Genomic DNA, 104,813 nt, shown 5'->3' with positions numbered 1-104,813 from the left:
AGTATATTTACCCGCTAAGCTGCCTGTCTCCCTCAAAGCCCTGTTTTTATTTTAGGTTTCTCCTTCTCCTTTTCTTCTTTTCTTCAATTTTTATTTCATTTATGTGAATACACTGTAGCTGTCTTCAGATACACCAGAAGAGGGCATCTGATCCCATTACAGATGGTTGTGAGCCACCATGTGGTTGCTGGGAAATGAACTTGGGACATCTGGAAGAGCAGTCAGTGCTCTTAACCACTGAGCCATCTCTCCAGACCAAGAATCTTTATTAAATGCATTCTGCAACTGTGAATGCTTGGGTTTAAATTTCTGTAATTGAGCCATAGAATAGATCTTAGTCTCTTCTCTCTCTCTCTCCCTCCTTCCCTCTCCCTCCCCCCCCTCTCTCTCCCTCCCTCCCTCCTTCCCTCTCTCTTTCTCTCTCCCCCCACCTCTGGATTCATGGTACATATATATATATTATCCTTACCTGCTAAATATCACCTGACGGTGCCTTTCCACCAATGCACTATACACTTGATCAACATCAACGTCCTTCTTCCAACATTTCAGGATTATATGCACACCCAGAAATGGCCCTGAAGGTCATAAGGCAAGTGTATACCTCTGCACATGTGTCCCATTTGAATAACAGCTACCAGGTTGGTGTCTAGAAAAATGTTAGCCCACACTCGGGTGGACAGTCTTAAATTCCACCTTCCTACTTCCCACCTGCAGGTGACGTCATCATCTGACTGTCTGGTTTCTGCCAGTCTACCAGGTATAAAATAGTTTGTTGTTGCCCTTTCTGTTTCTCTGGTAACCAACGAGCTTGAGCAGATTTCTAAATGCTTTTGAGCTGCTTTTTCCATAAATATCTTGTTCCAGGGATTTCTCCTTTTTATTTTTTTTTAAATTTAGAGAATACTTTATTAGTTTTTGTAATCAAACCCACGTAGATAAGACCTTACATATTTAATACAGTGTGTTACCCCTGTGCAAATGGAAAAAACTTAAGTTCAACATTTCTAGACCAATATGGCTGTTAATTTCTGTACAGTGCCAACTCAACACAGTAAACGGGGATACTTTTTTCCAAAGTTGACAGCACAGCTAAAGTTTCAAAAAATTCAAATTATATATCTGTATATATATATTTATATTTATATAAAAAGACCAATAATAGCAGTGTGTTATGCATCAACAGCAGCAACAGCTTTTCCAGGTTCTGCAGTCATCTGAACAAAACTGTAGAGACATCCAGCACACTCCATTAAAAAAAAAAAAGTAAAAAAACAAAACCCGAGAAAACAGCACAGTTCTGTTACTCTTGTGGTACCTGGCACCATTTTTTTTAAATTAGCTTCTCAATCATCATCTGGAAAGAAAACATTCTGAGCAACATCATTAAAAACAGCTCTGATAAAGCACGGTCACTACTACGTGTCATAAAGCAGGTACAAGCTATTTTACATCCACAGAGGTATGATACAGTACTGTCCTACATCTATAATACTAGAGGATACAATTTAAAAGGCATTATTTGAGACTTGATTCTACTTTTCCAGCAGAGGGCCCAAAGGATGGTGTGACACAGCTTTGTAAAGAAACATACTCTAGACAGGATTTCCTTTCACTAGTGGCACAGTTCTAAGGATTCATTCTCTCCATGAATGTCAGCTAAAACCGTTATTAAAAAAATGAAATATCCCTAGAACAAAACCGTATAACCACCGGATTCACATGAAGATGACCTAGTGGAGACAAGCTGGACCTCACCTTACCAACAAGCTATCAAATCTGTTATGTTTAAACAGTGAGACCTCCAAGGAAGGAGATGCCAAGTAGTGCTTCAAAGCTTCGGACCACAATCAAACACAGCATCCTTTTCAACAGAAGCAGAAGCTCATCTGAATATGCTCAAGGATGCTGACATCAACATTTAATCATCTCCTCACTCATCCAGGAAGAAGGGGAGATCAGTTACTACTGTACTTTATTGTGTTCAACCAAATCACCATGTTACAAAAATAGCAAGCTGCCATAATAAAAAATAAGGCTCCTCTATCCAGCACCAGATAGCATCATTTTACTTTCAAGCCTAGAAATTGCACACTTGTATATAAACCAACCGAAGATGAGGATTGAGAGTTCATCTTGGTGGATTTTTCCTTTGATGAATATGAAGTGTCCTTCCTTATCTTTTTTGATGACTTTTAATTGAAAATTGATTTTATTTGATATTAGAATGGCTACTCCAGCTTGCTTCTTCTGACCATTTGCTTGGAAAGTTGTTTTCCAGCCTTTCACTCTGAGGTAGTGTCTGTCTTTGTCTCTGAGGTGTGTCCTGTAGGCAGCAGAATGCAGGGTCCTCATTGCGTATCCAGTTTGTTAATCTATGTCTTTTTATTGGGGAGTTGAGGCCATTGATGTTGAGAGATATTAAGGAATAGTGATTATTGCTTCCTGTTATATTCATATTTGGATGTGAGGTTTTGTTTGTGTGCTTTTCTTCTCTTTGTTTTGTTGCCAAGATGATTAGTTTCTTGCTTCTTCTAGGGTATAGCTTGCCTCCTTATGTTGGGCTTTACCCTTTATTATCCTTTGTAGTGCTGGATTTGTAGAAAGATATTGTGTAAATTTGGTTTTGTCATGGAATATCTTGGTTTCTCCATCTATGTTAATTGAGAGTTTTGCAGGATACAGTAACCTGGGCTGGCATTTGTGTTCTCTTAGGGTCTGTATGACATCAGTCCAGGATCTTCTGGCCTTCATAGTTTCTGGCGAGAAGTCTGGTGTGATTCTGATAGGTCTGCCTTTATATGTTACTTGACCTTTTTCCCTTACTGCTTTTAATATTCTTTCTTTATTTTGTGCGTTTGTGTTTTGACTATTATGTGACGGGAGGTGTTTCTTTTCTGGTCCAATCTATTTGGAGTTCTGTAGGCTTCTTGTATGCCTATGGGTATCTCTTTTTTTAGGTTAGGGAAGTTTTCTTCTATGATTTTGTTGAAGATATTTACTGGTCCTTTGAGCTGGGAGTCTTCACTCTCTTCTATACCTATTATCCTTAGGTTTGATCTTCTCATTGAGTCCTGGATTTCCTGTATGTTTTGGACCAGTAGCTTTTTCCGCTTTACATTATCTTTGACAGTTGAGTCAATGATTTCTATGGAATCTTCTGCTCCCGAGATTCTCTCTTCCATCTCTTGTATTCTGTTGGTGAAACTTGTATCTACAGCTCCTTGTCTTTTCTTTTGATTTTCTATGTCCAGGGTTGTTTCCATGTGTTCTTTCTTGATTGCTTCTATTTCCATTTTTATTTCCTTCAACTGTTTGATTGTGTTTTTCTGGAATTCTTTCGGGGATTTTTGTGTCTCCTCTCTATGGGTTTCTACTTGTTTATTTATGTTTTCCTGGAATTCTTTCAGGCATTTTTGCGATTCCTCTCTGTAGGCTTCTACTTGTTCTCTAAGGGAGTTCTCCACGTCTTTCTTGAAGTCCTCCAGCATCATGATCAAATACGATTTTGAAACTAGATCTTGCTTTTCTGGTGTGTTTGGATATTCCATGTTTATTTTGGTGGGAGAATTGGGCTCCGATGATGCCATGTAGTCTTGGTTTCTGTTGCTTGGGTTCCTGCGCTTGCCTCTCGCCATCAGATTATCTCTAGTGTTACTTTGTTCTGCTATTTCTGACCGTGGCTAGACTGTCCTATAAGCCTGTGTGTCAGGAGTGCTGTAGACCTGTTTTCCTGTTTTCTTTCAGCCAGTTATGGGGACAGAGTGTTCTGCTTTCGGGCGTGTAGTTTTTCCTCTCTACAGGTCTTCAGCTGTTCCTGTGGGCCTGTGTCTTGAGTTCACCAGGCAGGTTTCTTGCAGGGGAAAAGTTGGTCCTACCTGTGGTTCCAAGGCTCAAGTTTGCTCGTGGGGTACTGCCTAAGTCCTCTCCTCGGCGGCAGCAACCGGGAAGATCTGCGCCGCTCTTTCCGGGAGCCTCCGTGCACCAGGGTTCCAGATGACGTTTGGTGTTTTCCTCTGGCGTCTGGATGTACACAGAGTGCAGTCTCTTCTGGTTTCCCAGGCGTGTCTGCCTCTCTGAAGGTTTAGCTCTCCCTCCCACGGGATTTGGGTGCAGAGAACTGTTTATGCGGTCTGTTTCCTTCAGGTTCCGGCGGTGTCTCAGGGCAGGGGTCCTGCCGCTCCTGGGCCCTCCCCTACGGGAACCCAGAGGCCTTATACAGTTGCCTCTTGGGCCAGGGATATGGGCAGGGGTGGGCAGTGTTGGTGGTCTCCTCCGCTCTGCAGCCTCAGGAGTGCCCACCTGATCAGGCGGTGAGGTCTCTCTCCCACGAGTTTGGGAGCAGAGAGCTGCTGCGGGCCGGGATCCGCGTTATTTTTTTCTATCAAGATTGATATTTTCTTGCAAGAATTTCTTATGTATCCCAGATACTAGCACCTTGTCAATCTTAAACATTTCAAATAACTTTTTCCCCCATTCCACCAGCTCTTTGTCTTTGTATGGGACACATGTCACCGATAAGACATCTGAAATCTACAGTTCCAGAGTAATTGGATTTCCAATGGTTTTACCATGGCTTGTTCTCTATGCACGCAGGATTACTCTGCATTTTCTTCTGTTTATTTTTTACTTGCTTCCTTTGATCCTCACACACCCCAGGCTAGACAGGAGCTCACTCTGTAGCCAAGGCTGGCTTTGAATGCCTAATCTTCCTGTGCTGGGCTTACAGACGGGCACCACCTAGCCTGGCTACCTCCTCTCCAGTTCCATTTTCACCTCTTACCTTTAGCCTAATCCACGGAGCATCCTCCTGTGCACATGACTAAGGTATGTTGGGACCCATTGTTCTCTTCCTTGGTATCACAGGTGACTTCCCCCTAGGTGCTGCTTCCAACTTTGTTGGGTAGCACTGTGGCGCTCCTAATAGCCACATGCTCTCCTCTGAGCACCCTGTTCCTATTCTGTTAGCCCAGTAACTTTTCTTACACTGATACCATTTAAGATGATGTCTCTCTTTACTTTGATCTTTCAAGCCTATTTTTATATTCATGGATTTTCTTTTGTGTTTCACTCCATTTTATGAATATTCATTAATTATACATAATAGGTTGCATTGAGACATTTGCATACATGTATGTGACATATATCAACCATATTCAGCCCCCATTGCTTTCTGCTCTTCCTTCCTTCCTTTCTTCATTTCTTTTTTCCTTCCTTTCTTCATTTCTTTTTTCCTTCCTTCCTTTCTTAAATGATCAGTGAATCTTATTAGGATTGCCCAGAGGAGCATGAGGAGAAGCAGTTCACAGGCACATGGACACCTTACCAGGCTACCCCATGCAGAAAATGCCTCTTCACAGAGCAGCCAGGAACTTCTTATAACTCCTCAGGGCAGGGCAGTTAGTGGGTTTAATCTAGGGCAGGTAACAACAAGGACTACAGATTCAAGAGTGCAATGGTCAAGCCATGCAGAAGTCCACATTCCCCACGTCCCCTTGCTTCCTCTGGCTGGAGTACACTCTCTGCTCCCTCTCCTGCGATGTTCTTTGGGCATCAGAGATGATACAGATGCCCCACTTACTGCTGAGCATCCAACCATCATTTATTCTCATTGCTTCCACCAGTTATGAGCGTCTGCATTTATGGCTGCCCACTGCAAAACAAAGCATCTCTGACCAAAGCCGACAGCAGCACTCAACCATGGGCAAACACACTTATCCAGAAGGCAATTTGATGGGCACATGGCGTCCATTTAGCAAAATAATAGCGGCTGCTTCCCCACTAGGGCCTGTGACCCCCTAGACATATTGGCTATTTCTTTTACAGTGCAAGAGCATAAAACCCAGGTTCTACAACGTGTGGTAGACAAGTACTATATGGCTAAGTTTCTTCTCCAGTATTATTCATTCTCTCTCTCTCTCTCTCTCTCTCTCTCTCTCTCTCTCTCTCTCTCTCTCCCTCAGGGGAGAGCAGCTATGGAAGTGCTATTAACGCTTGCATTTCACAAACACCAATGAGCTCTTTTGGATCTACCTCTCATCTATCGACCTGCTTTGCTTTCTAGTTAAACAGTAGCATCAACTTTGAAAAACAAGTTCCCCTTCAGAGTCCAGATGTACACGTCTTGTTTCTTTTCATTACAGCATTAACCAGCTTTCTGAGTTGCACTGTATTCGTTGTCCTAATTTGCATTTCTGTGCCTGTGATTAATTGCCGTGACCAAAATCAACTTGGAGGAAGAAAGGGTTTATTTAGCTTATGGATTACAGTGCATTATTAAGAGAAACTGTGGTGGTTTGAATGAGAATGGCCCTTAGAAGGTCAGCTGTCTGAATGCTTGGCTACCAGTTGGTAGACCAGTTAGCTACTAGTTGGTAGACCTATTTGGGAAGGATTAGAAGGTGGACTTTGAGGTTTCAATAGTCCACACCATTGTCAGTTAGTTCTCTCTCTCTCTCTCTCTCTCTCTCTCTCTCTCTCTCTCTCTCTCTCCCCACTCCCCTTCTCCCACCCCCGACTGCTTGTGAACCAGATGTAAGTTCCTAGCTATTGGTCCAGCACCATGCCTGCGTGCTACCGTACTCCTTGCCAGAATGGACTCACTCTCCAAAACTGTGAGCTTGATTAAACACTTTCTTCCCTAAGTTATCTTGATTGTGTTCTCTTAGCACAGCAATAATGGAGCCAGAGCAGGCTCTCAAGGCAGGAACTTGAAGCAGTAGCCATGGAAGAATACTGTTTCCTGGCTGGCTTCCTCCAGTGATCAGTCAGCTTTCTTATATACCCAGGACCACCAACCCAGGGATGGCACCTCCCACAGCGGACGGGCCTTTCCGCATCAATCACTAATGAAGACAGACATGACCACAGGCCAGAAAGATGGAAGCAGCCCCTCTGTTGGGGTCCTCTCCCCAGATGTTTGTTAAGTGTACAACCAAGATCAGCCATGACAGTGATAGCAGGCATCTCTGTCTTATATTTTTTCATAAACGGAATGTGTTGGTCCTGAAAATGACTCAAATGTTTGCTGAAGATTTTTGAAATATTTTTCCAAGTCAGTTTACCATCTCATCCCACGATGTTGATGCCATTTCAATCACAAATAGACATCATCTAGATCAAACGCCTTTTTCTGTACTGATTGAGGTAATCATGGTTTTTCTCAATAAGGTCTATTGATATGGTGAATTACATTTCTGGGTTTTCTGGGGTGAAAACATTCTTTCATTCCATAAGGGAGTTTTTTCCATCTGGTTATGATGCATTGAAAAATATTCCATTGCATCTACATTTTGACATAGAATATTGGCAGTTCACGGACAAAGCTGTGGTGACCACCACATGTCACTGTTTGTGCTCTCTAAGCTGTTTCTCCCTGTTTTTTTCTGTTATCTCTTACATCAGGACTATCTCATTTGGAAGTCAAAAGACAGGCCAGTTTCATAAACGACCTGTACCTTTTTTCAATATTTGTGTTTGTTTGTCTTGTTCTTGCTTTTTGAGACAAGGCTTCTCTGTATAAAAGCCCTGGCTGTCCTGGAACTCACTCTGTAGACCAGGCTGTGCTGGAACTCAGACATCTGCCTGCCTCTGCCTCCCAAGCGCTGGGATCAAAGGTGTATGCCACCGCCATCTGGCTCAGGAGTGGTTTTTATGAATTGGAAACTAACCATTCTTTTAAACACTAGTGAATTCATCTGTAACAGAGTGGGAGTGTTTTGGGTTTGCTGTTGTTATTGATGTCTTTCCGGTTTTGTGATGTACAATGTATTCTGGTGTATACACTTCCCTCCTCCCCTCACCCCTGCTGACTCCTCTGTCTTCCCAGTCTTTCCTCTACCTTCCTACTTTCCTCTGTGTGTGTGCATTTTTGTACTTGTGTGTATGTATAAGAGACATAGACAGGCACTAAGAAAGAGAGAGGGGGAGGGGGAAGAGAGAGAGAGAGAGAGAGAGAGAGAGAGAGAGAGAGAGAGAGAGAGGCTCGCTGAGTCTAATTAAGGTTATCTGTATAAGCGAGTGCATGAGGTTATTTACCAGAGCATGGAAAGTGACTCCCCCCTCCCCTGGCAACATAAATTTTACAAAAGCTCCTCGTGGAAAGGTGGGGTCTCATGAGCCCCATCCTTAGAACAGGTTTTCAGAGGACGAGTTATAATTTCATCCCTTTAATACATATTTATATATTTTGAATAATATCTTTGGTGAGTTATATAGTCTTCTAGAAATGAATTCACTCCATCTAGGTTTTGTTTTAATCCACCATCAAGTTGCCTTTATCCCAGAAGTGAAAGGCTAGTTCTGCCCATGCAAATCTAGGTCCTCATCTCTTGCCTTCAGAAAAGCCAGTGTCAAATGCACCAGAGAACTCAGCTGGAAACATGAAGCTTTGTGGCAGCACATGTCTTTACTCCCAGCTTGCAGGAGGAAGAGGCAGGCAGATGTCTAGGGGTTTAAGACTAGTCTACACAGGGAATTCAAGGCTAGTCAGGGCTATACGGTGCAACCCTACCCCCAAAAAGACAGAACAAAACAATTTATAAATACCTAGAAGGAAAAGAGTTTGTGGTGTTGGTATAAGTTCAAACATCATGGATAAGATTTCAGTCCCCCAGGAATAAGGCCAGTAATGAATAAATGTACCTGTGAAATCAGGAGTATAGCCAAAGAAAGTGCTGTCTCTTCCATGGTTATTTGCTACCGTCTAATTATGATTTTTTTATTCTTTTGTGTCTGTAAATATTTTCTGGGTTTTGCCCTGTCGTTCTTCTTTCTTCTAAGGTTTAATTGTTTCTATTTTATGTGTATAGGTGTTTTGCCTGCATGTATGTCTATGCACCACATGCATGCAGTACCCACAGGGGCCAGAAGAGGGCATTATGTCTCCTTGGAACTGGACATGGGTCCTCTGCAGGAGCAACTACTGGCCTTCCCGGCCGAGCCATCTCTCAAGCCCCTCTCTTCTTTATTGTTCTTACCGGATATCGGTCTTACTAATTTTTTCAAAGGACCAAGCTGATGGCTTTGCCAATTTTCTCTGTCATTGTTGATGTTTTCTGCCCCCTTTAGGTTCAGCCTCTTGAGTTGAATGCCTAGCTCATTTATTTCACTCATTTTTTTTTTTAAATTTTCCTCTTTTCTTTTTTTTTTTTTTTTTTTTTTTGTTCTTTTTTTCGGAGCTGGGGACCGAACCCAGGGCCTTGCGCTTCCTAGGTAAGCGCTCTACCACTGAGCTAAATCCCCAGCCCCTCCTCTTTTCTAATAAATGACCTTAAAGATGTAAATTACACTAAGTACTGCTTCGGCCATATTGTGATGTGATGAAGGGTTCTTACCAGGCAATTCCAACAACCTCACAGTATTAAGAATAAAAATAAAGAATCCTTTTTTTAACTGACAGGAAACTTAATAATATGCCATTTAGTTCCCAAACCTACAGAAATGTATTATTCATTTCTTATTATCATACCTATCAATGTTTACATTTATTATTTTGTGTTCAGAAAACGTGACCTACGGGTCCTTTTGGTTCTGTGTGGCTTCCTAGTCTCTTTGTCAGACACTCTGTGAACACAGGAAGCTGGTGTGCTCCCCAGAGACTGCGAGGGATGTGCACAGCCGATCTTTGGCTGTGCCATTTTGCATTCCAACCAGCAGCGAACGGTGCTGAGAATTCTGACAACCTGACTCAGGCTTGCTTCTGGACATTTTCTTGATTTTCTCTGTATTAGTGACCTGAAAATCCTGAACTGACATATCTGGTTGTTCAGTTTTTCTCTCCACGTCCCCTGGTGGATACACTCCGACCCCTGTAATCTTAGATCTTCTCTCCCCTTAGGTCTTTTTTAAAAATAAAGTATATTTTCAGTCAGTCTTTCTTTATTCATATTTTTTAGACAAGCTCTTGTATGTCCTCCAAATTGGCCTGAAACTTTCTTTGTATCCTAGGTTCACCTTGAACTCACAGTCCTCTTGCCTTGGCCTCTGGGACCGCAGGCATGAGCCCCAAAGCCCGGCTCTACCACCAACTTTCTACAGACACTCCCTCTCCCCTCATCTGAACTGCTTGTCGTCCGGACGCAGGGACTTCCGACGTCTACAGCTCTTACAGTCGCTGTCACACCAGCTCCTCGCCCCTCCCACACATACTGTCTTTGCCAAGAGCTGGTCTAGCTGACAGCAAACCTCACTGTTCCCACCATGGCCTTCTCACCTATAGCTCTCCCTAATCCAAACATTTCCTTCTTCATGCCTGACTCTTCCACTTGGCTCGTTTAAAATGACGCCTTGCTCTAACTTCGTGTTGCTATTATCTTCCCTTATCTCCTTAGGTAAATTTAAAGCATTTATTTTAGAGCAGAGCCCATCTGTTCTAGCAAGTCTGCCTCCCATTTCTTTGGCGTCTGATTTTCCATCTTTCTTTGAACCGGTGTACTCTTTTGACCTGTGAGCGGTGTTTTGCTCCCCCTACCCCCCCCACACACATCCCTGTGGAGATGAAGAGCCCCGGGGGTAAGCTATATTCTGTGTGTGTTGGGGTCTTGACTTTAAGGCAGGGGGTAGAGCTGAGCTCTAAGCTCCCCACAGCCACAGTTGGCAAGCTGTGGATTTCCAGACTGGAGCTCTCCAAGCAGCACCATGAGGAGGCCGCTCTGGGATGTGCACAGCTGTCAGGGCGGGCAGGGATCGTGCAGGTGGCCTGGAGCATGCGAGTGCTCTCCTCCGTCCTGGCTTCTCCCCTTGTTCTCTCTTCATGGCCTGTGCATCCTGGCTACTGTCCTTGAGTCCTAGAGTCCCATACCTCTGTCTAGTCTCTCCATAGGTGACTTAGGGATTGAGAAAGGCAGTCATGTTGGCAGGAACTGCCAATCCATTGGTTGTCACACCTGACCCACCGATCTCCAAACCTGACGGTGCCCTCTGCTTCCTACAGAGACTCACCCTGGTGTTTTCCCTCCAGAACACCCTGGCTATGCTGTGTCCACCAAGATTTCACTCACACACGGCTCCCTGTGATGTGGGACAGCCTCCTTTCTAGTTCCCTCCCATCTCAGCAAGGCTCGGCCTTTCAAATTCTGGAGAGACCTGACACTAGGGAGGAATCCCAATGCCTATCCTGCCCTGAAGGAAGGGAAAACCGGGGGTGGGGGGTGTTGTGAGGACTACAAGGAACCAGGTGCCTCTATGTGGTGACAGCTCTTGGCTTTGTGCTTCAGGAGAGGACCCACCAGTGTGAACTTCTATTAGGCAAGACCTGCCCCATTAATATCCCTTCCTGATACCCACAACTACTCTGCCTTCCCATCTTCCTGTCCCTGCCAGAGCCTGACCCTGGAGCAATGGCTTTCCTGATCTCCCTAGGGACCCAGTTCCTCTCACTCCTTTGCCTCCCTGGATCTGGCACCACCACTATAACCTATCCCCTTCCCACCACCAGAAGGTTACAACATGGCTGTAAAACGCTTCTTTGTGCCCTCTCCCACACTATTACCTTCACTTCATTTGACCACCTCATACCACCCTTGGGTCACCCACCCATCCCAAGACACCACACTCATCCCAATCCCCTTTTTAAAAAAAGACTGAGCCCTGAGGGAGGGGGGGGGGTCAGTTCTAAAAGTAGCTCTAATTTACCAGATGCAATTGTTGCCACGGAGACTTACTGCTCACAGGATGCATGCCCACACTCCTCCAACCCCAGCTCCTTCTTTGGGGCCCAACCCACTTGCTTGTCACCCTTATGTGTCATGGCAGTGCTGCCCAAACTGCAGATGGAGCTTCTGTCCTCCAGGATAGCCTTCTATTCTATAGCAGGAGAGGCCTTGGAGAGAAGCCAGACTTGCTGGACTGGCTCCCGGCCTAGCCTTGGCAAAGTACTTCTCCAAACCTTGGACCACCGGCATCTATGCCACGGAATCTTGTGATGTTTGGATAAAATGCCAATTGGAACCATTAACTCTGGAAGACAGGACAGTTTCAAGAGGCAGCTGCCCTGACCACCCTAACAGTCATGCCAGAGCTCCTTCCCCCACACCAGGGGTAGGGAAGGGATAAGTAAACATTCATGAGACACAGGGACTCCAGCTACCAGTGCATTTTCCAGACGTCTGTGCAACCACAGGCCGCTGTCCTGCAAGCCATCATCTCTCAGGTCCACAGACACAAACCAGTGTCAAATCTGGCATGGAGATTCACACACATGGGGACACCTTCCACAACACTCGGAGAAACAAGGCTGTGGAATTGATGGTTACCCAGACAACCCCACAGCTAAAGAGACTCTGAAGTCCAAGTGTTGGCCATCTGGGTATCATGACCACAGCAGACCAGCATGTAGAGGTGTAGAAGGAGCCACAGGTCAACTCCTCCAAGCAGCTTCCCTGGTTGCTTCTGACTCTCAGGTCTTTCTTTCCAGTCCACGATCTGTCAACTGATATACCTGAGCCTCCTGTGTGCCGACAACCCTTAGACCCCATATATGACCCAGGAATCATCTCAACAGATCTATGACACACCCTGCCCCCCAGAATAGGGGTGTCACGGAAGAGGGAATTAGGAACTAGGGGTAAAGGCTTTGGTAGTCAGAGAGATTCTAGGGACACTTGCCTGTGCCGACTGTTTCCCCTCCACCTATGTACAGAGTCCACAGACAACCTCCTGCGAGAGGGTTGGTAGAAAGAAATAGATTTATTCTCATGTACAAAGCACTCAGCCCACGGGACCACATACAACAACAGGTGCACAGAGTCCTAGAAAAATGCATCTCTCTAAAGGCAACTCAGAGTAGGTAAGGCAGGTGGCCCCCTCCCCCACCCACAATACATACAGAACAAAACAGAAGGAGAAGCTAGTGGCCACTCACCCAAGAGGCCCAGCCCTGGGAGAGTCTCCTGAGCCCTCCGGGGGGCAGGTGTGGATATGGCCTTGAAGAGGAGAGAAGCCCTGTGGAGAGAGGCCAGGCCCCTCTCTGATGGCAGGAATGGGAGAGGGGCTCAGACCAGGGGGATACACTCAGAGGAAAGGAGGTTAGGCTCTCTGTGCCTCAGGGTGGCAGAGCATGCCACAACCACTCACGGACTCCACAGAATGACGGAGACTTTGATCTAAAGAGAGAATAGGCTGTCTAATGATCCTGTCTTGGCTAGCTAGGGAAAGGAACTCACTTCAGGTCACAACACCTGAAGGGCAGGGGTGTGTAGGGACTGTCTCCCAGCTTGAGGATCCTTCTGTCCCTTATTCCTGCCTTCTCTGCTGGAGCACTGCCTCCTGCAGAGCACTGAGCAACCTGGCTGTCAGCTTCCTCCAGGGTCCCAGTCCTGCCAGAAGCACAGAGGCACCCTCAGGGTCCCTTCACCCTATGGCGACTTCTAGCTGGTGACTGATTTATACCCTCTGCTCTCTCGGTGGCCTCTCCTTCTTCCATGAGGATCTCGAAGTCTCCAGAGACCTGGGATTCCTCCAGGAAAACAAGGATACTGACGTAATGGGGCTCTAATGGGTTCACAGAAGGTTCTGTGGCTCAAAGATGGAGTGGCTTGGGCAGAACTGGGCACGGTACAGTCAGAGGTGCAGAAGGAAGCCCACTGCCACTGGTCACTACTGTGCTCTTGAAGAACAAACGGCCAAGTCTGTGTGAGACTGCGAATCTCGAATTCCTTCTGCAGATGAGAAAGACGAAGCCCAGGAAGGGTGGCATGTGCCAGGTCACAGGGGACATCCTGGTCTAGAACCCAGGACCCATGGCTCTGGTTCCCAATGCATCAGACAGACTGGTAGAGAGTTGTGAAAGGAGGGCCGGGCAGGGAGGGTCCCTAGAGGGGATCACTCAGCCCTCGAGGCTGCAGCAGCCATTGACAGGAGCCCTGGTGACGTCCAAATCAGGGACCTCATATTCCTCATCCAGGAAATCCAGCGAGTTGTTACTGGGGAGGCCTCGGATGGTGAACTTGTGGGACACCTTGGTCCAGTGCTCACGATTGGAGGCCACGCGTTCATACAGCTCTGCTGCCTTGGGGAACAGGTCTTGTAACAGCCTGGGAGTAGGAGGGGAGGGGTCAGAGGCCAGAAAACAGCACAGACAGCAGAAAGATGATGGCCCACCCCCAGAAAGCACTTCCGTAACAGGATGAAGCCTGGGACTCAGCACAGTGTGAAGACCCCTTTTCTCTGTTGTCTGGGGATGCAGGGACAGCCCTCTTACTATCACTGAGGAAGTTACACGCTGCCCCGCCCTCTCTATACAGGGTCTCAGTTGTGCCCCCCAAGCTCACTTGTAGATGGGCATGGCGATGTGCTCCATAAAGCTGATCTGAAGTTCAGGGATGTAGGCCTTCTCCCGATCCATCATCTCCATTGGTCGGTTGCCCATGGCCTTCTCCTACAGACACCAGATCTTCAGGCCCGCCCCTCCTGCTCCTCCATCAGGTACCAAGGTAGAGCCAGCTAACCCAAACTCTCCCAGCCTCGTGCCAGGAACAGCCCTCCCCCTGTACACACCATTACCCAGGCATCCTGAGGTCACCTGACACATACCAAGTCTCCTTGGGAGAAGAACTCTTTGTAGATCAGCTCCTAGAAAACAACAATGTCATCACCTCCTGCAAGTGGCATCTGTCCACCAAAGCCCATTTCCACGGGGGCAAATTGGGGCCCGATGTCTCAGTCCCACCCAGGGCCTACCCTCGATAGCTTAACGGGAGATGGTCCAGTACAGTGCCCACTTCCCAGTAGCCACTAGTTTTTTGTGTGACCCTGGGTGAGATCAGTGCACATCTGGGACATTTCATCTGTTACTCTGAGGTACTCTGTGTTTCGGGCTCCCCAAAATACAACCAGGGTAAATTCAGCACAGAAAGGTGTGCAGACCACTGTGGAGGCATACTGAGCTGGGCAGAGGGACTAGCCTGGGCTTCCTCAGGTTAGAGGGCTGGTTCTTACCGCAATCTTTCTGGTGGTCTTCCAGCCCTTTGTCTGGTCAGAGAGGTCACAGGAGGTCATAAGGAGGCATAGAAGAAGCCTGTGGTGTTGCTTGTTGTTTCGGTCATAACCCACTGTTGGGGGACAACGGAGTCAAGCAGGAGGACCCAGGTTCCTTGTCCCTTCTGAGAACAAGGGCCCCGCAGCCCGTCCTGAAGTAGGTCTACAGCATCCCATGGGGAACCATGCAATGGAAGATGGCCAGTACTAGGTCTGCCTGGAGGGACACCATAGCCAGGAAGGGGCTAAGGACAGGACAGAAGCACTCCAGATGTCCAGATGTTCAGATCTCCATGCTAAACCACCCATCCCTCCCCAGCAGTGAGCTGTGGCACCTTCAGCCATCTTCTGCAGGTCCTTGAAGATGCGGAGGTGGTGTGCCAGGTCCGTGGCCAAGATGATGTCCCTCATCAGGTCCAGCATTCGCTGATAGTCCTGGAGAGTGTCAGGGGAGGACTGTCACGGTCCCTGTGGCACACGACCGATCTGCCCCAAGGGGGATCGCAGCTCCCTCTGTGCAGCCGGTTCCCAGTTCCCACCAAACACATCCCCCACACAGCCCCATCACCTTCCGAGAGAAGTGGTCAAAGATATTACAGCCATGGGTGTTGAGGATAGCAATGGCCTGAGCAAAGTGGTGCCTCTGTAGGGAGAGGAGAGATGGGTCCCACTGGGTCAAAGTGTCCCCGTCACCAGAGGCTCCCAGAGAGGCAGGGAAGGCAGGCAGGGACTGGCCCCAAGCTCAGTAGAACAGGGAGAAGGAGAGTTAGAGACCCTATTCCCTTTGAGAGTGCTCTATTTGAGCTCTCTATGGCCCTGGGTAAGTCCCCAGCCAGCTCCGTGACTCAGAGCCCTTAGCTGTCACATGAAGGAACCCGATAAGGTTTGCTCAGAGGGCTTCACGGGCTGGAAGAAAATTCTGAAACAATCCCCAGATGTCCTGGACACTAATTCATGCAGAAAATATTTGTTTGCTGACAAGGGAAGGCAGTGAAGAGGCAAGGGCAAGGCCCTGTCTCCTGATAGTGAAGGGCTGTCATTCGGAGGAGGAGCAAGCGTCCCAAGGAACAAAGGGCAGGACTAGGGCTGCCACCAGGCCTCCCGGGAGACAGTGAGCACAAGCATATCTCTCTGAGTATGCCATTAGGGGCAACCTCTGGAGGGGGTGCTGCGGGAGACAGCCTGGGGCAAGGTGACCTTGAAGATGTAGTTCCCACCCTGAATCAAGACCTGCGCAAGGCACGGAATTCAGATGTCTTGGCTCTTGGTCCTGACCCAAGAGGCCATTAGAGAGCAGACCAGTACCCTTCAACCCCAGCCCCCCATCCCACAAGGCTAAACTGAGGGGATTAGAATTGGCTCTGGCCTGAAGGAGCAGGTTTGAGGGGTGGGCCTGCCCTGTTCCCACTGGTTTTGCAAACCTGACTCAGGCTGACCCAGCGGGCTTAGTCTTACCCCAACCTGTGCCTGTTTCAGGAAAATGGAACCTACGAGGCATGACTCCCACAGCCTGGCTAGAGAGCTTGGTGTGAGGGCATTCTAGCTTGCAAGTCGCTGGCTTTGAGGGTCAGAACAGGAGCTGGGCAGGATGGCAGTTTACCTCCATGACAGAGCCCTCTGAGCTGTAGAGTGCAGCCAGCACAGATTTCTGGAAAAGTCCGTAAAAGCGCTGGTTATAGCCCTCCTGTCTGGACCAGAGGGAACGCCTCCCACTGAAGGGATTGCTCCCTTCTCTCTGCCCCTGCTGCTGGTCTCACTGCCATTCCTTCCCTGGCTGAGAAGGGCAAGGCCAAGGGTCCCCACTGTGAGAAGGGCAGGCTCTCACCGAGGCCACCTGGAAGGAGTTGTTTGTGCCTCTGTGGTCCAGGTCGTGACACATGCAGGAAATAAACAACGCAAAGATCTCGATGTCCCTAGGAGGGGAGCAGAAAAGAGAAATGTCATCCAGGGCCTCCTCCCTGGGTGCCGTCAGAGGACAGACAGCTGGATGAGATGCCCAGGGGCCACCCAGTCAGAAGGTTCCGGAAAGCAGCTTCTTCTTTGGCATGCGGCAGCCCTGGGAGAATCAGGTCATCATTCTCTGTGACTGAGCAGATGACTTGTGGAAGGTGGGGCCCCCCCCCACACACACAGTAAAAAGGACAGAATGGGAAGCCAGGTAAAGGACCGGCCACACAAGCAGGGCCTCATTACTGGAGATGTGGGAGAAGCAGCCACGTACTCGAGGTAGTTGGAGAGCTCCAGATTCTTGTAGAGCAAGTAGCAAAAGTGAGAGACAGAGAAGGCGTGCATCCAGTTGTGGTAGGGCGGATCCCGGTAGCCTTTCTTCACCATCAGGCAGAACCTGTGGGCAGAGCCAGGACAGCAGAGGGGCCTCAGCCTCTCCTCCTTCGGGAACCCCTCTGGACTGCCTATCACATTCTCTCGCCTCTCTTTACTCACCATCCAGTGTCTGAGAATGGATCCTTACTCCCAGAGCCCTCCCCATCCCTACGAATCCAGTCCTCCCCCTCCTAAGAATGCTTGGGGCAAAGGACTTGAGGCTGGAGGGCAACAGGAAGGTGAACTGGGGCTCTGCTCCAAGGGCAGCGCTGGAGCACTTACCGGGCCAGAGTTGGGCAGTCAATTTTGTAGTTATTGATGAAGTTCATGTCTTGCAGCATGCTCAGGATGGCCTGTGAGGCGGGGGGGGGGGGGAGGGAAGGGGAGGGGAGGGAGAGAGAGAGAGAGAGAGAGAGAGAGAGAGAGAGAGAGAGGGAGAGAGTGTCAGTCAGAGGATTGTCACTGTCAAGATGTGCTTCCTGTCTCCACCTCTCCTGAAGCCTCATACCCAAAAATTTAGAGTCTTAATATTCTAAACTAAAGGAAAAGTAAATGGATGAATGGGCACGCGAACCATTGAAAATTTAAGGGGCCTAAAAGCTAAGATTTCTTGGAAGCGAGCTCACATATAATCTTAGAGGAATGGGCAGTGTTGCAAGCCTTGAGACCACATACCAAGGGCAGCTTTGGGGCACCACCCAGCCCACTGTTGTCCCCTAAGTCACCCCGTGGCCCCATAATGACAAAAGGCATGCCTAGTCTATCTCTGAAGGAGACTCCATAGCCTTCTTGGAGTCCCTGCCTCACCCGGAAGTTCTTATGCACACCTGACTGACATCTGTGCTTCCCGCCCTCCACCCCCATGCCCCAGCTAGACTGAGAGGGGCCAGCTCACCATAGAAGTATCGTCCTCAGGCAGAGACCGAGGAGTATAGGTGAAGTTGGCAAAGTTGGAGTCAATGGCGGCCACAGGTTGGATGCCATCATGGAGAAGTTTGGTGTATTCATCGTCAGAGACCTAGAGCAGATAAGCCAGGCATGAGAAGATGGCCTCTTCCCTCTCCAGTGTCCTACCCATCAAATCCCCTTGCAGGGGACCAAATTTTCTCCTGGGTGAGAGCCTGCTGGCTGTCTTCAGATTGGGCTAAGAAAAAAGCTTGGGAGATGTGGGGAGGCCCCCTAGGCAGAGCAGAGACCAGGTAATGGTGTGGGTCTGTTTTCCCATTCTCAAGAGCCAGCAATGCCAAGCTCAGCCTGGACCTGGGTTGCAGAGGATTCTGGGAGTCCGAGAAGTCATGTGGAGCGGGTGGCCCTGGACCCTAGGATGTACAGAAGCTCCAAGCAAGCCTCACCTTCATATGGTACATCATCATCTCGTTGGCCAGGTGGCTGCGGTACTGGGCTTCATTCACCTTTTTGTATAGGAGAGACTGAGGAGAGAAAACAGAAAAGATGGTGCTGGAGCTGAAGGCTGTGACATCCTCAGAATGCCCAGATTGCAGAAGTTCTCCTTCCTGTCCCATTGGGGGCCCAGTATAAGACATTATCAATGGCCCAGTGTTCAGGCCTCACCCTGACTCTAATCCTAGCTCTCTTACTAGCCTTCCTCACTTTCTAAACATCTGCGACACTTTGTCCCCTGAACCTGGTAGCCCTTGGAGGAGAAGACCAGAAAGAAGGGATTAATTCAGGTACCTAGGTTGGATTTGCAGGCTAGAGCTGCCAAAAGCATGAACAGAAAGACCCGACGTTTGCCGAAAAGATACTGACTAGTAGACTGGTTTGGAGTTGCTGGGGTGGGGGCAGAATCTTACCAATAGGGCTTTATATGTGTGTGTTGGGATTTTTGTTTGTCGAGACAGTGTCTCATATAACTCAGGCTGGCCTCCAACTTGCCATGTAGCCTCCTGCCACTCTCTCTCAAATTCTGAGATTATAGGCCCAGCAGAACTAGGTGGGGTTTTGTTTTGTTTTGTTTCTTTTCCTTTCTTTCTCATGATCCTCCGGAAGTTGGCTAGACAGGACTAGAAATAGTATCCCCAGCTTTTCATGCTGAGTGACTAGAGGCAGCTAGCATGTAGGGCAGGCTACACAGCACCCCATTTGCTGAGCCCTGAGCATAGACAGGCAAGAGCAAAGAGACCAGATGTGGGAAGTAGGCCACCCTTCCTAACCCCAGTAGCGCTCCCTTACGTGAGCGATGCTAATGCCACAGTAGATGGAGAAGGCTGTGGCCAGGTCCTCATCAAATTTGCTGAACCATGGCCCATTGATCTTGTTCACTAGCTCAGCCACACCGATGACCTCTGGGAAAGAAAGACAAAACAGGAATCACAGGTGAAGGGGTCCAGTGAGACCTGCCTTCCCCAAACTCCCCTGCAAGTAATGGCTCAAGACCAGACAACCCTAAGCTCTTCAGCTCCTAACCGTAGCAGATCTGAAGAAACTAAGAGCAACTTCCCCGAGGCAGCGCCCCGGCCACGCCCCCGTCCAGCCCCTTCACGTCCCGCCCCTGGCGGCCACAGGTCGGCACCTTGGTTCTCGTTCTTGATAGGGAAGCAGAGAATGTTGCGCGTGCGGAAGCCAGTGCTGTCGTCTACGCCGCGATAGAAAAGCGGATGGGCGTATGCATCTGGGATGTTCAGGATCTGGCCCGTGGTCGCCACGTGGCCCGCGATGCCTTGGTCCGCAGGGATGCGGATCTCATAACTCTGCCCAGACAGGGATGGAACAGAAAGCAAGAAGTTAGCCTGTGCGTGTAGACAGCTTTCAAATGTGGCTTGTTCCCCAGGTCCCCTAGCTTACTCCCGGACACCCTCCATACTCCCTTACCTCATCGTCCACTACTCCGCCATCGAACACCTTGGCAACCAGCTCATTCTGATCCAGCAGGAACACGGAGCAGCTGTGGAGAGAAGAGGTTGGCTCGTGGGGTCCTGACGCCTCTCCAACAACCTATGACTAGGGTGGCGATTTCTGAGACCCTGGAAAGTGTCCGAAAGTGAGGCACTCCCCTTGGACTGGCCATTTCCAAGCATCCCTTCACTTGCTTTTTATTTGTTTTGTATTGTACTGCTTTTAGTTCCTACTATGTGTCACAGAAACTCATGGCAAGCATAGCTAGCGGTGTCCTGGCTGAAACAAAGGCCCAGGCAGAAGGAAATGCCAGACAAGAAGGCAGGGCCCCGCAGAGGTGGCGAGGGCTGAGGCTTCAGTCTCCCTCCCACATCACCCCACTTCTGCTCACATCTCTGCGTTGCTGAGGTTTCTGGCCTCTGTGATGATCTCCTGTAGCAGGACAGAGACGTCATCTGGGGGAGGGGGAAGGAGAAGCACGTGAGACTTGAGGATGCCAGACAAGCCCTCCACATCTCATCTCCTCCCCAAAGTGCCTGTGCAGGAGACAGTCACTCACCCAGGTGGGTGAAGAGGTTCTTTGCCACTTGGAGAAGAGCCTGGAAAGGAGCAAATGAAGATCATAAAGACGGCCCAGGATGGTCTCATTCCTTCCCAAGCACTCCCAGAGCATCCTGGGAACTGACGTGCCTGCTGAAACCCTTTGGCTACTAAGTGAAGGGGCTTGGAGTAGCCCAGTGAGGAACAGGAAGCCCTTGGGTCTCAGATGTCTGCTACCTTTGCCTCTTGCTGCCCAGATGTTGTGGTAGTGCCGGTGTTAGACACTAGAGGGCAATCACAGACAATGCCTAGAGCCCAGGGAACTACTGCCCTCCCTCTTTAAGCGACTTCCAGGTCACTAGGTTACCTAGCTGCAGTGCTGCCACTGGCCTAGATAACACTGGCAGCATCACCCTTGTGGGTAGACTTCTGGGGCTAGAGCTGGTTCTCAGGAAAAGCTCAAGGCAAGCACTCACCTGGCACTCACACTTGAGCTTCTGCTCCTTCTGGAAGGCCAAGGTACTGGTGAGCACCGTGCCTGTGTAGTGGAAGCAGTGTTGGATCGCACGTTCATCCTCATCTGTGAAGCTGGAAGAAGGGCTGGGGGTCACCGGTGGGGACAAGGAATATGGGCTTCTCAGCCCTTCGCTACCAGGAAGCTCATATCCACCAGTTAAAGGAACTCTCTTCACACACGCCATGCCTCCCGCTTCAGGCTCAGAGCTCTCCCAAAGGAAAGTTCTACTTGTACTCAGACCAAACCGTGACTTGTTTTTATTTGTTTGAGGCAGGCTTATAAACATGTTGCCCAGGTTGGCCTGAAACTTCTAGGTTTATGTGATCCTCCAACTTCAGACTCTCTAGAACCCGGGGCTGTTGCCATGACATCATGACAACCCCACTCTCGAACTCACGAGTCTCTTCCAAGCTTGTTGAAGGCGCAGCAAGCCAGGGTCACCACCTTAGTCAGTGGCTTGGCTGATGACAGGGACATCATAGCCTGAAGCTCACAGCCCAACATGTCTCAAGAGAGCTATTGCACCTTTAAGTCAAAGCCACATCTCTTTTCTCTGACAAGAGTCACTTAGATCAAGGCCAGCCTCCTCCCTCAGACTAGAGACTTACCAAGACTAGAGCTGGCTGTCCTTCTACTCCCCTCCCCGATGCCTCCACCCTCATGGAGGGACAGTAGCAAAAAATACCAAAAGAACAACAGATGATGGAGTGTCAGCAATCCTTCATTAATGGAGGCCTACCACGGCCGGGTCTCTTCTCACACTATGACCCCACACTGCAATTAACCTCTCAGCTCCAACTCCTTATTGACACACCCACCCCCAAACTCACAAGTCTCCTCCAAGCTTGTTGAAGGCGCAAGCCAGGGCCACCACCTGGTCAGTGGCTCGACTGATGACAGGGACACATAGCATAGCCCGAAGCTCACAGCCCAACATGTTTTGTAGCTGTTGCACATCGTCCTGCAGGGATGAAGGAGCAGTAAGGAGGGGCAGTGTGCCTCCTTACATAGCTCTTACCATACTCTACAATCCATAATGTCTCTGGGTCTTGTCTCCCCATTTCTAGGCTACCCTACTCCAAAGACACTGGGGCCTGAGCAAAGGGTTTCCCCCTCCCTCGCCCTTGACTCAGCATGGCCACGGCTTACAGAGGTTAGGTCCTTCAACTGGATACACTGTTTGTCCTCCACCACCTGGCCCAGGCGTCCCATGGTCAACTGGAAAGTGAAGAGAGACCCAGTTGGCACAGGGAGAGCTGGGAGTTGGCCCAGCTCTCCCTGTGCCAACACATCCTTGCCTTCCAAATCTAGAAGTTTCAATAAACTCTTTGAACAGTTCAAAGAATGGGTGGAGCAGAGGACAGAGGCGTAGGGAGGGCTGCGGAACCAATAGTAGACCTGAAGGTTTTCCCTAACTAGAGAGTGATAAGTGGACTCCGAGGAATCTCACTGGTCTCGAGAGATTCTAACAGGTTCTAGAAATACTCAAGCAGAAGAGAGCTGGTCTCATGTAAGGCTTCCTCTAAGAGGCTGCTTCTACTACAGCCTGATTGCGAGAGACAGAGCTCCTTTGTAATACTTCTAAGTAGACCTCATGATCTGGACCACTCCCACCAAGACATTCTAGGCGGCTACACTGTGACGTCCTGGTCCCTGCAGGCTCCAATGCAGAGGACGGAGGTGGAACTCACTGGAAAGCTGACCTCTTCTCCCAGCACTTTCTCTCCAATGACCTGTGGGACCCAGTAATGGAGACAGGTTTATGGGAGGAAAGACAGACACAGGTCGCCCCGCCTCACAGTGGACTTGGACCCTCACCTTGCAGGAAAGCTGCAGGTTGTCCTCTGACACCAGCAGGAGGCAGCAGTGAGTGGCCTGTGTCTCCTGCTGAAGCTGCAAGGGGACAGACAGAGCCAGGCTGAGGGCAGGGCTAGACCCCCTCTACCCTCTCTGGGTTTTTTTTTCCAGGATTGTAGAAGAGAGGATGGGATGTCCCAATCTGAACTGAGGTGACGGGGTCAAGGGTCTGTTGGTCTTTGGAGAGAGGTAGGGTGGAAGAGAAAATGTTCAGGGACTCACATATCGAAGGACTTTGAGCTGCAGAGAAGTGGCATCCAAGTCATAGAGTTCTCCTGCAAAGGTGAGGCTCAAATCAGATAGGGCTCTGCCTTGCCTGGGGGCTACTTCCAGGTTCTATCCCTGCCTCTCCTCAGGCTCCACAAGACCACCCAGAAGACCCACATGCTTTCCAAGTGTTATCTGGGTTCTGCCTTCCGCTACACCTCACCTCTCAGGTCCCACCTACTCCAGAGACCTGGCCCTGCCCATCCAGGATCCACCTTGTCGGGTCCTATAGACCTGCCCGAGTTTGGCTCTCACCACACAGTTGCAGGATCTTTCGGTCATGGGCGGTGTATCCCTTCTCATCCTTTTGATCTTCAGAGGGATCCGCTGAGGTGTTCTGAACAGCTTCAGGCCTGCGCTGCTGCAGGGCCTGCACCCTCTGCAGGGCCACCAGAGCCTAGAGTAGGCAGAGTGGTGGGCATACCTTTGCCACCATACCAGTGCCACTACCTGACTCCCCTCCTTAGCTCAAACGGATCCCTCTTTGGGCCACATAGCGCCCACTGTCCACACCTGCTCTAGTCCCAACTAATTCACCACTGGTTCCTCCACTTCCAAGGAGTTCCCACTGCCTTCAGAGTCTTGCTCCTTCCACAGCCAAGTATAGTTTTCTCCAGCCCCTGCTCACGGACTCTTCCAAAAGAGGGCCAGATTTTTCTAACACCCTCCTCATTAAGATCACAGACTCTTGAGATCTTAGGCAGAAAAGAGCCTCAGTTACTCTGAGGTTGACTCATCACTAACCCAGCTAAGTCAGTCAGTGCTATCGTTACCGCATCTTCAGATGTGAAACTGACTTGCTCGTGGCGGTCAAGCTGGAACCAGAAGCCAGGCCTGTCCAGCTCTCTGGCCAGGTCGTCTTTCCTACAAGCTCTGGCAATGGTCCTACCCAACTCACATGCTTCTCCACCACCTGCAGGCTCTGCTCCTCACTGTCACTCAGCTGGCCACAGTGCACCTGGAGAGAAGGGAGACGGGACCAGCTGTGACTTCCCCAGCCTGTCTTCACTAGCATGTCCTCCCATGGCTGGTATACACCAGTTGCCACCAACACAGTCTATGACCTGCATGTAAGCCCGTCCTTCAGGCCAGGCAGCTAGCTCTGGGGTGACTCTCCCAAGGAAGACATCCAGGGCAGGTGAAAAGGGTGGAACTTTTTTGTCTCTGTCCCATCACCTTCCACACTTACTGTCCTGTTCCTGGAGCAAACTGTGTAATAGATAGCATAGTCCAGGCGTACAGTGTCAGGACCGTCCGCACATGGAGCGCTTCAAGCCCTGACTGGAGAATTTGTGGAGTTGGCTTTACCTCCAGCTCCATCCGTTCTGGGTGGGGTTTGAGCTGCCCTTATGTCTGGGATGAAGAAGCCCAGTGTGACTGACACCTGCCCGGAAGCTCTGCAGCAGAGATGAACGGGTTGAGGGAGGAGTGCTTTTTTGCCTTACACATGGTTCTCACCACAGTGAGATGCAGTCTTCCCCTTACAGGTGAGCCAGGGGGCCCAGAAGGGGTGGGGGAACCTTCCCGAAGTCACTAAGCAGAAAGTAGCAGGGTTAGGATATCTCTATCCATCCCTCCCCTTTCTGCCTGTGTCCCTGTGCCAGTTAGCCACCAGGGCTCCCTTCATGCTGTGGGAATTTCTCCTCTCTCCAGCATCCTTGGGTGTTGAAGAGGAAAATGTGGAGAGACAGAGATGGAAAGAAGTAGAGATGGCAGTCTAGGGACCCATGGTGGCCCGCCAGCAAGGCTCCCTCCCCACCTGCTGTCTCAGCTTCCTTAGCTTCCTCAAAGCTGTTCACCACCTGTGGGGCTCCCACAGTGCTTGCAGGGGGTGTGGGCTTCATCCTGCTTCCCTCTTCCCAGAAGCCCCTGCCTGCCTCCCTGTGCTGGGTCCCCTGCCAGGAACAGATGGAGAGGGGGAGACAGTCTGGCCAGGAGCAGGGCGAGTCAGGGTGCACTTGGAGGGGGTGTGGGGCCTTATACCTGAGGGGTTGGGGTACACAGACAACCTGCACTGTGAATCTTAGAGGGAGTGGGATCTGGGAGGCTTCCTGCCCTGGAAGTACAAGCAGAAAGGGGGAGGGATGTGGTGGAGAGGAGGCTGTCCTGCTTTAGTGCCCAGTGGGAGGTATGTGAGAAGCCGAAGTACCTGGGGTAGGGAGTAAAATCCATGGAGCCACAGAGGGAAGGGTCTGGAACTTGGGACTTAGGATGCTATGGTAAACTTTAGCATTTGATCGCTGTCATCAGTGGGATGGAGGGTAAATGACAGAAAGCAAGACTAGAGCCAGGAAGACCTGGAGGAGACTTGGCAGGGGTGGGGGGCAGCTAAGGACTGAGTTGAAGCTTAAGCTGGGAATGAGTGCCTGAGGCTGAATGTGTTTACACAACTATGCTGGCCTTTTATGGTTAGTATGCGGAGGAGAGTCCCTTCTTGCTCCTTCTACACCTGGACCCAGCTCTCAGGAGGAGGGGCAGTTAGGACCCCTCTAGAGCTTGGGGGTGGGGGGGTTGACCAGATCCTTGGTTTTCCAAAGGCCTGGACCCAGATGCAGAGCTGTGAGGCTGAAAATGCTGAGGGAAAAGAAGAAACTGTGATGTTCCCTTATCCCAGCATGCACTGCTGGGCTACCTCAGTCCACCCACTTAGCATGTGCTCAGACACATACACAGGTAGACCTCAGGCCCCTTCACATGTACACACTTGTATTTACTCCCCCATGGAAACACACACACACACACACACACACACACACACACACACACACATCTCTCCAATGCCCACACCATCCACATGTACACACTAAAAAAATTAGTTTTTACACTCAAGAGCCACACCCTTACTTCCAACACTCCACAACACGAACCATTTCATCTCCCCAACACACCCACACGTGTTAACATTTACCCTTGTAAAGGTTGATGTTAAGGTGGGTGTCTGGGGTTCAGTGGGAAATGCTAATCAGTGGGCACCAGTGTTTAGAAAGAATTAAAACTTGGCCAGGCTGCCAGGCCCACCCTCATCAAGTTCAACGTGACTAATGGCATGAACACCCTATTCTCATGCATGGAGCTGACAGACAGAGATAGGGGACGGGAAGCAGGCACAAATCATGCATCATATGCCAGAGACCAAGAGCCACCCACTTCTCAAAGAGACTTGTTCTCCTGGAACTGAAAAACAGAGTAAGAGACTTTCCACACAAAGGATTTGCAATCAAGGCACCTTGAACGGAGCTGGGGAAACGCAGAACTCAGACACACGGCTGTGCACCTGGACTGCACGTCTCTTAGCAGGTCCTCTGCTGACTGCAGTTCCATCAAACCCAACACTCCTCACAGGACTCCCTGGCCTGCCGGCGAGAGCTTGTGAGGTCTGCAACCCTCCCTGACTTTTGCCACCTGCCTCATGCCCTCCAGACTAATGGTCTGAAGGCAGGAGCCAATGATCCGTCTCTTGGTTATTTCTGTGTTCCCAGAACATAGCATACAGCACTTGATACCTAGTAGGAAGAGGTCTTGGATGGCTGTGTGCGTGCGTGTGCACATGTGTACGTGTAGATGATAGACACCAACAGCAGAGACCCAGGTAAAAGTTGGAGTTATCAAGGAAGGAGCTGATGACGTATGGTCCTCCCTCTTCCTCTGCCCAGAGCAGGATTGGGTAGCAGCTGGGTGCCCCATGGCTGCCTGTGCTGCCTTTGGGAGGACGAAGGACCCTGTGACCCAGGGAGCAGCTGTCAGATGTGTGTGCCTTGGGGAGCAGGCCTCCTAAGAAGTCTGTTTCCTCCTGACTGGGAAGATTCAGGCTCAGAGAATTGGTCAGTGAGATGCTCTAAAGTCCTTTCAAGAGCTCTTCGCTGTCAGGATCTTTGAGGGGATGAGAGAATGTCTGTCAGACACTTCTGAGCCCCAGGTAATACCTTCCTCGGTAGTACACATCTCACACTTCAGCCTCACTGGATCACACTCCTCCCCCCACCCCACCCTGACTCTCACCTCCTCTCCCCCTGCCTTTGCTCATGCCTTTCCCACTGTCCTTTCCTTCCTCAGCCTCCTACCCACACCCCGAAGCCTCACTCACACGCTCTGTCCACTGGGGGGCACACCTTGCTGCTCCAGTTGCCATCAGAGCACCTGCTGGCAGCTATAAATCCGTCTGGCTCCTGGTGGCCTGAAGGTGTCCCTGCCTGTCCCCAGACTGAAAGCTCCAAGAAGTAGAAATGGCTGGTTCCAGCACCCAGTCGGTGACTGGCTGACTTAAGACTACACCGGAGTTTCCTCCCTCTAGAAAGCTGAAGCCCAGAGCCCTGGCTCAACACTAGCCAAGGCGAACATGGCAACCATCCTTCTGTCGCCAAGATGAACGACTCTGAATGTCGTCACCTTGGGGAAATGCTTTCCTTTCCACTCAAATCTTCACTGTATCAAAGTGAGGTCAGGGCTCCAAGGAGCCTGGTACTTCGAGAACCCATTCTGCCTACAGAGAAGGTGGGCTGAAGCCACTGTCATCGTCAGTCTGGCAACTCCAGGACAGGTCACCAAGAAACAGGGCAAGAAGTAGGGTATGAGGGTTCTGTCCCCAGCAGATCACCTCACCAGGGGAACTCAAACCGGAACTGGGGATCAGTAAGGATGATTCTGGGCTTCCTTCCTCAGGCAGATGGGGCCCAATGTCAAGGAGTCAGGGAGTCAAGCCAGGCACCTCACCCCAGTGGGTGGCTGCCCCCTCCAATCCCATGCCTACCCTGCAGCTCATAAAAGGTCAGGCGCCTCAGAAACCTTTAATTCCCTTTTAATGAGATCAGGAGGAGTCCCTTGGAGCCTAATTTATTTGTCTGGGGAACCACCACTCTGATGCTGGCAGATCAACAGTTTCTTTGGCTTGGGGTGCAAACCCTTTCCAGGGACAAGACAAGGAATTTGACTTCCATCTCCAGATGGGAAGGAGATGGGAAAGAGATCACAAGAGCAATAGAACCCTTGCTGGCAAGGCTCAGCCACCTCTCTACAGAGCTGTGAAGCAGATGCCTGGGGGGACCCCATGAGGGGCAGCTGAGAGCATCAGGAACCCAAGGAAAATAACCTCTTGAGTTCCCTTGAGTCTCCATTTCCGATGAAGGCCCCTTCTCTTCCCACTGGTTTGCAACTTCGAGAAGCATCTTGGTTGATGCTTGTCACCCAGGCAGCTCCACTGGGGACACACGCCTTTCCTTAAACCCCTAGTTGCAGCAGCTCTGATACCCGAACTAAGTGTTTCTAGTGGGGACAGCCTCACATCTCTCTCTGTGCCCTTTCAGTGTCTGTCAGTCACAATCACCTCAATGTATCCCTGTCCAGAACCCATCCAGAGTTTTCCAAGAGGAAACTGATGAGGGCTGAGTTCAGATGAAGCTTGGGTTACCCAATGAACCAGTGGTTTCTTCCTGCCAGGACGAGGCCTAGCATGGGGCTATCAAGATGGCCCAGGCTCTGGTCAAGCCCTCATTTGCCTCCAATCTATCCCAGTGGTAGTACACCTTCACACTCCCCTGACACACACACACACACACACACACACACACACACACACACACACACGCTCCAACCAGTCTTTCCACCCTGCTTTCCTCTCTGCCATCCTACCCACAACCCAGCCACTTGGGCAGGCTCTTACCAAGATGACGGCTGCCACAGTTCCAGTCTCCTTGTCCAGCAGGGGTATGACCAGCACTGAGGGGAGGAGAGGGCAATGAGGTGGTCCTGCAGGCTCAGTGAGGCCCAGAGATACTGAGTAAGGACCCAGGGAAGGAGACAAAGATGCAGACAGAGAGGCCAGGACAAAGACTGAGAGACCCAGAGGCCCGGTGAGACAGAGAGCAGACCTGAGTCAGTGACAGAAACAACCACAGTGACAACCCCTAGACAGAAGGAAGTCCCCTCACTTGACAACTTTCTTGTGATTCTCCCAGAAGCCCTGGGAGAGAAGGAGGAAAGGAGGGAGGGAGGGAGGGAGGGAGGGAGGGAGGGAGGGAGGGACAGAAGGAGGCAGGGAAGGATGAGCATCCCGGTTCTACAGGTAGGAAGCTGAGGTCCAGAAAGGTGAAGTGACTTGCCCAAGATCACTCAGCAAGTCAGGTCTCCTGACTCCCAGTCTTGTGCACTTTCCACATCGAGACAGAGGACAGAGACCTAGAGAGACTGAGACACGAGGCAGAGAGAGACATGGCGGACAGGGGGCATGGAGAGGACAAGAAAGAGACACAGACAATGACAGAGAACATGACAACAACTCCAGCCCCATCCGGCAACAGGCACAAGCACACAACTACAGCAGCCAGCAGTCACCGAGACCCTTTACACAAGCCACCTCGTTTGTGCCTCAAAAACATCCCTCAGGAAAGGCACTGGTGTCCCATTTTACAGTCAGGAAATTAGGCTCGGGTAGATTAGTAGCATGTTAGAAAGAAAATTAAAGGAGAGACAGCTAGAGACAGAGAGCACAAGGAGACAGATGAGGATGGGTAGAAAGCAGACATGACCTGGAAACAGAGCCAAGCCTCCCTGGTCCTGTCTAGTCTCTAGCCCTTACCTTGCGTGTCAGGGGCCAGTGGAGCCACCAGCCTGGCCAAGGGCTTTCCTAGTAGGTCTGAAGGTCCCAGCCCATCGCAGCTCAGCCGCTTCCGAGAAATCACAGCCTCTCTGAAAATAAGACATGGTCTCACCTCTCAGGCCCTAGATCAAAGAGGGGTTGGGCCCACTCCCATCAGCCTGGAGATACAAACAGGCTGAACCCTGCACACAAGCCCCAGTCTACAGTAGAGGTTTTCAACCTGTGGGTCAAGACCCCTTTTGGAGCTCCAATGATCCTTTCACAGGAGCCATCTAAGATCATCAGAAAAGAAGACCTTTACATGACAATTCATAACAGTAGCAAAATTACAGTTATAAAGTAGCGATGAAAATAATTTTATTGTTTGGGGGTCACCACGTGAGGAACTGTGTTAAAGGGCTGCCACATTAGGAAGATTGAGAACCACTTTTCTAGATGATTTGCCTCGAGATAGACATGTGGAAGGTCCAAGTAAGAGTGGGACCCTGCCCTGCGCCTACCCTACCCGTGCCCCGTGTAAAAATCAGGGAGCCATGGCCTGCCTTCCATGTCTTGCTGGTGGATGTGGGAAAGACATATGCACACAACCCAGGGCAGATCCTCTGGTAATAGGAAAAGAGGAACGCCAGGGCTCACAGTTAGGCGTGTCAAGTCAAATCCTACCCTCGATACGTGATCTTAGTTGAGCGATCTACCTTCTCTGAGCATCCCAGGAGGAACTGAAATTGAGGAGAGTACAAGTCTCCCATTTTGTTCAAAAAGTTTTAGTGCTAAGCACCAGAGAGAGACGTGGCAGGAGCCAGCCTAGTTACGGTCAAGGGGCATTCCCTGTACCAGCACAGTCATATTGGATGAGTCACTTTTGATGCTATAACGAAACACTTGACCAAAGCAACTCAAGGAAGAAAGGGCTTCCTTTGGTTCATGGTTCGAGGGTCCAGTCCATTGTGGGAGGGAAGGCAGTGAGAACAGCTCTAGGTGTGGCCATGGAAGTGTGAGGCAGTTGGTCACGGCACCTCCATAGTCGGGAAGCAGAGGCATGAAACTGGTGGCCATCTTGGCTTCTCATTGCTCCCTCCTTAAACCGACTTCTCATGCTAGTCCAGGGGGTGGCATGGTCCACGTGCTAGGTGGGCCTTCCCTCTATTTAAACGTCTCACAGACACATCAGAGGTGTGTCTCCTAGGTGATGCCAAATCCAGTTAGGCTGACAATGAAGACTAGCCACCCCAAGCCCACCTGCTACCCAAACACATCACTTCAAATCGTAACATTCTTCCTCTGGTCCTCAAAGGCCGCCTCGCAGTGGGAAGTGCATGTACTTTATATGTTAGAGTTCTCAGAAATCCTAACATTGTTCAAAAGCTCAAACTCTGAACTCTCACCCGGGGTTCAAGGCAGCCCTCTGAACTGTGCGCCCCTGTAAAATCAAAGAGCAGCTCACACATGTCCAATACGCGGTGGCACGTAATAAGCCTTCCTATCCCAAAAGGAAGGACTACGGACCCTCAGCAAAGAAAGGTCAAGTCAAAATGAGACTGGACACTCAACAAAGCAAGCAACAGATCTCAAAGCTCTAGCTAGCATCTATGGCTCCTGGTGGTACTATCCGGGTGCCCACCCCTCCAGCTCAGCCGCCTGTCGCAAACATATCCAGTGGCTTGGCTTCACGCTTGCTGCTTTTCTTGGTGGATAATCCTCACGTCTTCAGCATCCTGAGGTCTCCTTAAAATGTGGGCTTCACTTTCAAATTTCATGCAGTGGCCTCCCAGGACCTCCTTGTAGGGACTCTGACCCTGGAAAGCCTTTCCTGAACCCAGAGGCTTTCTGGAACCTTGGTTCAAGCCTGCATGGTCTTACGACTCATATTTTACATGTGCCAAACTGATACGAGAGGAATGACACTTTGAAGCTCTGATATCAGCTGATGACATAGCCTGGCCCACTGCTCCCACAGCATTGGTAACTAACCTCTAATGTCTGTGCCCTTTGGTGACGCCGCTAGGAAAAAATGTTTCCCCAGTCAGTTGTTTTGAGCTGAGAACCCCCAGTGACATTCTCGGTTCAATCGCCTTTCCTTCCAACGAATCCACATTTTTAAGAGCTAATGGTTTCAAAAGATATGGTTTAACCCTCAACCACATTTCCTACTGGCTCAGTGCAAAGCACAATGCTTTGGTTTAATGGTGCAAATACCTTAAACATGTGGATATTCCCTGTGCCTACAACTTCAACTGAGTTCACATTCCTTCCCCTAATAAATCGCACATTTTCACATCTTTCTGCTTTGAACTTTCATTACAAATCTCTATAAGTGCAATGAGAATAACTATGACACAACCTAAATGTTTTCAGATTATTTGCGGTATGTAAAACAAGTGCCTTCTTGTCCTGTTCCCAATAGATTCCTCATTCCTATTTGAAATCTTGTGAGACAGAACTGTCCTGATAACATTTACACTGTAATTCTGGTCTTCCACACTTACACAAGAACGGCCCAGCCCGTTAAGCTCCTTTTATAGCACTCTAGAGCTTCTCTAGCCTCTGGCTCCAAAATATTCCAATCCTTCCCACAAGGCATTTAGTTCTAAAGACCTACAAACCACATGGTCAGGTTTATTACAGCAATGACCCCACTTCTGGTACCAATTTCTATATTAACCTTTCTCCTTTCTGTAACAAAATATACATTAAAAAATAACTTAAAGAAGGAAGGGCTGGTCTGGGCACACAGTGTGGTATCATAGCTATCATGTCTGGGGCAGGCGTGGTGGTGAAAGCAGCTCCATTTCTTACAGCAGGAACGTGAGGTAACCAGCCACGTTGCATCCATAGTCAGGGAGCAGAGAAAGATGGATGCTGGGACCCAGCACGCACACATTCAGATTAGATTTTTGCTTCCTGCTAAAGTTCTCTGGAAACATCCTGCACAGGGACATCGACCAGTATTTCCTAGGTGATTCCAACTCCAAACGATTGGCAGTGAAGATTAAGCATCACATATTGACTCAGAATCCTTAACGTCTCTAGGGGTTAAAAATTATTGTCATCTTCATTGTGAAGTAGAAGCTCAAGTACAGACAGGTTAAGCAACCCTATCTGTGATCACATAGCTAATAAGTGGTAGAGTGAAGCTTTGAACCCCGGCAACTGGTACCAGATTTAGCTTTAATCACTATGCTTGGACAATACCAGAGGTGTGTGGCCGGTGAGCCTCAAGCAGGGCACAGGCACATGTGGAGGCTAGGAACTGAGGCAGGAGAGGTTGGTTGTGTGAAGATTTCTCTCTGCCCTCCACAAACACCATCTTCCCGCAGGCCTTTGGCTCTTCCTGCTTAATTAAGCACCCAACTTTTCACCAAATGTCACTCCCTGATGATTAATTGCCCTGGGTTCCTCATCTCTCACGCAACTTCCACGTATTGTGTTTATAAGAACTGCCTGGCCCAGACAGAAGACAAGCTGGGACTCTGGAGCGTGCAATCAGGGTCATTGGAGGAATACAGCACAGATTAGATGAGGAAAAGGGAAGGGGGTGGCCTGCAAGTCACCAAGTCAGGAGGTCACAGCTGCTGGAGAAAAAAAGAACCAAAGAGGTTGAGCATCTCTTTCGAGGTCACACAGCATTCTGAGCTACACAGCAGTCATTCCCTCCCTGCCCTTCCGACAAATTCAGACTGTACAAGAACCGTATTGTCTCTCATTTGTTGCCCTTCACATCTAGTTTGGGCTGTTCCAACTGCTTGAAGTCAGGGTGGCAGAAGGGCAATGGGAGCCATCTTTCTTCTTGACCAAATTGATGAAGGCTGGGGATTTTGGGGTCTCAAACCCCACCATGCTAGTTGGCTTCAGACAGGCCGGAAGCTACGATGGGATGATGTTCCCTGCACTGATGGTCAGTAAACTACGAAATCTCACCCACCAGCCCATACTATCCCACTTCCTACCCCCAGACGCAGCTGCACCTGCCCCCAGGATCCTGTGCACATGGCCTCATAAGTCTTAGGATCTGGTTCACAACTTCAGACTCCAGAAACTCCAAGGCCACCTGGAGGTATGAGGGACACCCTGGATGTCCCTGACGTGCAGAAAGATATTTTAGCCTGGATGTGTCTCCTCTAGCTCCTTCCCTGTCAAAACTCCTGTGACTCATCTGTAGACTGTCCTAGCTGCCTCTTTCCTTAGCTCCCTTCAGTAATTGATGAGTTGTTTCCCATGTGTCACTCACAGCTGTACCTTGCTTTCTATTCTGAAGCTACTGTCCAGCCTCTGTGGAGATATTCTACTCTAGCCACTGGCCCCCTACCCAGGTTTCTAACTGTCATCCTTAACAGCACAAGAATCTACTCCCGAGACAGGAGGCCTCATGATATACACTGCAGCATCCTATATGGCCCTTCCGGGTCAGTTTCAGCAGAGGGAGCTGACATGAGGGGTGGGGCTCATGCCTGATTCAGGGATCCCAGTGTGATGTAGAGACAGACATACAGATCCGCAGTGGCGCTGGGTACCAGAGCCACGACAAAAAGATCAAGAGCAAGCCCAATCCATCCTCATATGGGATGGAAGTGGGGTCAGAAAAGGTTTCCCGAAGGAGATGCCTGAGTCCTGAAGGACACACAGACAGACAGACGGGGGCTAGATGAGCAGGCAGAGGGAACTGAATGGATGAAGGCCAAAAGGCGAGAGTAATATATACCCACTGGAAAACAGTCACAAGAAAGCAGGTACCTCTGGGTGGGGGAGGGCAAAGCCAAGGAGCGCCCAGGCCATGGGGAGCTGGGTTTGATTCCAAGATATAGGAAACCCTGATAGAATTTGAGCAGGACAAGACATGGTTGAATTTTACTTCAGATCCTTCAAGCTGTCTACCTGGGAAGAATTCTCACTAGAGAAGGAATATTTGAAACTAGAAATCTAGTCTCAGTGGCTTTGGGACCAAAGAGGAAAGACAGGCTGAGACAGTGCAGCCTTGACTGGAACCAGGCCCTCAGCAAATACCAGGGCCTCCCCCAATCCTGCCCTCTGAGGAAGTTTTGGCACCTCCCCTGGTCCTGTCACAGCACACAGCCTCAGATAAGGACATAACGCACGCTCCCGTGGTGCCTGTTTTCTTGGTCACATCCTTCCCAGAACTCACTGCCTGAATGATCTACAAATGCCCACAGACTATAAATAAGGGTTCTGAGACGGGGGCTCCCCTCCACCCTGGAGAGGCTTGACTATGGCTGACCTCAGAGCTCTTCCACCCCTCCCTGCTCTCCTACAGGCTGATGCTGAGGACAGGGGACAAGGGACTCAACATCCCCCCCCACACACACACACAAGCCCAAATGACCAAACTGAATACCAGTGACGCAGTCTTGGTGCCAGGGTGGTCATGGCCTGCCCCAATGAAGAAAAACAGATGGGCACAGAGCGCAGAGAGGAATAGGCGTGGAGTTTATGACAGTTCCGTTCCTTTAACAACTATTTGTTTAATGGAGAGAATAGAGGGGAAAGCTCTGTGTGAGTAAGGTCAACAGCCTGGAAGGAGCCACGTGTCTAGGCCCTTTCCACCTCCCGGAGCTCCTGCATCCTTCTCTGGTCTCCTCCCTGACTGAGACCTGCCCATACCTGCTCCCTCACTGAACGCCATCCTTTCCCAAGCCCTGGCCCTAGCCAAGCACCCCAGCCTCACACTGAGCTCACTCGCAGCCCTTCCCTACAAATTCCAACTTCTCCCTGACCCATTCAACTCCCCATCCCTTCTCCTTACTGACCCTTCATCCCCACTGGGCCCTGCTCCCGTGCTGTGGTCCCCATTGAGTCTCTGTCACCCCAGCCCACTCCACGGAGCCCCAGTTAATTTGTTCTCCATGCCACCACTCAGTTTCCACCCCTCAGGATCCCCACCCCCTCACTCAGCCTCTGTGGCGGTATATACTGATTGTCAGCTTGACAAGGTCTGGAATCACCTTGGAGATAAAACTCTGGGCATGCGTGTGAGGCATTTTCTGGATTAGGTTAATTAATATAGGAAGACTCGTTCTAAATGTGGGTAGCACATTCCGTGGGCTGGGATCTCATGCTGAATAAAAAGAAGAAAGCTAGCTGGGTGCAAGTATTCATTCTTCTCTGCTTACCCATGGTGGATACAATGTGACCCGCCACCTCCTGTCCCTGCTGCCATGCCTTCTCTGCCATGACAGACTATTCCCTTGACCCTTTCACTGAACCTCATGCCCTCACTGAACCCCTTCACTGAATGCCACCCCTCACTGAACCTAATCCCTCACTAAATCCCACTCACTAAACCCAATCCCATCATTGAACTCCATCCCCTAACTGAACCCCATCACCTCACTGAACCCCCCAACTGAACCCCATCACCCCACTGAACCCGCCAACTGAACCCCATCACCCCACTGAACCCCCCAACTGAACCCCATCACCTCACTGAACCCCCCAACTGAACCCCATCACCTCACTGAACCCCCAACTGAACCCCATCACCCCACTGAACCCCCCAACTGAACCCCATCACCTCACTGATCCTCTATCTCTTCACTATCCCTCAGTCTGTCCCTGAGTCTTGCACTAATTCCTGTGACCTTTCATCTCTCTCTTGAAGACAAAAGATGATCTAGGCCAGCACCTGGCTCTCCTCCGCCAGAATGAGACTCTAGAAATGGGAACGGACAGTCACTGTGTTCTCCAAGATAAACCAGATGGACAATCGAACTCTACCACGAGAAAAGACCAGGTTTGCCCTGAGGAAGTGCCCTGCAAATGGTAGCCAAGGCTATGCCCAACTGGCAGCTAGAAGGCCTAAAGCTCCTACAGTTGGCAGTGGGGAAATTGAGGCCAAGAGGACTGCCTGGTCGGGGTGTATTACAGGCTAGGAGATTGGGATGGAGAGACTTGAGGGGTTCTCTCCTTTCCAGGCCAGAATTGCTATTAAAGCCAGTAGAACTCAGGGCTGGAACAACCTCGTTTTACAGAGGGGAAGACAGAGGCCCGGAGGAAGCAATAGGATTGTCATCACAGCAACAGCATCTTGAAGCCCAAGTGCCCTGCGGACAGAATCTCCCTGGGGATGCCATGGTGACCAGCCCCCTTTTGTAAAGCTTGGCTCTTTCTCATAGGCAGGGAATCCTTTGTGCATGCCTCATGAAACGGGCGCTGCTGACCCGCGGCAGAGGAGCAGGGAAGGATTTGTCTGGGGAGCACAGAGAACAAGCAAGCCTGGGAAGACACAAAGGCGAACCACAGGAGCTCCGTAACCGTAACCGGGCAGGCTGCGAGCGCCCTGGGAGTGCGCAGAGCTCCACCCTGCCTCTCCCTAACACCACCTTAGCTCATTCTCAGTCCATCACCTCAGCCTTATCTGCCTTTATGATCCAGCCTCCAGTCACACCTGCTGCTGTTTGCCAGCCAGCAGCCACCAGAAGCTCAGTTTCCTGCCGGATCACCCCTCCCCCGCCGCTGCCCACGTAGCTGCACACAGCAGGTGCCTCTGCTCTGTCTTGACGGTCATACTTGAGAGAAGCCTGCCCCCAGTCCCAACCACTTCACAGAAAGAGAGAGAGAGAGAGAGAGAGAGAGAGAGAGAGAGAGAGAGAGAGAGAGAGAGAGAGAGAGAGAGAGAGACCGAGGTCAAAAGGAAACTCATTCCCTCAAAGTCAACCAAGGTTAGTCTTCATTTGGGCTGAGAAGCAGGCAGGTATACGGCTAGGCTGGACTCCAGGCCTGTGCCTTCCACATGCCTGCATCTCGCACTTCACTCTGCTGGGAAAACTCAAGAATAGGGTCCATATCCTATTCTCCACCCTTGGGTCCATCGGTCCTAGTGGTAGACCTGAGCTCAGTGAGGGCCCGAACATCAGACACAGTTACGGGCAGGCAGATTTGAGAAGAAGGCGCCAGCCTAAGACCCTACCCCTAGTCCTTACTGGCCTGACTGTGCCCTAAATTCAGTGCTCTGAGATGCCAATTCCCTACCCTTTCGCTCTCTCTGCCTTTTGGGATTTCTGTCCCAGTGGGCACTAGCCTCCCATCTCCGTGGAGTTCTGGGCTAATTGCATTTGAACGTTTACTTCTAATTGTCTTTTCCAATGGCTTTACTTGATATGGAGAGGATACTGAAGAGGCCGCTAATGCAGAGTGTCAGAGCCCTCCAACCACTGCAGAGACCACCAGCTCCCAAGGGGGCAGGGCCTGGAGCATGAGAGAGAGAGAGAGAGAGAGAGAGAGAGAGAGAGAGAGAGAGAGAGAGAGAGGGAAGAGAGAGAGAGAGCGCTCCACAGGAGGCTCCAACCTGTCCCTCCAGGAGCCATTCTGTATATCCTCCCTCCTTTCCCCTCAGGAACGCCTTCCCCAGCTCCTGGGAGACTTCCTGGAGGAGCCAAGCTAATAACATTGAAGAATTCTGGGTGGGAGGCACTGGCTCAGAGAAGAAAAGGAACACACATTACAGCTTTTTTTGGTTTGGTTTGGGTTGGTTGGTTGGTTGGTTGGTTGGTTGGTTGGTTGGTTTTCGAGACATGGTTTCTCTGTGTAGTTCCAGCTGTCCTAGGACTCACTTTATAGACCAGGCCTCAGACTCACAGAAATCTGCCTGCTTCTGCCTCCCGAGTACTGGGATTAAAGGCGTGTGCCACCACTGCTCAGCCTAGCTCCTTTTCTCTTTAAGATTCAGAAGATCTGGCCTAGTTGTGGCATAACTACTCAGGAGGCTGAGGCAGGAGATGAAAAAGTGTGAGACTGGCTAGGCCCACAGAGTGAATTCCAGGCTAGCCAGGGCAATTTTCTGAGACTCTTGTCACAAAATAAACGTACGAGCATGTGTATTGGAGGATGTAGGTCAGTAGAGCCCAGCATGCAGTAGGGCCTGGGTTCAATTGCCAGTACCGCTAAAAAGTTAGAAGTGGTTGCATCTTCCAATGATGATGGAAGAACCACTGTTGTCATCATATCCAAAGCAAAAACGCCTAGACAGGACACAGGTTCCAGGGGACTGTGGCTCTGTTCACTGCAGCCCTCTAAGGGAGAATTTGTGAGCAGAAACCGAATGGAAAAGTGTTAGCCCTCCTCCACCTCCTAGACCTGTGGCAGACCAAGGAAGGGCGCTGGGCTGGTGGTGGGGGCTACTGTCCTAGAATCCAGGGTATCAGAGACCAGAAAGGATCCAGGACCATGAGGCTGGTATCTCCAGACAGACTTCTCCCAGGACTTCTATGCCATGGAGTTGCCATGGGGGCAGCCCTGGCACTACCAAAAGAGCTGCAGGCTGGACCGAAAGAGCACAGCTTTCTGAAATCGGCCTCACTTCATTGCAACCACCATGCCCTCTGCTCCTCACTCAGTGCTCCCATAGTCTTTAGATAACAAGGATGGGTCACCCAGAGTTTCTCACCTCCCCACCCCCACTTAGGACTGTATCTTGGGCCCAGCTTGGCCTCACAACTGGCTTGTGGTTTTGAACATGTCTCTCAATGGCTCTTTACTGGGAAAATGAGGCAGCTGAACCCCCTGAGCTCAGAGGTATCAGGGACCACTGGGTGCTGAGCTCTAGGTTCTGATAGCCACAGCAGACCACACACAATAATTTAATCCTCCTAACATCCCCATAAACACTACTGCCACCACCACATCACCAAAAACACAAAGCAAAATGGAATCATATGACAGAGGATGTCTGATTTTCATAAGGTTACACAGCTAGCACATAGGGAGGTGGGATTGAACTTAGGTAGTAGAGGTCCAAAAACTTCTAATCTTCAGTACAGGAAGCTGTCACAGTGTGTTTCTGCAGCCCAGGTACACTGGGATCCAAAGCCCAAGCCTCATGGGTAATGCTCTTGGCCTCCTGGGGTTGGAACTGAAAGATGCTGCCGCCCCCTTCCACCCACCCTCTCCACTCCGTCTGAGAAGCCACAACAACCCAGAAGAACTCTATGGGAACTGGACATGGTGGATCCCATCTATAATTCCAGCACTTGAGAGGCCGAAGCAGGAGGATCACTGTAAGTTCAAAATTAGCCTGGGCTACTCTGTGAAACTTCCCATTAAAAGAAAAACAATTCTGTGAAAAAGACTCTATGTAGAGAGAACCCATCCCACTTGATACATCCCCAACATAGGAGGACACATTACTTCCAAGGGGACCCACCCAGGCAGGGATACTGAAGTTGGGGGTAGACCAGACGATCTTGGAAGGTTTCTCAACCCTGAGACCGCTCGGCAGTGCCAGAGGGCAAAGGCCAGGCAGAGAATGACTTACCGAATTTTTCCTTCCTGTGGCAGCTCATGAGGGGGGTCCTCACACACCAGCCTGGACTCCCCATCTACCAGGTAGGTGTAGACAGTCTCCTAGAACCAAAGGCACTTGTAAGACCCTGTAGAGAGGCCGTCCAGCCCTAGTCTGTCCATGGTAAGGCCATAGGGGCCTAGGAGGCAGTGTTTGGTGGTTTGGGAAGGGGTTCTGGGAAGGCAGAGATCCATGAATCTGCTACTTTCCGTCCCGATCACCTCAATCCAAGGTGTGAGCCAATCACACCCTAACCTTGAACTCCAGCCTCAGGCATTTGGCAAGCCATACTTGGTATGGCATGCAGGCTACTCTGGCTTAGGATGCTCCCTCCTTCCAATACCCCAGTGATCCCAGCCAAGAAACTATAGCCAGGGCACTGTGCCTGTATTCTGTGGGGCTCTGGAGGGCTTCCCAGGAGAAGCAGTCTTTTAGCTATGACTAGCCACAGTTGGGATGTGGATGAGGCTCGGAACTGACCAGCACAGGTAGGCCAAGTGGCACAGAGAGCAAGGAGCAGTTTAGAACTGACAGTGGGGTGAAGGGGCACCGGTGTGTTGGGCCTAGGCTGGAGGGCCTTAGAAAGAGCTGGGAGCAGACACAGAGTAAGTTCATATGTTAGATCAACCATTGCTCACAGTGAGTTGGGAGCACTGACTGGAAGCTTGTCCGGTCTTTGGCTCAACAATCCTCCCTCCCTAGAACAGATCAGTCTCAATCGCAAGCCTTGTCCTGGCAGAAGCTGTTGTCTCACAGACAAAGATCTACTTCCCCACATGGGGACCCTTAGAGGTCCTGGCCAACCCCATGACTGTTGGCCACACTCTCCCGGAAGGCTGGGGAAGCCTCTCTGCCGAGGGTGGCAGGGAGGACTACAGGGGGAGCTGTTGAAGGCTCTTCCTCAGGAATTGTGAGGTCCTCAGCAGCCTGTGAGAAGCCACAACCCTGCCAGCTGCTTTTGTGGCCTTCGGATATTCCACAGGGGATTCCCTACCATGATCTTGGACTACAGGACCAAGGAGGGTAGGAGCAACCTCTGGGAAGGTCCAGAACCCCTTTGACCCCGGTGAAAGGGGTCCAGGTTTGAACTGGGTTTTGTCTGAGGTTTTTTGTTTTCAAGACAAGCTTTCTCACACTGCTCAGGCTGGCCTCAGACTCACTGCGGAGCTAAAGCTGCCTGAGGACTTGTGACAGTCTTGCTTTAGGATCATAAGCGAGAGCCACTACGCCCAACCTCTGAGCCAAAAATCCAGGAACAAAGCCACTTCGAGAGAGCTCTTACCCCTCATCTCTACCCTGCCCCCTCCTTGTTAACTGATCAGGAGTTCTGGGGGGTTTGGGGGCTTTTTTTTTGGTTTGGTTTGGTTCGGTTTTGGGTTTTTTGGCTGAAACAGGTTCAGGGCCTAGCAGGGCACCCGGTGTCTAAGAGTCCATCCTCTCCACAGAGAAAGGTGGGCAGTCTTAGGGTGGCGGGGGTGGGAGCCACCCCTTCACTTCCGCGTGTCCGCGCCTTCCACCCGCACACCCAGCCATCCTGGTTAAATTTAGCCGAGTTTACTGGGTAGGAGGGTTGCTTTTCGTTTCATACACATCAGCACCATCTGCACTGGGGCTGCCTGCCACAATGGGTGCTGATGAGGAAGCCAGGTGCTGCAGCTCTCCTCCTCTTCCAGCCCCCACCTCCCAGGGCCCAGTCCGCCCTACAGCCAAGCAGAGGCTCCCGGAGGCCTGGGCTCCCCGAGCCCATCACTGGCCTCTTGAGTAGCATCTCACTGCTTCTTGGACCTCAGCTGTCATCTCAGCCCCAGCTTTAGGCTGTAGTTAACTGGGCACCAAGCCAGTCACTCACCCCTCCCTGCAAAACACACACACACACACACACACACACACACACACACACACACACACACACACCTCAAGACTTGCAGGGCAGGTTCACAGTCTCTGACCTGCCAGCTTCCTCCACCCTCACCCTCCAGATGTTCCTCCACCCCAGGGCAGATGTTGTCTCAGTCACAACCCTCTCCCGAAGGATTTATTTTTGGGCGCCAACACACCACCCACTTCCTACCAATTTCACGCTCAATAAAGCTCAGTCATTAGCCCTCCTCCTGGGCACTGAACTTCTAGGAGGTTTGGGGAAGACAGAGCTAAGGACAGGGAATAGGGGTGCATACATGCCAAGCCCCATTTGTCCCTGTCATGCTGTGTGTCCTTGGTGAAATACCCGCCCTCTCTGGGCCTCTGGAGGTTTATCCATCACTCAGAGCTCAGAGACAATAGGAGGCTGCATCCTGAGTTGGTCATGTTTCTTGAAGCCAAAGCTGCCTCAGCTGGTGTGTAGAGCAGGGAGAGGATGTTCAAGGGGACTTAGTTTAGACATTTCCTCCTCCAGGAAGTCTTCCATGCTCCTTATGTTGATACAAAACCTAGTCTTCAAAGTTCCCTGTACCACCCCCACCCCCCATCTGCAGCAGCTGTGTCCCTGCTGCACTGACTCCTAGGAGCTGGCTCATCAGCCTCCTGCTTAAAGAACAAGCAATGGCTATTGGAGCCAGAGGGCCTAGGGCAGGGGAGGTATATAGCACCCCCAAGAAGGCACCAAGTTCAGGTGAACTTGGTTGCCCCCTTGACCTACCATCTCACTCATAGTGTTGTGATGGGACAGAGACACTTAGAGATTGATAACTCTCCAGCCCTCTAATTTTTTTAGATTTATTTTCTGCATTATTATTATCTGCATGTACACCTGCATGCCAGTCAGATCACATAGATGGTTGTAAGCCACCATGTAGTTGCTGGGAATTGAACTCACAACTTATGGGAGAGCAATCATTTGCCTTAACTGCTGAGCCATCTTTCCGACCTCCTGTTTTAATCCAATACTAGAGTCATGCATGAAGAGTGAGTCCTCTAGGGCCTCCAAGATCTGATATCCAGGAAGTTCTTCTTTATGTCTATCCTCAATCTCTCCTGCTATACATATTCCCAAACCCAAATGAAGGTCTGTCACGGTGACCTCAGAGCTAGACAAAGGCTGAGAGTGGAGGGCAGGAAGGGAAGACACCTACCACTTTGGGGAGCACGGCCGAGAGGGCATCCTTGGCAGCCTGTCGAAGGCCCGCGATGTCGATAACGGCGCCCAGGCTCAGCAAAGCATCCTGGAAGAGAAGAAAGAGTGTAAATGGTTCTGCCTGGCAGCCCAGGCAGAGTCCTGAGTCCAGGGACTATGAGGTGAGCCCAAGACGTAGACACTTGAGCTTAGAGCATCAGACTCCAGCAGTTTTAAGGCCAAAGACTGCCCAAGTTCCCTTGCCCTGCACATGGGGAAACTGAGGCTTGGAGATGGGCCAGAGGCCTAGTGAAGGCTCCACATTGAGCTATGAAGTCAAGCCAAGAGTCAACACAGGTTTCCTTCCCTAGGTAAAGCAGCGACTCTGGCATCTCTGTTGGAGGAACGGTGGCCATAGCCCAGTTTCAGCTGAGTAAGGGCTGGGTGGGAAGCAGTAAGCTTGGGGAGTAGGGGCAGCTGATCACAAATGGTAGGCACAACAGACTCAGGCCGCTGCAGGCAGGGAAGGCAGTCAGCCTTGACTGCCTCCTAGCCTTCCCCTCCCGGGAATGGGTCTCGTCCTTGGAGAGCCGGAACTGAGACAACAAAGGTCTCTTCTTCTTGCTCTATTAACTTGGCCAGAGCCACAGGGGATCAAAGAGAAAGGTAACGGAACAGGGGAGCAAGGCCAAGGCAGAATGGTGACTCACACCATCCACTCAGCTGTGCCCTCTCCCCAACCCTTGGAAGCCCTTCCCGATGCTGTGAGTCTGTGTTCAGAAAATGAAGCGAGTATCCACAGGATGGAGGAGGCATGGCTTGTCTGGGCCCCACTCCTATTTAAACGCTGAGGCTCCTGGAGGACTCCATAGAATGCATATAGCTGGTAAGGACTGAAGAGCTGAAATACCAGCATTGCATTCATAGAAAGCTGTTAGCCCAAATAGGGGGCATGCAAATTCCTCACTCTTTAAATGTGGTCTGATCATCCTCTTTTCTTTTGTTCCAGGTAAGAACAAGATGAGGTTTATCCAAATGATATGGCCCTTTCAAGGGAGGACTTAGAAAACCAAATCCGGCATGTGGCTAGGACTGGATAGCACAAGGAGGCTCAGACTAAAGCTTCTCTGTTGTCAACTTTACACCCTCAGACACCCCAGAATGGAGGATTAAACTCTGTGGCCACTGAATGGCAAGGGGTCCCAAAAGATTTTACAGGAAGCTGGCACCATCCAAAGGAATATTGGGGGCCTCTTCTCAACACAGTCACACTGCAAAGGCTGAGTCCACTAAGTGAAGGGGTCGGGGTCCTGGGTCCCCTTCCCCAAGGGTGGTCAAGAATGAACCAAATGCTCCCTGACACAAAGGCTGCTGAGGACAAGCCCTGAGCTGGGGTCTGTGTAAGCCTATGGTCTGCCCAGGTGTCAGCTCCAAGCCTCCTTGGCTGCAGCCACACACACTTTTGTTTTCCCAGTGGGAGGGCAATAGTAGGCATTGCCTTCCCTGCCCAGGCCTTGCTTCGGTCTCCCCCACGGTCAGGGTGTACCACGTCTTGGTCATGGTTGATGTCTATCCACTCCTGGACGCTGGAAGCAGTTGATTCCAGACGACACGATCCCTAAATCTGCTTGCCCGTGACCCTCAGGCACGTCCTGCAAGGCATCAGTGCTACCCTTACATGGAGCCCCATCTCCTTGAAGACACCCAGCGTGATGTCAGAGCCTTCCAGGTTCTCATGGCAACAGCTACTCCCTCGTGTAGCACAGACCAGAGACCCCCATATGGCTTGCTCGCACAGCACTGTCCCACACAGGGAAGATCCCATACCCAGAACATCTCAAAAGAAAAAAAATGTTTTTTTTTCTTGACCCACACTCTTGAATGGAGCGTCAAGGAAAAGGATCCAGATCTTGGTGTCCATGAAGACCTATTCCTACCTAGAGGCAGGAGGATCGCCAAGAGGGACCCAGGGAGGGTCTGACTTTTGTGACATCTGCCATGTGTGTGCTAAGGAAACAGGAGTGGCAGCCATTACAGTGGAGCAAGCCTTACACGCAAGAGAAATTTCTGAAGCCACAGGCTGCAGTAGCTATCTCCCCATTTCAGAGATGAAGAAACTGAGGCTCAAAGAAAAACAATTACCTATCTGTGGTGGACCAGAGATTACCCAAACTTCCAGATCTCCCACCCTATCTGAGCATATTCAGCACCCAACTCCCATCTCCCACCCCAAGGGCTTAGAGAAATCAGTGTGTCCTTTGTTCTGATTGGCCAGCTCCTCAACCTGCCCTTTGCTTTGATTGGTGGATGCCTTGAGCTGTCCTTTACTCCTTTTGGTTGCTACTTGTCTGGCCTTTGTTCTGATTGATCAGTTTTCTGTAGCTTTTTAGGCCAAGGGCAGGAAAATGGCGGTGGGGGGTGGGGGTGGAGACGAGGTAAGATAACTTGGGGAGAGTTGGGGCACCAGCAAGGAGGGGTTCTCCATCCTTGGCCGAGTAAGTAGGATGCAGACTAGTGGAGTTGAGGCTCCAGGCCTGGCAGCCATCTCTCCATCTGCTTTGGAGTCTGACCTGCCCAAGAATGAGGTATTAGCTGCAGGAACCACTGAGGGAAACAGGCCACCTCAGATCTGGCACTCAGAGGAACCCGCCCAGCTCGATCAAATGCCACTTGCACAACTGAACACCCTCCCTTCCCCACCCCACCACCCAGGCCTGAGAGTAACCTCCACTACACCAGCTGGGGGAGGGGAGTTACACTTGAACCCTGCCTGGGCACTGGACAGAGCTGCAGCCTTTGGGGGAAGGAGCAGCTGTGAATGGGAATTGGGGCAATTCCTGAAATGGAGGCACAGTGGGGAGCCAGCCTCAAATGGGGTTAGCACCCCAAGACTCTCAGAAGACAAGGGAGGAAAAACATAGCCATTTCTACCCACATGTCTGTCTGTCCCCCCCTCAAACACCCACGGTGTGCCTCATGTACAGGCTGTCAAGTATACACCTTAATTCACATCTCCATGTAAATGGCTCATGTATGCGCACACAGAGAAATGCAGCCATACATCCAATCACACACACACACACACACACACACACACACACACACACACACACGGGGAGGGGGGATAGCACATGTGCACATAAGAGCCCTGGCTCAGGGTGGGTGGAGGCAGTCACATTTCCTGTCCTTGCAGCTTTTGTGAACAAACACCAGAGTAAATATCAGCATAACAACCAGGCAATTTCCCAGTCTCCAGGGGAGAACCTGTGGTGTATAGACAAGAGCGATGATTTCCAGTCCTGTCCCAGATTGACGATAGAAGCTCCATGTGGCCTTGAACACACCCCTTTCCTCTTCTGAACCTTGGTTTCCTCCTTAATGCAGAAGGGTCTTTCCACCCTGCTACATCTCTAATTCTGTGTTTTAATGGTCTAGCTTGTTGAGGGCGAGCGGGTAGGTTGAAAAAAGTAGGCAAATGGTGGATGGGATGAATGGGATGGGATAGGTGGGTGGGTAGTTGGGTGGATGGATAGATGGATGGATGGATGGATGGATGGATGGATGGATGGATGGATGGTTGGTGGATGGATGGATGGATGGGTGGATGGATGGATGGGTGGGTGGGTGGGTGGATGGATGGATGGATGGATGGATGGGTGGGTGGGTGGATGGGTGGGTGGATGGATGGATGGACAGGTGAGTGGATGGATGGATGGATGGGTGGGTGGATGGATGAATGGATGGATGGATGGACAGATGGGTGGGTGGGTGGGAGGATGGGTAGATGGGCAAGTGTGTGTAAAGATAGGTAGACAGACGACTATGTGGGAAAATGGGGAATGGTGGATATGTAAAGAGATGAGCAGATGTGAAACATCAGTGGATGAATGGATGATAGGTGGGTGGATAGGTAGGGAAAAGGGAAATGGGTGGGTGGGTGGAAAAATGGGTGAAGAGATAGGAAAATGAATGGGAGGTAGATAGGTGGGTGGTGGGTAGGAGGGCAGGTGGAGGTCAGTGGTAGTTTGTGGACAGTAGGTGGAAGGATGAACAGAGGCCCTTTTGCTCTCTGCAGCCCCCCTTACCTGTGGTTTTCTACCTGCTGTTGTGGGCTGAGACTGCCATCAGCACTGCAAACAATGCCATTCCTGTGTCCTGGTCTTTCTACTGAGGTACCAAGAAAGGGGCCGCTGTTGGAACCAGGTTTTCTCTGAAACCTGAGCCTGAATCAGCATTTGTGTGTTCGATCGGGGAGAACAGAGGGTCCAGACTTCTAACTCTTTCATAAAGCCTAAGATCATATGAAACCATAAACTTCAGTCTTCTCCCCTTTTGGGGCCATCTTTAGGGACAGATGGCCTTGAGTCAAGGGTCACTGACAGAAGATGCTGTCTCATTTCACATCTATAATCCTCCATGTCTTTCCTACCTCACACACCCGCCATCTACTCTCCCTGCTGTTGGCACCTGGACTCCCTACAAGAAAGTAACGGCATTAAACTCCAGAGTAAGACCCAAACTGTACCCTGAAACCATACTGCAGACCCATCTTGCTGGTCTGGGTCTGCTCCTGGCCTGAGGTTAGGGGCTGTCCTCACAGAATGGAATCTGATATCCTCCCCCAAAGGGAGATTCCCCTGGAGCTCCTCTGCCTGCCTGCTTCTTTCCATCCCTCTGGGCCAGGCTCTTCTGGTCCCTCTGAGTGCTTCTCTGCCTCTCCCCACCATGCCCTAGTAGATGTCCATCTGTCACATACTTCTCTCCTGTCTTGCCATGTTGTTTCCACCTCCACATTCTGGCTCTTATCCGGGAAGGCTTCTCCACCCACCCTCCTTCTCCTTCCTGCATATTCCCTGCCCCCACCACTCCTGTCTCTCCTGCCCACTCCTCCCCCAGATCTCCAAGAAATCATCCTGAGAACATTGGGAGAGAACACCAACAAACCGAGTGCAGCCATGAATAGAGGCTCCAGAAAGTGGTCCCGGTAGGGAAAACCAGGAGTCTGGAGCAGCCGCCACCTGCCCCTCTTTGTCTCCGTCCTGGAGAATAGGGGGTACATCTATCTCTATGACCAGCGCATGCCTTCCCTCACCAGAGCTCAATCACCAAGGCAGAAAACAGAGGAAGCCGAATAAGGTGGCTCCTTTCCCTCCCCACCACCCACGCCTGCCACCTGCCCAAAGAGCTGCCTCTAGCAGACCTGTCACCTGAAAATGTTACAAGAGCTGCCTGTGTGTGCTAACACTTGCATCCCCTGACCTCACCATAGCAAGGCTGAGCTGGGCCAGAGGCAAAAGGAAAGGAAAGAGGCTAGGTGATGCTGGGGCAGCTCAGATGCCAAGCAAGTCACCTCAAATGTCAATGCCCTGAATGACTCTGGCTATGGGGAAGGGAAGGTACCCTTCTCAGGCACTGATTGTGGTCGACGATGTCTCTCAGTGGTTCCCAAACTTCGGCATGCCCCAGAGTTCCCCAGAGTTCTCTGGAGGGCTGTTGAAATACAAAATGCTGTCCTCACCCCCAGAATTTCCGAATCAGCTAGTCTGGGGAGAAGTTGATGAATTTGCATCACTTAACCCCACCCCCAATTTGACTTTCACTCACCCCACTTCAGGGGCGCAGGGGTGGGTAAAGATCAGGGTGTTGGGGAGGTAGACCCTTGTCCCAGTTAGGGCAGCCCTGGGGACAAATGGATGCTACCCTATGTGGAAGACCCCCAAAGAGAAGAGATATAAGAATGAGGAAGGAGAGAATGAGCTGTCGCCATAGTGAGTTGGTGACAAAGGGGCACGTGGGAGGAGACACCTGCAGCTCAAGAGCCAAGCACTATAGGAAGGGCCTCCCTTGTCCTCCTCCTCTCTTCCCCAACCCCCTTCATTTGCCCACCGTGCCCTCTTCCCCCTTAGCCCACCACCCTTCGAAGACTCTGGCTTCAGTTGTTACTCCAACAGGGCCGCGTCTCCAGCCTCCGAGCCACACTGGAGACACGTGCACTGTAGAATACACCTGCGCCTGTCCTGGCGCCCCCCAGGGGAACCGCCACTCCCTGAGGGGGGCCCTTAGGCCCACTGTTGGCTTCTCTCATCCCATACCATAGCCAGTTCCTCCTGGACCTCCCACTTTACCCTAACCAAGCTGAACTTCTATCCCATCCAGGTCTTCCCACTGTACTGACCCCTTTTAGAGCCATCCATGGCCAAGTGTGGTGATACAGAGTGGGGTGAAGAAGCCCCAGAGTGGTGGGAAGATAGGGGTTGTTAGTCTTCTCAGTCTGACCTACTCTCCCGTCTAGACGGGAAGGATTGGAAAAATGGGAAGAGGAGGGAAACAAGAGCCAAGTATCAGAAGGTGATGGCCTTGCCAGGAAGATTTAAGATCATGTTGAGCTAGGCTAGGCTTTGACTTCTCCTCACCCTCCCCGTCTTCACTTGCCTCCTCCACACAGTAGGACCACTCTGTCCCCATAGCCCTCAGGTTTCTCACCAGCAAAGCCCAGCTCCCAAGCACACCACCACAGTCCACAGTCTCCTCACAATCACCCAGTCATCTTGGTTTCCTGTCCTCTCTAATCTTCCTGTCTCCCTGACCACAAGAGTTGAATTGAGCACAGTGGGACAGTCACTGGAGACGGGGCAAGCAGCAGTGACTCAGAGTTGTACCTGGGGAGATGTCTAGGCAGCAGGGAAGCTGAGTGCACGGTCCCCCTGGGTGTACGAGAAAGAAGAGACCCAAGGGAACTGGTGCCCTGAGAAAGGGTCTCAGTGAACTGGATGGCCTCCTGCCCGGTTCTATGAGCCTGAATTTCTGTGGCCCCACTCCTCATGTGGCCTTGAAGGTAGGACCAGAGCTTGACACAGGAAGCCCAGAAGCCTCCAAAAGTCAGACATAATGGCCCACTCAGGAGAAAAGAATGCCAAGTGACAAGTTGGACCAGTGTCAGAAAGGGACAAATGTCAAAGGAAATGATAGCCACCGAAATGGCCCGACAAGAGTGAGTAGATGTGAGAGCCAGTGATGGTCTGCTCACCTCGGACCCTCCCATGATGGACACTTCTTCCATTCCAGTGCTGTGTGTCATCCCCTTGCCACACTGCCCTCTCTGGCTCCCCCATCAGATCAGCAGTTTGGAAGGAAGAGGACTGGATCCTGTTTGTCCCGTAGCTCTTCTGACCCTTGGCATCGTCTATTCTCCAACAAGGGCCCAGAAATGTTGGAGACCTGTGAACTCCTGAGCAGAGAGGTGGACCTCCTGGAGGCCTCAGGCAGGGAGACAATGGTGGCCTCCTATCCCAAGTCTGTCATGATGAGAATCTTAAACAGAGAACCTATGGAATGAGAGGATGCTTTTCCCTGAGAACTTTGACAGCATTTTCAAGGTACCTTGGGCAAGCCAGGAGACCTTCTGCTCCTCAGGATCCCAGTGGGAAAAGCCTAGGGCCCCAGGAAGAGTGGGTAAGCAGCATCTCCTATTCAAGAAAGTTGTCCTACATGGGACACTTGTCTCCACCCCAGTTCTCCTGGGAATTCCTATGGGACCAGCGTCTTTAGGCCTCAGATGTCATGGCATTGGATGCCCAGTTTGGTATGAGGTGTATGGAAAGCTAAAGGACTAAAATGACCAGTCAGCTTCTCCCCTAGAGGCATGGGCAAGGCCCTCTCTCCTGTGGCTTTGGACTTCTCAAGTCCTGCTCTGGCCAAGGGATAGTCTTGTCACCTCTCCACTGTTGGAATGGGCCTTGTCTCCCACTCTTCCAGTGTCCCTTTCCCTGCTGTGCCCACAATAGATGATAAATTCTAAATGCCACTGACTTGACACAGGGTGACATATGGCTTGCAGAAGGGCAGGAAGGAAGGGCTGACCAGGGGTGCTGGGCAGAGAACTGGCTGCCCCACGGCACCTGCCTAGTGGTTGGTCCTGACTTTGTCTCCAGTCTCCCCACGGACCTGTGTGTCTGTTCATCTTGGTGTGTCTCCTTTGTGTATGTTGACTCTGCGGCCTCACAGTTTCCTCCTCTGACTGTATTTGGCTCCATCCTCACAACTTGGCTTAGCCCAACTGCTCCCCAAATCCCAAGAGAATGGGAGTATGAGAAATACAGGGACAGAGACCAATTCAGAAACAGGGAAATACGTGAGAGCCAGACGGCTATCCTGGAGACAGAACTCAGAACTGGAGAGGCCGGGACCAGCCAGGGAAGACCCCCAACATACAAAGAAACCTTTTAAGGCTTGGCCAGAGAACCAAGGGAGGAGAGGTTCCCCTCCTCTACACTGACTCCTGCCCTTCCTTTCGCTTTCCCTGCCCCTGCTGGAATGTGTGAGCACTTTTATTGTTCCTAAAAATAGCCCTTCTTTACTGGGGGCTGGTGTGAGGAATCTTCTGGACAGGGTTCATCTCAGGCATACCCCTGCCTTTGTGCTTCTTTCTGGGCTCCCTCGTCCTGTGTAGCACTTTGCTAAAACATAAATGTGTCCCATGAGTTCCCACCCCCTTGTGGACAGGCCCCGTTCCCTCAGATCCCTTTGGGGTCTGGGTTCCTATATTGGGAGCAGGTGTTGGCAAAGTTCCCATAGCAGCTCTAGAGGGGCATTGAGACCAGGACCCCGACATTTGGGTTCCTTCTCTACCCAGTCTCTTCAGACGCAGGCCTCTGCTCAGTGGGTGTCTTTTTCACCCCTTAGCCTCTTTATCCCTCTCAGATTGGCACCCTCATTCCCCCATTTCCTATGCCCCAGCATCCTCTTTTCTCTTCTGACTTTTCAGGTCCAGCCCTCGTCTGGTCCTCCATGAGCCCCAGTCTGGTTCCCTGGTTCTCATCTCTACCTCCTCTCTCCCTGCTTCTTACAGATAGCAGGGCAGGGGCTAGGCCTCAGGGACCTTGCACATCCCCCAGGTAACAGAGACTTGCTGGGGAGACCTTGTAGGCTCTGGGGTCCCATGTCTTGAGTCTGTATTCTCATGGCTCCTCTAGGTCCCCCCACAGCCTATTCTCATTTGTTCTGGGTCCCAGGTACCGTTGTCTGTCTCAATCTCCAAGAGACACCTCCTCCCTACCTCCATTTGTCAGCTGAGAGAACCAATCCCCAGAGAGAAGCACAGCAGAAACTGGCCAGGACCTTCGTCACTGTGTATTGATGTACAGGATCCCAGCTGGTGGGGCTCAAGGGACAAAAGCAGGCTCTTCATGCACTCACCCAGCCCCACCCAGCAGCAGGCTGGCATCCAAAGCTATTTATTTGCCTTTGGAGGGCCCAGAAGCTAGAGAACAAACATCCGGATTCTGCAGAAATTCTCTCATTCTCCCTCCTCAAATCCTCAGGGCCTGGGAGCTGGGGCCAGTACATACATGTGTGGTGCACACTCAGACACACACACACACACACACACACACACACACACACACACACCCCACACGCTCCTACAGTTCACACACACCAGGGCTGGGTAATTGTGAGCCAGGGGTCTCTGAAAGACCCTCCTCCCAGAGCCTCAGAGCCTCTGAGTGATGCAAAACAAATTTTACTTTGCAATGGAGACTCCGAACAGCATTTGAGACACTTTTTCCATTGCGAAACTCTGGGTATATTTATCAGAACTGGCTTTTTTTCCCTCACTCTTTGGGGAGCTGGGAGCTCTTACTTTACTGGTGACCTAAGCACATGCCATCCATATTGATGTGTCCCTAAGGACCGTCACATGACCAGGGCTGAATGCGTCCCTTGGGTCATGAGAGAAACATCCGTGGTGTGAAAGTATGTGGTCTGTGCTTCCGTGGAAGACTGTAGAAGAGCAAAGTGCATGTATCCGTGTATTTCCTGTGTCCATGTGGCCATAGGCATTCATGAGTGCCCAGGCAGGTATGAATAAGGTCATTAAGGTTGACTGAGTCTGGTCTGTGTCTAAATGAGCAAATGAGTCTGTAGGGGAGTGTTGGCATCTCCAGAGTCAGATTCTCCTCGACATTCACTGTTCACCTCCTTCACAGCCTTCCTGAGATCAGGACCCACCTCTCTGCCCCAGCACATGCCGCGCATGCTCAACAAGCCTTTAAAAACAACAACCAACCAAACAACCAAACAATCTTCCTGGTTTCAGTGGTCAATCAGCAAATAATACCTTCCCCAGAGGTAGAATCAACCAAGTTTTGCCTCAATAGACTTCAGGTACCTGGGACTGGGACCACCTTTGGGCAGGTTGAGAAAGGCAAGTCTGAATGAGGAGAGAGGGCCCAGGTCCAGTCTCAGCTCCTCTGCAGTGCTTGTCTAAGAGTTACTACGTATGGCTAAGATGCACTGGCCTTGGAGATAACAAACGAATTGCAGATCCCTTTCCTCCTGTCCCACCTCCAGGGCAGCCTGGGACTAGAAGAACTCTGACTCTAGAATTAGCATATCACATTTCAGATGACATTTCCTAACTTCTAGGACTCTTCTGCTTTGACCCACCATTGAATTCTCCACCTCCATGGCCCAGGAGGAATACCCTACAGGAGCCATGAGGGGTACAAACTGTAGCTGAGATACTGGGCCCAGTTCACCTAGCCTGGGCCTCTGAGACCCCCTTAAGCCAACTCTCATGGTTGTACCAGGAAACAGGCCCAGAGTCAGGCAGAAACTCAACCAGGGATGTAGGTTGGGAGGATCTTGTATCATAGCCTCTAACTGGACTTTGGGTGATCCAAGCTTTGGACTCTGTTGACTCCTGAGAGAACCTGAGGGAATGATTAGGTCTTGGGACAGGCAGTGGACACCTATGTCCTAAGCTGGTCTATTTGAGCCTCCTACCTTTCCCCACTTTCCCCAGCAGGCCCAGATCCCCTACTGGTGTGATTAACCAAATTATGTTTTTTTTCCTTCCACGAGCAAATTGCATCGGTCTTAATTGAATGAGGCCTCAGAAACCTGTGCTGGAGGCTCATGGGCTGGTGAGTACAGCAGGAGTCTGGGAGAAAGGAATGCAGGAACAAATAGAAGTATCAACTCTGAGCCAGGGACAGGAGAAAGTGAACAGGGAAGGACAAAAGGGCTGAGGGCATGGGAGCATAGCTCTCACCATGGGTGCTCCCATCAGCTAAATGCCTGGGCGTCCGGAGTTGAGGGGGAAGCACCCCAAGAGACAGAACCTTCACCCAATATGGAGACTGCTTCCTATAATCCCACCAACAGCTTTATGTGGTGCTTGGGGAAACTGAGCCTCAACGGATAAAATGATGAGCTTCAGTCAAAACCTACGGCACTGCCCTTGGTCGGCTGGATCAGCTGCTGAAGCCTCCTTCTACCAGGGTGAGGCGGCCTCCCCTGCGCATCCTTCCCGGGTATCTGGAGCAGGGAGGGCTCCCCACACCTGGTCTCAGACTCTATTTCTATCCCAGTTGAGAATGTCTCTTGTCCACTCTACCATGTCCATCCCCCCTCTCCGATGTCTGCAAGTATGATTGGGACCGACCCTAGACACAGTCACTCACAAAGCATCTTCAGTCCCTCTCACTCCCACACAGAGTTATGCCCAGTTCCACACACATCGCCCCAAGATATCACACATGGACACAATCACTGTGCCCTTCTCACAGCAGTTGATGACACAGGGTCTCTCCATTGTCTACGGTGTCCCACCTTGGCTGTCGCGCAGTGATTCATTCCTGTCACCTCCACTCGAGATGTCACACGTTCTCTGTATCGCACATCACATCGGGCCAGTGTCGCACCCTGTCACAGCACTAGGTAAGGCTTCCATGCTGGCTCTGTGTGACATTGTTTCATTTCGATGACACCTCAGGGCCTCTCAGCCCCCCCCCCAAATAAATAAATAAAGGAATAAATAATGTGATTTGAAAGTAGCAGGTGGAACACCGGGTAGAAAGGTTGAAGAAGGGAAGACAGCATCCAAGATAGATGAAATAAAATAAAAATGTTTCAGTTAAAACAACCCAAAGAGTGAGAGGAAAATACTTGCAAATCTTGTATCTAATGAAGGTTTAACACGTGAGGAAATCCTATGACCCAAGAGCCACCCAAGGCAAACAATCCGACCTAAAGCACAAACAATGGACCTGAGTAGAGCTTCCCTTAGAGAAGACGCACACAAGACACACAGACAGGGTGGCCGTGTGGAAGGACGTGCAGCATCTCTAATCATTTAGAAAGAAAATCAAAGCCACAGCGAGAGGCCACGTCACCCTCATTTCTGGGAAGTCCAGAAAACAGCACGGGTTGGCTAAGGTGTGGAGAGACAGAAACCCTTATACACTGTGGGTAGAACTGGAAATGATGCAGATGCTTGAGTCTCAGCATGGCCACTTCTGAATCCAGTAACAACTCAAACACAGCCAAGCGAGCTAGTGCACACCTGGAACTCCAGGACTCAGCGGGCCGAGGCAAGAAAATCATGCATGCAAGGCCATTCTGGGACAAATGGCAAAACCAACAGGCCTGCGAACAGGCTGGTGCTTGCCGCCGACCCGGAGTTGATTCCTGGCATCCACATGGCAGAGGAGAGAGCTGACTCCTGCAAGCTGCCTTCTGACCTCCACATGTGTGCCATGGTGGATATGCACACACACTAAATAAAAGGTAACTAATTTTTTTAAGAAACTAAAATAAAAAAAAAGAATAAAATGTGGATTATTACCGTGTGGTCCAACAAGAGTGATTATTGATATATACCCGAGATCACTGAGGGCAGAGTACTGATGAGCTCTTTATACACCGTGTTCAGAGGTGCCATGTCCACAACAGTTAACAGTGGAAATGACACGAGTGGCCATGGGTGGGCAAACACATGGGCAAGAATGTGTGCACTGGATTCAGTTGGCCATGAGAGGAAGGCCATGAGAGTTGTCCCGTGTCCCAACACGATGGACCTCTAGGATAGTAGGTTCAGTGACAGAAAGTCAGTCCTCAAAAGACAATCACTGCATGACTCCGATAAGACGAGGCCCCTAGAGACTAGAAAGTAAGAAGGAGCTTGTCAGGGGCTGGGGCAGGCAGAAGGCTTTTTAAAGGTAGATTTTGTTTGGGAGATGAAAAGAGTTTGGATCTTGGTTCAGAAACAATGCGAACAATTTTGTTTGTGTTGCTTGTTTGTTTTTTTGTTTTTGTTTGCTTGTTTGGTTGGTTGTTTTTGTTTGTTTGTTTTTGTCTGTTTGTTTTTTTGTTTTTGTTTGTTTGGTTGGTTGGTTTTTGAGACAGGGTTTCTCTGGGCAGCTCTGACTGCCCTGGAACTTGCTCTGCAGCCCATGCTGGCCTCAAACACGGAGATTTGCCTCCCCCCATTGTGAATGTATTTAAGGACAGAAAACTCTCCTGTGTATGTTTTAGTTTTTCAACTTAACCAAAGAGAACTGAAAACAAAAATGAAGAGAGACCACAAAGTTAATGACAGCAAATGTGAGCAGCCCAGGGCTGAGTGGTGGCCGGTGTCGAGCCGGGTGACTGGATAGTGTTCTGTGTTCTTTTTTATGGCATTGCGCTTAAAGCATTTTGATTTGGCGGCAGGTACAGTGGTGAATACACGTAATCCCAGCACTCAGGGGGAAGAGGCAGGGGCAGGCGAATCCATATAAGTTTGAGGCCAGCCTGGTCTACATAGCCTGAACATAGTTTCAGACCAGCCATGGGTACATAGTGAGATCCTGTCTCAAAAAAGAATAAGATAGAAAGAAAGTTCCACAATAAAAACGTCTCATCTTCCTTGACCCCTACTCTGTCTAGCAACCCCATCCCTCCTCTGCAGTGTCAGTGTTCATGCCTGAATGCAGAATCTGCACGAAAGCCAGAGGTTAACCTCAGGTGTCTTCATCAACCACTCTCCACATTAGCTCTCTCAACAGGGTCTCTCATTGACCGTGGCCCTCGGAAGCCTGGTGAGTGGGCTCCAGCGTTTCTCCTGTCCCTGCCTCCCCGGGACTAGCATCACGGGTGCAGGCTGCTGTGCATTTTTTTCCAGCGTGGAAGGATCAAATGTAGCTCCTCACACTGGGCAAGCATTTTACCAGCTAAGCTGTCTCACCAGCCCACTTCAGGGCTTCTTATTAGCCTCTCACAGCCGCACGATGGCACATTAGCCTCTGCCTTCTCTCTTACCTTCAAAGTCATCAACAACTTCAATCATTTCAGCCTCCAACCCTCTCAAAGGCCTGTTCAGTTCTCAGGAGGCTCCCACGGGCCTGCCCAGCTCCCTGCTGTGCCACTCGACTCACCACGCTGCACGCTGCACGCAGCCCTCAGAGGCAGCTTTCCAACTGCCTCTGGTACTGTGCTACTTCCCTGCTTCCTCCCACAACACAGTCACACTCACCGTCTCGGGTTCACATTTCATTTTGTCATGGCCACTTCACATCACCTGTGCAACACCAGCCTCAGGGCTGTGTGCATCGTAACCATTTTCACACACTCGATGTCACCTCCTGTTGTGTCCTTGTTCACACATTTGGCTTTACCGTGTCACAACCTTGGGGCACACGCTGGATCTCACAGGTCAATGTCAAGACACTCGAGCCACAAGCTCATGACCACACTTATTACCACACAGTGTCACTTCCCCATGTTTATGCATCTGATTCTCACGGCATCACACCTGTTATGTGACCATCATTATCCTCAGGGTCACACACAAGGTCTGTACAAGTCTCACACACTTAGTAGCTCAGAGTGTCACACAACCAGTATTCAGTAACTCATTCGCTGTCTACACAGGATCCCATAATCACGGTCATATACTTAGTAGCATCACATGTCACAGGTCCAATGTCCACACCCCTTAGAACCCCCATTTTCCCACCACCCCTGTCTCAGTGTCACCGAAGCAGCACCCACACCCACCCCTTAGCTGGGCACAGTCACAGAGCTGCTGCCTCGTGTCAACGCTGTTTCCTGTTGTTGTGCTCAGAGACCTCAGCTGAGGCATGTTCCTTCAGGGGCTTCCTGTTGTCAGGGTCCAGTTGGGCTGGGCCCCATCTGGGACATATAGCCCGTAGCCAGTCAGCAAATACTTTGGACTCCTGCTCATTCTATGTGGGCTCATGGGGCTTTTCTCAGCCTCCCCTCAGCATACTCAAATTGTCCAAGTGCCTGGGCTCAGGCTGGTCCCATGAGACAGGCACAGGAGATACCCACCAGGTACCACATAGGCACCGTTGATAGAGTGCCTAGCCCTGTGCCTCCTAGTGAGACTCCTGGCAGGCTACAACAAACACTGTCTGATTGACTTTGGACAAGACCAGCAGGCCTCAGTCTGGAAGCCTGACAAAGGAAGGAGAAGGAGGGCAGATGACAAAAGGTCAGAAGGTCAGAGAGTTAGAAAAGCTGTCCCAGAGGAAGTCACCCCTAAGGAAGGCCCCGAGAGCTGGGAAATAGGGAGGAAGAGAAGGAAAAGGCTTAGAGTTGGGGAACCAGACAGATAGGACCAAAACGTCTTAGAGACAGGAACCTGGCAGAGCCTGGGCTGACAAGGATGAAGACAGGATGAGAGAGCAGAGGTTGGCCTGTGGAATTTAGAGAAAACAGGTCTCCCCTCCCAGATCCGCACGCTTCTGATTCAGGCTCCAGTCAGGGAACTAAGGGTACGCCCCCTCCTTCCTGGCTTTTCTTGTGGCCCTACAGATTATCCCTCCTGACTGCCAAGGCCCCTCACCTCTTGCCCGGGCCAACCTGCAGGAAGGACACGAGGAGGCCAACGCACACGCTCCCCACACGGCCTGAGATAAATATTTCCCGGGAAACGGAACTTGTTCTCTGAGTGTTTACAGCCAAGGGCCAAGCAGGACAAGGCGGGGGAGGGTGCTATGCTCTTATGCTCATGCCGTGTGTGTGTGTGTGTGTGTGTGTGTGTGTGTGTGTGTGTCTGTGTGTGTGTCTGTGTCTGTGTGTGTGTGTGTGTGTCTGTGTCTGTGTGTCTGTGTGTCTGTGTGTGTGTGTCTGTGTGTAACTGTGTCTGTGTCTGTGTCTGTGTGTGTCTGTGTGTGTCTGTGTGTGTGTGTCTGTGTGTCTGTGTGTGTGTCTGTGTGTCTGTGTGTGTCTGTGTGTGTCTGTGTGTATCTGTGTGTGTGTCTGTGTGTGTGTGTGTGTCTGTGTCTGTGTGTCTGTGTGTCTGTGTGTGTGTGTGTCTGTGTCTGTGTGTGTGTGTCTGTGTGTATGTGTCTGTGTGTGTGTGTCTGTGTGTGTGTCTATGTGCCTGTGTGTGTCTGTGTGTATCTGTGTGTGTGTCTGTGTCTGTGTGTGTGTGTGTCTGTGTGTGTGTCTGTGTGTGTGTGTCTGTGTCTGTGTCTGTGTGTGTGTGTGTCTGTGTGTGTGTCTGTGTCTGTGTGTGTGTATGTGTGTCTGTGTGTGTCTGTGTGTGTGTGTGTGTGTGTCTGTGCAGCATCTGCCCCAACACTGTGCATCTCTCAGCCTGTCCCCATTGAGCTGAGTCCCAGTTCTCACAGAGCCCTGATTTCTCCGAGCCTGCGCTTGCCCACAGCCTGGCCTTATCTCTACTTTTATCTTATCTGACACCTCTCCCTTCTGACTGTGCTTTTCTGATGGAAGGACCTGCATGTGGTGCCGTTCCCACTGTTCTCTCATCAGTGGGGTGTGGACAGATGGATGGGCAGACAGAGAGACAGGCTAGGGTGACAGCTGAAACCTCTTCTCTGGTCCCGAGGCTCTACATGCCCCAGGCCTGTGCAGCCTGACAGGTGGGCACAGACAGATGGCAGGGCCTCGGGGCCCCCCTGGATGCCAGATGCTACAGCCGACTTGTTGGCAGTAGCTCCCTCAGGGGCCACGGGGCAGCACTGAGGCCACTTGCTACTGATGTGAGAATTCAGGGCGAAGCCGGAACAACTGGCAGGAGGAATGCTCGAGGAGGAACGTTCAGTGAGGCCTGGCAAGTAGCGACCACGGTGCCCTTTCGGTTCACCCACCAGTGCCCAGAACCTGTGCTCCACTGACCTGTGCTCCTGTCCTGCTGCTCACCTGTGCTCACTTATGCTTTTCTCCTCCACAGCACCGATCTTGCTTCCCATGGTCTTCCAGATCTGCCCACTGTGAACCAGTGCCTGGGTTCTTCCTCCACTGCTGGAGCCCCTACTTCACTCCCTAGTTCTCAAACCACACCTTCCCACCTCCTGGGGACACCCCTTAGGGCCGAGTTTCAGACACTTCTATCTGGGTGTTCCTGGTCCTTGACACCCTTCATTGGTTCTGGTGGGAGCTGACCCCGTTGATTCTGACAGCCCAGCTGACTTCTCTGGCCTTGACTCTCTCCCCATCCTTTGTAGTTCCAAGGATGTCTTTGTAAAGACTCTCAGAAGCCTTCACAACCGCCCCAGTCCACCAACAGAGCCTCCTTCTTACCTACTCCAACGCTGTGAGCAGGTGTGCTCACTCACTCATGACAGAAGTCTTTGATGTGCATCTACGGTATACCTGACCCAACTGACCCCAAGAGCGCTGGAAGAGAGCCGGATGCTCTCAGTAACTTGAGAGAAGATATGCAACCCGACACTGTGTGGCGTAACAAGCTGCCCAATGGTTAGTGCAGGATGCTTAGAGCTGTGAGTGCCCAGGGATGGGAGGGAAGACTGACTCCACCAGAGGTGGGAAACTTCACACATTTAACCTGGAGGGGTCAGCATGAGCACGTGCTGCATGGGGCTGGGAGACTGAGAGAACTCGTGTGTGTTGAAGATGGAACAAAGCCAACAGACTGAAGCACTGACTGTTCAAGAACAAGTGGGTGTGAGAGAGCCCAGTGGGCCTGGGAGGTAGTGCCTTGCCAAGGCAGCCATGAAGGTGCAACGGCTGGACCGTGCATTGGAGAGCTTGGTACAGGCACCCGTGCCTTTGCCCCACGCCTGCGGCTATCTCAGCACCTGTTGCAGCCTTCACCCCTGCTGGTCTCTGGTCCCAGCTCGGAGGTATTAGCTTAGTGTGCTCAGTTCACCGACCCGAACTGTCCCCATTGAGAATGACATTGTCGCCAGGGCCTGGATCCCAGGATTAGCCAGAAAGGCCCGGTTCCTCCAGCTGGCCAGAGGCCAGGGAGCCATCCCTAAAGAGTATGCTGAACTGGTGCCTGCTGGGTAGGGAGGGGTGCTGACAGCATGGTTCCCATTGCTACTGCCAAGCCAGTGCCAGAAGAATGCCCCGTGCCCGCAGAACTTTACAAGCTTCATTTCAGCCCTACTGCGTGCACTGCCTCCTGTGTGTGCTGGGACAGAGGGGAGGGGTGTGTGTGTGTGTGTGTGTGTGTGTGTGTGTGTGTGTGTGTGTGTGTGTGTAGTTTAGTCCTAACTATAAGGATCACTGAGCAAGAAAGCTCTACCCACAACAGGCTGTGGCACAGGCCTGGGCTGGGCCTCACATGAACCCTGCTGCTCCTCCCAATGCTCAGGACGCTAATGCGGATAACAGTGCATTTCTGTCCCAGTGATGGTGGGAGATCTTTTTTGTTTGTTTGGACATTTTGTCGTTGCTTGCTTGTTCTACGTTATTTTGGGTTTTTAAGACAAAGTACTTTGTATCCCAAACTGACCACCGTGCCTGATTTATGCAGGCCTTTGTTCTGGCGAGCACTCTGCCAACCTGAACTGTACCCACTGGGAGAGCTCACCTCTGCTTACAGGTGAGGAAGATGGGTTGTTCATGATAGCTACATGACAGACCTACAGAGCAGGGCTGATGATGACCATCCTTTGAGAGGAGTGAAGGGCTGTTGGTAGAGCAGAGCTGAGACAGCCCCAGCCTGAAATCCTTAATCAGAGTGAGAAGGTAGCAGGACCCAACAGGGAAGGGGGAGACAGCAGCAATGAAAACAAAGGCTTGATCCAGCGAGGCCTCAGGCAGAGGCCTCAGGCAGAGGATGCGGCTGGTGAAATGGGGAAGGGACCGGATGTGAACTGCATACAGGAGTGCTAATGGGTGAGGAACGAGTCTGTGAGTCTGCGCACACAGACGCAGAGCCTAGAGCCAGGCTCCTTCAGCCCCCACAACCCTAGAGGGTCTCAGCTTCTCCAAATCCCTCCCCTTGTGGCTTCCTGGGCTGGTGACAAATGCAGTCTTTCCTGGCGGGTGGCCGAGGCTGCTGAGGCACTGCTGGCTCCCAGGAACACCATCTGTCCCAGCTCTGGGGGGAGCTCCCACCCGTGGGGAATGCCATGACAATAAATAAATTAATAATGATTCTCCAGTCCCTCCCCCTTCCCTTGGCCAGCTCCTAGCACCAGGACCCAGTCCCACTGCAAGTTACATTCTCGGCCCTAGCTGTGCTACAGTAGGAAAGCCATGTTGAGCCCCTGCTCCAAATCCTGGTGGGCATCTCTTTCTCAACTTAATGAAAGGACAGGGAGGCATCTAGCCTCAGCTCTACCTCAACCCACCCCCAGCACCTGCTCTGAGTCTTGACTCCCCCCAAACACAGCTGTCCTTAGCTTATGCTAAGAGTTGTACAGGGTATGTGCTCAAAAGGCTTGGCACCACGGGGGCTGACACTGGCAACAACTTCTTCCTCTCAGTTCTTTTGGGCACACTGGCAGACACAGGAACCTGTATACACACACACACACACACACACACACACACACACACACACACACACCACTCTGTTTCAGTTCAATCTTCGATACCCACAGTTTACCCCCATTTTTGTTACCCATTGAACACGGAAGGTTAATTCAAGGCACCCCCAAAGCACAATCAGAACTGGGCTGGTGGCCCTCCTATCAGTGGAGGTAGGGAATGAGAGAAACACAATTCCCATGCTTAGGGAGCTCATAGCATGGGGTGGGGGGAAGCCAGGCACACATACAGAGTCACAGGATGAAGAAAGCGGGGTTCTCATGGCACACAGTGGGCAGGAGACAACAGAATGCCCTAGCACCCAACCGCCAGGTGGGAGAGCTCAGAGGAGACATGAGTCGGCTGGGACTGGAGTTGAGGGAGAGTGGGAGGAGGCCATCCTGGAGGAGGAGGCAGAGCCCCGAACTGTTCAGGAGGTCAGCTGCAGGCGTTGGGGAAGCAAGAACAAACGGGGGAGACTGTGGTAGGCCAGGACTTCAGAGGGTCAAGAGGATGGTGACCGTGGAGAATGTGTGAGTAGACAAGCTCAAATTTGTGTGTTAGAAAGATCCTTTTGGCAATCACAGGGACCATGGGGACAATTGAGAGCAGGCAGCCAATGGGTATCAGGGGATGGCCAGTGCAGGGACGGAGCTGGGAGAAGAACTGAGCAATGGGCGGGGAATCCAAAGGATGTAAAGAACCAGAGAGCAGTCAGAAATGCTTTTCAGGTGACAGCCTCAAGGCTGGGCACAGAGTAAGAGGAGGGGTGTTGGTGTGTGCGTGCCCTTAGGCTGAGAGGGTGGGAGGGGATGCAGCTCCAGCCTCCGAGTCCTGCGCCCCTCCCCCAACGCCCACCCACGCTTCCATCCACTGAGCTCTCACCTCCAGTCGGTCGTCTCTACTCCCTGGGGGCTCTGGCTTCTGTGCAAGGGGGTCCTGGCTGGCTGCAGAGACAAGAAGGCCAAGGGCTGAGGCCTACCGTGCCTTCTCCCATTCTCCCCAGCCTGCCCTCCCGTAGGACTCCAGTAAGCCTGCAGGTAGCTGTCTCCTCCAGGCAGCCCTGCCTGCCCAGCTCTTCCTGCAACACCCTTCTTGATCCCTGGGCACCTCTGTCTCTACTTTATCTCAACTCTGAGAACAGAGACCCATTTCGTCTTTTTGCCTAGTGTCCCTGAGGCATAGAAATGAACACAGTTCTACTCATCCTGAGGTCCCCCCACAACTTCTACTTCTCTCCAGGAAACCTCCTCAGCCCTTCTTAAACCTCAGTTTCCTTATCTGTAAAATAGGATCGGAACACCTGCCTGAAGTAGTCAGTGACTCTCCAGGGTGGGCTGGGCCTTGGTGCCCAAAGTCCAGAGATACCGAAAACCCCAAGAGCTTGTGTCTTGTGTGTAAGCAGCTACCGCCAATCTGGCACTGAGACCTCTGGGCCTCTCCTGGACCTCCACCCTATTCTCCCAGCGCCACCTCCAGCGTTCCCAGCGTGCTGCTGACAGTGCACCACAGGCCTGACAGAAACATCAGGGACCTGCTCACGTGTTCTCTGAGGTCCACCACACAGGCAACTTGGAGAAGCACCAGCTTCTCTGACCAGCGCAGTCCTGGGCCAGCTGCAGGCTCCTGGCTCTCCCCACCCCCCACCCCCAAGCATGTCCCAGCATCGGACAGGCGGTGGGGTATTCTGAGCCTGGCTTCGTTCCCGTCAGCTGCTGGCCTCCATGCCAGCCTGGCGAGGGTGCAGGGACTGATTTGATTTGGCAGCTTCGGAAGCGTGTGGTGGGGACAGGGTGGGGAGAGGGGGAGGGGGACAAAACACCCATCCCCGAAAGGAAATAAACAGCCTCAGGCGCTCGTTCCCTCGGCTAGGCAGGATGGGGGAGACACAGTCTGGCACAGGGAAGAGCTAAGTTCCCTGCCTGGCATCCCTCTCTCACTGGGCACCTGCCTATGGCTATAGGAGTCTCTGGCCCTCACTCGGGTAATGGGGGAGGTGACAGTAACTGTGCCTGGTGTGTGGATGCTTGCTTGTGGAGTGACTGTGTCAGGTGTCTGTCTGTCTCACATGTCCCCTGTGTCCGGCGGGGTTTCCTGCTTTGCTACACATTCAGCTAGTCCTGAGTGTCACTCAGGTGTCTATGTGTAGAGTGACAGTCTAGGAGTGGTCATATCCCCAGACAAGTGTGGCTACACCTCTACAGGAGACAGATTATAACCCAGGTCATGACAAGGTCACCTATGGTGGCTGCTATAGGGTCTGGTGTTTGTTGGCTCCAGCCTGTCCCTTCCCTATGTGCAATGACCCCACTGACCCTGCCTTGTCCTGAAGAGGAAATGACGAGGACTGAGACAAGTGTCTGACCCTAGAGGACATCCCTTTTGTGCACAAAACGTTTGCCTTCTCTTCCCCACAGTCCTGAATGCCCTCCTCTCCCAGGAGAATACAGCGAGTGGAAGTGGGCCTTTACCACCCTCAGAGACTCCTAGATAGAGCTGCTACTATTCAACAGCTCATCCCACTCTCCCTTCTGATCCCCTCTACCTGACCCCAAGTATGGGGAACTAGATGGGGGGAGAGGCCTTCCCCAGTTGTAATGCTGATCACTCTCCTACTTGCCCAACACAGCCACACCGCACACTTCCCTGTCCCATGCCTGGGAATTTACCTGCCTGGGAATTTACCTGCCTGGTAGTGTACCTGCCAGTAACCTAAGAACCTTACCTCTCGGATTCAGTCAAAAGATTACCTTGGGGTATCAATGCTCTTGGTTCTCTGACCTATGTGCCAGAGGGCACGCAAAACCCTTAGTACTAGAGGGCAACAGGACAAGGTTATGCCCAAGTTGCCAGGGGGCGGTCAGGGTGGGGGGGGTCTGCCTTGAGAAGATGCAAAGTCTTATCTGTTAGTTCCTCCTCACTGTCCCACTGTCCTCTGAGGAAACTCTTGGCTTTCCCACCCTGTCACAGGAAGCTGAGTTGCTCCTGGAGACAGAAGAGAGGGATCTCACTGCTGAGGTGGGCTTGGAGGGAATAGAGACCCATGCCCTCAACTGTCACTAAGGAACTGAGGTGAAGCCCATCTGCAGGACCCTGAAGGGCTTCATACGAGATGCACGGGGGTTTACAGCAAAGAGAAGACAGGAGCACCCAGAGTGGTCCCCTATATGTCTGGTCCAATTTTTAACCTGGGCTGGGATTCGTTTGTGCTTGTGGTATCTTCGCACATGTCTGTGTGCCTGTATGCATGGGTGCCCATTACCAAACATGGAGTCCCAAGTTGAGTCCCAAGGTCAAGGTTTTCCAAATGGAATGGCTATCTAGACATCAGAGACAGTGGAGAAGACAGGGGCCTGAGGAAAAAAGGGAGACAGAAGTTTGGGGCTGTGGGGTAAGACTCAGAGAAGCTGGCTGGGTTTCAGCAGGTCCCCGTGTATTCTGTGCTGTGTCTATCATGGCAGTTCTCAGTCCCTGGACACCTGAGGCCAAGGGCAGGGTGTGACCATGACCCAGGGGAGAAGGGGCATAGCACAGAGCTCTGTCACAGCCTACTATATAACTAGAGTCAGGACCTTCTCCTCTCTGAGGCACTGTCTTCATCGGAAGAAAAGGGCTTGACTTGATCTTCTAGGACATTTCCTGGGCTGGCTTTTGAGTCACACCTGTACAACCAGAAATGGAGACTTCTGGGGATGGGAGAGAGCCTGGAGCTGCTGGCCAAGAGAGAGTATGAGGGAACAGGGGTGGAAGAGCAGAGAGGAAGGAAAAGCCTGCTGGGGAGCCACAGGAAGGCTCTCAGAGAGCCAGTCAGCTGCAGAGGGTTCCCTGCAGGGACCCTACTCTTGAGACCGAGACAGGAGGGAGTACACAATGGAGCCTTGTGGATGACAAGAGCAGCTGTCTCCCACCTGCTTTCTGGCGTGTAGGAGGAGAAAGCTGGAGGGTGGCAGACAGGAACTCTGCCCTTGAACTTGAGTCTTACCTCTACTCCTACCTCACAGGGATGGATCCCAGGGGAAGGGGAAGGCTGGGCAGCAATGAGGTGCTCCCAGGGAATCAGGGAGCTCTAAGACCTGCTGGGTAAAGAGACCTAGACTAGTTTTGATGTGGGCAGCCCACTAGGCTGAGGAATTCTGGACACACAGCCTTGACAGGCTTCGGCAGGGCCACCAAGGTTAGGCTCTCAAAGACAAAATCTCTTAGAGGCACAGTTCCTTTCCAACCCTGACCTGGGGAATGAGGCACAAGCAGGGACCCAAGAGGCAGTGAGGTACTAGACAACAGGGCTGGATTTGTGACAAACTGCACGGTGTGCCTGAGACCAGGTCAGGCTCCATCAGGTCTTGTATGCCCCCTGTGCCTCAGGATAAGAGCCAAGTCTGTAGATTTTCCTCTGGTTAGTCCTGGGTCCCCAGCCCTTGCTGGCAAAGGTTTCTGCATCTCCACACCCGTGTCCAGGAAGTACTCATGTCCTGTTTTCCCCTCAGGCAGCTGTTGAGAAAGGGGGTGATCAGGCCCCTCCTTCTACGTCAACATCCTTCTACAGCACTGTGAAGACACTTTGAGGGCTGGGAAGTACGGTGCTCCTTGGTCATAGTCTAAGATGGCTGGAAGATGCAGGCAGTGGGTGATAGGACCGACTGCCTTGCCACACGAGCTTAGAAAGTGTCAGGTCCCTCACATGAACATGCACTGAGTCTGTTGTGGCAAGGGAGAGCCCATGTGACCAGGCTAAAAGGGTCTCCCATCTCCTCTGATGTCAAGGCACCCCTCCTCCCCTCCTTCACTTGGGGGTGGAGCTGCCATCCCATCTCAAGCTATCTGTCTCCATTGTGTCTTGTTATGTTTTTAATAACCGAACATTGACATTAACAAGGCAGGTGGCTGCAGCTCTTCCCAGCAGCCCCATTTAGCATCATTGAATCATCAAATCATCAAATTCTAGAATCCTGCATGCACAGAATGTCCGCATCTTGGGCTCCCAGAGTCCCAGCATCTTAAAGTCACAGAATGTCGGGGATCATGCAGCCGCACACCCACCCAGCCATGGGAGGAGAGCTAGAGTCATGGAAGGTTATCGTCCTCCCTGGAGAACCTCAAACTGGCAGTCCCTTAGGAGCTGGTACTTGTACAACCCTCATAGCTGTGGAACTCCAACTTCCTTGTTTTACAAGTGAGAAAATACAGCCCAGAAAATGGTGTTAGAATGTACCTCAAAGCAGGGAGCCCAGCAGTGCCCAGCCTCGAGACGGCACAGTTGGACCTATACAGGTTGGTGTTTCTGGCAACTGGGCAACTTTCAAATTCTGAAGATCCCATGTTTGTGATGCGTCCACTGCTGCCCGCCTCCCAGCCCCCTCTCATTTCTCCTTTCAGTTTCTTCTCTTTCCTTTACTTTCAATACCCTCCGCCAGTCTCCCCCCACGGTCCGCCCTGGTGTTCTGACCATGCACTGGGGGTTGCAAAAAGCTAATTCCCTCAGGGCAAGGGACAGGAAAAGCAAAATGTCTTCCTTCACCCCAGGCACCAGCTGGAAAGGAAGGGCAGGCTCCTCAAAACAGGAAGGCCGGGGCCCTGGGGGGTGGCCACATCAGAGACAGTTCACAGGAGCCTGAGCTAAAGTCCAGGGAAGCAGCATTTTACAATTTACATGAGAAGGGCCAGGTACATTGCTTATTTTCATATATTTACATTTCTTCTCATAGAGTTTTGGATTTGGAATTTACTCATATTTGCAGCTTGTTTTAGGTCACTCCCCACCCCAGTTCTGACCAGGGCAGAATACCAGTTTGCCCGCATACATATTGGTGAGAGCTCAGCTGCCCTGTGTAGACTCAAAGTCCCCATTAGCCTCGTGACTGGTGGCCACATGTGAGGTGCTTCTTGGAGGAACCAAGGTGTTCTTTGGAAGCCCAGACTTTCCCACCCCACACGGTTGTCCTCTCCTCTGTTGAGCTCTCAGAGGCCAGGTGGAACCCACCCAGTCACCCCAAGCAGTCCCTTCTCCTCCCCTCCCACCTCTTGCTGGGCTCTCTCTCACAGCACGGAGTCCTCCCCCTTCCACCATTCCCCTGACCAGACTCCATCATCCACAGCATGGACCACGGCAGCCTAAGACTCAGTTTCCACTCCAGGGAGCTGCACACAATACACAGGCCTGGCATCCCATCCCTCCTTTCAACTCCTCCCCCTCATGCCAGCTCCCTGGAAAACATCCAGAATCTTCAACATGGTTTGTAAGCCCTGAAGATGTTGGGTCCTGCCAGTCTCACCAGCCATATCTCCTGTCCCTTGATGTCCCTCCCTTGCCTTGCGACCATTCAGCTTGCCCACCTGGACAGTCCAGGGTCCAGGTCCATCAGCAGAAGCCTGGGACACGGGAGTGGCAGTCTTCTTCCCTCTGTCTGCCACCACCGGAACCACCACAGTTACAATCCTCCTTTCTCTACAGTACTCTCCAGGCTCTCCCCTCGGCTCCCAGATTTGTTTCTTCCTGAAAGCTCCCCAGTTTGCTCTTCCCCTGACTCTGGGCTGAATGAGAGCCACCGTTGGCTCTGCCTTAGTCACACACAGCAGCCTTTTCTGGGTTCCCTCCCGCCTCGCCTCACCTGTGGCATCTGTGTCTGAGCTACCTGCGACAGGCTTGATGATATAGTATTGTGCAGACTTGGGGACACTCATCTCACTCATCTTCCTATTGACATAGCAGCCACCTAGGAAGGCTGGGCAATATACAGAGAATAGTTAGAACCCGCAGACCTAGGGTTCTCACAGGAGGATGGGCTACGGACTTCCAGGAGAAGACAGGCTACACACAGAAAGCATTCACCCCAACCCTAGAGCCACCAGAGCAGCCATGAGAGTAGGGACAGAATGTCCATGGCAGACACATAGTATTCTCAAGCCCATGGGAGCAGGTACCAGCAGAACTGGCTGAACAGTCAGGGAAGGCTTCCTGGAAGAGGGGTCACTTCTTTCATGTTTTCGACAAGAAAAACAGTAGCAATGAGAGGCTGGGAGCAAGGACAATGGGAAAGAAAACCCAATCTCTGCTTGTTCTGTATTCCTGGGAGGTCAAAGCCAGGGGGAATGAGAGGGGCCGGGATGCAGGGAAGAATGGCATAGCATGATGCTTACCCCATGGCCAGGGCGGGCACGGCTGGCGCTGGCAGGGAAGAATGCCCCAGCTGTGACTGGGGAGCATTTCCTGTCTCTTTGCCAGGGGGTCATTAATAATCATTTACCCGCCACAGGCAGCACAGAGGCCAGCCAAGGAACAGCATGGTGCTGGGGCCAGAGCCCAGCCTGGTGGCCAGGAGAGCTGGACAGTGGCATCAGCCCTGCCACATGCTGTGAGCCCTGGCCTAGCCACCTCATCTCTCTTCCTCTCTGGGAATGTTAGTGGGATGAGGTTCTGGGGAGGACTTTACTCAGGGCTTCAGTTCCTCTAGCTGATGGCTTGGGCTGCAACCCTCCAGTGCCATCATGGACATCCAATGGCAAGTAGGGGACAGACCTAGCTTGGGACACAGGAAGCCAACCCCAATGGGGTGGCCATGGAAGGCTCCACAGAACCAAGGGCAGCTTAAGCTGGGAGCTGATGAGAGAGGGGCCAGCTGCCCCAGGCAGGAGGGGGCTGCTGCACACAAAAGGTAAGCATCCAACACCGTGGTCTTAATGCTTTGAACTATACCTCTGTGGCAGAGTAAGGCCTCCCTCCCTTGATGCTTGCATGAGTTCAGCTCTTACTCAAGACGCTGTCAAAGGACCCCAGAAGTCAGAAAGAAGGAGCTAAACAATGGTGACAACCACAATTATGACAGTGACTCAGCCAAAGACAATGGGTAGAGAATGGGAGACCAGGGACCGCGACCAGCAGCCAGGCTGCTGGCGTAGTTGGGCAGAAGCAGCATGTTTTCCCACCGCTGTTCCACGCCCACCTCGCATTGCTTCAAGGCCCAGCTTATGCATAACTCACTTGAAGAATCTTCTAGAAGGTAATGCTGAATATGCACTAGCCCCTTTCTAGTTAACTGGGATGGCTCTGTGCCTTCAACCTTAGGAGTCCTGAATGCTCTTTAACAGCCTGTTGAGAGCACCCGGAAGGGCTTTCCCAGAGCATTCTCTAGAGTGTCTGATGTGATGGCCTGGGACCTCTGCCATCAGACTGAAGGGTCCCCCAAAGATTGACTAGGTCAACCCTTTCTGGCAATGGTTTCGGTGAGAACTGTGTCCGTCTCTCCATTTGAAGTGGGGTCAACGAAGGCAGACACAGACTGGTCTTTCTGGCTATCTCCCAGCCTGGTAACACATGAGAAGGGAGGGGGAGAGGGAGCATAGAGAAGGGGGGTCTTTGGTGTAGTATCACTGAGGTGTTAATGGCCCAGAAAGACAACTACACCACCCTCATTTGAGTAATATACAATAGTCAGGCTTGGTCAACTCCACACACAGTCCACCACCCAACCAACCTGTAGGTCAGAGCTAGACCCTCCCTTCTGCTGAGGTTGTAGTAAACACAGTAGACTTGCTGACACGTGTATCCTCTCCCCACCCCCTAAAACCTGGCCCCAAACACGGGACAAGCTAAGAGGAAAAGAACAAAGGTTCCCTGACCACAACATCACCCGCCGCCCGTCTGTCCAGCGCCTGCTCAGCAGGAAACTCAAGACAAAGGCTTTGGTCAAAGTGAGGAGGATGAAGGGCAAAGGCTAGAGGCAGCCTGGGTTGGGAGGGCAGTCGAGGGCATCTCTAGGGACTTGATTAGAAGGAAAGCAAGGACAGGAAGGCAGCCAAGCCTGCCTTGCACACATACGTCACTCCACAAACATTTATGGGGCACCTGCTGTATTCACACATGGCCAAACATAATATACCTCTTTCCTCGCACCACACACCTTATGCACACACTCCATTACCCAGACCTCAGCCCTGCCCCAAGGCATCTCTAATTCATCCTAACCCACTGTACACGCCTCATACTCCCCTCACATGCGAACAGCTCCCAGGGAAAAAAGATCACAGAATCCACACCTCACACTGAAAAGTCACACGGCCCACACCCACACCCACACTTCACACCGCACTCAGACTCCACCTCCCACCAAGCACCTCATACACCTCACACTCACCTTCCTAGCCACAGATGCATGCATCCGATTAAATCACACACACACACACACACACACACACACACACACACACACACCCCACTCAGACATGGAAGCACGTGTGCAGACATATTCTGCATAATTTGCATGCTTAATGTCAGACCAAAATATCACCCATTTGTAGACACATAAAGTCCTTCAGTCTGGAAACTGCTTTCTCCTGCCTACCCTCCAACCTGGTCAACCAGCTGCTGGGTGAACCGGACCCTGGGTCTTGACTACACCCTCTCTTGCCCATAGGTGCATGAACAGTCATCACAAACACATGGTATGCAAACACTAACACAAAGGGTTCTGGATACTTTCCTCAAGCAAACCCAGGATGTACTATAGTGACCCTAAGCTACCAAGGAGGATAAAGCACACCCAGACACAAACCTCCACTCCTCCCTCACAAGACATTCATTCAAAACCAACAGGACTGAACCAGGACTCTTCCTGGCTACGCACTGCAGCCAAAGAGCATGCATAGTCTTCAACATGCAAGCTGCCCCTAGAGCATCACAATGCCATGACAGACACAACCACATGCGCACACCAGAGTCACTCGCCGTGCTACAACTCCTACCCACAATCCTGCCTCTGTAGTCACACATGTAACACCGCAGACTCATAATCTCCATACTGTCATCTCCCTGCGAAGAATCTCACTCAAATGACGTGATTAAACATAGCACAGCATATGTGGCTACATCCATGGCACATTCAACACACGCTCTGCACTCAGGAACCCTCATACAAGCACACACACCCCAGATTCACCCACCCCTCACCACAGGTGAAGGACATTAGCTTGCAATTTACCCCCTCTCTCCATCCCCAAATCCAACTGCCCCAGTCAACACCAGGACAGCTGGGATAAGGGGATATAATTTATAAGTTATAAATACCAGTGTCCCACCTCATGATTCCCTACCCACCACATATTTTGGGCACCCCTGAGGGCAACATTCTCCATGTTTAAGCCCTTGGACTTGAGTCCATCCCAGGCCATTCCTGAGAACACAGGCAGGGGTGGAGGTCCTAGATACTCCAGTCCTGTCTTCTGAGCCTGTTCCCCCACAGCCCAAAGCAGAGGCAGACATATAGGGAAGGCATGGTCACAGAAAGACCCTAGCACAAAGATAGAGTCCTACAGAAACTGAAGGGCTGAGCAAACCAGGAGAGGTAGGCAGCCTGGAGCGACACACTAAGCAAGAGACAGCAGATGGGCCAAAGGACAATGCACTCAGAAATTTGGGGAACTGGAAGAATTATGTTGGACCATCACACCTCAAGAGAAACTAGAGGCTGGAAGGCAACAGGAGGAGACTGGAGGTCTGTGCAAAAGACAGATGAGGACTGGAAGGGGGCAGTCTGGCAGAGGAGAAGGGAGAAGCTGGGTTTTAAAAGGGGGTTGGACCCTTGGGTTGGGCAGAAGATGGGGACTAGAATCTAGATGGTTAGTAAGAATGGGGAAGTAAGACTATGGATAGAAGCTAGAGGTTGGGGGTGAGGTCCTACTTATGAGGCAAACTTCTTTGCTGCCAGGGGCTTAGGGGATATGGGTGTGCCTGGAATCTGATATGGACAGTAGAGAGCAAGAGGTTTGGGAAGGGAGTTGGGTTAACGTGGGAGGAGCAAACTCCAGGCTTATACAGAGCTGTCAATGTGGCTGAGGGGGCCAAGGAGTATTAAGAGTTCAGGGCTTGGGATGGAGGAGTTACAGATCTGAAGAGGAGTCAGAATCTGGAGTGGCATTTGAGCTGTGAACTGAAGAATCAAGGACCCCCTCTGGGGATGGCTGCAGTCCCATTCGGTACAAGGCGGGTTCCCGAACTAAGGTAAGGGTTCCCTCTTAAAGGTTCAGGAGAGAATGGACCATGGGGCAGACGACTCCAAGCTCCTCAGAGGACCGGGCCCTGACCGGGCTTTCCCCGGACACCCGCTTCTCCCTGTTACCCAGAATGGGGGGGCCCTCCTACCTGCAGGCTGTCGGCGCATGGCTGCGGCGGCGGTTCGTCCGGCTTGAGGAAGACCTGCTGGCCCCGCCTGAGGAATTGGACAACAGCGATGAGGATGTGGTGCAACACCAGGACCATGCTCGTAGCCGCCCGCCCGCCCCTCCAGCCCGGCCCGCTGCGCTCGGTCAGCGTGTCCGCAACAGCTTCGCTGGTCCGCCCGAGGGTCCGCCCTGGTTCCGCCCCGCCTCCGCCCCCGCCCCGCCCCAGGCCTCCAGGCCCCGCCTACGTCTCTGCTACCAGGGACAGCACTTCAACACCTTCCAAAGATCGGACCCCACCCGATCCCGGCCGGCTACCCCCTGCCAGGCCTTCACCCTCCCAAGTCTCCTGCAGCGGGTCGACTATAAGGGTTCCCTCTCCTCGGTCGCATCTCAGCCTTCACTGCCCTCCGCTTATCCCATCGTCACTCCTCCTATGGGGTAGGGCCCCTCCCAGAGTCCCGCGTACTGTCGCACCACATTCTCTCCCCATCACTTGGACTTCAGTAGCCCGGCCAAAGCCCCGAGGCCGAGTACAGCGCAGTGCGGGGAGAGGGCACGCGACCACAGTCCGGGAGCCCCCACGTCCCTTCTCTCTTTCCAGTGCAGAGGGCAGAGGAAAGTGAGGGAGAAATTTAGAGGTCGCTTCAAAATGGGACGAGCCCTGAAGCGGTAGCAGATCTGTGAAGGAGACACGTGCGCCCTGACACACACAGGCGCACCGATCCCAAGTGTGGGGTGAGAGCAATGGGTCCCTAAGGCTACCAGGTAGGTCTGCATCAGCGTTCCAGGAGTCTGAAGAGGGTCAAAGCCCCAGGGCCACGAAGTCCGCAGTTCCGCGGTGGGACCCCGGGAGCTGGGAGCGCATTTCTCCGCAGAGCGGCCTCTGTGCTCAGGCGCTTGCAGCAGCCGTGACGCTCCTGCGCCCCCTGGTGTTCTATCGCAGAGGTGCACCCAGACCCCAGATAACTGTTGGCTGGAGGGATGAGGGGACATTTGTGCAACTTGGGTCAAACTCCTTGCCTGGACCGACCTGTTTTCTAGCCTCTACTTGCTGTAAGATGGGCTAAGACACAGGACACGTCTATAACGAAGGGTGAATTTGAGTCTTTCTGGATTTTGACAGGTCCCCTTCCCATTGGGCCTCAGTTGTCCCACAAGACTGCCAGAAGACTCAAACTTGGAGGTGAGATAGACACTCCTGACAGCCCTCACTGTGACCTTCCCTGGTTCTCTTTCTGTGCTACTGCCCCTCTGCCCCTTTCTGTACTTCCCTCGCCCCCAACCCTTTGGAAGTGACTCAGTGAGCCCCCAGCTCCCCACCTCACAGAGGTGATTCATTTGGGCCCTTTCCCCCTGGGGAGCAATTTCCCCAGTGTTGAGTCACTGAGCCCAGTGCTGGACACGGTCCCAGCACCTGGCACAGGCTTGGAAGTGTCCTGGCTGTCCCAGTAGCTCAAGGAGTGATCTTCCACACAAGGATCTTTCCCATCCTAGCTGAGCTTACAGCTTCCTGTGCTCAAACACCCTTAGTGGGTCCCTACCACAAGCACCATAAAACCAAAATCTCTCATTTGGTATTACAGACCTTCCACAGTTCAACCCCGACTTGTCAACCAGTTCTGACAACCCCCATCTCTTGTTTTTATGCAGCCCTTTCCTGTGACTGCCTCATTCTTGCCTCCTGGTCTGTCCTGGTGCCCCACTAACCATCCAGGAGCAACTCAGAGGCCATCTGCTCCAGGATCCTCTCTCTGGATGCCACCTCAGAGGTCTAGGAGGGCATTTGTATCCTTTCTGGGAGTCAGGTCTGGGAGCTGAGGACAGGATCTAGGTCAAGTTAATGTGTTTTTATCATGTCTTCCTAATAAAGCAGTTTGACCTCCATATTAACACTGTAGAATATAACATGGGCTAAGATGTGTAAAGGTGACCCCTACTTCTTCAATGAGACTCTTTTCTTTTCTGGCTTCAGTTTCCTCCAGTGTAAAAAAAGGGTGTGTGTGTGGCCAATATGATGATGACTGTTCCCAGGTCCAGTCATATGTAATCCTCTTGGTAATCCTGGTCACATGTCACTGGCTTGGTCCCGGTCTTTCAGATACCCTAGGTAGGACACAGGTGCCTAGGAGGCGTTGGCATGGTTACTGGCCCTAGCTACTGGATCTTCAAGGGACCTCATCTTAGTTCTGCAGTCAAGAGCCAGCCCCAAGCTGGCACAGGTCCCATCTTTAGGTGGACCCACAGCACTTGCCTCTAAGGAGATATTTTTAAATCCTACTTGAGTCTCTCCTGCTTTGGTGACTAGTCCCACATGCACATTCTGTCTCCTTCAGGTCTTTCTGTGTTCTGAGTCAAGCATTCATCAGGGGCACTGTGTGAGTCCTCACTCGGTCATAAGGCTGCTGCATGATTGTAGCCACTGGATCTATTGGGGCCTCCACTGCCACATCTGTAAAATGTTAACACGTCTAGATTCTACAGCCAATAAATAAGCAACCTAACCCCTTATGGCATTCATCTTCACCTGAAGTCCTTGAATTTCCTAGGCCAGTCCTCTCACAGTTGGGGCAGCCAAGGCTCTGCCAAACTGCAAAGGGAAGGATATTGCCAAACTCTCATGGCTAGGAAGTGTTGCCTACCCAAGGTTAAGTCTGGTTCCCCTGAGCTCCCGTTAGACCCCAGGGTTCCTTATCTCTACAGTCTGTGATACACTATGCCTGGCTCTCCCTCCTGATTTGAAAGTACTTCCTGGTCTGAAAAGCCGGAATTAGATTCTAGCTGATCTCTGTCCCGTGAAGGCAAGAGTTGAACCTGACCACTAAGATCTCAGCTGCATGTCTTGGTCTGGAATACTCCGACACCTAACAAGCCACCCCATTCTCTCCATCATAAAGCAGAATTGATCTGTGTGTATGCATGTGTGCATGTTTATGTGTGTAAGTGTACACAGGTGAGTGCTTGCCTGTGGAAGCGGGAAAGCAGCCTTGAGGATCATCCAGGGTCATCCTCGAGGATGCTGTCCACTCTTGAGATTAGTCTCTCTCATTGCTAGATTCCTGGTTGGCCAGCAAAGCCCTCAGAATCCTTCAGTCGGTTGTCTTACTGGTGATGGGATCATAAGAACACCACACAAACAGCATTTTCACATATGTTCTGGGACCAGCCTGGGTCCCATCTGGCGAGGCTAACTATCATTTCACCAACTGAACTATCCCCCCACCCGACCCTATCAACTGAGGTTTATATATAAGGGAGGCACAGAGGAGCTAAGTAAGTGGTCTATGCTCACACTGCTAGTAAACAATGGACCCAGAATTCAAACCCTGGCCATTACCTGCAGTTAAGTTCATGCCTGATGTGTAAGAAAAGGCAGGTAAGAAAATGGACTCTGAATACTCTTTTATCCCCAACAATGCAGTGCCTGGGGATCCTATCCACCCAGTCCTTCCACCCCCTGCTTGTCTCTGACACTGGGAAGTCCATCCCCAGATGCCCCCTAGCCCTCTGCTTGTCTCCCTTAGGGCCCACTTGGCTCATACTAGGTGCTCTTCCAAACTCCTGTCCTAGACAAGGTGTTTAAGGAAAGGTGACTCCACTGAGACTTGTCACTCTGGGTACTGGGCCCTCCTGACCTCCAGTCTCTCATAGGACCTGCACTGCCCCATGTCTGCAGTACTGATGGGGCCTGGGACCTGTGTGCACCCAGAAACTATGTGTGAGCTCTTGATTAAGCCCCATGTTATACAGAAAAAATGGAGCTCCCAGAAGTATAGTCCTTGCCTGGGTTCAAACAGTTGGCCAAGCAGTTATCTGGGCTCCATGTTGTGTTTTTTTTTTAATTATTAATTTTTATTTATATGAGTACGCTGTAGCTATCTTCAGACACACCAGAAGAGGGCACCAGATCCCATTACAGATGGTTGTGAGCCACCATGTGGTTGCTGGGGTTTGAACTCAGGACCTCTGGAAGAACAGTCAGTGCTCTTAACCACTGAGCCACCTCTCCAGCCCTCCATATTGTGTTCTTATCATTATCACACCTGTGCCTGCAGAACAAGGCCCCAAGTGTAGCCAGCTGCCTTAACCATGCCTACACATACGCCTTCTTGAGGCTTCCAGAATCTGAAGTGGTGTGGCGTGGCGCGGCGTCCAAGGCTCTTCCTCTGCCATGAACATCTCCTCACACCATCCAGAGCTTATGGCTTCTCCTCAAAGTTTTGGTCTTTGCCCAACCTCTTCCCCCCTCTGTGCCCAAGGCCCTTCCAAGGTCAAGTTGCCTCTCGGGATGACAGGTCTGTCTCTTCACTTGTTTATGGTCAGACTTTGGTTGAAGATTTATTCCATGCCAGCCAGGTACTGAGGATAGCGATGTTTTTTAAGAGCAGTTCTCAGCTCGTGGGAGGCAGAGACAAGCAGATCTCTGTGAGTTTGAAGCCAGCTTGGTCAACAGAATGAATTCCAGGACAGTCAGGGCTTTTACACAGAGAAAACCTGCCTTGATAAACAAAACAAAACAAAACAAAACAAAAAACAAAACAAAGCAAGGCAGTTCTCCCCAGCCACATGCAAAAAACTCGCATCCACTGAGAAACAGCACCCACCAAGATGATCCAAGTGGATACCACCTGCTTCTTTCCCTATGCCTCTTCACTCCTCCCACACATGAGGACAAACACTGTTGGATCCTGTTCCGTGTCTCCATAGGCCAGTGGAGAGGACTGAGGTCATATAAGGAGTCTAGCTAAGTCAGAAGATGGTTTTCCCCCAACATCTCTTCATTTCCCATAATTGATCCTAAGAGACCTTCTATAGAACCCATATCTGCTCTTCTTCCTTAGGTCATAATTTGCTTCATGACCATGTGTTTGCTGCCAAGTATGCTCTATTCTGTGGTGAACTATGGTCAGACTATGGAGACCAGATTCAAATGTGAGCCATCCCTGGGTAACCCCAGGCAAGGCTCTAACCCTCTCTGGCCTCAGACTTCTTAGGGGCAACAAAGTTGGCCTGGATCTCTTGAGGGCTCAAGAGGTTGAGGTGGACGAAGGCAGATCTAGTTAGGCAGAGGCAGCTTACCTCATAAGGGCAGCATGTAAAGGGGCAGCTTCCAAGACAGGAGGCCCCTCAAAAGAGAAACGCAGTCTCGCCATGATCTGGGCAGAGCCCATGAACTTAAAGGAGATTCCAGATTCCAGGATTCTTTTCGTGTGTGTGTGTGTGTGTGTGTGTGTGTGTGTGTGTGTGTGTGTGTGTGTGCGTGCACACACATGTACATGCAAGGCTCTGCACCCAGGTGTGTGAGCATAGTGGGTGTGAAAGCAGAAGACTATAGCAAAGAGTTGTAATTTCTATTGTATATACCCAAGCTTCTGTGTTTATGTCTATATGTGCATGTGTTATCTACAGGAGTATGTGTGTATAACAATATATCTTGTGTGCATGCATGTATGTACACATGCCCGCATGTATGCACTTGTGTATATGCATGTGTGTATACAAATGTGTGTACGAGTCAGTATGCATGTGTAAATTCATGGCTGACAGAAGTGCTATCTATGACAATTATTCTATGTGCAGTCTGTGTCCACTGGCTGTGGCTGCAGATGCAGGGCAGCCCTTGCAGAAAGAGGAATCTGATCACAGATGAGTGCTAGGGACATATATTTGATGCTGGGGGTGGATCAGCCATTTCCATGTCATTTGCATCCACATCTCTTTTGTATGCAGCAGGTGGTCAATGCCATGAACCTCAGGAGGAAGGGAACCCATGAGGTGGAGTCCAGAATCTTCTGGCTTATATCATCCCTGCTGAGGAGACCCCTGAAACCTTAGCATCTTCTCTCCATCAGCCACAGACCACATAATCCTTTCTGTACACAAAGTTGCCCCGAGCCCCACACACTCAAACCCTATACCCCCAAACACTAACAGCTTTTCCACAGACATGGGTATACATTCATTCTTGGAGCTCCTTCACACACACACACACACACACACACACACACACACACACACAGAGGTGCACACACACACAGGTGCACACACACACATGCACACATGGGTGCACACACACAAGCACACACACGCACATGCACACACACACGCACATGCACACACACATACGAATGTGCTCAGGTACACCTGCGGGTAGGTACTCTACCGTTGCCCTAATACTCACTCCTACAGTGATCATCTCTCCTACCTAACTCAACCTTGGTCTCATTCTTGCCTACATGAATTCTACTGCCCATAGGACACAGAAGATGCCCTGCTTTTGAGTGGAATCTCTGTCAAGCCCTTAAGCCCAGGTGAAGCTCTGCCCCATGGGGCCCACTGCCTTCTAACACTCCTTTAACTGTCAGGAGGCACTGCCTCCCAACCCCCACTGTGCTGTCAGCCTCTGTGACAGGACATTTTTGCTTTGCTCACTATAATGACCTCAGCTTCCAGAACAAGACTTGGCCTACTGTCACATCCTGGAATTGGGTAGGATTTCCCCCAGCCTAGTCAGCCTCCCTTAGTGGGACTTGCTTAACGATGCATTTCCCCCATACGCCTCTCCCACCAGATATGGCTCCTTAAGGCCAAGATTGGGTCTGCAGCAAGCTACAAAGACTCATGCCCAAGCCCAGGCTGGACACAGAGAGCAAAGCCTAGGGCGCAGCGGATCCCAGGGTCTGACAGCCACTCTGATGTTCAGGCACATCTGGAAGATAGAACTGCTTGAATGAACTACTCCAAGTCCAACTGCCCCAAGAAAGAGCCCTCTAGGCTGCCTTCTCCTGCCATCAGAACCCTAATGCCATTCTTCCTCCACTCCATCCCTGCTTGCACATTCCTGGGGACAGAGAGTTTACCTCTTCCTAGCTGGCACGTTCTCATGCGTGAGAGAGATGGTTCCTCCCTTATAGCATCATCCTGTCAGCCTGGCTTTCCCGTTGTCCTGCTTCCCAAGCAGGAAGGCGCCAGGCAGGAGAAGAGGCAGGTCCCTTCAGAGCAGTCTTGGTTATCTTCTGTACAGCCTTGGGCAGTCATGGGAAGGAGGGGCTCTCACCTCTGATCTGTCTCAGGTCAGGAAGTGAGTTCAAGTTGTGCAGATACCCAACGCCACTCATTATCTCCGGAACCTGATCAAAGTACAGAGGTGTCCTGGAGAAATCCTTGGGCAGTCTCTCCTGGACCTCATTGCCTTCTCGCTTAACCCAGTCGCCATTGAGTGCCCCCTTATTGCAACTCCTGCTCATCACTGAGCCCTACCACATGCACCCCACACTGGGAAAGAGCCACGTAAGATGTGCCCCTCCTGAGCCCAAGCTGTGAGAATGCTGGACGGATGGGCCGGTCCTCGGCAGGGGTGGCTGACTACAGCCCTGCAAACCCTGCCTGAGCAGCTGCTATTCCTGAGCTGCATGGGCTCCCACGGTGTCTCAGGCTACAACCAGTCACCTTGCCCTTCCTGGACACACACCTCTGCCTGGGATTTTCAGAGCAGGGCCTGTTTGGGAAACTGAGGTAAGATAACATCCACAGGGATCCAAAGCCCCATACTCAACCAATTCACAAACCCTTCAGGGAGTCCTCAGCCTGTGCCTTCGAGGCTCCAAGAACGTGTACAGCTTCATGTTCTAAGAAACTTTCAGAATCTGTGCTGCTCACAGTCTATGAACTTAAAACCCTGGAGTCCTCAGAGTGCAAGAGCCCATGAATTTTAATATTCTTCTACACGAACTCCGTGACATAGGCAAGACGCTCACATCTGGGCTTCTGTGGCCTTTGGAACTTGCGGGTCTATGGCTTGAGTCTCTGAATATCAGGGAAGGGGCAACCAGAAGGGCCTTTAGAGCCAACACCCGTCTCCCAGGCAGTGCCAACAGTCACGGGGAGTCCCAGATTGCGAAGAGGGGGAAGGAACTGGGCCAGTGTAAATGATTCAGTTCAATGTCACCATCTTAATAAGCACCAATGTAGTCCGCTCCTGTTTCTCAGCTAAGGGATCGGCTGACCTGCCTCGGGTCATGATGGATAAATGAGAGAACCCATGAGCAACAGCACAGAGCCAGGCATGCACAGGAGCTCAGGAAAAGACGCATTCGCTGTTCCCCACCCCCAGCAAGCCTTGCAGTCCCTGGAAGGATGAGTGTCTGTGGTTTAGGCACCAGATGTTTAACCTAACACCCAAGTGACATGTTACCGCTGACCCTGGCTTCCCCAAGGCCCACCCTGGCTCCTTCCTCCCCATGCCACGGTCCCTTAGAAAGTGAGGCATGAACCATGGAGTGTCTCTCAGCCTCATGCTCAAATTTTACAGGCCAGGATTTAAGCTACTGTGACCATGGTCACCTGTGTAAGAAGACCTTAGCAGAAAGAACCAGTCAATCAGAGAGTTCAGTGACAAAGAGGGGCTAAGAATAGACTAAGGGACCCCACTTGCTTCTCTACTCTGGGAGCCTTGAAGGCTGAAAAGGGTTTGTTCAAGCTACCCTATCAGGTTTATTCAAGTTACCCCACCACCACCACCACCAGGAGACCGAGTCCCTCCTTTGTGGTACTCCTACAGCAGAGCCATCTCCAGATATGGCTTTTGGTCCTTTCTGATCCCTCTGCATGTGAGGCCCTCCAGCCTTCCCTCTTTGTACCATGCCTGGGGACCTTTATTCTTCTCTGTCAGTTAAACAGGGAGGAAAGGGAACAGCAGGGTCCATCCCCACCCTCCGTTCATCTTCTGATATCCGTGCCATTTCACAACTGCTGAGATTGAGATCGCCGTCTAATGGTGGAACGAGCTGCCTCCAGTTCCCCAAGATCTTGTTCCTTACAGCAGTCTGGCTTCAGGGGCGGGGGGGGGGGAGATAGGGGTCTCCCTCCTGGTAACCTCCTCTTCCTACCCCAGTCGTCTCCAGGCTCTAGGAGGCAAAGACCATGATCCCTTCTTCTCTTGCTTTCTGCCCTGGAAGCAGCCACATTCCCTGATTGATCCAAAGTCACTCGATCAGCAGACTCCCGTACTGGGACCAGGAGATGTGGTGTTCCGTTTCTAAGCACCCGTCGCTATGGAAGCCAGGTGCTGCCAGCCCAAGGCCTAGCAACAAGGCATGATGTGGGGCGGAGGGCATTGTCGGGGGCTTTGGAGGCAGCCAGCAAGAGAGCAGACTGCATCCACTCTCGGGCTGGAGGCTTGGACCCGCTACTGTGCAGGGCTTGTACAGAGAGGGAGGAGGCAAAGAGGTCAAGTCCACACAGGACCCGAAGATTAGAACTGAGAAACACGTGGAGCTAGACAAAGGGAATCCAGAGACTAAAAGGCAAGAGGCACAGTCAAGAAGACAGTGTGAGGGGGTAGGAGCAGATGAGCCGGCCAGACACAGAGGCAGAGCCAGAGGCCAGTGCTGGAGAGGCACCAGCTCTCACAGAGACCCTACGCCTAGCTCTGGGCCCGGGTGCCAAAGAATGAGGGACAGTCTCTGAGGAGTGACAGAGATGGATGGATTTGTGACAGGAGATAAGCCAGAAGCAGGAGGCAATATAGTGACAGTAATAAAGGAAGAGAGAACAGGGGACAGAAGGGGTAAGCCCGCCAGAGAGGACCAGACTGGGAGGCGGAGCAGACGACAGTGGGAACAAGATGGCAGAAATATGAGGACAAGGGCACTGAGGCCACCAGCGTCCTGAGCTGGCCCCAGCCCTGGGTTTTTCCTCTTCCATCTGCCCATCGGTCACATAGCACATAGACATAGCCTCTCTCTGCCCCGTCACTATCATCTCCCCCTAGACACAGAGTCATCTAGACACAAACTCTCAGCAAAGTCACTGATCAGGGGCCTTTGTCTGTCCTATCCCAGCCGGAGCAGAGCAAAGCAAAGCAGATCAGTATAGGCCTTCGGGAAACAAAACTCCCCACCCAGCTCTGTCAGCCCACTCCATTGTCTCCCTACAGGCTGAACAAGATGACAGAGCGCAGACCTGCTGCCCTGGAGGTTCCCTGCCGCCTTCTCCACAACAGACTTCTTCAGGGCACTGGGAACGCACTGGGGACTGAGGACAAGGCAGGTGGCTAGTAGAGAAACACACCCAGCTGCCCACCTCAGGCGATGGTGGGGAAAGCAGAGCAGCTTGGCCTCCAGGGGTCGGGGAAGGGGCAGGTGCCTGGCACGCAGCATCTCATCTAACCCTCCTTGTGTCTGGGGTCTAGGTACAGGAGACTGATCCCCTAGAGGGAAGCCGTCAGCCTTAACCTTCTCAGTAGCCAGCAGGCACTGAGCCTGGTCTTAAACCCTAGTCTTCTAAAGCCAGTGTGAGTGGAAGGGCCTGGGCAAAGTCATGGGAGGGAGAAACAGCTCAGAAAGGGGGCAACCCTGGTCTGCTCACAGTGCCTCCCAGCAGGGGTGTAGAGTAGCCTCGGAAGATCAAGCCGTGCCTGAGGCCACTACTCCTCCATTGTGTGACAGTAATTAACTAGACCCTATAAGATGCTAGCCTTTCCCAGGATAATTGTTTCTCTAATTAGCACTGTGAGGCACTGATAGCCTGTCCTGGGAGCCTAGTGCACTCAGAGGCACCCATATACCTCATCTGCCTCTCTGTTTTCAGGCTCTTGGAGGAGGACCAAGAAAAAGACTAATTAAGTGCCTACTATGTGCCCTGTGGTGTGGAACACTTGACATTTATCATTTCATTAAGTTACCCACAGAGGTCCCTGGAGGTCACTGTCTGTGCTGGCCCATCTCCCCATGGCTCCCACTCCCATAGTTACCACATCCAGGCAGTCTCCATGGCATCCCACCTAACTACGTTCCCCCAAACTGCCCTTGAGGTAGAGTGATCTGTGGAGAAGCAAGTTCCAAGGGTCCCTGGGAACTGAGAAGTTGTTTCTCCCTTCTGTAGTGAGGGTGCCCGGGGGAGCAGCGGGCGGTGCAGGCTGGTAGTGGAAGGTGGGCCAGCTTTACCCGACACACTATACACTGGGTCTGGGCCACAATCCAGAAAATCGACCCGTGGCGCCATCCTCCCCTGGGCCCCAGTTCCTGGAAGGTGATGCCAAAGAGATGATTGATCTGTCTCCCAGCCTCCTCTTCTGCTGCCTTGGAGGTAGCCTCTTCCATGAAAGTCCCTCCCTCCTCTCCAGTCAGTGTCACAGCCAGAGTGGGAGCCTAGGGTCAGCCTTTGAATAATGAGCACTGAGCTTCATTCTCTACAGCCTAACACTGCCATTGCCCTGGCGTCTGGACTAGGTGGACGGATGCTGCGAGGGCCAATGGGGCAATCACGTTCACATAGGCACATGTACGTGTGTACACGTGCAAGTTGATAGAGCAGGAATTGTGAACACGAGACATGAGCAGTGCAGGTCTAGGTTCGAATCCTGCCCCCTCCATTTCCTACATTGTGTGTGCTATCTGTACCACCTTGCCCTGTCTGAGCCTGGGCTTCTTTATCTATACAGAAAGGTTAACAGTAACATCAAACAGTTGGAGATGAAGAAGACAGCACATGTGAAGTTCAGCCACAGTGTTTTCCATAGAATAGTTTTGATACACAGAAGCTTTTATTGGTGCAACTGTATCTGTGGGCTGGCATGCCTGTGTAGGCGGCCTTAAGAGGCCACAGTAGCAAAGGTGTAGGAAATGTTCCTTAACTACCGGGCCCCCTAAACTGGGGCTCAGCTACAAAGGAGAACTTGCTGTGCATCCCCTGAAAAAGAAAATACCTGCGCTAAACAAGGCTCTCGGAGATGAATGGCTCGGCAGCCACCAGGCAGGACCGGTGATTAGGAGGCTCACAGCCCAGCATCCGGAGAGGCATGGGAGGGAGGCTGAGTTGTGGGGCCATCCATCAAGGCTGGCAGGCCCAGTAATGCTGCACAGCAGGATGGGGAAGAGGAAAGAGAGCTTTTAAGATGGGGGGGGGAGTGTAGACGAGCTAGGGCAAGGCAACCAAGCCCAGCCCTGTCCCTACCATGCTGCAACCTTGAAAGAGTCACTGTTGCCTTGAGACCTCAGTTTCTTCATCAGGAAAATGGGGCCAAAGGACTCTTTCTTTACTTTCTTAAACTCAATACCAGGCTAGGGTCAGAAAAAGTCCTAAGGATATGGTAAGGGGTACAGGGACACTTATCTCCTACAAGTGACCAGTTTAGTCAAAGGTCCCTGGGGTAGGGAAGGAAGAAGAGAGAGAATAGGCTCCGAGCAGGGAGCCAAAAGACCCAAAGCGCAGTTTTGGGTGTTTTTGTTGTTTGTTTTGAGACAGGGTTTCTCTGTGTAGCCCTGCCTATTTTGGAACTCCCTACATAGACCAGGCCAGCCTCAAATTCACAAAGATCCTCCTGCTTCTGCTTCCCAAGTGTTGGGACAAAAACATGCACCACCACACCAGGCTTCAAATACCCAATTTGAATCCATTTCTGGCCCTCATCCTTTCCTGACCATTGTCAGATGCTCTGATTTCCAGACGTTGCCTCTGATGCCTTGCAGCTGCCAGTGGGCTCACATAGGCAAGAATAGTCCTCAGCACAGACCTAACCCATGCAAATTTCATTCAAACCAAGAGCAAAGTGACCTATGGCCCTTGTCATGCCTGAGGAGGTAACAGTTACCTGGGAAGATACTGGCTGGCAAGATCAGGACAAAAGCTCCTCGCTGGAACCTAGCGAAGCTCAAAGTTTTGTCTATTGCTAGTAACCTAAGCAAGCTTGGACAAGTCACATTCTGCCTCTGGGAATTATTTTCCATCTCTCCCATTTAAATAAGCCCTCCCATTTAAAAGTCAAACAAACAACAACAAAATCCTCTACAATCCCTTTCCGAGCTATAAACTGGATACCCCTCACCACCTCCCTCCTGCACAGGTAGACTCCCTCTTGCTCTCTACTCTACACCCTGCCTTCAGCTGCTCCCTATCCCTCCATGTTTGTCCTCTGGATCTTGGCTTTCCCCTCAGAAGCCATCCTCACTTAAGAGGGGCCAGAAGTACCCCTTTCCCAGCAAGGTTGCTGGCACAGTTAAAACTAGACCCTCCTCTGGCCTACCGCACACCAGGGCTCTCAGACAGAATGTGCCTGTCCCTCCATCTCACTCAGTTCCCCAGGATGCAGAAAAGGTCAAGGCATGGGGGCTCAAAGAAAGTAGAAGGAAGAGAATAAGGTAGGTGAGGAAGAAATGAAAAAAGCTGAGATGTAACTGTGCCAACGATGCCTCTGGCTCTCATGACCTTCCTGTACTCTCACAAATCTCCAGGCTCTGGCCTAGACCCTAACCCCCTCCTCTGCTCTTCCTCGGGCTCTAACCCCTGTCAAGTACAAAATGCAAAGGCCTAGGGGTCCAACGGGGTCTTTGGCATCTGCCCCTGCACCAATGGAGGCTAAGACCAGTATACAGTCGTCATAGTGATGCTGCTTGCTGTCATCACAAATTCATCACCTGGGCCCTGCAAGGCCAGCAAGGTGAGAGGAGTGCTGGTCAGAGCCCATCAGAACTACTGGGCTTTGAAGAGGGTTATGAACTAAACTCCACCCAGTCCAGCTGTGCCCTCCTCTCACCCTCTGCGATCCAAGTGAGATGCTCAGGTCTACTGTAGCATCCACTGTGTTTCCAGCCCAGTCTAACTTAATTCAGTAGAGCTGGTGGTGGAAAATACTGCTGCCCTGGCCTCTGTGGGTGGGTACCTAGACAATCATAAGGCAGAGGAGATGTACTCAGTATGCCACTGGGGCTGAAGAACGGAAGACAGGAGAAGGCCATATGTCTGGTATCCCAGATACCAGTGGATGATCTCTAAGGGTTACTCATTTAGTTCATAGGACATGCAGGGTCAGAATTATTACCCATTACAGAAGCCTGAATCCTCCTGGTCAATCTTTATCCACACCCCACCCCAACCCACAGGCCCTCCATATGACCTACCTACTTCACTCTCACATCTCTTAAGTTTGAGAACGTCTAATACCCTATTGCGGGGTACTGGACTGGGGTTCTTCTTTCTATCCTGAATGGTGACAATTGCAATAGGAAGACCATCCCTTCACAAATACTGTGGGGGCCACCAGAAGATCAGTGGCAGCCCCGAGATGGGAGCTGTCCGTGGTGCTTAACCCTCCTAGCCTGTACTCACTGGAGCCCCACTTTTCCTTATGGGAACCCATCAGTTCTCAGCCCCGAGAGGCAAAGCCAGACTCCCACACATCAGGTACCTCAAATGCCTTCTATTTTTACATCCATAAAACTTCAGGAAGGGGCCAGGAGATGGCTTGGCAGGTAAAGGTACTTGCTGCTCAAGCACTATGACCTGAGTTTGATCCTTGGAACCTCCCTAAAAGATAGAAGACAGAAGCAATGCTACAAAGTTACCATCTAACCTATACATGCCCACTATGGTGCACCTGCCCTCCCCTCCCTCCACATGCATGCAATAATAATGTAAGTCAATAAAATAAGCCTTGGGAGAAAGAATCTATTTGGAACAGAAGAATGGGTACAACACTAGAATGCAGTCACACAGAGCTTTTATTGGGCACCTAGGATGTACAGTCCTATAATGAAGTTCAGAATACAGTAGTAACAAAACATCTGATTCTACCCTTTGGGAGCTTAGATCTGATGGAGTCAACACTGGTGTCTGCCTATCTCTCTCTCTCTCTCTCTCTCTTTCTCTCTCTCTCTCTGTCTCTGTCTCTGTCTTTCTCTCTCTCTCACTCTCTCCTCTCACGCACACATGTTTACACACACACACACACACACACACACACACACACACACACCCTCACTGACACGTACTGGCCTTATGACTTGCACACAAGCCAAGTAGAAAATGTATGTCCATTTCACAGTGGGACAGGAAAACACTGGGGTGACAAGGGAGCTAACCCAAGGTCACAGAGCTACTGACCATCAAAGGTAGGTCTTAAACTCAAAATATGTCTGCCTCCTAAGTGGAGAGGGCATCACAGACATAGTCCCTGACCATCTACATTCTACTCTCCCTGCCCTGTAGTCAACAGCCCACAGCGAAGGATGCTCCAATTTGATCAGAATGCCTCCTGCTGCCGCTCTGACTTTGTTAGGGACTCAGCAGGATGGGAGATCGGCTTTCATCAGCTGGGGGTGCTTCCGTGCCTCCTAGTCCTTAATCTACCTTGCACAGAGGCCTCACCCTACCCAGCATGAGGGAGTGAGGTGTGTGCTCTAAAAATACCTTAATCCCTCCTTGCTCTCGCTCTAATTAAGCTGAGTGAGTCACTACTTTAAGTAATTTATTGCTAGTTACATAATTGCTTTAATATTTGGTTCTAGAACTGGGGAACAAGAGTGGCCCCCTTCTTTTCAGGGAATTTGTAATCCAAAAATGGGGTTGGTGGCCCCTGGTGGGGGGAGTGAAGTTATCTCGGTCAGGTCTCTGTTCTAATCTGGGCCCATATATGGCCATTAGGGCCCCCAAATAACACCTGGAGAAGCAGATTTGTGGAAGTGCAGACCCTATACTCCCTATTCCCCAATCTATGCCTTTCTGAGGACACAACTTCAGTTTCATATCCAAGGTTTGTCATCATGAGCCACATCTTAAGTATCCTTTATAGTGGCTGCCCTGTCACCTTGGCAATGGCAGACATTAAGGCCCAGAGAGGGTAACCAGTTCCGTAGCACCACCCAGCACATACAGGACAGTCTTACTATATGTGACCAAGATGTCAGTGCAAGAAAAACCCAGCACTTCTCACAGTCCTACCCCAGTCTACACACACACACACACACACACACACACACACACACACACACACAGAGAGAGAGAGAGAGAGAGAGAGAGAGAACATATACAGGCACACAGACATGCACACACAGACACACCACATATGCAGATGCATCTAGACACACAGACAGAGAGAGATACACACAGAGAGATATGCATACACATATACACAAACACACACTTCTGTGCATACACAGAGAGATAAAGGAACACATAGACACACAGACACACAGACAGACAGACAGACAGACAGACACACACACACACACACACACACACACACACGATTCACTACAAAGGGTCCAAGAGATCATTCTGAGGAGGATGCTAAGATGACAAGATGGCCCTGTAAGTAAAAGTGCTTACTGATCTTGCAAAGGACCTGTGTTTGGTTCCCATTTCCTACACAGTGGCTCACAACCACCTATAATTCCAGTTCCATGGGACTCACAACTGCCATTTGACCTCTGCAGGCGCCAGGCACATATGTGGTGCACTTACAATGTGCAGGCAAACACTCATACACATTAAATAAAAATAAATCATTTTTAAAATGCCTTTCTTAATTTCAAGGTGATTATACGACTACAGATTTATTAAAACTAATTATACTCTTTGATTAGTGGTTTTACTATATGTAAGTTATACCTCAACAAAACACATACTTTTAAACATTTAAAAAGAGAAGTCCATCCCCACCCTCCAGGCCCTCACGGCAGGAACAGCTGTGCTGAGACTCAGGAGGATCTGAGTAGCAATTGTGTGTGCTTAGTAGGTGCTCATGGTACAGATGTTTGGTTTGTTCAGTGCCAATTAGCAAGGTGTCAATAGGCACCTCTGGTGTGCACCTGCGCATCCTTAGTCTCATTAGCTCGTTTCCCACTCCCCACAGCCCCTGAGAGAGCCCAGTGCGTGCCAGGGGCATTGTACACTCGGTCTCACTTCATCCCCACAGCAGCCCTAATGAGGTTGGCGCCAAGATCATGCCCACCCACAGATTCAGGAACAAAGGTGGCAGGGCTCGCAGGTCCTGCCACTGGGATGTGACAGGCTTTCATTCATAAGCACCCCCCACTGCTTCCCCTGATAGCTATAAATTGCATGGCTTAGGAAGCTGTATGTGGAAGCCATGCCGTCTGAGCCCATGGCTTGACTAAAGAGCGCTTAGAAGTAGAAGCAGCAGCTGAATGTGGTGGCTCCTACCTGTAATCCCAGAGCCAGAGGAGGCGGAGAAAGAACTGAGAGTTCAAGGCTAGCCTGGGCTATATTGAAAGACTCTGACCCAAACCACAAATAAAACAAAAAACAAAAAACAAAAGGAAAAACATGAGTAAATAGTGAGGGGAAGGGAAAAGAGAAGGAGATAGGAGGAGGAGACAGAAGAGGAGATGGAGGAGAGGAGATGACAGCAGGGGAGGAGAGCAGGGGGAGGAGAGCAGGGGAGAGGAGAGAAGAGCAGAGGAGAGGAGAGCAGGGGGAGGAGAGCAGGGGGAGGAGAGCAGGGGAGAGGAGAGAAGAGCAGAGGAGAGGAGAGCAGTGGGAGGAGAGCAGGGGAGAGGAGAGAAGAGCAGAGGAGAGGAGAGCAGGGGGAGGAGAGCAGGGGGAGGAGAGCAGGGGAGAGGAGAGAAGAGCAGAGGAGAGGAGAGCAGGGGAGGAGAGCAGGGGAGAGGAGAGAAGAGCAGAGGAGAGGAGAGCAGGGGGAGGAGAGCAGGGGGAGGAGAGCAGGGGAGAGGAGAGCAGGGGGAGGAGAGCAGGGAGAGGAGAGAAGAGCAGAGGAGAGGAGAGCAGGGGGAGGAGAGCAGGGGGAGGAGAGCAGGGGGGAGGAGAGCAGGGGGAGGAGAGCAGGGGAGAGGAGAGAAGAGCAGAGGAGAGGAGAGCAGGGGGAGGAGAGCAGGGGAGAGGAGAGAAGAGCAGAGGAGAGGAGAGCAGGGGGAGGAGAGCAGGGAGAGGAGAGAAGAGCAGAGGAGAGGAGAGCAGGGGGAGGAGAGCAGGGGGAGGAGAGCAGGGGGGAGGAGAGCAGGGGGAGGAGAGCAGGGGAAGGAGAGCAGGGGAAGGAGAGCAGGGGGGAGGAGAGCAGGGGGAGGAGAGCAGGGGGAGGAGAGCAGGGGAGAGGAGAGAAGAGCAGAGGAGAGGAGAGCAGGGGAGAGGAGAGAAGAGCAGAGGAGAGGAGAGCAGGGGGAGGAGAGCAGGGGGAGGAGAGGACAGCCCAGGTACACTCCACATAAACGAGCATGTATAGGAGTTGATGAGAGGTAAAGTCAGCTTGGAGAAGGAGGGAACTGGGTTAGCCAGCGAGCCTGGGAAAAACAAACCACAGTGTCTGAAGGAGGAGGCAGCAGTAGGTCCCCCGACCCATGCTGCTGGTGACTCATCCCCCTTCACATCCCCCTCTGTCCAGTTTCTTGGTTTAATGGCCCATTCACACCCACCGTCACAATCTCACTGGATATAGGAGAACAAAAAAACCAAAATCCCTCATCCCAGATTTGACAAAAGCTGTGTGAGAAATAGTTAATAATGCCTCCAAGGTTGATGGGGGACACAAAAAGGGTCCTATCAAGCTAGGGACCATAAGTGGGGAATAGGCCTTCATGGAGGGAGGGGTTCAAAGAACACACTTCATACTGAAGAGGGGCATACTGAGGACTAAAGGTTTAAATGACTATGTCATGGGGTAATGGGGGGGAGGAGGAGGTGGGGTTAGGCTAAGTAAACCTAAAGACATATGAAAAAGCACGACAGAAACCAGTACTGTCCGAATTAATTAAAATATATAATTTTGGAACTTTTTTTATTTTATGTACAGGTGCCTGTTTTGCTTGCATGTATGAATGTGCACTGTGTGCCTGCCTGATGCCCACAGAGGCCTAAAGAGATAAGGGCTCCCCTGGAACTGGAATTACAGATGGCTGTAGGTCAGCATGACCCGGGGAACAACCCAGGTCCGCTTCAAGAGCAGTGAGTGTTCTTGACTGCGGAACCATCTCTCCTCCCTCCATGCTTTTTAAAGAGAGTTGGAAATCAGTCATGATGTCTGTCGCATGCCTTCAACACCAGCACTCAGGAGGCAGAGGCAGGCAGACCCCTGTGCGTACAAAGCCACCCTTGTCTACATAGCTACTTCCAGACTGGTCAGGGCTACATAGTAGGAGTCTGTCTCAAAAGGAGGGAGCCTTTGAGAGGAGGTACCCGACTGAACAATGCTGTCCCCTGGAGACTGTAATAATTAAGATAGAATCTCAGCGCCAGGCATGGGGTACCCAGCTTTGATTTATCGGTCGGGGAGTCCCCAGAAGCCCCCAGAACATCACAGGCTATTGCCATTGCTCTTGGTTGCCTATCTTAACTGGGTGTTAAGATCTTATTGCCAAGGACTCCACACATTTTGGTTGCAGGACATAAAGAAATTAACCTAAAATTGACTGGGAGACTTTCTCCCTGCTGGCTAGCTCTTATAGCACCAGAATGTGTCCATTAGACAGGCTACTGTATCAGGACGGTGAAGGAGAGAAGATGTCCATAGTCAACTCCACCCTGGACCCTGCGTGATACAACACTAACCTACCAGGCCAGATGTGGCCACTGGTGCATTACTGCGTGAGTGTTACGAGGCAAACAGCTGCTTTCTGATTGGATTTGAGGCCTGCTCGACAGTAAAGCGTTCGTGCCTGGCACTGTCTAAACTTATCCAGCACCCCATGGCTGTGGAGGTTATAAGCCATGGGGAATAACTCACTACGGTTGCTTTGTTAAATGGGGATATTGTCGAGGTGCCTTCTAAATATTTATTTTTATATCTATAGATTTATGCTGCTCTCGACTTTGGTCAGAAGCTTCTTTTTACAGTGAGAAGCTGTCAATGCAGACACATAACTGGTCAGAGTGCTATGACTGATCAACCCTAAATCTGTATCAATGCATTTATACTGATATCAATATATATATATGTATATATCATCTATATCGATACCTGGATGGTGTGTTGGGGTCTGGGAAGTCCCCTGAAAGAGGAGACACTGAGATCAGAGTAAAAGGCAGGGATCATCAAAGGAGGATTTTTCCCCTAAAATGGAAACAGACCCAAACAGAGCTTGGGTCTGACTTTGGTAACGCTGTGTCCACACCAAACCCCAGTGATTTCCCCGGGGTGCAGCATGCATGAATTGAATCCCACCCATGCTCTCTGCTTGGTTCAGTGAGCCTGCTCTGTGTGCTTGGATGTTCCTAGTTGTTCCTTCTCCTGTTTCCAAGTCGGTCTTAGGTGAGCCTGTTCAATACACACGCCTGATTGCCATGCGCATGGTGCCTCTTCGTGGGCTGTGAGCTTCTTTGTGTAGGGAGATACAAATCTTTTGAGTCTGTTTCTCTTTCAGAACCTGTGTTGGTGTTTGTGTCCCTAAGCCTAGACTCTCGGTGACTTGTGTGTTTGTGGCCATGACACCTAATTCATCAGGTCAGGCAGCTGGAATCAGGGGAGTAGCTGAGCGGGAGGTATTGCAGCTAAAGGACCCAGCTGCCCACGGTAGCACCTAATGATGATCACACACTGAGCGGGGCTGAAGGTAGCTAATTATCCCTGATAATGAGTCAAGGCTCAAGGTCCACTGGAAGCTGGAAACGTTCCCGCTGGCGTGTGGCAGTGATGAGGTGGCTGGGCCAGAGTCCCTAACCCTTCGGCATCACGAGAGAGCCACCCTCACTGACTCATCTCCCAAGAAGGCCCAGAGCCAGGGCTCAGGACAGCAGTAAGGATAGAAGCCTCAGGCAGGAGGAAGCTCTTCAAGAGAGAACTTGGTGTGGACTTGGTGTTGCTGAGGTCACAAATATAACCAGGACATGAGGAGCAGTGGCCCAACTTTGCTCTCTGGGGGAAAGAGATGGCGAGTGACCTCTGGGTAAAATTGATGGGTGTCCCGAGAGTGTCCCGAAGCACAGGCAGCATGAAGCAGGAAGGGCTGGCTGTCCCTGCAGACAGCCTGGAGAAGAGAGGGCTGTCCCTGAAGGAGGATCCAGAGCATCAAAGAGAAATGACCACACTCAGGTCAGTGAGCCAGGGTAGAGCTGACATGACCCCTCTGACCTATCAGGGCAACTTAGTCTTCAGCCACCCCTCTGGGGGACCTCTCATCTGCGTCAACCCAGCATCCCCTCTCTGACTACTTAATCTGCCTAAGCCCAGAGTAACTGTAACCTGACTGACCCCACTGAAGCCTTATCTCCATGGCTGGGTGATGAACATGGGTAGAGCGCACTGAGCATCATCAAAGATGGCTGAAAGGCCTGAGTAGGCAGCACAGTAGAGTACAGAGCCTGTGGTGACCCTAAGGACACTCCTTAGCAGCACCCCCTACACGATGATACACAGATAGGAGGAGCCACAGGCAGGGCAGGAAGACATTCCCAGGCTGACAGCAACACACATGTGCATGTGGGTGCCCTCAGGAAGTACCCACCAGACCAAAGTCAGATGCTTGAAGGCTAGACCTGGCTTTAGTATTAACTCTGAGGATCAACCAGCTGTGTGACTGTGGGCCAGCCCTACCCTCTCTGGACTTTGTCTTCCCATCATCCATTTGTCCTTTCAGATTCAAGTAATCCTTTCCTGCTGGGAGGCTGGCCTCTAGTGGTTGCTTCATATAGGCTTATCACACACAGGCACCACATCCCATGCCACACACACCACATGCACACCACACACACACACACACACTTACACATACCACACACACACACACTTACCACATACACACACACCACACACACACGCACACCACACACACACACACTTACCACATACACACACACCACACACACATGCACACCACACACACACATGCACACCACACACACACACACTTACCACATACACACACACACCACACACACATGCACACCACACACACATGCACACCACACACACACATGCACACATACACACACACCCACCACACACACATGCACACCACACACACACATGCACACATACACACACACATGCACACATACACACACACATGCACACATACACACACACACACCACACACACACATGCACACATACACACACCTCCACACACACACACCCCACTTCCAGATGAGTTCTGGAATATAGGCAGGGTGCTGCAGGAGAGCAGAGAATGGAAAGGGAGAGGGCTCAGCTGTTGGCCCCTCGGCACCCCACTCCTATTGTCAGGTGGTGGTGGCCACACTGGCACTGACAGCCCCTTCTCCTGGCCTGGACTCTGGCTTTTGGGTCCAGTGTTTCTCTAGCCCTCGGCCTTCCCACTGCCAGTCTGAGCGTTCCAACAGGAAGCCCTGCCTCCGCATGCACAGCCTATGGGAAGCTGCTGGAGACACATTTGGGTAGCTCTCTACACGGTGGTACTGGCTCCTTGAAGACTTGTTGAGGTGATTAAACAATAAGATTTTATAAAGGACACTCTGGAGACACCCCTTCCTTCTTCAGGCTGTGGAGTTGCATGCTGGAAATCCCAGCACTCCAGGGGGAGAGGCAAAGAGACCAAGAGCTCAAGGCTATCCTGGCTACATAGTAAGTTCCAGGCTCCCCTGAGCTACAATGAGACCCTGTCTCAAAAGGCAAAGATAAAATAAAATGCACATAAACTAAATGTTTAAAATAAATAAAGAAAAACTGCAAAAACATTTCTTCTCTCCACTTGGGCTGCCACTCAGAGCTTTAAAGCAACTCTGAGTTCTCAGACACGGTAAGGGCATTGTTACTTCTGCCTGCTCCTCACCGCTCCTACCCCAGTTCTTTCTAGCCAGAACCTGTCATCCCCATACTGCCCTCCTTCTCTCTGTTCCAAGACTCCCCCATGGAAGATGGGAGTCAGATGAGCTCAGATAGAGGACACTGAGGCTTCTAGTTCCAAAGCTCAGGAAAACAGAATTCTCTCTAGTGCCAGGGACGGTTTTCTCCACGTCAGCCTGTAGTCAGGCCAAGTGACCTCCCATCCTTGCACTAACTAGCACAGCTGCCAAGGAGCGCAGGAGAGCCACTTCTCCGCATAGCTTCCTGTGGCCCCTCCACACAGCTACCGCTGGAAGTTCGCTTTAGTTTGAAACAAAATGCATGGCAGGTGAAACGCACATGCAGCCCCACTCTGTCCTGCATCCTGCCCTGGTGTGGAGCTGACTTTCTGGATCTCATACATAGCCCAGCATTATCTTAGCACCTAGAGCTCATGGAGAGATTGTAGGGAACCCTTCAATGTCAGAACGGGAGAAGCTTAAAGGCTCTGCTCAAAATGACACAACTGAGGCTTTAAAAGGAGCCCTCCCCCAAACACACACACCTATCACTGAAATCTCATGGAGTTCCAGTGTTCTGTGGGATGACAAATTTCACAAGCCCCCGGAAGGCATCTCACTGCATGCAGAAGCTCTGGTAGAAACTTCAAAGCCAGAGTCCAAGAGGAGTGGAGACACCCAGGTGGAGGGGGGGCACAAGCTCAGCCTTGGATCTCCTCAGGGTGCCCCAACTGCCTAAGGGGCTGAGGGAGACGCCTTCCGGGCCAGACACACCTTTCTCTCCACTCTAAGCCCTGTCTCTCTCCCTGATCTCATTGCATGATATCGCTGCTGTTCGCTGGGCTTTGAAAGTTGCTTCTCTATAAAAGGACTAGGCTGGGAGCCCTGTAAACATCAAGAAGGTGTGGTCATCCTGGGGGGATGCAACCTCCCCTCCCCAGCCACATCTAGCTTCTTGACCAATGGCCAAAGATTGCAGCCACCCAACCTGAACATGAAGACAATGAGACCATTCCTTAAGGACTTCGTGGACTGAAAATGGCAGAGTCCCCTGAGGGCACTCAGACCCCGTGTGTTTCTCACAGCCCTCTCTACCCTCAGGCAGGCAGGACCCAAGAGGGAGGGTGATAGGGCCAGACCTCAGTGAGGCCTTACTGAGTCAATAGTACAGGCCTGAGGCCCTTCACATGCATGCACTGGCAAACACAGTTACCCACAGTGCCACTAGAACACATAAACACTCTACACATGCACACACATGCACACAAGCCACCCTTGCATACACAACTATCCACCAAGACTCAGATATAAGAATGAACACACAAGCACACACATACAAACATATACACACTTTTTTCACAAACATGAGTGCACACATTCTCCCCCTCTCTGACTAGTATACACATGCCTAAGACTGGAAGATCACACTCAGGTGCAAACACACACACACACCACACATCAACTAGTATTATTCTGCGTTTCAGCATCAGGCAAATTTCAAACAATATAAAATAAAAAAAGTAAAATAAAACTAAAGCTAAGTGCAAGGTGATCCTGAGTCTATTTCCCAGTTAGTCCCTGAACTGTGAGGTGGAAACCTCTTATCTCTTAGCTCCTCCAGTATGTCTGTCCCTGCTATCTGAGGTCTCAACTGTTCTCCATCCTCACTCCCCACTATGTATGCCTTTGCAAGGGGGCTCAAAAGAGGTGTGGAGCACTGTGTTACCCTCTCTTCACCAGCTAAGCTCCTTACTCACTCTTCCCTCCTGGTTCTTCCAACATCCAAGATTGGGGGCTGGAATGGACTATGTAGCGACCCCTGCTGGGCTTGTGTGACTTTACATCACAGCTCCGTTTTACAGTACCAACCTCCAGCCTGGACAGCAAAAAGAGGCAGAGAACCCAAGTGGCGGGTGCTTCAGGGATGGATTCGAGTTTTAGACAACTGTTGGTCTGTCCACGTCAATCAGTGCTCCCCAAGCTTCAAGGTCAACCTTTCCAAAGTCCCATGGTGACCATGTCTGACCCTCACTCCAAGCCCTTGGGATGAGAGTTCTCTCAGCTTGAGATCAGGTCTTTAGGCCTGGGCTAGCTCTCCCCTTCCCCTTGGCCTTATATCCCGCAGAATGTAGCTCTTGCTTTCATTGCCCCGGCAGCTCTTGTTCCTCTATTGAGATGCCTCGTGCCCAACTTGAATCCCCCATATCTTTCCTGTTCCTCAAGGTTGGGGTTTGTCATCTGGACCAATACATCATGGAAAGAGCAGGCTGGAAAGAGCAGGCGCTTTGGGGCCTAAGATCCCTGTGCTCTGAGCCTGGCCCCACTCATCCCAGTGGGCAAGTCAGTCCCTTCTTGAATCCTCTGCTCCCTCATGCAGAAAACAGCAGCCTCTTGGGTTTGTGGAGGGGATTAAAGAAGATCATAGCTGTGGAGATCGGGCTCAGGCAGCTGCAAACTTCCCTGTGCATGTGGAAGAGTTCTCATTATGACTTAATCTTTTGATCCTGCTCCAAACTCAAGCACACAGCAGGCAGGGAGCAGAGAAAGGGTCAGGGCTGCTTCATCTATGAGCCCTCCCAGCCCCCAGCCCCCAGCCCCTACCCTTCTAAGGCTTGCCTACTACCAGCCTCAGTGGCAGAGTGTAGATTTGGCTGGAAAGAGGCTAGACCGAGTATACTTACTGCAAACTCACAGCAAACTACAATTCCCAGAATGACTCAAGCTGCTGTGGGTGTGGCCACGAGTTTAACCCCTTCCTTGGTGAGTTCTTTCTTCCACTGTACTCTCTGGGGGTTGATCTCAGGCCAGGCAGGTGCAGCCTAGAAAAATGGTCATATGTCCACCAGACACCTCCTTCTGCCCACAGAGCATCTGCACTTCTCACTCACCACACCCACCTCCTCCTGTCCTTCCCACACACTGACACTCTCTGGGCTCCTAGCTGTGGTCTAAAAGTGTAGGTGACTGTGGGTGTTCTACAGTGACAGCAGTTAGCCTCTACATGAGCGCTCACTGGATCCCTAGCACTATGCTCTGTGCTTCCAGATTCCTCACAACTATTCTGCGAGGACAGAAGGCTTGCTTATTGCCACTGCACACTTCTTGTACAAGGTTCAGAGTGAAGTGGAACAACTTTCCCAGGGCCACGTGGCTCTGGGAAGAACCTATATCTGTTTGCCACCTCTCTCCCTCCCCCCATCTTCAAACCTTCTTCTGAACCAGGAGGAACATCCCAGAAGTCCCAAGGTTCATTCATCTCAGCAACACCAGTGGGAAGTCCTCCCAGATGTCGGACACCGACTCCTTCTGTAGCACCAAGCTCTAACTGCCTCAGAAAGGGCAGGGAGACTATCACTTCAGGGACCTCAAGAAGTGGGTCACATCACTACCGAACTGGCCTTTCCCAGGGAGCGGGCAGCTGAACAATGAGAGATAAATGTGTGAAAAGATCCCCGTTACTAAATATATCGACATCCCAAGAGGACTGAGGTACTGACAGGGAGCTCGTAGTCCCCACCCTGGAGGCCATAGTCTGTGGGTCAGACAAGCCAGGACACTTGGAGCAGCAGAGGCTGCCATCCTGGCTGCCTGGGCCTGGGACAGAGGGAACAGGAGGCTAGCAAGGAAGCAGGGGCTGTCTTGTCCTCCGTGCCTAAGCTGCCAAGCTCAACGAGCTGATTTGAATATTGTTTTGCATTCATTTGCATGCTACTTTCTGGAAGGGCTCCCATTCTTCAAATACTGCCTTGCCCTCATTTGCAAGGTCTCTGCTTATTTCACTGAAACATTCTCAGCCAGTATGGCGTACTTTAGCAGGCCCTGAGCAGGGGCACTAGAAGCAACCAAAAATGTTGCACGTTTACAAGACTGTTGACATGTCCGAGCTGTCAGAGACACCTTCTTGTCTGGAAGTGCTACCCATAGTCTAGCCTTGAATCCTTGCTCCTTTTTCAGTGCTTCCCTCCCAGCACACACTTCAAACTTAAGCCACTCTGAACTCTGCTAGTCCTGGCATAAGCAAAGCCATGACAGCCCTGCCTGGCCTTTGCACATTGTGTGCTCTCAACTTGGCCAGAAGTGACTCTTCCTTCGAAGGCTGCACCAGTGGCCCAGGCACAGGAAGGAAGGCGGCTCCTTCCTCCATTGCCTCACTGGCCCCATCCATGTTCTTTAGGAATTCGATACTCAGCAGGGCAGCAGCACCGGGAAGGGCTGCTGAACGAATGGATGAGCCTCCATCACTGAATCCCATCTCCCCATCCCTGGCTGATGTTGGTCACCTGTGGGCGGATGAAGGATGAATAAAGAGCCTCCAGCTCTTTCCCATCCTGGGACACTTTCTCCTCCAGCCGCCCAGCCAGCAGATTCCACAGCCTTCCGTGGTGGTGGAAAGTTCTTATAATCTACCTTCATTTCCCTTCAGGACAGGTTTGCTTCTGTATCATGGTTTCTAAAGAAGTCAGCCCTCCCGCCCCTGCCCCAACTCAGCTCACTACGTATTTTCACTAGATGCTGTTCGTTTCCCTCATTCTGCCTGGAAAGCTGCCCCTCCTAGACCATGTATACCCCTGCATGCAACAGCTTAAGATAAGGACAATGACCTAGCATGGAGAAAGGACAGAAAGCCAAGCCACGTACTTGGAGCAAACAGCCTTGGGTTGCTTTCAAGGAATGGGCTACCCAAGCAGAAAAGAGTGAGTGTCTTTGGAGTGTGCAAGTCAGGAGCTGGACAGAGCAAAGCCACAGGATGGCTCTGACATCCAAGATTTGGAGAGGAAACCTTGTAGAGTAGGGTGGGAAGACGGGGCAGCCATTGAGGAACTCCTTGGTTGTGTGGGTAAAGACTCAAGTACAGGAGACATCATCACAGGGCTGTGTTTGAGCCACATTATCAACCCTGTCCCGTGAGGGAATCAAAACTGCAGGGTGAACCCAGGGGTTAGAGAGAGGAGGCTATCTATGAGGGCTTCCTAGCAGAGGCAAGCTACCCAGAAACCTTTCCCCATCTCTGCTTCCTGACACAAGGACCACACTCCTGGGGTGACATTAGAGACCCTACAAACACTGGCCCCTTTGGCCCTGCCTGCCCCTTTCCTTTCTGGCTCCTAGCATGGTTCTTTCTATACCTTGACTACACTGAGATGTCCATACCCTCCTGTCTTTTCATGTTGTGTCTTCCACTCCTTGCCTGGGAGCATCCTTCAGGGCCCAGCGAAACTTCTCTTCTTCAGAATCTTTTCCACGTGGCCCTGTGACACTGTGTGGTCTCAGTTTCCGTCCCTGTCTCTTTCATATCGAGCATACTTTGAGTGTGAAGACTGTGACAGTGTGTCTAATGACCAGGTCATGGGTACTAAGCAGGCTCCAGGGAGGCTCTGTTGATGAACAAATGAATGAAGTAATGAATGAGTAAGTGAGCGAAGGAGCCAAGGGGTTATATTTTAAAGGCCCAGGCAGCAGAAGGCAGGGAAATGCAGGGCTGGCAGCAGTATAGCTGAGAATGAGACTCCAGTCCATTAAGACGGAGAGGAGCACTGATGGGAGTACATCCCCCCCATCACCATTTGGCTTGATCCCAGACAAGCCATCAGCAGTCTCTGGGGACAAGAGCCGGAGTGGGAAGCAGGAAAAGTAGCAGGAGCTGCTTGGTGGGTAGGGGGAGCATTGCAAAGAACATGGGCAGCTAACGCCCAGTGAGCTGACCCACAGCAGCCCAGGAGCCCAAAGGAGAGGACGGGTCTGCTGCTGAGGACTAGGCTAAGGATAAGCCTGCCCTAGTCTGGCAGTCAGGGGAGGCTAGCAAAAGGTAACTCTGCCACTATGCACCTCAGCTAGGATCTCTCTCCTCTCTCCTCTCTTCTCTCTCTCTCTCTCTCTCTCTCTCTCTCTCTCTCTCTCTCTCTCTGCCTGAAGATACACTGCAGAAAGTTCTACTCTATCTGCCCCTTGCCGACACGTCCGACTTGGTCCCATACCTCATTGCCCCTTGACCTGGTCTGTCCCCTACTCTCCTTTTCTGGGCCCAGCTCTCTGAGCAACCTTGACAGTGTCACTGAAGCAGGTTTCTAACGCAAACATAATCCCATCCTTCCTCTGCCCAAATATTCATATCCCTCTCCTGCAGAAAACTCTCCAAGATTCCCCTGGGACCTCCATACAAAGCCCAAGGGATCTGGAGTTCAAAGTTCTGCAAGGTGTGGCTCCTGCCCAGCCAGCAGCTGTTTCCTACCACACATCTCTACAGCCCCCTGCCCCCCTGCTCTTCCGCCCATTCCCACCTCACAGCTTCTGTGTAAGCCATTCCCAGGATGCACCACCTGTTAGCTTGTGCTGCTCTTTATTGCTTCGTTATTCTTGAGCTATTTTGTGTCTGTGCAGCTTAGGGGCCCCAGAGGACAGGGGTATTATTGCCTATTTCTTTCTGCATCTCTCCACAGGGTATAGAATGAATTGTCCTGGGCTCACAGAGGTGGTCACACATTCAGCCACCTCTTCCCTCCCTGGGCAGGCCAAAGTGTCCCAACTGTGTATTCAACCACAAAAGAAAAGAAACCCACACACATAAATGGGCACCAATAGGCACACGCATGTACATTGGTTACACAAAGACCAAGACGTACACACATTCTCACACCAGCCCCATGATCATACTCCCACACCAGAACACTTAGGAGAACACACAGATCCACCTACACATACATAAAAGGGAGTTATTCGAGCACTGATAACACACAACTGTGAATGCACACCCAAGCAAGCACAAACCATGCATACTGCGTCGCTGTGACAGGGCACACACATTAGCATGCAGGGCAGTATGCAAGTGACCTGGCATGCATGCCTCCTCCTACGCACGGCAGCCTGCACTCACTCAGACACGGGCAGTAGCCTCCCACAACCACACACTGATCCTCACAAACCCATGCAGTCTGCTTCACATCCAACCCCAGGGACCGCAGAACTCTCAAGAGCTCTACACCCATGATGTCCCTTATATTCCACAGGTGCATGTATGCACGCACTCGTGCATGCACGTGCACGTGCGCGCGCACACACACACACACCACCACCACCACCACCACCACCACCACCACCACCATCATCACCTGCTTGCCACCTTGGAACTTCTTACAGTGGCTCCTTCATCCACACATGCAGCTCCTGAACAAAGCTGGCACCCCGTGGCTCTCACTACACTATCCTGGGATGGATGCTTTGAGATGAAAGTTGCACAAAGTAATATCCCAATCCCTTAATACCTGATTCCATGGAATGTTTGCCCCTGACACTCTCTTGTTCCGGCATCACTCTCACTTACATGTGTATCCTTATTCTCTTATACACACACCCTATACCCCTCCACACACACTCCTGGCAAAGATTGTCCTTCTCCAGGGTGCTGAACCACCCCTCTCAGCCACCAGAGCTCCTAGAAACTCCTTGGCCAAACTCCTCACCCCACCCTAAGGATAGTTCAGGCTTCTCACCACCCATCCCCCAGCCATGAGCCCTTCTTTAGGACCCCAGCTTCATCACCTCCTGGATGGATGCCAGGCACCCCTCCCCTACACAGAGACCCCGTAACTAGGTTGCTGTCCTGCAGCTGTCCCCAGCAGGATCAAACCTCCCATGTGACTGAGCTTCATGTCAACCCCAATTCCTCGAGGGACTCACTCCCCGGACCTTGTCTGTGGTATCTCTAGCTGCTGCTTATCCAGCCCCCAGACCCCCTTGCTAGTACTCACGGCTCAGCCGGTCGCGCTGCCGGGTACTGCTGGCTCCTGCAGAGGATGGAGTGGCCGCATGCCTGCCCCATCACTCCTCATCATCTGCCTCCCCGGCCAGACTAAGGTGGCACCTCGCCCTGTCCCCCCTTGCTCCCACTGCTCGGAGTTCTGGCTGGGGCACTCCCAGCAGGCATAGGAACCAAGAGCTATGGCTGTTCTTGACTCTGGCTGTACTCAACACCCGATCCAGCTCTGCTGCCTCCTGGGCTGCTCCGCCTGCCTCTCCGGCTGCTACTGCCTCTGCTGCTAGGCTGGCTCTGGGAGGAGGCTCGAGCAAGTCTGATAATGCAGAAGGGGGAGGGAGCGTGGAGGAGGAGGAACAGAGAGAGGCCCAGACAGAGAGGGAGAGGAGGGAGGAGGGAAAAGACACACAGAGGTAGAGACTGAGAGATACACAGGCACGGAGAGAAGCACAGGAAGAGAGATAGCTGCACCTCAGAGAGAAATACAGAGACCAGAAAGGGGTGCAGAAACACAGCTGTGAGAGCAGGGATGGAGCTGGGGGCCCCACCACAAAGTAGTCCCTCAGGGTGGGGACACACCATTGTCTGCTGAATCTG

At 51.4% G+C, this 104,813-nt stretch overlaps 1 protein-coding gene, 1 long non-coding RNA gene and 1 other non-coding gene across 5 annotated transcripts; 1 reads left to right on the top strand and 2 right to left on the bottom strand.

The window, feature by feature from the left end:
• Nucleotides 1-12,668: 12,668 nt before the first annotated feature.
• On the bottom strand, nt 12,669-104,512 carry Pde2a (phosphodiesterase 2A). 3 transcript variants are annotated; one of them, NM_001143847.2, is made up of 31 exons: nt 104,212-104,512; nt 73,941-74,007; nt 43,290-43,379; nt 40,192-40,280; nt 29,907-30,016; nt 28,992-29,047; nt 24,234-24,293; nt 23,591-23,732; nt 23,291-23,343; nt 23,030-23,104; nt 22,903-22,944; nt 22,361-22,429; nt 22,042-22,172; nt 21,171-21,282; nt 20,714-20,753; nt 20,546-20,609; nt 20,131-20,203; nt 19,832-20,009; nt 19,492-19,604; nt 18,651-18,728; nt 18,194-18,316; nt 17,581-17,651; nt 17,198-17,320; nt 16,802-16,889; nt 16,577-16,624; nt 15,545-15,619; nt 15,312-15,411; nt 14,938-15,050; nt 14,533-14,571; nt 14,271-14,377; nt 12,669-14,033 (listed from the first exon to the last, which is right to left on the bottom strand). In NM_001143847.2, the coding sequence occupies exons 1-31, from the start codon at nt 104,280-104,282 to the stop codon at nt 13,826-13,828; spliced, it is 2,808 nt and encodes a 935-aa protein (NP_001137319.1). In that variant the 5' UTR covers nt 104,283-104,512; the 3' UTR covers nt 12,669-13,825. The 3 variants fall into 3 exon arrangements, with proteins under 3 accessions (NP_001137319.1, NP_001257533.1, NP_112341.1); NM_001270604.2 differs by lacking the exon at nt 104,212-104,512 and adding an exon at nt 63,692-63,753 and having other exon boundaries at nt 73,941-74,126; NM_031079.2 differs by lacking the exon at nt 104,212-104,512 and having other exon boundaries at nt 73,941-74,126.
• Mir139 (microRNA 139) lies at nt 49,209-49,276 on the bottom strand. Its single transcript, NR_031886.1, has one exon. It is a non-coding gene; the product is annotated as a microRNA 139 (primary transcript).
• Nucleotides 74,977-75,844, top strand: LOC120097347 (uncharacterized). Its single transcript, XR_005494611.2, has 2 exons — nt 74,977-75,143; nt 75,611-75,844. It is a non-coding gene; the product is annotated as an uncharacterized LOC120097347 (long non-coding RNA).
• Nucleotides 104,513-104,813: the final 301 nt, after the last annotated feature.

This window comes from Rattus norvegicus, chromosome 1 (assembly GCF_036323735.1).
Source record: "Rattus norvegicus strain BN/NHsdMcwi chromosome 1, GRCr8, whole genome shotgun sequence".
Classification (NCBI taxonomy): Eukaryota; Metazoa; Chordata; class Mammalia; order Rodentia; family Muridae; genus Rattus; species Rattus norvegicus.
The sequence above is the reverse complement of the archived record's forward strand: the minus strand, read 5'-3'. Positions and strand labels throughout refer to the sequence as shown.

Excerpts from the sequence above, each read along its gene's own strand:
- Pde2a (NM_001143847.2), bottom strand. The coding sequence starts at position 104,282 with ATGGGGCAGGCATGCGGCCACTCCATCCTCTGCAGGAGCCAGCAGTAC. Across the intron at positions 23,733-24,233 it reads TGCAGGTGGTGGAGAAGCAT|GCTCTGGTGGCCCTGCAGAG; the intron begins GTGAGTTGGGTA and ends TGCCTACTCTAG. Across the intron at positions 17,321-17,580 it reads GACTGCCCAACTCTGGCCCG|GTTCTGCCTGATGGTGAAGA; the intron begins GTAAGTGCTCCA and ends CTCTGCCCACAG.